This window comes from Ursus arctos, unplaced genomic scaffold (genome assembly GCF_023065955.2).
Source record: "Ursus arctos isolate Adak ecotype North America unplaced genomic scaffold, UrsArc2.0 scaffold_17, whole genome shotgun sequence".
In the NCBI taxonomy this organism is placed as follows: domain Eukaryota; kingdom Metazoa; phylum Chordata; class Mammalia; order Carnivora; family Ursidae; genus Ursus; species Ursus arctos.
This window is the reverse complement of record NW_026622841.1, coordinates 14184139-14328317: the sequence shown is the minus strand read 5'-3', so window position 1 is coordinate 14328317 and position 144179 is coordinate 14184139. Positions and strand designations below refer to the sequence as shown.

At 40.6% G+C, this 144179-nt stretch overlaps 1 protein-coding gene and 1 pseudogene across 1 annotated transcript; both read left to right on the top strand.

The window, feature by feature from the left end:
• Positions 1-49606: 49606 nt before the first annotated feature.
• CDH20 (cadherin 20) lies at positions 49607-98107 on the top strand. Its single transcript, XM_026496412.4, has 11 exons — positions 49607-49852; positions 57960-58254; positions 58781-58900; positions 61506-61673; positions 65689-65876; positions 75342-75595; positions 82135-82271; positions 84829-84950; positions 88880-88997; positions 93295-93546; positions 97534-98107. The coding sequence occupies exons 1-11, from the start codon at positions 49607-49609 to the stop codon at positions 98037-98039; spliced, it is 2406 nt and encodes an 801-aa protein (XP_026352197.1). The 3' UTR covers positions 98040-98107.
• A 40747-nt stretch (positions 98108-138854) lies between these two features.
• Positions 138855-140133, top strand: LOC113253473 (bifunctional phosphoribosylaminoimidazole carboxylase/phosphoribosylaminoimidazole succinocarboxamide synthetase-like; annotated as a pseudogene).
• The last annotated feature ends 4046 nt before the right edge of the window (positions 140134-144179 follow it).

Below are 144179 nucleotides of genomic sequence, written 5' to 3'. Positions count from 1 at the left end.
GCTTATCTGGGAGCTTGGCTGCCCAGATGGGCTTACTCAGCCCCACCCCACAAGGCCTCTCACCCTCCAACAGACCAGGCTTGTCCTCACAGTATGGTAGAGTTCGGAAAGAGAGAGAGAAAGCATTCAAGGCCTAGCCTTTGAACTTCTGCTTGAGGCTGCTGTCACTTCTTCTGCTTTCTACTGACCAAAGCAAATCATAAGGTCACCTGGATTCCAAGTAGAGGAAGACAATTATACCTCTTAATGGGTGCAGCTACAGTCACATTACAGAAGATATGGATACGGGGAAGGGTGAAACTTCAGAAAGAACCAAATTAAGGGCTGGGGCTCATCCAGGTACTATCTGTCCTTTTTATTAGGTGAATCAAATAAACAATAAATATAAACTTTGCACACAGAAGGTGTTCAATAAATTACACTGAAGTTGGTGAGACAAAGAAACACTGACTGGTCTTCGTGCCCATAAAATATGGTCATGCTGACAGCAATGGGACCTAGCACCTTCAGTAAAGCCACCGTCTTTTAAGTATTTAATAGTACCCAACTTTGATTCTGCCTTTATTCTGTGTCTCCTCAACATTCCTACACTTTATTTACACTGTAGAATATTTTACATTTAGTAAAAATGCCTTATTTTTCACCTATATGCTTAACATTCTTCTTATATTCTCTCACCCATCATGCCTTGCTTAAAATTCAAAATTCAACTGGCTTTGGACTGAAGAAGTAAGAACCCCAGCATCCCATCTCTCTCAGCTCATGAGCCATAAGATCTTATGCTATTTTATACTAAGTAAATAAATAAAAATTTTAAAAAATTCAAACAAAACTGAGAAAGCACTGAGCAAAGGGCTGGTCATGTGGTCAGGGAATTTTCCAGGCAGGGTTTCTGTTTTAGAACATCACAGTGGTTTCCAGAACTTTACCCAAGTCTAGCTAACTGAAGGCTTACTCAAAACCAAGTCTTATGCATCACAAGTACTCTCTTGTAATTCTCAATTTCAATTAGTGTACTTCATATAGCACATGAAAATATATTCAAGGCTTTAAACCAATGAAAACCTGGCATCAAGAAATCCAACTAAAACTGGAGACTAGTGTGCTTTCAGAAAAGACAAATCAAAAACCATTTTGTAAAATTTGTAAGGATTAGAGGGAGCAGTGCAATGAGAATCTTTGTAACAAGAAGATCACTGAACCATTAGAAAACCAAAAGGCAGTTTCTAAAGCAGGACTTTGATATAACCTTCTCTCTTGGGAAGGTTAATGGTAATTCATCTCTGAGCAGTTAGCAGTGGTACACAGGGCTGGGCCTCTGAGACACCCTCTTACCCCTCTCTGGTTTGCTAGCAGGTCTATAGATTTAATGGCTCCCCAGGTTCCTGGAAAAACAGTGCCCAACAGATTGGCACTGTGGCTTTGCTGTGCATGAAAGAACTTACGCATATTCACCTTTCCTCCACTCTCCTCTCCCAATCTCATCACTCAGCAGGTTCAACAAGTTTTGAGTGATTTTATGATGGAGAGGATATAAGAGAAGACTCCATGAACAGATGGAAGAATAAAGGAAAGAAAAGGAGGAGCATTCTTAATTACACCCCAACCCAGTCCTTCTCCCTCCTGCGGCTGAGCTACAATCATGCTTGTTCAGTGACCTCCATGATTCTTAGGGGATATCAAATCAAATGCCTCTAGTGGCCAACAGGCAACATAAATAAACAAAGTGGGCCAAATGGGTCCCTTGGGTTCCCTGATGGCACAAGCCCAATATAAAAGGGATAGTCACTTCTCGGTTCCATGTGAGTGTTGCTGTGTAGGAATATGGGACCTCAAGACATCACATGTTGAAGGAACGCAAAACAAAAGCATGATTAAGAGGCGCTGGAAATGTAGAATTTTATACAAAATCTTGCCACTTAAAATGTTGACAACAGCGTGCAGGCCAAAGAAAACATATCTGCAGGATGGCTACAGTAAGATAGTTCCCTAATTTGCATTTTACGCTTTAGAGCAAGCTACTCAAAGTGTGACCCACAGACCTCTCCACAAACTATTTATTCCCAATCTGTGACAAGACAGGGAGCTAACACTTGAATGTAAATAAAGTAAATCACTTAGAAAACCATACAGTTCAGCTGACATCTTTTCCATAGCGACATTTTCTTTATAGGGGACACTTCAGGGCACTAATTTCTATTCCAGCACAAGCTTCTTATCTCATTGCAGGTGGCATTTTGGGTAGCATTACTCTCTGGAGAAACTTTCAGGGACCTTTATCATGGTGCTGTCTCAAATACTTGAATGGACCCATATCTTGGCTCCTTGAAGCCCAGTACCCTGTAAGGGATGGAAAGGAGACAGGAGAGACGAGAACTCCAGTACCATCTGGGAAGTTCTTGTGGATGGTCCAAGACTAAGCCAGGCAAGTAGAACCTGCCTGTATTCCAGTGTGCAGTGTGGGCATGCAGGATGGCAGTCAGCCTCCAGGCCACTTATGCTTTCCCCTTTCTCTATTTTTTTCAGATTTTATTTATTTATTTATTTATTTATTTGTTTATTTGAGAGAGAGCATGAGCAGGGGAAGGCGCAGGGAGAAAGAGAGAAGCAGAGAATCTCAAGCCAACTCTGCACTGAGCATGGAGCCTGACGTGGGCCTTGATCCCATGACCCTGAGATCATGACATGAGCCGAAACCAAGAATCGGACGCTTAACTGACTGCGCCTTCCAGGCACCTCTTCCCCTCTCTTAATACACCCAACACCTGCACTCTCTTAGGCACATAAAGAGTTTTGCACTTGTAGCTAGTCAAGATATACTGTATGTCATCGATTTTCGCTCTAGTGGGACTTGTCTGTTTATTTTCTATCTCCTCATCACTGCCACCCCTTCCCCAGCCCCCACCATAGATTACAAGCTCCAGGAAGACAGGGAGTCTAGACCAGTGGCTAGTACATAGTAGACAGTAAATAGCAAATAAGTGAATGATGTTATAGCAAAAGTACAGAAGACAGCTGAATATATCATGCTAATTAGATACGTAAAGCAATTTTTTAAAAAAATGTTTCCAGAGGCTGACATATACCTTTCTCAGGAGCTGTTAATATATACCTTGTTTTTATGTCCAGGCCAAAAGAGATGTTCAATAGCTAGTAACTATGGAATAGGACATGTTCAAAGGGCAAGATCCTTGAAAAGACTGAAGTTGGTAGATAGGGAAAGAATTCGGGTTGTGGGGTTCCCAGACATTGAGCTAGTACATTACTGATTGATAATCTTTTGAGGAAAGAATAATTTCCTATCTAAGGAAGTCTGCCAAAGATTCAGCCCAAAGACGAAGGACAGGTGGAGGACCTCAAGTCCTGTGTAAGCCGAAGGCTGTGGCTAATGTGAATGATGGAGAGATTTGTATCTCCCCCCTCTTTAGTGCAATTCCTAGAACTAATCCTGCTTATCAATCATATTACTTTCTTTTCAGTCTCTCAACCTTCCCTGCTCTCTCACAACTTCAGATCCATTATGGTGGAGTTTTGTGGCCTTTTCTAATATTTAGAAACTCATTATTTTTCTAATCTCCTAAGTCTATTTCCTCCTATTCTCAGTACTAGTAGAAGGAAGGGGTTCCTCTAAATGCTTTTTTGAAGTCTTTATCTTACTCTCATCATTCAAAAGTTTCTTCTATTAAAACTTATATTCATTATTAATAACATCCTTCCTGAAACTTCATCACTATCTCTACTAGAACCTTCCTCTAACTGCATCCAAGGCTGCAGTGCTTATCTCAGAATCTTGTAGTTTGCCCTCCTCCTGCCAGTAGTCATTATAAGTTCAGGGATATCATACTAATTATCACATATATAATTAGTATGTTACTACTTGTTGAGTACCTACCTTGTACCAGTCAGTCATTGTGCTACTGCTAAATCTGTCTTACAGACACAGGTTCTAATCTCCAACAACCCTGCAAGGTAGGTTTCATCCTCCATTTACACAAGAAGAATGCAGGATTCAGACCAGTTCCATAACTTGCCCAAAGCCACACATTTAGTTAGCAATGTAACCAGAAGGTAAACACAAATATAACTGATGCCACAGCCCAAGCTCTTCCCAGACTTCCCTAACAATAAAAAGAAGAGCTACCATTTGTGAATGACTATCACATGATAGCAACTAACTTTACACCAATTATTTCTAAAGCGCACAGTAATCCCTGAGGTCCACCTCATCCCCACTTTCAAGATAGGACAAATGGAGCTCAGAAATATTCCAAGTCACACAGGTGGTCAAAGATCTGAACTCAGATCACCCCATGTCCAACATTTTAGCTCTTTGGATAGACCACACTGACATAGAGAATCATCTCTCTGTTGATTACCTAGCTGAAACCCTACTCCCATTTTCTGTTGCTGCATACAAACCACCCAGATTTAGTGGCTTAAAACAGTAATAATCATACATTTTCTTCACAAATTCCACAATTTGGGCTCCACATAGCATCAGCCTGGATGGTGCAACCAAAGGCTTGAGGATCTGCTTCCCAGAGGGTTCCTTCTGGGACTGCCAGAGTGCTGCTGGATGTTAGCTGGGAGCTCAGCCCAGGCTGAGAGCTGGTTCACACTGTCAGTGCCCCTCCCCGTAGATCTTTTCATGTGACCTGGGCTTCCTCAGAGCGTAGTAACTGGGTTCCAAAGGCAAGCATCTCTCAAGACAGCCAAATGGAAGTCATCCTGCCTTTTATGACCTAGTCTCACAAGCTACACAGCATCACCTCAGTGCACCGTTCGAAGCCAGTCCCTGAGACCAGTCCGTATTTAAAGGGACGTGTATTCAACTGCACCTCTTATGAGAAGAACATCACAGAATATGCACAGGCTTTAAAATCGCCACACCACCGCCCACACCCTGTCACCAATTGCATCTCTGTTCTGCTAAACTAGCCATGAAAATAACGCACTTCAACCACCTCAGCATCTCAGAGGAAGGCATCAAACACAAGACTGACTCTAGGGCTCACCCTCTTACACTGTTTCCTGCTCTCACCTTTCTCTCCCACTACCTTACTGCTCCTGAACTTAACCTTCTCCATCAAGAACTCTAATCCCTTCCTTCACATCCTTCGAGTCCTTCATCTCTCAGTTTGGGCTCCACAGTCAGGAATTTCACTGCTGCCCCTTCTAGCACCTTGTAATTCTTCACATCCCCTTCATTATCTACACCTTTTCCATCAGCTTGTCATCTGTCTTCCTTTCCCACAATTCCTCTCAAATTATTTAACAGAGAAGTTACCAATTACCTCTGAATCCCCCTAATTACCTTCTCTCTTCTCTCACTTTCCTTCCTATTTCTGCATCACCTGATATGGTTGTGGACTCTGTCTTTAAGTTTTTCCCTTTTTTGTATCCTGGGATACATCTGTTCTTGCCTCAATTCATTTCAGTTTAACAGAGGAGCCACTAACAGGAAGGCCAGTCCTAAAAGCAGAACTGAGGGTAAGCGTATGATGAATGATAGCACAGCAAAGCAAGCTGCCATGTGTGTAAACCAAGTGATTGTGTTATCCTCACAAGGGGCATGAGACTGAGATGAGAAATACTACAATGGCCAGGATTTGTAAGTCGGCACGGAAGTATCTCCCCCAACCATGGGGATCATGATTCACAGGAAAGAGTTCTAGCTTAAGGAAGAACGCACAGTAGCTCTAAGCTTTTCTTGAGCCACAGAATGTTTAAATTGTCTAATGAAAGCTCTAGACCTTCCCTTTAGACTAAAAATATCTACAGACAGAGACACACAAATGTTGGAATAAGGGGGCTTAGTTTGTTCATTTGGGACATATTAGGTTTATTGAATTTGAGGTGCCTGTGGGACTCCAAAGTGGAGTTTACTAGGAAACAGTTGGACATAAGAGTTACATGCTCAGGAAAAAAATAAAACTAAACTAGATATTTTGGAGGCAATAAATACAGGCTAGCTAACGCCACTGGGTGGAGTTCATAACCCCTAAAACATAAATACAGTAGACTGACATGTATGTTAAGAGTAGACTCCTGGGAAACAACAGAAGGTCAGGAGAAACCAGAACACAGGAAGAGGCTGGTGAGGAGCAGCCAGGAAGTTGAAGGAAAACCTACAGAGAGTGGTTTTCATAGATGTCAGAGAATTTTAATAGGAAAGGGGTTTGTAACATTCAATAAATACTCAATAATTGCCTTTGTCTTATGGGTTGAAAATTCAGCATGAAAAAAGACGACCAAAGTCCATGACCTATGGGGTGAAGAGACATTTAATTAGTCATCATAAATGCGCTGAACTAAACCAACAATTCTCTTTTGGGAAGAGACGTTTAAATCTAAGTTCACGTCAGAACTCTAGCTCCTACTCTGTTTCCATACACAGCCAGTCTGAAGGCAGCTCACAAACTCTCACAGGTACATATACCTCCTGTTCATCCCAATAACATTCTGCCCCCTCAGCTTATACCTGCCTCGGCGACATAGGTGCTGAGCAGCCGATTCCTGCCCATGTGAGTCCCTTCTCAGAGTCCTGTTACTCTATACCTGACCAGGGCTCCGTGCTGGTTTAAATCCAGGCTCCACCACTCACTAGCTACATAACTCTGAGCAAGTACTTAACCTCCCCTATGAACACCAGTTTTCTCATCTGTAAACTGAAAGGGATGCTATCTCCCTCCTGTTGGTATCACGGGGCTTTAACTCAGAGAATGTACATAAAGCACAGAACACAATGCTTGGCCGAATGCTCATAAATATCAAAACAAAAAGGGAAAAGAAGACTAAAGATGTGTTTAACACAGTTCAACCTCCCTTGATTTAGAGGGGATGCTACAGAAAGCCCAGCCCTCCCCCATCACAACATTTAAGGGAATAATAGGAGACCATGTATTTTGGAATACTTGTGAGAATGTTCCTCCTCTCTCAAATACAAGAGAGAGGTCAAATCATATAAGCTTGAAAAGTGTCCGCCAACTGGGCAAGAACACCTTGGGTGAGTTTCAAAAGCCATTTCAATTGATTAGGGAAGGCAAAGCCAGATATCATTAAGTTGCAAAGTGAATGGGAAGTGAGAAAGTGAAAGTTACAGAAACTTCCCTTTCAGGAAGCGTGGCCATGGCAGGCAGAACTGGGCGCTACTGAATTTTAGTTAGCTTGTGTTCCTCTACAATCACCTGAACCTTCCCGGCATAGAGCTGAATTGGTCGTCTTGGCCTTATTTATACAAAATCTCATTTATTTTCTCTCAGATATGGAACCTAATAAGGTTGTTTTAAATATTCATCCTTTTCTAAATATCAGCTCGCTCGCTCTCTATCCTGCCAATTTGATGGCATTTCTATATCAGGAGAAGTGGCTAAATCTCTCTTTCTAGAGGTGTTTAAGAAATGGATAGACATTATTGCTGAAAGGATTAAACTTTGGTTTAAATTAGGTGACCTCTCAAGTCCCTTTCTCAACATCAGAAGTTAAAGCTCTTCGAGCTCCTCTATCTAAAATCAATTCTAAGTAGCCCTACCAATCTCTTCACAGAGAAAGGACTGATATATTCTTACACTATACTCCCTTTCTGATGGTATCAGATGTGCACCCTGATGCCAGGTACTTAGAGAGGCTACTGATGGCTTTCAATTCCAATGCCCCATTTATATTTTGCTTTCAGTGCCAAAAAAGTCAAGAGGACCATACTCACATAGCACTTTTCTCATTAAAGCCAAACATGAGCCTTGAACCCCCCACCTTTACCACTCAAACCAATAACGACCTCATTTAATTCCAGCACAGAAAAATGTCTTTCACTTAAAATTAATGTCTTGTCCACATAAAATTGAAATACACAATGCAGCCTTCCTGATGATAAGTAGAAAGCATAAAGGTGACTTTTAAGGAGATAAATTTATTCTGTCAGGGAAGGAATAAAAACCTTTTGCTATTCACCTGTGACTTGAACACTCCTAAGCAATGAGTTCTTCCCTTATTTGTAACTAAATATGATCTGTCACTCAGTCTTCCCTTGCTGTCATGTGTTAAATTAAAATATATCATTAATATATACATCGCTTCTGAGACTCACATGGTTAATGGCTCTCTATTAAAAGGCCAGGCAGTGTGTTGGCATCCGATAGCCATGCATACAGAATAATATACCATACAAATGGATAGGTGGTAGGGAACATGGTCTTTAAATTACTTAAAATAGCATAATTGTATCACCTCCATTTACAGGGAATATCAAGCAAGGCAGTACAAACTGTTTTGAGTTAATGGAATAATAAAGAATTACGATAATCCAATAGAGATTTCTGGAAATAAAATTATACAGAAATATTTGTGTTGTTTAATATGACAGCCCAAATTTTAAAACAGGAAAATATGTTAGATAATTGAACACAGAAGAGGTATTTTCTCCAATGAGTCAAAATCAAGAGTCTTGCATTCAACCCTCCATTATATCTTTTCTAGATATGAAATGAGACAAATAAATTATATTGCCTATTCTCTCAAAGAAAACTTAGCTTAGGCTTTTGTTGCATTACTTCCAGTGCAGATGCAACTAGCATTTGGTGAATACTTACTAGGTGTCAAGTACTTTATTTAATCCCCACAACAAACCTTCAAAATTTATTTTAGCACCATCATCATCATCATCATCCCTATTTTTCAGATTGGAAAACCAAACAATAGAACATCTAAGTAACTGGCTCAAAATCATCAGTGAGTAAGTAAAGAGCATGCATAAGAATACAGTTGATTCTGCCTCTCAATAAGGCAAATAAGGCTCAGAGTAGACAACTATCTCAATCAAAGTCAGAAATGAAATCAAACTAAAATCCAAACCCCTCTTTTTTTTAACTTTTTATTATGGGGATACTGAAACAGATATTCAACTAGAGAGAATGGTATTATGAATGCCAAACAAGACCTTTAGTTCTAAGTCTAAAGCCCTTTTTTTCCTGAACATGTTTCATCTATGAGATAGAAGTATTTATCACAGCAATTTTTAATAGAAAGAATTTCACTGCTATTTTTAATTTTAAATGTAATACATGTTCCCTATAAAACCATTCATTGAAAAAGACAAGAAATAACAAGTGTCGGTGAAGATGTGGAGAAAAAGGAACCCATGTACACTGTTGGTGGGAATGCAAACTGTACAGCCACTGTAGAAAACAGCATGGAGTTTCCTCAAAAAATTAAAAATAGAATTATCATATGATCCAATAATTCTACTACTATTTACCCAAAGAATACAAAAACACCAATTCAAAAAGATACATGCATCCCTATTTTTAGTACAGCATTATTTACAATAGCCAAAATTGTCAATTTTACAATAGCCAAGTGTCTATGAATGGATGAATGGATAAAAAAGATATGAGATACGCACACGCACACACACACACACACACACACACACAATGGAATATTGCTCAGCCATAAAAAAGAATGAAATCTTGCCATCTGTAATAACATGGATATATCTGGCAGGTATAATGATAAGTGAAATAAGTCAGATGGAGAAAGGCAAATACCATATGATTTCACTCATATGTGGAACTTAAGAAACAAATCAAACAACAAAAAAAGACCAAAAAAATGGACTCTTAAATACAGAGAACAGATCAGTGGTTGCCACAGGGGAGGCGTGTGGGGGATGGGTGAAACAGATAAAGGGCATCAAAAGTACACTTATCATGATGAGCCCTAAGTAATGTATAGAATTGTTAAATCATTATATTGTACCCCTGAAGCTAACAGAACACTGTATGTTAATTATGTATCAATAAAATAAATAAAAAATAAAAGATTAAAAAGACAAAAAACGTTCAGAATAGAAAGGTTTGCCTCTATTAATAGCTTGTGCAAATCCTTCAGACTTTCTCTACTCATACATATACATGTATAGAGATACAATTATTTTTTTACAAGATGGAATCATACTACGTATACTCTTAAAGCCTATTAATTTTGCTCTTTAAATATACAATGGACATATTTCCATTTCAATAAACATTTATCTACAGCTTCATTCTTTATGTTTACATTGTACTCCATTGTATCGATGAACCATCATTTACTTAACCAATCCTTTGTTGATGAACATTTATGTTTTTTTAATGTTTTGTTACCATAAAAACATTATGGCAAATTTCCTATCTTATACATCTTTCTATGCTTGTAAATTAATTCTTAGAAGTTCTTGGCAAATAGGTTCTCAACGAATTTGTTGAATTAATGAATGAATGAACAGTGAAATGGTTTGGTCAAAGAACTGGCAATTCTTATATTTTGATATGTATAGCTAAATTACCTTCTAGAAAGGCAATTAATCCATCTTCTGTTATTTACATCTTATTGTTTTAGCTTTGTTTATGGTTTAACTTTTTCAGGAAGTTTCAAATCTTCTACTTGGTGGTTCTGCCTTAGGGACAGTGATGTGTAGCGGTGAGAGCCCAACATCTTAGGAAAGCCAACTGGTGAACTTCCAGAAATTTTGAGAACCAGTTATAAAATGTAGCCATTATTTTAAAACTATGTAAACTTACAATTAAATAATTTATATTTAAAACAGAGGTAATAAATACTCAAACTGCACTACTTCCTAATTATTTTTCTATATTTTACTATTATCTACACTCTCAAAGTTATGAGTAAGTATCATACTGCCAATCAAGAAAAGACGCAGACCTGAAATAAAACAAAAGTATTCATTTAGGATCTCAGAATTACAACTGAGGGAGCACAGATTTAGGTAGCAACCTAAATTGTGTCCCACTAAGGAGCAAAAGTCAGGGGTTTTTTAACACAAAAGGGAATGCTTGTACATGTTGTTTACAAAGAATTTTGATTGGTGTTGGCGGCAGAAAACTAATCTTGGCTAAACATAATTAGTTGCTAAAACTATCACTAAGCAAAAGCCTGTTACTGTAGCAAGTTGCAGATGTTCCTACAGAGTCCTTGGAATGTTTGGCCCAGTTCAGAAGTTCATGGTTTCACCCAGCGAGAACATGGATAAATCCCACCTCCTCTAGGCTCCATTTTAAAACCCCTTGACATAAGTGACTTCATTTTATTTCACATTTCACAATATCTGGAGGGTGGAAATAATATATAGTGGTGTGTACTACTATGATCTCTTTCCAACTCCCTGTTCAGTGACTTTATGTTGGTAGCTTGAAATTGGTCATGATAGGAGTTATTTACCTTGGAAATCAGTAAGTGCTATAAATCAGGGCTTGATTTAGTGTTGAACCTGAAAGAGTTTTTAGTTTAATTAAAAATTTACATGAGCGTGAGAAGAAGTTTAACAATAAGCCACATATCAGATTTAATGGCAATAAATCTATTGGGGGAAAAAGTAGATTGCGATGCAACTCCCCTTGTCAAATCACGGCTACATATGACTGCAGATTTAAAGGTAGAAAAAAATCATCAAGAAAGGCATTATGAGAAAAACAATTGACTATATGGAATTACACTTATTTACAATAAGGAGAATTGTGAATTTTTATTTGTAAGTTGTGTGCTATGCATCCTTCACATCAGTAGAATCTACAATAAGTACAGGTACATATATATACATACTTTTTTTTCAAAGAGCTGGTTGTTAAACATTTAATGGCACATTACTGTGTAGGGTCATATACTGAGAAACTTTCCCCTTATAAAAACTGAAATATCACATGTACTTTCCTACCTGGAGTTGGCCATTTCTGAAATTTGGGTTGTTTCATTGATCTTTCTATCCTTATGGTCTTAGTACTGTAACAACTGAATCATAGTTCTAAAGTGCATGTAGACTATGTTGTATACCTGAAACTAATACCATCTTGTATGTTAACTATACTTCAATTAAAAAATTATAAAAATAAATAAAATAAATAAAACACATTAAGCATCTGGAAGGGCAAATCCACTCACTACTTTCCTCACCGTGTCTATACCAGATGAACTTCTAAAAACTCTTCCTAACAATAACTTCCAACAGTACACCAGTGATGTCTCCTTTCATTCAACTCTTATTTCATATTCGTTGTTAGAATATTATCCTTTGCTTCATATATACCCTATACATTTCTAGTCTTCATAACTCTACATATTTTATATCTTTGGTTTTTATGTACTTCATACATGGGATTTTTATGATTTTCAAGTTACTTATCACATTAGCACAGAGTAATGTAGAGAATTGTTAGATCACTATATTGTACACTGGAAACTAATATAATACTGTATGTTAATGACACATACATGGAAATTAAAAAAGACATGGAAATAAAAAAATTATTTATCACAGATATAATACCACTAGTTAGAATTATTGCAAAACTCCTCCACAAAAAAACCAAGTTTAAGAGAACAATGTCACAAACCAATTCCAACAGGATGATGGCTGGATCACTGTTCATTTTTTACCATCCTTCCAGTAATTCTCAATTTTTCCCATCTAGAAACTGATTATGGTTGTTTCTTTAAAATTCCTTTCTTAGGGGCGCCTGGGTGGCACAGCGGTTAAGCGTCTGCCTTCGGCTCAGGGCGTGATCCCGGCATTACAGGATCGAGCCCCACATCGGGCTCCTCTGCTATGAGCCTGCTTCTTCCTCTCCCACTCCCCCTGCTTGTGTTCCCTCTCTCGCTGGCTGTCTCTATCTCTGTCAACTAAATAAATAAAATCTTTAAAAAAATAAATAAATAAAATTCCTTTCTTATAGAACGAAAAGTGTGAGTTGTTAGAAGGGAAGTTCTAGAATGCCAACCAAAATTCATAATACCAATTAAAGCATGAATGTTTTATCTGCACCAGGAATGGTCATATACAAATAGGTACAAATATGCCATCTCTAATACTCACCCTTTCTATCCTGTAGAATATGAAAATAATATTAGCCTAACAAATGTACTAGCACTTGAATTTCTTATATTTTTCTTCTACTTAACATGTTTCCCTCTTGGCTGTGACTAAAAGGCAGCACAAAGCCAAGTTTTCTGTCTGAACAGCTTTTTAGTTAAGCTGCACACACTATTTTACATTCTCCTTCCCTCCCTCTTTTGGTAATTTTTAATGCACTAATAATGCATGAATATCTATTGATTAAAAATTTCAAACAAAAATATTTTCAGGACAAAGTAGACACACTTCCCTTCTTTAATGTCTATGTCCAATTTTAAGCTTTTTATTTTGTGATAAATATAGTTTCACATAAAGTAACAAATAGTTCAGAGAGATCTTGTGTATCACCCAGGTCCCCCACCATCAGGCCCCAAGGTAACTTCTTGGTAACTACAGTACAAAATCACAAACAGGGTATTGAAATTGAAACAGTCAACATACAGTTTCCATCACCAGAGGACTCCTTATATTGCCCTCTTAACAGCACATCCACTTCCCTCCTGCCTCCACCCATTCCTCAACCCCTGACAACCATTAGTCCAATCTCCAGGTCGTGTAATTTTGGCATTTCAAGAATGCTATATTAATTGATTCATACAGTGTGTAAACTTTTGGATTGGCTTTTTTCACTCAGCATAATTCTCTGGAGATTCATCCAGGGTATTGCATATATCATTGGTTTTCTCTTATTGCTGAGTGCTATGCCATGGTGTAGATGTGCCAGTTTGTTTAAGCATTCACCCACTGAAGGACTTCTGGGTTGTTTCCATTTGGGGGTTATTATGAATAAAGCTGCTATAAACATTCATGTACAGGTTTTTGTGTGAACATAAGTCTTCATTTCTCTGGGAGAAATGCCCTGAAGTACAAGTGCTGGACAGTATGATAGTTGCATGTTTAGCTTTTTCTTTTTTTTTTTTTTTTAATTAAGAAACTGCCAAACTATTTACCAGAATGGTTTTACCATTTTACAATACCACCAGCAACACATGAGTAATCCAATTTCTCCACATCTTCACCAGCATTCAATATTGCCAGAATTTTTTATTTTAGCCATTCTGAATGCCATATAGTACTATCATATTGTGATTTTTTTAAAAGATTTTATTTATTTATCTGACAGAGAGAAAGACAGCCAGCGAGAGAGGGAACACAAACAGGGGGAGTGAGAGAGGGAGAAGCGGGTTTCCTGCTCGCTGAGCAGGAAACCCGATGCCTGGCTCGATCCCAGAACCCTGGAATCACGCCCTGAGCCGAAGGCAGATGCTTAATGACTGAGCCACCCAGGCGCCCCTATCATATTGTGATTTTAATTTGCATTTCTCTGATGGATACTGATGTTGAACACCTTTTCATACGGAAGTGCTTACCTGCCATCTGCCACATTGGTGAAATGTTTCTTCATGTCTTTTACCCATGTTCTTTTTTTTTTTTTTAAGATTTTATTTATTTATTTGACAGAGAGAGAGACAGCCAGCGAGAGAGGGAACACAAGCAGGGGGAGTGGGAGAGGAAGAAGCAGGCTCCCAGCAGAGCAGGGAGCCTGATGTGGGGCTCGATCCCAGGACCCTGGGATCACGCCCTGAGCTGAAGGCAGCCGCTTAACAACAACTGACTAAGCTACCCAGGCGCCCCTTTTACCCATGTTCTAATTTAACTATCTGCTTTCTTTACTGTCTTGTTTTGAGAATTCTTTATGTATGCTAGATACTAATCCTTTGTCAGAGATGTGGTTTACAAAATCATTTCTCCCACTCTGTTGGCTTGTCTTTTGTTTTGGTAATTATAGCAAAACCCCACAGTAAGTGGAAATCCAAAAAGTTCTATTACACAAAATGCAGAGTTGTGAATTTTAAGATTAATGCAAACCAGTAAATTTCATGTCAGCCTTCCACTACCTGGGGTTGGGGTGGGGGGGATGCTGGAGGTAGGGGAAGAAAAATGTATTTTCATTTACTAGACATGTAGGAAAGAAAATGATTACTGAAAAAACAACATGCACTGTACACTGAAATGGGAAAGTCCCAAGTGAAAGGAGTCACTTCATACCTCATCCCTTCAAAAGATAAAAATGTCTGCCGTTCAGCCACCAACTTCTAAAAAACAATATCTAGGTAGAGCACCAGGACCATTTGTCAATCACATTACATCCAAATAACCATTTTATAGGATCTCGTATTTTATCTGTTCTTTTATTATAAGCCACCTCAAATCATCTTATAATAGTCCAGGTAGACACATCAGTACCACCAGTGTAACTGCATACTATGTAAGAGCTGTCCCAGGAGCATAAGCAGCATCACCAGGGTTTGTTGGTCCCCATGTGTTAAGGTGTTGATTGGGCAAAGATAGAGGCATCATTTTCATGGTGCCTTGAAAGGATCAGGGTGTAGTAAGAGAACTGAGTACTAGTTCTGGCCTTGCAACTGATCTGGGGGAAGCCATTTAAACCACAGAAGGACATGTTTTTGATGCCAATGAAATCAGGAATTAACACTAATCAATAACATGGCTCCTAAGGTTGCTTCAAGGTCCTAATTCTATTATTTCCATTAGAAAGTATGAGAATTTCACTAAAAGTATGATTTGAGAAAACATCATGCAAATCCAAATTGATGAGCCTTCTACAAAATACCTAAGCAGTACTCTTCAAAAAGTATACCATAAAAGCCAAAGAAAGCTTTGGAAACTGTCACAGATTGAAGGAGACTAAAGAGCCATGGTAATTAAATGCAATGTAGGATCCAGGATTAAAATCTGGAATAGAAAATGGACATCACTGGAAAAACTGGGGAAACCTACCTAAAGTCTGTAATTAATTAAAAAGTACGATTGATGGGTAAAAGTTTTATTTTTTTTTTAAGATTTTATTCATTCATTCGACAGAGAGAGAGAGACAGCCAGCGAGAGAGGGAACAAAAGCAGCGGGAGTGGGAGAAGAAGAAGCAGGCTCCTAGTAGAGGAGCCTGATGTGGGGCTCGATCCCAGAATGCCGGGACCACGTCCTGAGCCGAAGGCAGACGCTTAAGGACTGCACCACCCAGGCGCCCCTGATGGGTAAAGTTTTAATAGGACAGTTCACAAGATAAAGGTTCTGGAGCCATTTAATGAAATTATTTTTTGGAAAAGAGGTCAACTCTTCGTTTTAAATGTGAATATGCATATTTAAATAATCTTAAAATGACACAGCTTTAAAGCAATTTATTCCATGTTTTGGATTTCTTCAATATGCCTAGTTATAAAATCAATGGAAGGTTAATTATACTCTTAATATTCTTCTGACCACACAGTCATCTTCTAGGAGATTCTACAAATACACAATTATTTGTCAAATGTGGGAATGTGATTATGAGAACTTAAGTTAGACAAGCAAACAAACAAACCCCATTAATTTTACCTTTAAGAACAAAAATCATATAATTCTGTGCTAAATGGTGTCAAAAAGATGCCATTTAATTTTAATTTTATCTCAAATTAGTATTTGTTACATAATTTGGGCAGTTAACATTGTCGCAATGATGAGCATGCCTTAGAAAGAGTTTTTAAGGAATTACTGAAAACTGTTTAAACAGACTGACATGAGTTTAAATGCTGGACCCCTCCCTCTTCACTATAGAATTTACCCCCACAGAGTTCTAAAAAATGAACTCCTACGACCCTATCACTTAATAAGCTTACAGCTTGGATTGGCCCCATTCCACAGCAGGTTGCTAACCTCGATTCTCTATCTTATAGCTTGCGTGGCCCCATTCCTCTTATTTGCTCGAAGGTGGGTGTGGAATCCACAAATAAATTTTAGTGCATTTGATGATAGTCGGCTCAAACTTTTCCCTCCCTTCTTTCGGGTCATTGCATTTCAAATGCAAAGGATGACCTGGCCTGGGTATTCTGTGTTCTCCATAGGATTTGCAGAATACCTCTCTGAGGTTTTCCCAGACCTATTAAGGTCTTTATTTGTTGTTCATGGGTAATACCACTAGATGATGCACTTTTCATGTTTGGTAGTTAAGACCAGCAAACCAAATCTCTTTCAATGCTTAAAAGACTTCTTTTTTTTTTTAAGATTTTATTTATTTATTCAACAGAGATAGAGACAGCTAGCGAGAGAGAGAGAGAGAGAGAGAGAGAGAGAGAGAGCACAAGCAGGGGGAGTGGGAGAGGAAGAAGCAGGCTCATAGCGGAAGAGCCTGATGTGGGGCTCGATCCCATAACACCGGGATCACGCCCCGAGCCGAAGGCAGACGCTCAACCACTGTGCCACCCAGGCACCCCTCAATGCTTAAAAGACTTCTAATCTATTTTAATAGAGCTGCTTTTATGTTTAAAATATAAAAACTATTCATGTCTAAACAGAGTTATGTAATTACGTAACATTTAAAAAACAAAAACCAAGGTTTGGGAGAACAGGTCTTGAGGGCAAGACAATTTTAGGCAGAAGGTTTGGGTAGGAGACATTTTACAATGGAAACAGTTTATCTTTAAAAAAGAGCCCTTTGAGGGGCACCTGGGTAGCTCAGTCAGTTAAGCATCTGACTCTTGATTTCAGCTCAAGTCATAATCTCAGGGTGGTGAGATGGAGCCCCAGGTCAGTCTCCATGCTCAGCAGGGAGTCTGCTTGAGATGCTCTCTCTCACTCTCCCTCTGCCCCTCCCTGGCTTGAGTGTGTGCTCTCTCTCTAAATAAATAAAATCCTTAAAATTTTTTTTAATTTAAAAAAGACCCTTTGATTAATAAAGCCATTTCTGGTAGAACATCTTCCAATCAGAGATTCTCCTAAACAGATCGTTGCTCTCCCTGTAGCTCTGTTCTTGCTTCCACTGTAGAACATCACTCTTGGCTGTGAAGCAGTCCCAGAATCTAAAAAGTTAGGTGGTGACCTCTGATTATCCACTGATGCTTCAGTGGTTGCCTAACCATAGCTTACTGAAATGAGCAGTGGCTGTGAATCCAGAACACCTGGTCTTAATAGCTTATCTAGCATTAATAATTATAATAATGATAGCTAGCATTTAACCGTCACTTAGAGAGTTTTGTTAGACACTGTTCGAAGTGTTTGTTGTACTATTTTATTTAATCTTGACAACAATGTTGAAAGTCGGGTACTCTTATTATCCTCCCCCTTTTACAGAAAAGGAAATTTAGGCACAGAAAGGTTAAATTACTTGTCCAAAATACCATAGTGGCAGGGCTACCCCATGTTCAGCCACTATGAATACTACTCATATCCTTCCTCGTGAGGTCACTTTCCCCAAGTAATTAAATTCCCAGTCTGTTTTCTTACTGCCTTTTTTTTAAAAGATTTTATTTATTTATTTTGACAGAGAGAGAGACAGCCAGCGAGGGAGGGAACACAAGCAGGGGGAGTGGGAGAGGAAGAAGCAGACTCCCAGCAGAGCAGAGAGCCTGATGCGGGGCTCGATCCCAGAACCCTGGGATCACGCCCTGAGCGGAAGGCAGACGCTTAACGACTGAGCCACCCAGGTGCCCCTCCTTACTGCCTTTTGACTAGATGGCCTCAGAATTAATGCCTGTATCTACCATCTACTTCACAGACTTGTTGGAAGGATCAAATACAATGGTAAAGCAATGTGTTTGGGTTTTTCTTTTTTCTTCTCTGGGGCTGTTACAAAAAATACTGAATACAGAATATATAACATATGTGGCAAGATCTTAACTATTTGGGTAGAAATTGGGTGCCTTCTAGAACCAAACGAACACTGAAAACAGGAAGCTGAGGATTCTTCAGTCCCTTTGTCCCTTGCCCTCTTTCCATCTGGTCAGCCCTGGAGCTCCCAGTGCATGGCAATCCACGGCCATTTCCTGGTTGGCCTCTCACTTCTGCCTCTCTTATGTATAATAGATCTAATTTTAAAATGCAGATCCTCCAATGAACAATCTGGGTCCTCAGTCAACTCTTTTCTTAAGCAAAGAAACTAGACTTCCTTCGATCACTTTTAAAGAAAACATACATAGAATATAACACAAGTGTTTAAACAAACAGAACAGAATGTCTTTCTGTTCTGCCGCTTTGCGTCTTCTCTCCATGTCTGTTTCTCTTTCCTTCTGTCTGCCCTGTTGTTGGTATGATACCCTCTCCATCCGGTTGCCTTCTCATTCTCTAAAATTTCCTCTCTTTGTCATCTGCACCCAGCATCACCCCCGCCAACGCTCTTCGTTCACTATGTTAGAAATACCAAACCAATATATTATTTACTCTATTTCAGAATAGGGTTTTCCTTAGTTAAGGAGAATAGCGAAATATTCTAAATATCCATTTTCAAAAAGAATTCCAAAATACCTTAGGTTGTCAATGATTTATTCAGCCCTTGATCCTGATTTATTAGGCCCATTCCTGAAATATTTGGGGAAGGGGGGGCCGGGAAAGTAGTCTGTCAAAGAGACATCTTGGACATTATCTCTTCCCACATGAGGCCTGCCAAAGCCCCTCCCTTTCAGAGCAAAGCATCTGGGTCTGAACTCTGCCAGATGATAGGTTAAAAAATTGTTCTCCACAAACCTCTTTGATTCTGCGTACATCAACAGAGCCTCCCTCCGGCTTAGAGAATCAGGCTGAGAGGCTCATGATGTCTGTAACCCATGATTCCTTCAGGATCTGAACAGAAGCTAAGGGCCCATATGCAGTAACTTAACTTGAAGGTAGACTGTACATAAACATCTGAGAGCAGAAGTCAGCCTGCAATGGTATGTGAATTAATGAAGGCAAATTAGCCCGGGATTTGTGTTTGTTGTGTGGGAAGGTGATGGCAGAGTAAATCTTCCAAATTTAAGTATATTTTATGTTAATTGCATAAAGTAGCATAGATTTGTTACTTTAAATCTCATCCACAGGGAGCCAGAATTGGGTTTGTTGATTTCTTTTATTATCCACTAAAATGACTCCAGTCCTTGTTTGTATTTACTTGAGAAGCACAGATCTATTTTGGAATTGCTTTACAACTTTAAGTGTTTTAAGAAACTTCTTTTTAATACCATCCAGTTAATTGTACCATGATAGCTCCTAAGTGGAACATTATATCTATCAGTCTTAAGTGCTGCTGTGGATATAATAGCTTTAGTCATATTATTATAATCTCTTTTATTTAGAGCACTCGGAAAGCTAAAAATTAAATATGCCTCAATCTGCTATCATTCTATTACTTACCTTAGTGCTAAGTAAATACTAATGAAACTCTATCACCTCTGATACAATTATATTCTGAATTCTTTCATGATGGAATACAAGTTCACTGGAGACAGACATCTTTCCTTGTTTCCCCTCTCTCTCTACGCAGTTAAAAATGTTTTCTCTATAACAGCAAGTTTCTGTGCGCACTGATTTTTTAACTCAATTTGTGCACTTAGCGGGGGAGAGAAATAAAATGGAGAGGGGAAATGGTGGAATTACATCCATGTGCTAAATCCTAATGCGTTTAACCTACCAAGCCCAGAAATGTCTAAGTTCTGAGAGAGACAGGCCCAAGTAAAACTAGATATTCCCCAAGAGGGGCAGCCTGTTGTTACTTTAGATGTAGTCCGCCAATTAGCATGTTTACAACACCTACGAGCTTTTCAGCAATGTAACAGCTCAGGCCCCACCCCAGGCTACAGGACTCTGACGCATCCTGTGTACTTGCAAGTCTGAGAAGCTTCTCCGTACCTGACCCAGAGCCTCCAGGGAGGAGATGGGAAAGTCCACAATGATTAACCTCAGGAATTAATAACTAGGAATACTCTAGTCATTCCCCTCAGCAGACAACGGTGCTACAGAGATAATGGGAAGTAAAAAGCTGGAACTCTTTAAAAATCGAATCAGCCATTGAGACCTGGTGCTGGGAGAGGTAGAGACAGGGAAGCGGGAAAGTGTCACAGACGTTAAGTCCAACCAACTGTTGAAAGAAAAAGCTCTTGTTGGAACTGTTTTACCCTCCTCTCTGTGTGATGTTATTGGATTTGATTTCCTTTCTTCTAGAGAAGGACAAATTGGGGGGGGGGGGATGACCCAAATTCAGTATTCCATCCAGATGCTTTCAATTTGGCAGGCGGGAAGCAAGTTTTGCATAGAGACTGAGCTCACTGAAAGGGATTAGAATTTTGAGTTGGAAATTCCAAAGGCATTTTAAAGTCAAGAAACTGTTTAGGAAAAAAACAAATACAAATGACCTTGATATAATTCTGCAATGATATTCACATCTCAGAGTCATTTGGAATAAGCTCCTTGGGGTACCTTTGTAACTAGTCTTCCTGGCACTGAGTTCAAAACAAGACTTATGCTAAGTTGGGGCGCCTGGGTAGCGCAGTCGTTAAGCGTCTGCCTTCGGCTCAGGGCGTGATCCTGACGATCTGGGATCGAGCCCCACATCAGGCTCCTCTGCTGGGAGCCTGCTTCTTCCTCTCCCACTCCCCCTGCTTGTGTTCCCTCTGGCTGTCTCTCTGTCAAATAAATAAATAAATAAAACTTAAAAAAAAAAAAAAAAAAAAAAAAAAAAAAAAAAAAAAAGACTTATGCTAAGTTTCATTCAGACAAGTGACCAAAAGTGGGAGGTGTAGTAGGATCCCAAACACATCTAATTTAAGAGGAGTCAGTTGCAGAAAATTCCTGCAGGACAGGGAGGTCATAACGTAAACAGGCAGCCGCCACCACAAAGGCTGTGCTTACCCAGCTAACGGTGTCTCAGAATTGGCTGCCCTCTGAGTCTGACACAGTCCTGGCCTTCGCACTTGACAGCCATCCATACGAGTGACGTGGACAGCAACACCAGCCTTCCCTGAAAGGTCATCCGCAGGGTCAGACTGCCTCTGGTCTCAAAGTAAGGTTGAGATTTTTGACAACCCTTGACCATATAGTCTATTATTGCATTATCCATTTTGCTGAGTTTCCTTTTTCCTTAGCCATTTGTGTTTTTCTCATGTTTTGCCACTTCTTTCAATAAGAAATGATATCTTAGACACCATCAGCTGTTAACATCAGACAATATTTAAATACTTGTTTTTCATTTTTTTCAAATAATTTATTGATTTAGGAGTAAATACATCTTTCAATATTTCTTAATCAAAATTATTTAGACTATCTCAGGTAGTAAGTGCTAACGAGGTGTAGGACATTATTACTTATATTTTTTCCACTAAGATACACAAATGAGTTTTTTAATTCTAAAAAGAAAAAGCAATTTTGTCATTTCATGAAAAGGTAAACTTGAACCACAGCATACACAGATTACATAAAAATTATACGAGTGCCTACACAAGTAGGGGATCTGAATTTAGTAGTAACTGGGAAAATGTTTTAGTTTCTTTAATGACTATAATGACTATTCCACCTCAAACAGTAGTATACAAAACTAATGACCTCATTCAAAGTTAGATCAAAATGATTCCTAATTATAGAAAAAGTTAAGCATGGTATATTAGCTTCCCTAGGCCGCCATAACAAACTCCATGCCTTAAAACAACAGAAATTTATTGTCTCACAATTCTGCAAGCTAGAAGTCCAAACAAGGCCACATTCCCAGGTATCAAGGGTTAGGACTTCAGCATATTTTTTGGAGGGGGACACAATTCAACCCATAAATGGGGCTAGCATTTTCTCAGTGATGGAAATACAGCCTCTAAATTGACCAAAATCATAGTATTATTCTCTCTCTCTGCTCCAAAAATTATAACTTCTTTTCATGCGTCTTCACAAAACAAAGGAACAGTTAGAAATCAAGCCATAGTTGCTAATGTAATGTGTCCAACAAGTATTTGATAAAGGTTCATTTAGAAAAGAGAAAAGGGCATCCAAAGCATGTCAGGGATGGCTACACCAATGATAGGAGCTGATAACTTAAGATCCTTGAGATTTTTGAGAAACTCATCTCCCTGGGTGGCACAGGGTTTAAGAAAACAAGGTATAAGTTCAGAAGATTCACCAAGGGGAAGAGATAGAAGACTACCTAGAGTTACTTACTCCATAAATAATTTAGCATGACAAATCTCTGATACCAGTTGAATGTTTAGAAAACATAATTCACACTAAGTTATGATGCACCTACCATTCATCATGTAACATACTGTAGTAAATGACTTTTTGTTGTTACAGTTACGTCCCTGTATTTAAATATGTGATTTTCTTCCCCAGACTTTGAATATTCCTACTCCCCCTTGCAGTACCACTTCAAGGACCCTTTCCATTGTCTCTTCCTTGTGTGAGCTCTTTTTCTCTTCCTTGTAGGCACTCATGGGCACCTTCACAGGCACCTCTCAGTGCCAGTCCTGCTTGCTGACTTCCTCTAATCTCAACCCCCACTCCCTACTCGTATCCTAGTATCTTTGATACACACCCATGCTTCTCAAACTTAAACATGGGATCTTGTTAAAATGCAGATTCTGATACAGTGTGTCTGGGGAAGGGTCTGCCATCCCGTGTTCCTAACAAGCCCCTGGGTGATGACCAAGCCACTGGCCCATGGACGCCACAGCAAGGCTGTACAGCCTGATGCACGGCCCTCCAAGGCCTTCACTATAAGCCCTACCACCATTCCCAGTCGGGCCTCCCTTCTCCCTCAAGGGCTCATACTTCAAAATCATCTCTTACCACTACTACCCACCTTCTCTAATCAGCTCCTGATGCCTTAAGCATATCTCTGGGTTCTCAATGAATAAAATAATCCTACTAAAGAATGAACGGATGATGCACTCATTCGCCCCTCCCCTCCCCACCCTGCCCCCTGCAGAGGTTTACCTTGGCAGTTTGTGTGAATATCTAAATCAAGTAGTTTTCACTTGAAGTATAATCACTGGTACATTTTTCTGGAAGTGGAGTCAAGTTTGTTATCAGACTTTCAAAGAATTCCCTAATCCCTTTACTTTGAGTAGTAAAATAGCATACTTTAAATAGTAAAATATCAGGGACTGTCAATAAACCTATTTCGAAGGGCAACAGAGGGGTAAGGGTGGAGGTCTTCAAGCACACCACTTGGCTTTCTTCCTTTCACTTTGTGAGGCTATTCACCAGAGGAAGAGAAAGCAGAGCTGGGGACTGCAGCGGGTTTCCTCTTCACATTCCCTTAAACTCATAGAATTCCAGAATTCCAATCTGGAGGCTGCAGCACAACTCCCAGCCCTTAGTGAAACTTGAAGGTGAGACAGGACATGGAAGGAAGGAGCTGTGTCCTCACTGTATCCAACTGTAGCTAAGATTTCAGGGCCCAGGAAGTCCAAACTCCCAAAGTGGGGAGAAGGCAAAAGGACCCTGGACCACTGACTGGGAAAATATGTGCCTTGGCCAGAGAAAAGAGAATCCTGGGTCTTCTGAAGGGCCTGGAAGTATAACCTCTGCCTCCTCCAACCACACTGGACCCTGGAAATGCCTTGTTTAGCTACACATTAAATGAGATAACATATGTAAAGCACCCAGCATGGAGCCCGGCAGATATGAGGAATTCAATAAATATTAGTTCCCTTCCCTATTAAAAGTAACACCAGCTACACTGTTTATGTGATTTGCTCGCCGTTATTACCATACAGCACAGTGAGAAGTGTGCATAATTAAATATGTACCACTACGGTAATTTTGTTTTTTAATTTTATTGATAACATCATTATATGCTTTATATAAGCTCACAGTTTTCTGCTTATGCAGCATGGTCACTATTCCTAACTTTCAAAAAAAAATGCAAAAGAACATCGAGGGAAGGACAGTTTAGTGGTTTAACAAGGTAAAAACAAGTTTAACATCTTCCTGCAGTGTGAAGTATCACTTTCCTCATTGTTCTTCCTGTGTTAACCCAGGCGCACCCCTCAACCCTGATACACCCCCCCACCAACCTCCACATAACACCCCTCCCTCTGTCCTCATTACACTGCAGCAAAGACCAGACAATCTCCGGAATATCCCTTCCATATGTGTTCTGGATGCTTCGATTCATAAGCTCTTCAACCCTAGCAGTTTGGGAACACCAGCCAGGGCACAGCGTGCCACTGGAGCAGGCAGTTACCCATCGAAACTATCCTCTTCCGGTCCCTGATCAAAACACTGGCGGAGAATGAATGTGGGCCGTCACCCAACACCACATAGGAGCTAAAAGCCACCACACCCATTTATCAGTATCTGGGACTAGGAGCAAACATCAGCATCAGAGTGAAAAATAGCCAGAGCCCTCAACCTGCAAGGAGACACTAATGAACCGGCCACCAAGCTGAAGTTGAAATTGAGGTTGAGGTGAAAGCAGCTGGAACCTCCATGCTCGGGATGGACGTGAATTATTCTTACTAAAATCTCTATGGAACCACTGAATCTATTTAGAAAACCCTCAACAGTATTCACCACTGTCCTACACTAATTCTGACTTGTAGCTAACATTATCCACAAATGGAATCAATCATTTCCAAATAGCCTTGTCATAGCAGACAACTTCAATTCCGAAGTAAATCCTAGAGAAGATTTCGTCAGGATGCTCGCTGGCCTGGTTGCCCAAGAACGTGACCTGTTATTTTTTAAAATTGAAACTGAAAACAGGCTCATTGCCAACAGGCTCTGGCACTCATTACTCTCCACATGTGTATTCCTACAGCTACTAAAAAGCAAGGCATAGGGGCGCCTGGGTGGCACAGCGGTTAAGCGTCTGCCTTCGGCTCAGGGCGTGATCCCGGTGTTCTGGGATCGAGCCCCACGTCAGGCTCCTCCACTATGAGCCTGCTTCTTCCTCTCCCACTCCCCCTGCTTGTGTTCCCTCTCTCGCTGGCTGTCTCTATCTCTGTCAAATAAATAAATAAAATCTTTAAAAAAAAAAAAAGCAAGGCATAAAAAGCAAAGAACAGCACCAAATCTATTAACCATACCCAACCTCTAGCCGGCAGGCTTCTCTCAACCATAACTTTGCATCTGATAGTTACAACTGCCATCTTCCTCCAAAGATTGGCACCATCCCCACCTTCTAACTGTGTGGACCTTTTGCTAGCAACACACATTATTTCCCATCACAATGAAGAAAATAAAACAAATGGCAATAAGAACCCTGGATTGTTTAGTTACCAGGTTTGCAAGACTGAATTGACATTCGATTTCCAAAACATTTTTAAATTTTCATATTTTGGAAATAAAACGATTCTGGATGTTCAGAGAGAATTAACAGCCTGGAATTTTGTCATCAACTCAGGTGAATTTTAATGGCTCATTTTAAAAATTAACATTGAAATGAAACAATAAGTTTGAACAGCATAGTAGATCAAAACACCCAAAAAACAGATGGAAGGTAATGTTTGTGTGTGCAAAGTCAATAAAAACTATCCTCATTCTATTTCTACAGAAAATCTCAGTAACCCACCCACATACATGAGGATCTGCCCTAAAAAGCAGGTGTATTCATCACCCAAACAATACAATGCTGAATAAAGACACATTCCCTAGGAGCAGCAAGCAGTTCTTTCCACCTTTTGAAGAGTAATGAATCATTTTTTGAAATAAATACAAATACAAGATTTACACATGTAAACAACTGAGAGTGATTGTCTACCCATCTTTTTACAAAAAAAAAAATTCTACCTTAGTTATCTCACAAATGTTTAAACTTATTTTCTGACATTTACAATAGAAACTTACTATTTTATTTATATAATGTATCATAGTATATTTCTTAAAAATTAGTATTCATAAATCCTTCCATGACATGACACAAAGTTACAGAATATGTAGCTCATGACATCACCACCGTTTCTTCCAAAGCCATCTCGTTATGACTCTACCTTCCGCAGGTCATCTTAGTAATAAAGGTCCTCAAAACAATTGAGGGGGCGGGAAAGAGGATTAACTCTCTGAAAATCTCCAACTATTCTTCCCACAACTTGAGGCCAGTTTTCCATGAGACAGATATAATTCCTGCTAGTAAAGTTTTTGAGAGAACCAAAACTGGTTTCCTCAAGCTAGTTTTAAGGAAAAGGGGAAAATGAGTGAGTGTATGATTACAGAGTTATCTCACAGAATCCAAAGGCAGGAGGTTCGGCTCAGCCTCCCAAAGGACAGGAACTGGGAAGAAAGAGGCCTTGTGCCTTCCTTGTCTCTCTCTCTTCTCTGGCAGTCTTCCTTTGCACTACCTCTGCAGGACACAGCATCCCATCCATCCCTCACATCCCAGGTCCACATTCCCAGGAAAGAGAAGCTCTAAGGCCCACCTTGACTCAAGATGTCCACCCTGTTCTAAACAGTTTCAGCCTGGGAGAGGGAAATAGTCTTTTGTTATGAACAAGGCTGTAGGAGGGTCCCAGGCTTTGGGACCCAGGGGCAGTTCTTAAACAAGGCAGACATATGCTACGTAGGGACCCCAAAAGGCATCTGGGACAGTCTCTAACAAGAGGCTCCATTCATAATGCTGAGTCTGCCATTTGGGAGACACATTGCTAAGATATCCCCACCAGATTCTACGATTAGAATTACATGCAAATATGTATCATAATTTTTCTATATTTAGAGAGACTTTTATGGCAAAATTTTCCTTCCTCTCCTCTTGAGAATCTGACAATTTCTACACAGTCGCAGTAAAGAAGCATGTTTGTGGTGTTTTGGTCTGTTTTTCCCAAAAAATGTGTCAAGAATAGAGTGTCCTTTTGACAAGCCAGGTAAAACTTTACACCTCATCTACATGCGTCCATTTTCTTCTGTCTACCAAATAGAGGATTTGCAACTTCAATACCTTTAGGGAAATCACCACTCCTGACTAATAAGTGATATGAAATCCAAAGTTGGGCAGATTAATTGCCACTGCCCAAAAAAAACTGAGGAAAAGATACAAATAATTACGAGAAAAGGCTTTACAGTGTGCACCACATGAGTGTTGTCTTTTCTACTTTTGGAAAGAATTAAACTTTTATTGAGCACCTGTTTTGTTTCACAAACTATGCTTTACATGTTGCAGATAGGAGATGATGTAATCCTTAGGGCAACCCTGCAACTCTACAGATTGGAAAAACTCTCTGAGCCTCAGAAAGATGAAATAATTTGGGGGAAAAAAACACAGAGGTAAAATGTAAACCCGTTTTCTGCCTGATCCCATGGCGCATGGTGTTTCTCCCACTAGTACTAATAGCTGGTATTTATTTAGGACTTGCAGTGTGCCAAGGTCATTCCCCTACTTCACTGACAATGACTTGTTTGCCCAAATTCATATAGCCTGTAAATGGTGGAGCTAAGATTAGAACCCAGGTGATCCGGCTGCATGTCACGTCCAGTTGCCTCCTCTGGAGAATCGGATCCTGTAGATAGCACACGGCCCCTTACTGATTGCGCTCATTATTAAGTCGATATGCCTTAACTGTGTCTGTGAGAGCAGCCATGATTCCATCACAAGTTCAAAGTAAAACAGAGTTAAAACTGCATAGCTCGCCTTCTCACTTCGTGCATGGAGAACAGAAATGACAATCTTGGTAACCAGGATTCTCCAATCCTTATTTCACCCTAAAACAGCTTTTTCCTTATAATCCCTAAAGATTCAAGACATCAAGACACGCTAAAGGTGTTACGGGTGAGGGGGATCTCTTCACTTCTGTGTGTAGGGGTGTGTGTGTGTGTGTGTGTGTGTGTGTGTGTGTGTTTGGGAAGGAGGAGAGCAGAGTATTTAAGAATACTGGTGACTCTCTTCTAACAACGTTCTTTTCCTTACCTTTCCTTTTAAAGATAAGCATATGTGGTGTGTCTGCCAGGGGACCTTAATGGACTGCATTCCTCTAGTAGCTTTTTTTTCCCTGCTTGCTCCATTAAAAGTCTTCCAATTTCACATCACTACAGTGCAAGTGGCTTAGGTAATGTACTGTCATCCGTACCTCATACATCGTGTCCCGGGGACTCGCCTTACAGTAAAGCATCACTTCAATTGCAGTAAGCTGGCCACGAGCCATGACCTGTGGGGGCCCCGGTGGCCATTTATTGTAAACTAGAGCTTCTGGGTGAAGCTAATGAAGTTCTTCAAGAAGCCACATTTGCATAACTTCACATTTTACCGTGTCTCCTTTAAAATTGCTAATAAAAGCCTGGCAAACGTGTTCTTTATTATTAATTTGTTATCCCATTTTATTCATCTCTCTGTGCAGAGGAAACCACTTCCATGCATCATGCTACAGCATATCCCTTCATGCCCACCAAAAACCAAACACCTCCCTGAAAAAAATCACAAAAACCTAAATGTGGTAACTGCCTCCAAATTTGGAGCTTTATATGCAAACTGTTTATGACATTTACAAAACTGGGAAGAAACTGCAATAGCACTCTGCTTCTGGAAAGATGAGGCCAATTTCAGAATCCAATTTTCAAAAGGAAATGCCATGTTTGTTTCATGTCAGCCTCTGCTTCAGACCAGTGAAAAAAAACGAACAAAGCAAAAACCGTTGGTCTGGCTGGTTATTTCCAAGCAAAGCAGAGGGCAGATGGAAAGCCATTCAGCTGACTGTGGCGCCTTGTCTTGTCTACCTCCAGTTGCTTTGGAAGCAGCTGAGCAAAGCTTAACCCCATTGAATGGGGATTCTCATTCTCTCTCTCTCTCTCTCATATATACATACACACACACACACACACACACACACACACACACGTGCTTATTTAAATAGCAATATTTTTTAAAATATAGGCTGGGCTGTCACATGGCCAGGTGGCCTGGCTGCGTTAGCAGTTCTGCTATACCAGGCTGGCTGCCCAGTTTATCGAAGGCCCTGCCTCCCAACCAACCTGTAGTGACGACGCTGTACAGAGCCGTGGGTGCACAGGATACCCTCAAGCCCCAATGCAGTCTCTCATTAAGGTGGAAAGATTTCCGGAAGGGAACACGTGGTACTTGTATATTTAGAATCAAACTCTGGAGTATGAATATACATATATTTTTACAAATATATATAAAAAATGAAAATCACCTCTGCTATTGCATGTTTGCATTTACATTTCCATATGTACATTACGGTTTCCAGCTACATCAATTTATGTGGAATTAATGAATAAAAACATGTAGCACACACACACCAAACACAGAGAAGGATCTAGATACACTGCAGACATCATATATCAGATATCAGTGTATCTAGATACAGTAAAGACATCACATATCATAGTTTATAGAGATTCTGATTAAAAAATTGTATAGAAAAAATATATATAATTGACTTTTAAATGAATTTCCTTCCCCTATGTTCAACTTTCTGACCAAAGACTGTTTTTCTTATTGCTCCCTAGTGCAAAACAAGTTGAGTATTGCCTCTGTTGGTCTACACAATGTACAAAAAAACACAAGGACCAACCAGTCACATCTGTGTTTGCTCACCTCTGCCAACTGTGTGCGTGTAAGTTCCACTCACTCCCCTGCCTACTGTGGTATGTGCAGATACTACATAGCAGAATGCCCAGAGCGTGTGGGGAAAACAAGGCTCAGTTAGCTTGATGATTGTGGGGGTCACATCTTATCATCCCTGTACACAATATATCCCATGACTGTTGTCTACAACACGACTGGGCACTAGCTGTATCCAATCTATTTCTACGCTGTATTGTCATTGGTCAAAAATGGCCTTGTTCTCCCATTCCCTCCATTTTCCAACTGAAAAAGGAAAGGAACTGATAAGCCTGAGCTCAATTTGTTCTGGCAATTATTGCAAAGTTCCTACTGTGAGGGAGGCCCTGCCCGTTGGTGCGGAATGACACGCAGCCATCCAGGGTCCAGACAAAAGGAGACCCTGCTTTTCTCCAAGTGTATTCAGCCATGTATAGACATATTGGCTGAGATGCCTGCCCATTCACATCTTAATGGGAAAAAGAGAGAGATAAGAACCTAGGGGGAGAAAAGGAGAATGAAAGATTATCAAGTGACACCAGACAACAAAACGTGAACTTGGCGAAGAGGAAGAAAGAAAACTATTTTGACCACAGGGCAGTAAATCAGTGATAAAATGTGGCTATATATGTTTTAGTACTATCCAGCTAAATTATGCTTTTATCACAGATAAAGTTACTCTAATGATACTGAAATATGAAACTAAAGAAAGTTATGCTTGGAGGTTGGATTATGTGACTCTCACTTCTACTATTCCCTCTCTCTCTCTATCTCTCTCTCTCTCTCCCCCTCTCTCTCTCTCTCTCTCCCCTGCACATTAATTCAACCAAATGAAACTGCTGGATGAAATACCACCAAGATGCATTCTAAAGTATAATTCCTCTGAAACAAGTATGTAGCTTTATTAGAAAACTAAAGTACTGGTCAAAAGGTGAAAAAAAATAGATTATATTATGATGAAAAAGAGGTCATTTAAGAAAAGGCTGAAATAGCACTTCTTTTTGAAATGGCATACGGAGGCTTTTATAACACTGAAGAAAAGGTGACTTTTTCTTCATATTTGTCCTTATTCTCTGCTTATGAACGGAAAGAAAATGTTTGACGATAAGGTCACTTCAAATTCTAGGCCACAGCACATGTTCTTTTCTGGAGCCAAATGCCCTCATCTTTCCCCCTTTCAACTATGTCTAATGATAATTGTTCCACCCGTCCAACACTCCTGTCTACTAGGAAAACAGTTGACAAGAAGGAATGTCAGAGTTGCGTCTGTGACATCCCAGAAATCATTTCTCCCAGCAAAAGTCACTTATTTCAAAGGATAAGTAATGAAATGAGCAGGGGAAAATTAAGTTAATTTTAAAATCCGTTATTAGTTGCTTCTCTTTAGTCATAATGGAAATAGGGGCAAAAATTACAGATTGAATAACATGCATTTTTTCCATTACGGAGAATGGCTAATTCAATGGATGAATCATTAGAGAAAGATCCCTCTGGCCTTATGCAACTCCAGATAGAGAAACAAAAAAAGGAAAAGTTTAAGATAAAAAATATACCATAAAATTGTTGGGAAAAGTGAACTACAACCCCCAACGAAATTACCTAGTCTGGCAATTAAGCCCCGTTTGTTGGAGCATTAATAGCCTCAGGCAAACTAAACAAACCCATTCCTGGCTGCCCATAATGACAGATTTCTTAGGGAGTATTATTTAATTAACAATAATTTGAAAGAGGAGCTCAACTGAAACACTGCATGTACTTACTGGAAACACTGAGCAATGGTAGTGGAAAAGACGTGCAATTTGTTCGCCTTCCCATCATCTTTAGTTTCTGAAATACGTAAGTAGCTGATAGGTATTTGCCACTAGATATTTTCAGCTGTCTGTGAGGCCAACATGTCCAAAGAACTTGAGCTCTTACTGTACAAGGCTGCTAACAGTCCTCTGCCGTTTGATTCTGTTAAGAAATCCCCCAGGGCCTCCAATGCTCAGGGACAGCATTCTTTGTCCTTCCCCCTTCTAGACAAGGGCAACTGCCAGCCCCCCTCCCCTGTGTACGCCAGGCTCCCTCCCACCCCCATTCATCATTTGCCGCTAATCACCTAACATAAGTGATGCCTTTTGTTCTCCTTCCCTCCCCAAGTAGCTTTAGGTTGCATCAGCAACTTGGTGGCTGGCTGGGCCTTACTCCCCCCCAGAGACGCCTTCCGACCCCATGGCACTGGCAGAGGGGGAAAGAAAGCTTTAGCCAGGAGCAGTCTTCTCCCTTCAAAGTTACTGGACTAAATTCCCTACCTCCAGCAGCCTCCTTTAGAGCTGATTATAATTTAAAGACCAATTGCAAACTGGCAGAGGGAGGACCACTTTAAGTTGTTCTGACATACAGTGGGAGCTGGCAGCATGAAGTGAACTCCACAACTAAAGTGACAAGCTCAGGAAAATGCAAAAATAGTGCACTCCGTGGAAGAAGGAGAAAAGTAAGTTATAAAACTTTTCATGTCGTCTGTTATTTCCATGACATAGCTTCACAAAATCTGGTTTAAAATTGGTCAGTGACATATAAAGACTGTCTTGGGAAGTGCAAGTGTTGATTTAGTTCCTGTGGGAGCCAAACAAAGCTAGCTAAGACAGTAATTTTAAATTATTATTGGATGGCTGTTAATTGTATTCACCAGTGTCCATTAAAATTCCTGCCAACAGAAAATCTTTATCTTGACTTGATTTGTGAGAAGCTTAGGAATGAACAGTCAGTGTAGAACATGGTTATTAAGCAAAACAAATTTCTGTTTGTGGCTTCTGAAAAGACAAATCTGAAATCCCAACCAGTTAGCTCATCCTTATGTTTGAGAGTAGATTAGGATAGGGTATGTGTATAGCACTAACATCCACAGTGGATTAGGACTGATTGTGGGAGCTAAAGATTTTTTTCTTTGATTCTTTTGAGCCCACAGTAGCTTTCTCTCAAATAATATCAAAGGCATCTGATTAAACACATCTCCCAGCAGGATTTTATCGTAGGGCATGCTTTACTGTCTACAGTATAATCAGACTGATATCATATGGCATCAGCCAGTGAATGCCTTGTTTTGAAACAACTTGGGGAAATAGATTTTTATCCCTTTCTTTAATCCTAATTTGATACTATTAACCAATTCCATTATTTAAATTGACTATTAAGATTAGAATCAGTTTGATTTATCAGAATGTATATCCCATTAATAAGGCTTTCTTTTTAGCCTCCCCCTTTAACCTTCATTTACTTTTAGTACTTTGAAAAGAAACATTTACAAAATCTTTTTCCCTCATATGGATTAAAGCATGTGGATTGGTTCCCATTAAACTATTCCTAGCCTTACAGTACAAGAACAAAACCTTGTAGAGTTTATATACGTTTCTTTTAATGATTCTTTACTATATAGGGAAAAAAATGAAAAGGACTATAAGAGAAAGAAATAATAAATCAAATTTTGCAAAAGATACCTAAGAGCATTTTCCGTTCCAAAGAAACCCAATTCCTTTACCGACACAGAAAAGAAATATGCGGGAATTTTAAGTGCTAATGCGGTTTCCACTAGTAACATTTGAACATCTTTGTGGCGCTGTACACGGTATTTAAATAACAGAAAGGGGAAAGTGCCAGCATAAAAGCAACGGAGACACACAATTTTTCCAGACAGCTGAGCTAACAATCTTATCTTGCCACAAGTGTTACCTGAGATCAATCAGCAAGTTATTAAAAAAAAAAGTTTTTTCCTTTTTTTAACAGATCCTTTACAGCAAGTAAAAGTAGAAATAGCTAGTATAAAGCATCATCACCAACTGACTGCACTTTAGAGAAGGTTCTTTTCACTGTATGCTCATAAATTCAGCACTTCTTCTAGGCAAAAATGAGTGAAATGTTGTAAATGTTGTACTATGATGTAAAGTCAGCATCTGAAAATATCACTGATTTACAGGTTCCATTCCCACCTTGACAGACCTACTTGAGTCTGTGGAAGCTTCCCCCCCCCCCCCCGTAGTCTCCTGCCTCTGTCTTCCCCTGCCCAAAAAGGGGCAGATCTCTTAATTTCCATAAGCAAGCTGTCCCAATTTATAAGCTTCACTGTCAGGAAATCTTTGTTTAAATCTCTTCCTCTACTGATTAAGGCCATGGTCCCTGCTCCTGATTCCTAGGAGATGCCCATCTTCAGTGAAGATGAATTTTTAAAATTTGGATGCCATTATCAAGCTACCCCTTGACTTTTTCTCCTCTCGCCTTCAAGATACCCCTTCCTGGGCCACCTGGCTGGCTCAGCTGGCAGGGCATGCAACTCTTGATCTCAGGGTTGTGAGTTCAAGCCCCACGTTGAGTGTAGAGATTACTTACAAATTAGAAAAAAAAAAAAATCTTTAAGAGGCACCTAGGTGGCTCAGTCAGTTAAGTGCCTGTCTTCGGCTCAGGTCATGATCTCAGGGTCCTGGGATCAAAGCCCCACATCAGGCTCCCTACTCAGCAAGGAGTCTGCTTCTCCCTCTACCTCTCACTGGTACACTCTCTCTCTCTCTCTCTCCCTCTCTCTTTCTCTATCTTTCTCTCTCACTCAAATAAATAAATCTTTTTTAAAAATCTTTTTTTAAAAATGTCCTTTCCTTGGACACTGTAAGTTTCATCTTTAGAGCCTTGAGGACTCCTCTGAACCTGATCCAAGCTTCCACCCTCACTTCGCAGCCCCCTTTGGATTTGCAGATCTCAGAAACCAAGCAAGCTCTGGTGAGGAACCCAGTCCCACCCCGCAGATCCTCAGGATCCTACTCTGTTAACACTGCTATACAAGTACCACAATTCTCACTGAAATGAGAATGTCATATTGCTGAATCATTGTCCAGCAATGTCATTTTGTTTAATTTCATTCTATTCCAAGTTTTGTAAAATTCCTGCTTGGTGCTGACACTGTACTAATTCTGAAGACACAGGGCTGACAGTCGCTGACCTCAGAGAATTCACAGGCTAGAAGGGAAAGCAGACCGTGTGGGCTGGCCAGTGTAATGGACAGAGTGGCATGGCGGCACAGAAGACAGGCCTCGTAATTATCAAATGCTTTCTGGAAGACGGGTCCCAAGCAAAGGGCCTGGGAAAAGCATTCCTGTTTGAACAAAAGCATAAAGGTGTTAAAATATAGGGTCTGTAGTTTATTTTAATGGACCAAAAAGAGTGAGAGAAGAGACAAGAAATGAGGCTAGAATGGTAGGCAGGAGCCAGATCCTGTAGGTCCTTGAGTACCTTGTCAAGGAGTTCCGATTTTATCAGTTAAGAAATGAGGAGGGGCCGTTAAGAGATCTTTTAGCAGGTGAGCGACCTGATACGATCTCCCCAGCTGACAAGAGAACGGATGAGAGCAGGGACACCACTTAGAAGCCAGTTACAGTGGTGAAGGTGTGGAAGTTACTGGGGGAGTTGGAGACAGAAGGAATCTTACCTTAACTTCTGGATTCCTACTTTGATGGCTGGAAGTACCATTTGTTCCATGGCTAGAGTAAGCAGAGCAAGAGACCCAGCAGAGAAAACAATTAGCAGTCAAACTGGGAGGAAATTATATCCACTATGACCCACCAATCTTATATTTGCTCAATGAGCTCTTATCTCCAGATATCACTAGATTTTATTTTATTCATTATTGCTCTGCTTATATTGTAATACTTCTTCAAAGAGCCACATGTTTAAAGCCAAGCCACATTCTTTTCTGCCATCACTTTACTTTGTTCCACTTTGGTAAAATCTCAATACTTAGTGATCATGACTTTAGATACCCTTAAAATATGAATATTAAACCCTTGATACAGAACTTACTCCTTTAAAAATACTACTTGTCATTGTACTAGCATTGAAAATGATCCATTGAGAACAATTCTCCAGTCACTCAGTAATAAAGAGTCAAAAGCATATTTATATGCCTGAGCAGGTGTAATCAAAAGTTGTGCAGGTATCGCTTATATAGATACACCCATCCTCTACATACACCCACCCCTATCACAGCATACATGGAAAGTAGGCCACTCAAACAGAACTTGCTCTCTATATATGTTTTTTTTTAATCAAATGACTATTCCCCCCCCACCCCCCAAATCAATACAAAAACTTGCCACTGCTTATTTGAGATTACGAAAGTTCTTCCACACTGAACTCAGTGGCCCTGGATGGCTTGGCTGATGAGCCAAGTGTGACAAAGTGTATTTTCTAACGATGGTCACAATAATATGGGCCATCCCACAGGCTCTCCTGGAGCCTTGCCACTCCCCTTCAAGAGGTGAAGTCTAATTCCCTTTCCCTGAATGTGTGGACTTGGAAGCGGCTCATAACCAACAGAATACAGCAGAAGTGAAGCTTGAGAGGATTCTGAGGTTGGGTCATAAAAGCTAATGCATCAACTGCTTTGAGAATGGACATACTCAGCTGGGAGCCCTGACTACATACATAGTCCAAATGCTCTCATGGAAGCTCCTCATGCAGAGGAAGCCCAAATTAGTCCATGTGGAAATCGCATGTGTACGTATTAAATGAGACTGTGTGAGGGGACAGAGATGCCCCAACAGGCTCCTGTGGCACCAGACCCCCTGCTGTCTCATCCAGCCACCATCTGACTGCAAATGCCTGAGAAACCCCATTCCAGAATCATCCAGCCAACACACATCCAAATTCCTGACCCACAGAAACCACAAAAATTAATAAAATAATTGCTGTTTTAAGCTACTACATTTTGAGCTTATTTGTTTCATAGCAATAGCTAGCCAGAAAATAGGAATTAGTGCCAAATGATCCAGTACCAGGTCAAATGATGGAGGATCAGTGGATAAGTTCTTCCTTCCTCATTGTGTGAGGCTACATTTGTGCCCCTAAAGCCAGTTGGTGACCTTGATGCCAACACTCAACTGGACTGTGATGACCCTGAAATGACTAGAAGATCCTAGATTGAGAACAGTTCTCACTCCTCATGACCCCACTGGTCACTTCTGGAACCATCATGGCTCCACTTTGCTAGTTTTAAACCAATTTGTTTTACTTGGGCCACTTGGGAATCTCCTTTTTTATACATCCTTTGTTAACATGGTAAATGTCCCTAAGAAACAAACTTAAGTATATATTCAGTGATTCTATTAGAAGCTAACTGGACAAGATTTTTGGAGAGCAAGGGGAGTCCATTCAGAGTTCAAATTAAGACCACCTCACACATTTGCTTGAAAGGTGGTTCCATTACTGAGCTAGAAACTACTACTAGAGAACCATCAAGGAATAAACATAGCCCAGAAAAATGAGGATATCGAACCGATCTCTGCCCCGTGATTGTATCACTAGGATATAATTACAGGGAGGCTGCTGCTACAGCCTGCAGATCAAATAAGCACCCTTGTCATATGCACATGCCTGTCTATGCATGGCTGGGCATGCTCTGTTGGGGATAGCCAAGAGACAGGGTATCAAGGAGGAATAGAGAATATTCAATCTCAGGCTTAAAGACAATGCCTTCTACAATTACCTTCTATAAAGGTAACTGGGATCTATAAACAATGGACAATACCAGCCTAGGATCGGCTAATTCTAACATAACTTGACTCACAGTATTAATTCATTTTGAGGTATTTCTGGAGTAGATTTCCCACTTTCTGATAAAACTGTGAAGTGCCTAAACTCTGTTTCTCCAATTGAAGCATATGTGGCAAAAATGTGTTAAGAAGTTGACTATAAATGCTGTTTTTGAGAACAGCTTTAAAACCAATTCTCAACCTTCCCTCAAAGACAGAGCTGCATGATATTCCTTCGCATGGGTATATCATACTTTTTAAAATCATTTATGTTGGAAATCTGGATTAATCTTGTTTTTTTGCTATAATAAGAATACCATAATAAATATAAATGGATTTAAATTCAAATAAAATATGTATCAAAATTATTTCCTTAGGATCGATTACATATTCATTTTAAAGACACGACACATACTACAAAATTGCTTTCAAGAAAGCTTTTGTCAACCTACACTTCTATCTGAAATATATGAAAATGTCTAGTTCCCCACATTCTCAGCAACATGGGTTAGCATATTTTGTAATGTTTTCCAATTTAAGACGCTAGAAATAACTCATTTTCTTCAGCTAATTGCAAAAGTAAAATATTTATCATATATTGTAGGTCCTTTTATTTCCTTTTTTATGAATTTCTCTTATTGTCACTTGATATCATTTTTAACAATGAGCATAAAGACTTTAATATGATAGGGTAGAAAGTCTTTGTTTTCTCATGTACGTTACTTGATTTTTATACTAAAAATCTCACAATCTCTAGTAATTATTTAGTTCTACCTATTAAATATTATCCTTCACTACCTTGGGTGATACTTTGGGAAGGCTTCTTCAACCCAGTACTGTAAAAACAATATTCACCTACATCTTCTCTTAGTATTTTTTACCTTTTTTATATGTTCTACTAACCCGCATAGTTTGATTTTTCCCATTTGACTCTCCAATGAAATAAAGAGTGGATGGTGGATAGTGAAGGACAGGATATAGTTTTTCCAACCACAGTTAACCAACTTACTGAAGAAGTCTGCCTTGCCAAATATATAATATAGATTAAGATGGAGCTTAGTAAAGAGGATATAGAAATAAAGAAAAGGAGAAATAAGAGGAAGGCAGAGCCTAGCAATTTCATCTTGAAAAAGCTTCAGAACTTTAGTGCCTAGAAGAGCAGAGTTCTGGGGCGCCCGGGTGGCACAGCGGTTAAGCGTCTGCCTTCGGCTCAGGGCGTGATCCCGGAGTGATGGGATCGAGCCCCACATCAGGCTCCTCCGCTATGAGCCTGCTTCTTCCTCTCCCGCTCCCCTTGCTTGTGTTCCCTCTCTCGCTGGCTGTCTCTATCTCTGTCAAATAAATAAATAAAATCTTTAAAAAAAAAAAAAAAAAGAGCAGAGTTCTGAAAAATCCTGTACTGAGGGATTTCTACTTCCTTGATCCTATGAAAACACAATCAAAAGGTACAAGAAATATAATAGTTGCAAGTTTTGATTGAGGGAGAAAGGTACTAATACATAAGTGCTAATAAGGTAAATACTAATAACTTTGATTGTTATAAGATACATTCTGATCTCAGAAACACTTAAAAGTTTTTTTAAAAGTCCTAAAAAATATAAAATCTATTCATTAGGCCTGTTTGGAGGCTTTCTTTTCTATTCAGTTCTTCAATATTTATTTTATTTTAAAATGCCTTTAAATTTTTAATCAGTTTTTATTTTATTAAAAGTGAAATATCTGCATTGGTCAAAAACAAAACAAAACAAGACAGTACTGGAAAGCTTATAATAAAAGAAAAAGCAGTTCTTTGCCCCACCCCAAAACCCAATACCCAAAGGCAACCCCAGAAGTTCTTTCTTCAAGTATTTGTCTATCTGTTTTTAAGCTGTAAAAAAGTATTTAACAATTTGGATATTATTATTCTTTCTGCCTTCAGTCTTTTAATTTTATTTAATATTTTTTCATACTTAATATCCACCAACATATTAAGAGGCATGCATAATCATACAGTATAAAGGCAAAAAGACCAGAAAATAATGAGATTTTACACATGATAATTTTGTTCTTGCACAGCAAATAAAATAAACCTTGATATGTCAGAAGCACTCTAGACCTTGGCATCATTTGTTATAATATGAAGTTAAGGAATCCTTTGTAGAGATGCTAGGAAACTTTATGAGGGAATTGGGGTTTGAAAAATTACAGTGGTCTAAAATTCTGGGCTATTTTTTAGTTGTCTAGTTAAAGGTATATGACCATGAAGTTATCTCTGGTTGTTTAGCTTTTTACTTTATCTCTTTAATTTGGGGAAAGGGGCTGATATGAGAAGATCTTTTTTCTAGAATTCTTTTCAAGGTCAACCTCTACCTGTTGCTTTGACAGTCCCCTCTTTCTTGAATCTAGACTCTCTATTAGTCCAGTCTTCGCCATATGACTATATTTACACTTCCTTTTAAAATGTTTTTATTCTGTCTAGTTTGTCTATGATGAAAACTGCTCTACTGTCTTCTAGAACTCAGTATTACGATTGAGAAATTTCATGTACTTTAGCAAAATGATAGAGGAAACTAAGAAAAAAATATGGGATCCTAGAGAAAGGAGATCCAGCATAGGGGACTAGCAAGGAGAAGCCCTAGGATAACAGTTATATACTAGGCCTAGACACAGAAGCCAGGCCAGGGGAGGAAGGGTCCCAGGGGGGAAAATGAAACTGGTATTAGAGGGTTTGAGAAATTCTCACAGTGTTTGGAAAAATTATCAATAAGCATGAGACATATCTTTGGAACATTTGAAAAAAGTAACTGACACACACATAAAGAGGAGGAGAAAAGAAAATACTAGGCAGTTGTTAATCCAGAAAAACAAAACTGTTCTAGAAAACAGGAATTAGAATCTTAATGTACAACTCTGCTTGATAGGAAACAATGTTCATTATAATAAAGCAAATTTTGACTATTCTTTTAGTGAAAATTGAAATAGAACTGTGTTGAGAGGGTTAGGGAGGGGAGAAGGGGTGGGAATGTGTTTAAAGAGAACTAAATCCTCAACTATCCTACTGGGAAGTCAACTGCTAAAATCTAAAATAGATATTTCAAGGGGTGCCTGGGTGGCTCAGTAGCTTAAGCCTCTGCCTTCGGCTCAGGTCATGATCCCAGGGTCCTGGGATCAAGTCCTGCATCAGACTCCCCTGTTCAGCAGGGAGTCTGCTTCTTCCCCTACCCCTCCCCCCTGCTCATAATCTCTCTCTCTCACATACACTCCCCTCTCAAATAAATAAAATCTTTTAAAAATAATAAAATAAACACATTGGCACTAGTTAATACTTCCTAAACACCCGGGATTTGTCAAATACTGTGCTAGGTATCAAGTCTATAGGGATAAAAGACACTATCTGTGTCTTCAAGGAGCTTACAATATGGGGAAGAGAGAGACAATTAAATAATTACAATACCAAATAACGAACAGCCAACAGGAAATGCGTGCACTTTGAGAAGAGAGATGAAACGGGAAACATAGAGAAAGTAAAAAAAAAAAAAAAAAAAAAAACAGAACTTGAGCTACAGTATTAAGTCATGATAATTTTCAACAACGTTTAAACCTTTAAGCCCTTGAAAGAAGATATTTGAGCTTCAACAAGGTTAAGCAAACACTCAGCATCACACATCCAAGGGCAAAGCTAGAAAGAGTCTTAAGCCAACATGTCCTGAGTCCAAATTATGCATCATTTTCCAAAAGAGAGGTGTTTTTTTGAAAACAGATATTAGGAGATGTTTCTCTTTTCCTTTAACAGAAGAAATAATAAATATCTGTGCAATTTTTGTTTTGTTTTACCAGGAGTTTTTCTTGTCCTTGAACAGAGTATCCAGTTGTCTTCTATGTATACATTCCTTACACATTAGAAAAATCAAAGATAAAATACACATGACTCCAACATTCGAGTGGGTATTGTGTAAAGGGAACAATATCTGGGAGCTGACAGGTCAAAAGGTCCCTAGCTGAGTTGAAGCCCCAGATCAGCTTCACCAAGTCGGCCACAGGAAGGCACCTGGAGCGGGTCCAGCCCTGGGTCAGGAGCGGGGGGCCTGCATGCAGTGTGTGCTCTGGAAGCAGCCAGAACTGCTCCCAGGGAGAGGAAGGAGCTCACATTCTTTATGTCCAAAGCTGCTTTGAAGTATTGCACTAAAAAGAGAAGGAAAGTTCTTGCCTCTTTAAATAATCAGGCATAGAAGGATGCATTTTTTTATCCCTAAGCCTAAAACCAAATTTATTACTTTGCCTCTAACGAATGCCTCCTCCCAATTTCCAGCTGTAACCTAAGCACAGAAACTTCCTGTCATTGTTTCATTAGCAACCCCCCCCTTACCCACGTTCCTTCACATCGATTCAGTTTCCCAGTGATTGAGACTCTTGTCTCCTCAAGGGTTCAGACTCCTCCCCAGTCCTTTTCCTACCCTGGGATTCCCAGTTGAAGTTCTCCGTACAGGTTCCCCTGACTCTAGACCGACTCTCCCACCTGCTCTCCTCCACTCTCCAGCGAGGCTACTGAACAGTGATGGGCCTGGCTCGTTTGCATGCTCAGAAACCTTTAACTGCTCACGATAAACAACCACAGATTCAAAACACTTCAGTCCAGCCCCGTCCACAGCTCCTAGCTACTGTTTTTTACCTGTCTCCCCTGCCCATCTCTCATTACTCTCTTGAACAGGACCCGTTCTCCAAGCAAATTCAAATACTACTCTCCTGACAGGCCTTTGCATCCTGCCTCTGCACCCTGGCACTTGCATTTGCTTTCACCAGGAATGCCCTCCTCTCCATTCTTCAAGGTCTAGTTCATAGGCTACCTTAAATTTTTCCTCCCTGACCGAAATCATTTCCCCCTCTCCTGACCTGGCCTAACACTGTATGGAGGGGTCTCGCGGCCCCTATCACATACAGATCCGTGTCACAGTCAGTCACATACGAAACGCATGCTCCCAAGGAAGAATCCAAGTTCACCCGCTCACTCTCCCCACGGCAGCTACCAAGAGCTGTGGTGTCAACACTCACACCATGGCCAGTTTAAGGAGCTGCAAACAGACGTGCAAATCAGCTCTCGTGAGAGCTGGCGGGAGCTCTATAGGAACCATCCCAGCACACCACTACTGGTTTGTCTCTGAGTAAAATGGGAAAAGTATAACTTTTCATGGAATTCTTACAAACTAAATGACAAAGTAAAGGTACAGGACTTAACACAGCCTGGCATAAAGGGAACACTCCACACTAATACTTCTGCTGTCACTGCTTCTGTGATTCCTGCTGTTGTAACACTGTCATCACTGCCACTAGCGATGCCATAATGCCTGCGCCTACTCCTACTATTACTACTACCAGTATTAACGGCAGTATCTCCCCTACTAAACTGTAAACTCCTTGAAGGAGGGAAAAAGAACTAACATTTATTAAGCACCTACTGTTTCTCAAACACAAGGCTTTAACCATCTGTCAAATACCGTGCTAAGAGCTTCATGTATACTTTCCCACTTAATTCTGACAATCACCCTGTGAGAGTCTATAATTATCTCCAGTTTGCAGATGACAAACAGACTAGAGTTTAAGTCACTTGCTCAAGACTGCACAGATAAGAAGTGGTAGGGCTAAAACTGAAAATCCATTTCGTTTGGCTTCACAAACCACTATTGATCAAGCATACTTGATGCTCAAATATTTATCAAATTAATAAGTTAAGTCTTAATTTTAGACAGCAAACTGACTTTTGCCAAAAACTCTTCTTCCTATGGATTAACCTTTATGGTCCAGGAAAGACTACAGAATTGTCCTGCTTTCCTAACGTTCTGTACAAAGGCAAAGTTAAAGAGAAAGCAGTAAGTAGCAATTATTTGGAACTTCTTTCAAAGAAGAACTTTAGCCAGAGAATTACTTAATTTAAAACACATGCTTTTTTAAAATGAACAAGCACAAATTTAGTGCAATTATAAATGCTACATAAGACTAGAAATTAGTGAGCATGTGAGACAACTCTGAAAAATCAAAATTGATGGTTCTTGTCTAACTGTAGTCAAAGAAATTGCCCATGGACTGAACTGTACTTTCATTAGCTTGATTAAAAGTGAAACCTAGAGGAAGCATAAAGTAGGTCAAAAACTTCCTGACTCCTTTAGGATTAAAATATATACTAGATACTAAGTATTCATGAAAGGATCCATAAGAATCTATTTGCCATTCTTGGAAGATATGGGAAGAAAGACACGGCATCCTCAAATGGAAAAATTATTATAATGGGACTGAAAGCAAGGAGGAATTGGGCACAAACTCTAGTGAAAGGATTTCTAAAGTAGAAATATCTTTATTCGTGACCTGAGCTAGGGAGTTTATAGCTAGAGGGTCAGCATATATGTAAATGCACAAGGTGGTTTTTATTATGGGCCTGATCAGGTTTTTCAAAACCAGCTCCTAATTACATAATTCATACTTTCTCCCATTTTTTTTTTGTCCTACTCTTCTCCCCCACACGTGCGCACGGGCATGTGCGCACACACACACACACACACACACACACTCATATAAAACCAGATACTGTTCCTAAACTCTTTGGTTCGGCCACCCTGTGCCTCCCCCTCAGCTACGTCAGCCCCATGCTTCCATTTTTTAACTTCTTTAAAGCACTCCCTCTCATGATCTAGTTTGGTTGCGGGAAAGAAAAGGAGAAAAGAAAGAATAAGTGGTGAGAAAAGGAGAATTTCAGAGATGACAATAGCAGAGTGAACACTGTAACAGCTGAACCTTTAGGCTCAGAATTTCCAGTTTTTGAGGAATTTGGAGAAGTGGGAATTCACAGAAATATAGGTAAGTAAAATTAGAATAAGCAAGAGTAATGACCACCTTCTCTAAGAAATCTCCATGGAAATCAAGTATGCTTTGTTTTTCTTCTCCTGCTCAGTTAAAAAAAAAAAAAGGCAATACCATAATTCCTCAATTCTAGACACACCATCAATTTATAAACAGCCTCTTTGAGGAGTAGGGGAAGGAAATATGACCATATTAAATGTACACACTGACTCTAAGCCATATCCATTTCAGAAATGCTAACTTTGGGGTTGGGGAGTGTCATGGCGCAGGTAAGGTGTGGAGTAGTGGAGTGGAAGCGAGAGCACAACCCAAATCCCAGAAATCTAGTACCTGGACAACCTCTTCTGGCTCTGCCGAGGGTCAGTCACCTCCATAGATGGGTAGCTTTGCGTAGGCTGGTACGTTGGTGGCCACAAAAGAGGGATGAAGCGTCTACTTGCTTAGTGACCAACTGCCCAGGAGGAAACTGAAGATGGCACATCTGTAGCAAATGGAAAAGACTTCAGGTCAGAGAAGCGTCTCATCTTCCAGCATGCAAAACCACAGTTTACACCCTTTCCAAAACACATCCCAGTGGTAGAATCTGGTCAAGAGTATAGACATACACATCCAGATTCAGGAATGCTGCAAGTCTGTTCATAGGAGCAATGAAAATATTTTCTTTATAGGATTCCACAATGGGTACCTTGTTGTTTGTGAGCTGTACATACTCCAAGATACATCATCATATGAATTTTTCACTCCAATTTATACCACAACCACCTGCTCTCTTCTCTATGGGTTCTATATTCTATGCTGAAGTCTGACTCCTAAGTAAAATATGTTTGCTCATATTTCTCAATTGAGACCCTTGATTGAGAGGCAGGATAGCATGGTGACCCTGAGATGCATTCTAATTTAATGTTGCTGCATGTACCGGTACACAAGCACATCTCACTGCCATATCTAGGATCTTCACAAGGTTTCTTTTTTCTTTTTAAGTACATTTTTAAGGCTTTTTCTATAAGCAAAAGCAATAACTTAAGTTTAGCTACCCAAAGCCACAACACCACTGTCTACATTTACCTCTTAAAGGCATGAGGCCACATCAGAAAATTAAAACACCCTCCTTCCAGAGAGGGAGTCAGCAGCAGAGCCAACTGACTTTCTGCTTCTACAGAGATGTCATTTGAGCTTTATTGAGCAGTACTTCCATTAACCATGAAAAGCTCAGGAAAACTGGAATAATGAAGAAAGAAATCAGAGGGAGACCATAAAAGCCCAGTTCATTTCAAGGAGAAAGCGGTAACATTCCCTTCCCCCTACATTTTAAATATCACAACGAATTTAAGTAATGAAATAAACAATTCACCAAGAGCACACTTTATCTACAACTTTAATTTCTTCCTACTGTGTTCATTACCAAGCTGTTTGCTTTCTTCAGGCAGGATGGGGGAAAAACTTTTAAAAGACTCATTTAACACAGAAGTCAATTTCCACTAATGTATTCTTTGTGTGGCATATGTGGTCTTCCAAAGCAGATCTATACATACAAATACACATATATTAGTCTCTTCCTTTACTAGAGCAACAGAAATTGCCCACCTTCAAACACATCATCGCTACTACTATCCCGTAGGAAAAACATGAACATATCTTTTGTAAGAATTGAAACTGGTTAGTATAGCTGGTAGAACTGACTTCCCTTCAGTTGTATAAACAGCTCTAATTGTGAAAAGAATAATGTGACTTTTATATAACCCAGATTTTACTTTCTGAAAAGTTAGGCAGGGAGTATTTTTCATGCATTCTGCCCTGAGGAAGCAGGAATAAGGTGCTCTCCATCAACTGTAGCTATCAAGTTATTTAACACAAAAGAGTTTACCAGAGCTGCAGGCTTTGATATTTGATGTCTGTACGGGGGAATATGAGAGGGGCACCTGGGCCACCCGAGCTTTCACAGGGTCACCAAGGGTTCCACAAGTCCTAAACATCCAAAAGCCACTCTCATACGTGTTCAGCAAAAGGGAAGAACGTGAGGGCTTTGCACTCGTGTGTAGGAGGCCAAAGTGGGCAGGAGAGACAGATGAAAGCTCAGGCAGCTGCACCGCCTACAAAATATTCATCACAAAGATTCTAAAGAACACCTTTTTTTTCTTGAGCTCTTCAGATCACACCGAGGTAAAGACCGGCTTTTAATTGGCAAGAATGCAAGTCTAGTTTGTAAGAGATGAGAGAATATAAGCGACAGTATTTAAAATCCCTCAAAATTTCCTCAAATCTCATTCCATCCAGAAAATTTAGCCAATACAAGCAGGAAAGGGGACATCTGCACATCCCCATGCACAAACATGCCTGCACCTGGGCACTTAGAATCCAAAAGCAAGATCCTAAAACCCACCAGAGAAAATACAAAATAGTCAAAAAATAATGCCTGGGTGGCTCGGTCGATTAAGCGTCTGCCTTCAGCTCAGATCATGATCCCGGAGTCCCAGGATTGAGCCCCATATCGGGGAGTCCGCTTCTCCTTTTGCCCCTCACCCCGCTCATGTTCTCTCTCTCTCAAATAAATAAAATCTTAAAAAAACATAACTCTTAGGCAAATGTATACATGTGAAACACAGACATGAAAAGGAAATATATCAAATAAAGTGTATATATATATTGAGTTCCAGCTTTGATAAATGCAATCTAAAAAAAATAATTTTTCTCTATTCTACAGAGTTTTCTAACAGCTAGTCCTTCATTAAGTTCCCTTATACAGAAAAAAATAATTGTGGTTATTACAGAATTAGGCTAGGCCAGAATCTAATACCCCATAGTACTTATCGCAGATGTAGAAATCTGTGAAATAATATGTATATATTAAGCCGTTTCAGGATGTTGGTTCAAAAAGTGCCCATGAAATATGGTTCAGGCTCAGCTTCATCATTTTTAACATCCAACCCAGGTAACTTCTCCTTCCGTGGTTGCTCTAATGCCTGGCACCTCAGTCATTTACAGAGCACATTCGCCCACATTATCCTAGCAGAGAGATCTTCAGGTAGTCCTGTGAAGTAGGCAGGAGAATTATCATTACCTATTTACCAAGAGGAACAGAAGTTTATAGAATGAACAAGTAAGAGGTAATGAAAATATAACCACAGGGAAAAACTGTGGCACACTCAGCCTAGTGCTCTTTGGGGAAGTTACAGATAGGTTTGTGCCCTGCAACACATGGAATATTCCCCTTATGACGATCCATCACGGTATTTTCGCGATAGCTTTTGGGGTCATGCCCTTTAGTCCATCTTCTAAGTCCTTAAAACAGCATAGCTGTTTCTCACCAATATCTTTCATTAATCCATCTCCCTGGGTTAAGACTCCTTCTTTCAGAACATCTCTTCTTAGACAAGGATCAGAGATACACGAGCTGGGTTTCTGTCTATCAGTCCAAAGAGGAAAACCGCTAATCCTTGGTAACTGACCTTCCAGCACACCATTGTTCTTTATTAACAAACACATCACCCTAAAGAAGGCTTGCTTTCACTTAACAGTCAATCTGAGTTTAAGAGCTAGAACTTGAGGCACGGCCTCCCATTTGGTTACAGAAATTCTTTAGTCTCCCCCAGCTTGTCCTCTTTATCAGTTCTCATTGAAGTGATTTCTCACACAAAAATGAAATGGCATATTGTGTGAAATGATTATATCTTTTTTAATTCTTTTGTTCACTTCAATAGTGACTATTTGAGAGGATGCTAAAACGAGTTCTGATGGTGACAGGTAGAAGGTGGTAATTGAGATGCCATCAATGCATTCATTTTAAACCACTTGTAGAAACAGAGTGTTATTTAGTTGCATGGGTCTGAAATCCCCAAACACATACATCTGTTCTGAGACAATGACAGTTCTCCACATTAAGAGTGAAAATATTAAGCCCACAGAAGTCATTTTGGTTGTTTTGACAGAGCGGTGGGAGTGCTATGCCATTTCATTTCGCCCAGCCAAAGTAAAGGAAGGAAAGGTGGATGAGGTCATAGCCCAGGAGTGAGGTCACCAGCTAATCTGCCTTCATAGCAACAAAAGAAGTTTGACTGATGAAAAGGTGTCCCCAGGGTAGAAGTCAACATCCCTTTGTCTAAATGAGTCTTTCAGATCAGGAAAAAAATGTGTTGGCTAGCCTCTCTTAACATGCCCACAGTAGCATGTGACTAAGAGCACTTTAAAGTCTGTTGTGAGTGATAAAATGATTAACTGACCATTCAAACCCTAGAAAGGTCACATTAGCAGCCCCTCTCAGTGCTTCAGAGCCAAAGCAGTAGAGTGTGAAACTCAAATTCCACCAGGAGCCCAGAGAATGATTAAAGTCAGAAGTGATCTGTGGCTGCTTATAAATGAAGTCCGAGATTCCTAACATTATCAATAACATGGGGTAGACATAAGATAATTGTGGGTGGCAAAAAAAGATAGTTAGATTTGCTTTTGGCTTTTTAATGAGCCAAGAAAAGCAGTTGGGCTAATGAAAATATTAGTTATTAGCTGTAAATTTTGGAAATGAATGCTGTTTTTAAGAGTTTAGGAGGTTGTCTGGTCATAAATATTTCAAAGAGCACACTATTAATTCAAGCCAATCAATAATACAGCATAACCCTCCAGCTATGTTACCAATGAGAAGAAATTTATTCACCAGTTTTATTCCCGCTGAAATCCATATCCAAAAGTTTGGGATTGATTATAGCACGATAAGTTGTCTTCTTTTTATTAAAATATTATTTGTTACTCAAACATTTCTAAAGCAGTAACATGTTATGACTCTTTAATTCGTTGAGTGGATAACTGAATATTTACTGACATTTCTTGAAAACTTGCTATAAGCCCGCAGGAGAGGATCTGACATCATCACAGTGTGTTCTCCTTAACTTGACAGGAAGTCAACTTCAAGCAGATTGACTTGAATTGAGATCTCCTTTGAGAAGCCTAAGTGTCCAGTAAACTGCATTAGTATTTTTTTACTTGGAAAATACTCAAGTTCCAGTGGCTTCACCATCCTGTACTTTACTTTCTGAAAACCTGGCAATCCCATGTGGACTTCTGGTAGAATGAGCAATGCAAAGAGCTGGCTGGGACTTGGCATGTCCTTGTACTTCTGGGGACTGATGGACCTTACGACCACTGTTCTCTCGGGCACACCAACACCACCAGGCAAATTAGAAGCGCTGCTGTCAGACAAGCCACAGTCACACTCGCGGATAAAGAGGAGCTGGGTTTGGAACCAGTTTTTTGTTCTGGAAGAGTACACTGGAACTGACCCTTTGTATGTCGGCAAGGTAAGAATGGCCACACAGACAAATTATCAGGGTATCGAATATTGAAAGGGAATACAAATATGAACTGAATATGAGAGGTCACCTAGCCTGTGTCTGAGTCCTGAGAACAACTTTAACTAGTGGTATGTTTCTTGACAGCTAATTGAAATCTAATTTTGGCTTTGTCAGATACCAGTCAGAAAAGGAAAGATTTCTCTCCTTGTTCAAGCCTCTGTTCTAAGTGGGAGAAAACAAAGAATTGGATTTTGGAGGAAGAGCCTGGGACCCTGCAAGAGCCATTAGAGTCCCAAAAGAGGCAGCGGCAGCAGCTTTGGGGAATAACAGGATGGGGAAGAAAGAAACTGGAAAATGAAAAGGGGGAAGTAGAGGGGTTTTTCCCTTTGTTTTGTTTTGGGTTTTTGGGTTTTGTTTTATTTTGTTTTTCCCAAAGCACTTCCACAGGTATTGCCTGGGGCCTAAATTTAATGGGGGGGAGAAAAAAGATTGAAACATTCTTCATTTCAGAAGATCCTAGCATGTGCTTTAGAATAGTTGGAGACAATCAATGAATATATTTATAAACTTTACACTCGAATTCCCATGACTTATCTATCATCATTTCATTTTTAATCCAGGCTTTCTTGGGTGTTTACTTTATTTGGATGTTAATCAGAGACCATTTTGTGAAAGCAACCAAGTGAGAGAAAACGGGAAACAAGGACCTAATTAGAAAATAAATAATTCATTCAAATGATAACTTAAACACTTGTTTAGCACAGAGGTTAAGAATGTGGGTTTCAGAGTCAAACACATGTGGGTTCAAAACCCAGCTTTGCCAATTGCTTCCAGAACGACTCTGGACAGGACATCAAGCCCCGTTAGCCTGTTTCCTCAAACATCAAGTGGGGATAACAAGAAAACTATAACTTCTCAAAGAGTTGTCTGCATAAGCTCTTTTCTCAACTCCTAACCACTTCTGAATTCAGATCTGACTTCTGCCCACTGCATTAAAGTCGTGTTTTTAGTGCTCCCAAGGACCTCCCTACTACCAAATCTAATTTCATTTTATGGAACCGCCCAACATGGCCTCAGACGCTGGTGACCAGTCCCCCTTTGACTCACTTTCTTCTGCCTCGTGACCTTCACAAACCCGTTTTACCCTCCTTCCTTCTCAGCCCCTTTGCTGGTCCTCTCCCTCCACCTGACCCCATCTTTTAGTGGTCCAGCTTGTCAACTTTGCCCCAGGCCTCTTCTCTACCCACATTCATTCTCTGGATGGATTTGCCATCCCCGTGGTTTTAAACATCACCTCTAGGGGCGCCTGGGTGGCACAGCGGTTAAGCGTCTGCCTTCGGCTCAGGGCGTGATCCCGGCATTGTGGGATCGAGCCCCACATCAGGCTCCTCCGCTATGAGCCTGCTTCTTCCTCTCCCACTCCCCCTGCTTGTGTTCCCTCTCTCGCTGGCTGTCTCTATCTCTGTCGAATAAATAAATAAAATCTTTTAAAAAATAAATAAATAAATAAACACCACCTCTAAACCAATGAATCCAAAGCCTCCATCTCTGGCTCAGGCCACTTGTCTGGGCTTCAGACTCATAAACCCTATCGCATATTTAACAGCTCCACATTTATGACTCAAAGCCCTCCCAAATGTAGCATATCCAGTAAGGAATTCTTGGTTTTCCTCCCAAACCAAGTCTGCCCCCCGTCTTCCCTATGTTATTTAGCACTGCCATCACTCAGTTTCTAAAATCAGAGACAAGGTGGTCATTCTTCCCTTTCTCTTGCCCCTCACATTCTCTCCACCTGCAAATTGTCAGTCCTTTGCCAAAATACCTCCCAAATCCTTCATTTCTCCCACCTCCACTTCCACTGATATCTCTCACCTGTGCAAACACCTGGACTCTCAACCAGTTTCTGCACTTCTACGCACACTTTCTTCCAATCCATTCTCCACACATGAGAGTAGACCATGTCACTCTGCTTATACCCTTCAATGTCCTCCCACTGTACTTTGAATCACCCAGACTCCACCCCACAGCTCCCAAGGACAATCTTCTCTGACCCAGCCTGCCTCCTGGCCTCCCACCACATCACATGCCACTCTTTCTTTCCCTTCCTCTCGTGTTCCAGGGACATAGCCTTCTGGTACTTCCTACAACTTGCCATGCTTTGCCTGATTGTTCCCCCATAATAAAATATTCTTCCTCTGGCTTCTCTCATGGTTGGCTTCTCCTCACTCTTTAGGGTTCATTTTGAATCTAGGTCTTCCTTGACCATTCTCTAAGGTTGGGCCCTCTGTTAAGAGTCTCTCACGGCCATGATTTTTTTCAGAGCTCTAATCACAACCTACAATATGTGATTCATTTTTTTATTTACATGAGTATTGTCTGAAGCCTTGGACTAGACTATAAGCTCAGTGAGGGCAAGGACAGTGCTTCCATTTTATCCCCAAGGCCTAACACAGCACCTGTCACATACAAGGTGCTCAAAAAGATATTTAATACCTCATGGTGTAAGGATTAAATAAGCTAACACATGTAAAGTGCTTAGCACAGGACTTGGTCCAGAGAAAGATCTTAATGATCATTACTCTGTAATAGTAGTAGTGATAGTGGCAGTAGCAGTAATAGTGATAGATAGGGATTTCACTATAGGAACTCGGCAGCTCAGTAACGCATGTAACCTGATGCAGCAGCAAATCTCCTAGCCTCAAAATCTGTGACTTCTCTTTGACTTCTTCCTTTCCTTCTCTCCCTCCCTCATGTACAACCAGTCACCACATCCCATCAATATCTCCTTGCCAGTTTCTCTCAGATTCACCTCATCCTCTCCAGGCTCTGCCAATACCGTGGTCCCTCTGCTCTTCATGATTAGATTAACTAAGCAGTGACTACCCATCTCCCTGTAAAAAGAATCTTCCCAGTCCTCCTCCAGGACTCAGGACACTCATCTCCTTGAAGCGCCCTTTCCATCATGTCACTCCTCTGATTAAGAAAGCACTGTAGCTCCAATGCTTACCAGAGCTCTTAGCATATAGTTCAAGGACTTGCAGAAAATGAGTCTTCCTCCCTTATCCAGCCCTCTCCTACGATTTCACAAATCTACTCCTGATCCCAGCCACACTGGTGTCCTTACTGGCCCTGATACACATACCACATCTGTCCCTACCACAGATGTGTACCCATGCTACTGCCCTGCCCAGGACACACTGTTACCACCTCTCTGTTCAATCACATTCCACCAGCTCAGGGCCTTAGCTTAAAAGCCATGTCCATCATGAACACATCTTCTATCTATTCAGAGTTCCAAAGACTTCTAACCACTCATTTTTTGTAAAATATTTCTTCCAACTAGACACACATGGCTACTGCCGAAATAAGTTTAAGAAAATACACTTATTTGTATTCAGTAATTGCTTTGTGTGCTTGTACAATTTAGAGCCCTCTTCCCTTCTCCCAAGGGTAGAAGCTGAGACGCCATCCTTAGCCTTCCCTACGCTTCCCCAACACCAAGTACCCAGCACAGGGCTGGACATACAACACTACAGAAAGGCGAAGGTATCTAATGTTTTACGGGGCTACCACAGGACTATGTGTCAGTCACAGTCATATAGAGCAGATCATGTAATCATCATAACAGTGCTGTAAGGTTAAGTGTGATTCCCACTTTTAGATAATTAGCCTATGGAACACAGCTCAGAGAGGTTATGCTTATTGCCCGAAGTTACAAAGAAGGTAACAGAAAATCTGACATTACAGCCACAGGCTTCCCTTTTCATTGCCCTGAGAAATACAATGAAGAATCAAAGGTGTTAGAGCACCAGGAATCCAACCAAGCCCAACTGCTTCCTGATGTTGGGAACTTAGTTAGCTGTCTAGCACCTGTTCTCTAGTACTCATGATTAGTGTCCACCCTTTCCTAATTATCCCAACCCAGGACACAGAACACCCCGGGCATCTCTACAGCCATCGTATCCAGCCAACACTAAGCAGCCAGTGAAGTGGGGTGTTACTCCACATTATATAGTCACTTACCCAGGCACCTTCCTCCCTTACTTTATTTTGAAAGAGAATTCATCCACCTTTCATTCCCTCTCTCCCAGGGGCATTTAGCTTGTCACCTTGAGCTCTGAAAGATGTCTATTTAGAGAGCCTGCCTGAGTATTTGCTTATTTCAGAGGAGTATGGTAACAATTATCAGCTGTAATTGGTATGGCCTTATAAAATCCACACTGGGCTTTCCAGGGACAAGGCAGTGTCGAGTTAAAGTTAGATTATATTGACATATGCAAAGAGTGGGATGCAGAGAGCTTGTGCTTGGGCACGAAGCTGTGGTTCCAAGGCATGCTGAGGTTAACAGCTACATGGAAGCTGTCTAGCAGCAAAGTACAAGCACTACCGTGCTCCTGGAATTGTACAAGGCACTATGAAAGATGACAAGAAGAGTGAAAATCACCCTTGCTTTTAAAATATTAAATCAACTAAGATTTTTCATAATCTACCTGGACTTCCCACCCTTCACTACTCCTTTGGCTGAAGATCTTATAAACTAAAGCATTATTAGCATTAGCAGGATATCCACCTATCTTGTTCTGTCTAGATTTTGGGAGGAAGAATGTTTTCCCAAGTAGTACATAACCATGTGCTGCCAACCCCATTCCAGAAGCTCCTTACCTTCCTCTGAAGAGCTGGTAGTCAGTGTTAGTTGAATGAAATACAGATAAATTATAAAACACATTTTTATTACACTGCCAATTTGCTGAGTGACTTAAGGGAAAGCTAGCAATGCCTCGCGTTTGCAATTGTCATGACCAAATGTGTATTCTACGGCTGGTGAACCCTAATATTAAATGCACATTACCATGCTGGTTATTAAGCTAGTCTCTCAGCTCTGTATTCACCTTCCCACACTCCCCGTGGTGATGTCAGTCAGGACTGGGACTCTGTGAGCCACAGTTTCTCCTTTTTGGACCAGCTCCCCATTGGGTTCCGACAGTAGAATGTACTAGAGGGAGAACCAGAGGCAGGAGGAGGGAGAAGGGACTTGTTCCTGTTACCTAGCCAACAGGTGGTTCCAGTTCCTGGATCCTCCCCACACTCCCAGCACCAGCCTCATCACATCCCCTCAGAGAAATCAGCACAACTGGACGGCAGCCTCTTCTCAGAAATCTTAGTATGAAGTCTGAGAGAAGTGGGTGCTGGGGGCGCCTCCTCCAAGCTCCTGAAGCCCCAGCCCCAGGCGACAGCACTCCCTCTTCAGAGGCCTCAGGCCCAGCCTCCTCCAAACATCTAGATTCCAGGAGCCTCATGTGCTGCCCTCTGCCGCCAGCCAGAGGGACACTAGCTGTTCCCTGGACTTTCTAACCCTCCAAAACTTCAGTGTTCCCTTTTTGCCTTTCCAATTCTCCATATTAAATTTGCTCTGCTAAAATAACTGGCTTAGGTTTTGTTCCCTGACTGGATCCTGAAATGATACAATTATATTCCTCAGAAAACAATTCTGTGTAAGCAGATTCTGGTCCCTTTCATACCTGGTCCCCATTTGTTCCTGTTCATAAAAGGCGTATCATGCTTCTCTGTGGATGTCCTCTCGCCCCCTCCTCCCTCTCTTCTCTCCTTCTTGCACATGGGCTCACAAACACACACACAGAAGCTATCTGAAAGATGCGTGCTAGCTCTTTTAAAACAAAGGTAACATTTTACAAAAAGCTTTTAACCCTAATCCTATACCCTAAGTCACTCACTCCATACAATTTTACTGAGCATTTGCTACATGTGAGAATCCACAGGAAGATGAAAGCGACATGGTTCCTGCCTTCAAGGAACTTACCACCCAGAGAATTCCTCACATTCTTCTCCCAATACAGACAAAAACAAAGATAACAAATCTGATGTTCAGCCCAGGTTCCACTGGCATCAGCCAGCTGGATGGCTCCTGAGGAGCCAGGACCTCTGCAGCAGCAACGATTTTAGCCTTCTGTTATTTATTAAGCACCTTCCATAGGCAGAATACTCACCTAAGTTTGGCCTGTGATAACAGTAAGTACGCTTAGTCTTTTTAAGAACAACAGGACAAAGCTTTTTAGATAATAAATAGAATACCTCAAAATAGTCCTGGGTACTTTATGTCAACTTCTATTCTGTTTTCTTCCCCCTAAATAATCTGCCATGCCCTAAATGAACCTATTTCATTATAAGTAAAAGTTCTATGCCACATGCCTTAAGATTACATGTCTTGAAATACACAGCATTTTTCTTTTAATTAAAAAAGCCTAGGGCACCTAGGTGGCTCAGTCCGTTGAGCGTCTGATTCTTGGTTTTGGCTCAGGTTGTGATCTCATGGTTAGTGACATCAAGTCCTGCTGGCTCCAAGCTCAGCGAGGAGTCAGCTTGAGATTCTCTCCCTCCTCCCTGTGCACACTCTACCTCTCTCAAATAAATCAATAAATCTTAAAAAAAAAAAAAATCCTGAGATTCTTATCCTCTTCCTCCTAATCCCATTCCTTTTCCTGGAAACACAGTTCCAGATGGAATGGATTTTCATGTCTTTATGACCAGGTCCCAATAAAATGGCTTTCTATTCTACACAATAAGAGCTGGGCACCTCTGGTATTTTTAACTGCATAAGTAGAAGATTTGGATTGCAAAAAATAATAATTATGTATGTGGAAAGAGGAAATGTAAAAATTTCATAGTCTAAATAGACTTCTTTAAGTAGAAAAAAAAATCCACTAGCTATTTTTTTTCAGTCAATGTTATGCTCTTATTTCCCCTTCCTAGGTAAGACACAGCTGAATTCCTCTAGGCGGCAAAATCGCTGCCTGCGTGATTTGGCCATGAGTCAATCTGAGATCAACTCAAAGGCAGACACAACCTCCAAACCCATCCTTGTCTGAGGATGCTGTGAATACAATTTCAGGTGTCCTCTTGGTGTCTGTGCCATTTAATCCTCAGAGTACCAATTTCCTAACAATGCTTCAGGCAGCCTTCTGCAGCTTTCCCCGTTACACTATGCATAATAAAACAGCCAACAGGTTGCTTGTGCGTCTCTGCTACTCCTGAAGGCTGGAAGGGAGCAGAGAAGAGCTGGGCATGTTAATACTGTTTTCTCTATGCATATCACTATCATTATTATCATCATCATAATCGGCCCCATTTATAGCGTTCCTATTATGGGAAAGACCTATTATGTGCTAGGTGCTTTACATACATTAATTTCTAATGATCCCAACAACCCTTCAAAAGAATTAATGGTGTTCTCCACATTTTATAATATTAGAAACTTGAGGGTAATAAACATTCAATACTTTGTCAACGCCCCTCAACTTATAACTGACATCGTGTTTTAGGCCAGATACGTCTGCCCCCACTAGCCAGATAAAAGCATGTCCCTAACTCAATCATCGACATATAGATTTCAGTGATTCAATTACAAGCCCAGGAACTGGTCCCACCAAAGAGAGATACACTGATGCAAATACCAACAACCAGCCGTTAAATCCATTCTGACACCCGAAACACAGGCACGCATACATAGTCCTACTGATTGAAATTACTGAATTGGGACCACAGAATCAGAGAGTTGCAGGAGTCCCTGGAGGTCATTTACAATTTCCAGAAGAGTGGCCATAGCCTATTTATTAATTAGTCCATCAGTTTTTTCATGCAACTTGAATTATCACAAGGTTTTTGAAACTCCAAGATTTAATTTATGTCAAATACTTATTTTAAAATGTTAGGTTTGTCCATTTTTTTTTTCTTAAGCGGAAATGCTAGATTAGACTTGCTCCTATTCTCATGTTGGGGGCCTAACTTCCCAGAACTCCTGTTTTCCATACTTCTCGGGGAAAGGAACCTAACAATACAGTAGTAAGTTCAGGATACTGACTATGATGTGGAAAAACTTTACTTATTCATCAATCTATATGTGGTCTTTGATACAATCATGTTTGATGTATATTAATTCTTTGTAGACCAACATTTTAAACATTAGAGTGAAAAAAAACTCTTCCTGTTTGAAAGAAGGTCATAAGTTTGGACCAAACTGAAAACCAATTTATTTCCAACACCTGTTCATATCCATAATGAGATTTCGGGCTTTGTTTTGTTTTGTTTTTTTCCCTAGCTTCATTCTGACATGGACAGGGGAGATGGATCCATCAAATACATCCTCTCAGGAGAAGGTGCAGGTGTCGTGTTTACCATCGATGACACCACGGGAGACATTCATGCCATTCAGAGGCTTGATCGAGAGGAAAGGGCCCAGTACACTTTAAGGGCTCAAGCCCTAGACAGGCGGACAGGCAGACCAATGGAGCCAGAGTCAGAGTTCATCATCAAAATCCAAGACATCAATGACAATGAGCCCAAGTTCCTGGATGGACCTTATGTCGCCACTGTGCCAGAAATGTCACCAGTGGGTAAGGTGGAGAGTCACTGATTCTCACAGACAGCAGTTCTTCTACAGAAGATCCTCCTCTCTATACACAAAAAAAGAGAGAATGTGCAGAAGAGCTCACAAATTATAAAACTGGACCAAAAATGACAACCAAGTCCCTAGGCAGGAAACTACTTAGTGAACTCAACCATAATAAAAAATAATAGTAATAATAAGCCTAGCATTGTTATGCAGTTCTGATTCTTAAAAGATAGAACATAGATAGATAAATGTTTGATTCATAAGGGAGAAGTATTTTGGTATTATCAAAAGAGCAATGAAGAACCCAAAGGCTGTGTTGTTCTTACTGGTTACTAAGAATTTAAAACACAAATAACTCCTGTCTCACTAGAGAGGCACAAATTAGGAGCTATGGAAGCTTGACCTCAAAAAGGGTTTTCCCAAGGAAGCAAACATAACAATTGCAAATGCGTTGACTGTCTATTCAGCATTGCTTCCAGCCTTTAGCAATTCAACTTGAACAGGTTTCCACCATCTCTCTTCCTCAGGGACCTCTGTTATCCAGGTGACAGCCACAGATGCTGATGATCCAACCTACGGCAACAGTGCCCGGGTGGTGTACAGCATTCTCCAGGGCCAGCCATATTTTTCCGTGGACTCCAAAACAGGTATTTGATGCACGGCGTCAGCGGTGGTTGCTTTATTCCCTACTAATTCATAACTGCTATTTATGACAAACCCAACTCTCCTTTTCAAGGACTCTCAAGGGACTGTATTATCAAAAGAAGATTGTTCCAAGCTTTAGGATTAAGACAGCAAACTAGCACTGCCCTGGTGGGTAAGAGCAGCACTATGTCTAGACAGTGTACAGACTCTGACTGGAGAGGCCAAAAGGCCTGCCTACACAAAGGGACAGCCTCACTAGCCTTCAATAACTCCTACAGTTGCATTTATTCCCAGGGATTGTCTTTTATCACTCCAAGAAGACCTGAGAGGATTGACACATCAACCTGGGCTCGCTAGAGAATTAGGATCATTGATTTGGAAACTATGAAGAGTCGTAGGGGAAACATCCAGTCCATTACCAGTCACTTAACAAATAAGGAAATTGGGAATTGAGACCTAACAAAGTGCTCTATTTGTAGATATGTCCCCTGACTTTTGATCTAATGTTCTTCCCACTGAACCACCCTGTACTAAGTAGAGAACACGGCCGGAATAAATGGATGCCAGGACACACAGATTTTATTGAGGGGGGAAAGCGCAGAGCATGGTATGTGGCCCCCAAAAAGGGAGGTGCTGAATGGGAAGCTCTCACAGGGAGGACAGCTTAAGGAACTGGATGGCTAAGAAGGAATGTGGCAAAAAAGGACAAATTGACAGAAGTTTGGTTGTGTTTGTTTCTTTCAAAGAGTTTTACCTGAGAGCTTTGACTACAGAATTTATTGTTATTATCCTGCACTTGTGCCAAGCTTTCTTCCTTCTAAAATACTTTCATAGGGGGCCTGGGTAGCTCAGTTGTTAAGCGTCTGCCTTCGGCTCAGGTCATGATCCCAGTGTTCTGGGATCGAGCCCCGCATCAGGCTCCCTGCTCAGCGGGAAGCCTGCTTCTCCCTTTCCCACTCCCCCTGCTTGTGTTCCCTCTCTCTTGTCTCTCTGTCAAATAAATAAATAAAATCTTAAAAAAAATAAAATAAAATACTTTCACAGACATTACCATATTTGAGCCTCCCATTATTCTTGTGAACCTGTGAAATACATGGGAGTACTGTTATTCCCATTTTATGCACAGGAAAACTGAAGACCTAAGAGTAATTAACAAGGAACTTGAGCAAAAACACTTACAGTCAGAGGTAAAGTAAGTGGTTAACACTCAAAGTCACCTCTCCATTTGAAAGAAAAAAATATATTTCTAATAGCAACCTGATAGAATTTTTTTTCCAAAAGTCCTAAGGGGAACCAGGCATTCAGAAAATTATATCATAAAAGCAGAAAGTGAGGGAGTGTAAATTAGTAGGAGGAAAGAAAAAAGGTTGCAGTGAGGGACGACTTCTATAAAACAGTAACTTTAACAATTCGACGGGGGCGGGGGGCGGGGGGGGACAGAAAGTGGAGGGGGATGCCCACAGGGAAGAAAAATACAGACAGGAAGAGGGTAATGTGTCCTTTATATCCTAAGAGGAAACTTACATTATTTTGACAGCTCCCAGGGGGCATCTTTAGTGTTAAGGTCAAAAACACATGAAAAGATAGTTATTGCTGTGCCCATAGGGCATTTAAAAAAGGAGAATGCTGCATATTTCACTTTAGAATGTTGTTACTATAATGCAATATATACACTATAAGAGTAAACTGGAGACAGGTTTGTGGTTCCCAATCTCTTCTCTTTGCATGCAAAAAGTCTATTTAGCCAAGGGTCATGCTGTAAACTTGCAGTAAACAAGCCTTTAATCTTTGCCTAGAGTTGTAGAGAAGTCAACTTTTCTACGTAGCAGGGCTAAAAGGGAGACAAAACATTACAGCACATCCTTGGCAGGATCAAAACAACGCATTTCACTGGATTTTGTTTTAGACCCCTCTTCTTAAATTAAACTGTATCATCACACTGTGATGCTGCTACTTCCTGTCTGGGGGAGTTTATCCCTTATGCCATTCAACAGAGGCTCTTTCATGTCCCAGCTCATGGAAATCAGTGAAGCACAGAGGTAAGCACAACTAACAAAACTCAATGAATATATAACAAAAGGAAAATGGAATCAGAATTCCAGCCCTGCTTACAGGTATTGGGGAGGCAGGGAAAAGCAGACTAGGAGTAAGCTGCCTCAAGAAAACTCATTCACACTACAAGGGCTCTAGAGGCTAAAGAAAGAGCGGGCCGAAAGAGAATTATCTAAAATCACATTTGCAGACATACAAGGCTTTGTTTCCGGGACCGAAGCCCCAGTTTTCTTTGGCACAACAGAAACCCTTGAAATCGGCCCAGACTGCTAGTTCCTAACTCTGTTCAAGAACCACTGCTGCCACCTGCTGTTCTCACTCGCTAACGTCGCCAAAGGAAATCGGCCCTCAGCTCTTCCTGCCAGAATAGTGTTCACTCGCCATTTGTTTAAGCACAGCACTGTTTTGAAGCTAGAATTGACCTCAAGTTTAAGATACAGATGATTTGCATCTCAACTCTAGATATTAACCATGAACAAGGGAGAAACCTAGAAGCCAATCTTAAACACTGGATTTGTGGGTTTGTTTTTAAAAATAGTCTTTTCTATCCTGCAGGTGTAATTAGGACAGCACTCATGAACATGGACCGAGAAGCCAAAGAATACTATGAAGTGATTATCCAAGCCAAGGACATGGGAGGGCAGCTTGGAGGATTAGCTGGGACCACAACAGTCAACATCACCCTCTCTGATGTCAATGATAACCCACCCCGCTTTCCCCAAAGTGAGTACCTAACCAATGAGAGTATAGATCTTAGGCCAGAGGGATGTACCTATTACAGAGGAGGAAGAAAAAGTCCGGCCTGAGTTCCTATTTAAGTTCAGTTATCCATGGGTTCCCTTCCTACATTTATCATGCAATTCTCATATCACCATTTCCCAAGTCCCAACATCCCATAGCACTGAGCCAGTGTTTCTCACTTCTTTCATAATCACCTCTCTCTGGAGTTCTTGTAGACTTTCTTTTTTTCCCTTGATCTCCACATCCCGCACCCCCCCCCCATAAAATTAAATACTAAGGAATAAGATTTTGTTGGGTAGGGCTCAACTTTAGAGAGCCACAGACCATTGTAGCATCTAAGATTTCTGTTCCTATCCCCCCCTCCCCCAAACTGGTATTTGTTCCCTAGGAGACCATACTGTCCTGTTGAGAACGCACACAGAGAAAATAAGCCAACCTGAAGGTAAACACATAGCGGTCCATCCGACTACCTTAACCAGTCAATTCACAGGAGTACCAACCACCTGCTTTCTAATGGCACTGGGAATGAGGGATACAAGATGCTTGAAACCCAGTCCCTGCCCCTGTGAAGCTTCAAATCCAGCTGGGGAGTACATATTCTACACTAATCAAAAGTTAACCAAGAAGTAGCATTTGCTGTACCACTTGAGTAGGGCAGAATGAAACTTCCAAAATAAACTAAGATGAATGAAGGCTTCATCAAAGGATGATACTTTAACAGGGGACTAAAAAATATAAAAGATTTAAATAGGAAACAAGAAAAACATTCCAGAAGGGGGAAGCCACTCATTCATTCAAAAAATATTTGTTTCGGGCAATATCTGGATATGGCATATAGAGCAGTGTACAAAACAAACAAAATCTCTGCTCTCCTAGAGCTCATTCGAATAGAACCTGCATATAAGGAAAAATATGCATCTACAGTATAAAGACCTGGAAATAAAGCAGCAAATGTGACTTTATGTTCAAAGACCCCCTAAAAATGGAGACCTGCTCTTTAGTGTTAAATGTGTTACATGTCTAAATATTTCTATATTCTGAATGTGTTAGATTTCTAAAGGAAGTCACTGAAAAGTTTCTGAGCAAGACAGAGACTTAAAGGAAGGCTAATCTGACAGCCATGTACAGGATGAGCTGGCAGGAGTGGAGACCAGAAGCTGGGGTATCCATCAAGGAGGCTTTTAGAATGGTTGAGATTTGAACTGATAAGCACTTAAGGAAACAGTAGAAAGAGTGCAGTGGGACAAATAAGAAAACATGGATTTCTGCCTCCTGATTTCTTGGCTGAAGGAACCACAGCAGAGGGTGGAGTCAAAGATGACTATGATGTTTTAAGTCTGGGTGACAGAGAGAACTGTAGTACTGAAAGAAATAGAGGATGCATAATGGAACTAGTGGCAGGGAAAAAGGAAGACAAATTCAGATTTGAATATGAAGGGACAGCAGGACAATCTGATTGAATGTCCTTAAAGAAGGTGGAAATATAGAGCTATCTATACCTGTGGAATGGAGCCCAGGAATGAAGAAGTGAATGTGAGAATCAGATGCCTAAAGAAAGCAGTTGGAGAAACGAGACTAACAGACACAATTTCAGGTGAAAGACCTGACCAGGAGAATCAGATTAAAAAAAGAGAAAAGAAAGAAAGAAAGAAAGAAAGAAAGAAAGAAAGAAAGAAAGAAAGAAAGAAAGAAAGAAAGAAAGAAAAGAAAAGAGAAGAGAAGAAAAGAGAAAGAAAAGAAACAAACACAGGGTCAAACCAGACTATCAGCTGAACAGCTATATTTTGAGTCAGCCAGACCAAGTGAGTCATCTCTTTTATCTACACAGACAGGAAGGAAATTCAAATATTCTCATAAAACTGGTATACACAAAGACCCCATGATATTTCATGAAACAAAAAGGCAGAATACTAGGTTAGCATTTCACAAATGGTGCAACGAAGCAGGCTACTAAGCTGATCAGTCCTAGAGTGCAGCAGTGCATCATGGAACCATTAGTGAAATGCCATGTGGATTGGTTTCTTACTTTCTGTGGGTTCCATCTTTATTACTTCATGAATGGCTCACACTGCACACACTGTAGACTACAAATTCTTGAACATCCTTGAACTACCCTATTTGGCTTTTTAAAATTGACACTCGACAGTATCTCTGATGAAGACAGAAAGGGCAAAAGCAGCAAGTTATTACATAGCTTGTTTAAGTACGTGGATTTAGACAAACTGCAGGAAAGTCATATCACCCCAAACATGACAACTTCACAACAGCATAACACAACACAATCCTGCCCTACAAACCAACATCTTAACACCCACTCCTAAGCAAACATTTCGAATTGCCACTTTTTCAAAGTAATAGGAAATCTAGCATAGAGCAGAAGCAAGGACTGTGTTGCACAGAAGACAAAATGTAAATATATAAAAGTAATCTGCCTGCAAGCATTCTTTGCGCATCATCTCTCCTTCCTCTAAAATCATAATTATTTTTGGACTTTTAAAACATTGTCTTTATCTCACCATTAAATATCTCCTCATCTGTTTGCTAAAACAAAGTTTAAATGATCTCACTATTCCATAAACCTACCTTGGATAAACACTCTGCCTTATTAATCTTCTGACTGCTCATTTTAAAAATTCAATTTTCCTTCCTTTTTATAAATATTACCATAACTGATCATGGGATGTTGGCAAAATGACACTCCTACTATTTTATATTGGACAAACTTAGTTACCTTTAACTGAACCAAATTTAATGGAATATCAAGATCTCAGGCTATTTATTTCTAATATAATGCATCACATGTAGAAATTTTTTGTATATGCTTTTTTAAACACAGAATACAGTTTTCCTGGTGTGGGAAAGATACTTGTTTATTTTTCCCAAAAGTTCTGCAATAGCAAAGTCTAATCCATCAACAACTTTGGAAGAGAATGGAAAGAGATCATGAAATCCAAGTGCCTGCCAGCTTAGTACAGACATTAGCAGTTTCCTGGCTCGTACGTGCAAAGGACAGGCATTACTTCTTCACCTGTGCAAGGGAGGGTGCTGTGAGTTGGTTGGGTGCTGTCAACCTCCCCAAATCTTCATGAAACTCAAGCCCTCACATCCTAGGCTTCCCTGTAGCTTACAATACATACTAGAATAAAAGATACCATGAACATATTGAAAATGTGATCGTGTGATTTTCTTTGTTATTTAGTCAGTCACGTTTTGATTGACAAAATAATGAAGAACGTCAAAAAGTTGAGCCCCAGAGAAGGTAAGTGAGCGAAGACTCTGAGCCTCTGTGGAGATGAAAAGGAACTAAATAAATTGTGAAGCTGAGAAAGAGAACGTTACTAACTCTGAGATTCTTATATTTGTGAGAACTTTTGGGGTATTCTATTCTGGAATAAGAGAAGAAACAACAGAGATTTCCACTGGGCAGAACCAAGTGCAAGGACACACTGATGGACAACACATGGAGCTGGTGGGAGCTTGCTCTCTGCAATATTCCTCCTTTACAGATCACTGATCACCATTAAACTTGGGCAGGTGGCCAAAGAAATGGAAACTCCATGCACTGGCTTGGCTACTAAGAAAAATATGGGCATTTAAAATTTGAACAGAATAAATATGTACTTTGCAATCACAATGTTTTTTTCTTTCTCAGAAGGAATTAAAAGTTGGGGAAATAGTTCATTAGGAAGGACTGAAAGACTGGAAAGCAAGGTAACTCCTTCCAGATAAGAAATATTTTTGTTTTTATTCTGTCCTATTCTTAGGATTAGGTCAAGCTATTTTGGCCCCTCCTTATCAAACATCCAGTATAGGCTAAGACCTCATACTGTCTGCTCAGCCTCTTTGGATCTCAGTTTTTCTTCTGTAAAACTCAAGTTTTAATTCTTGAACCAGGAGAAAGACGTCTTTTCCGGCATGCCTGATATGATTTGATACTGCCTAGGCATTTTTTACAGCAACAGATGACAAGAATGCATGTTGTGATCTTTCTTCACAGAACATTATCAGATGAGTGTGCTGGAATCGGCTCCAGTTAGCTCCACTGTGGGTAGAGTGTTTGCCAAGGACTTGGATGAAGGAATCAATGCAGAGATGAAATACACCATTGTGGATGGAGATGGTGCAGATGCCTTTGACATTAACACAGATCCCAATTTCCAAGTTGGAATCATAACTGTGAAGAAGGTAATCCATCTCCTCTTTCCAAATCATGTTAACAGAGGCTTTGAATATATATGAGATGTTAGTAAGGGCTGTTGTACTATTAATACATATTGCTTCAAATCCTTTGATAAACATTCTTTCCATTTCTTAAAAAAAAAAAAAAACTCTTACTCCTTTTGCTTACATGTAAACACTGGCTGTGTCATCACTTTACAGAGAGGGTACCACGTCATGATAAAAATATATTATAAATATGTCCTTTCTCCTAGCTCACTACTTAACCACTTAAAAAACTATTGTAGCTTAATTCACTAATGATGTTAATGACTTGATCAATATTTGCAGTTGAATAGCATTCATTTTTTACTATAGTGTACCACGAATAACAATAAAGCAAGCTATAATATTATTTATGGATCAATAAATAATGTGCAGAGATTTTTTAATTGCTACTAGAAGATCCATAGATGCTAATTAGACTTGGAAAAGCTTTATCAAACATAGCTGCTGAGTTGTATTATCACTTGAAACTCCTTTGCTTCATAAATTACCATGTTTTCTGAATGTAAGCTATCAATTTTTTCTGTGGCATAAAGCACATTTGGATATACTGGGGTGGAAGATAAAACCTTAAAAAATTGAAGTTTTAATATCCTAGTAAATATATATGTGATAAATTTAAAAACTCACTGATTTAATCTTCTTTCTCCTCTATTTTAAATACATCTAAAAATCCAAGGTATCTTAAATTATTCAACAAATATTTGTTGAGCATCTCCCTATATACCAGGTATTGTTCTAGGCATTTAATGTAGAGAGTAAATAAAATAACCAAAAATATCTGCCTTCATGGAACTTACATTCTAGTAAAGGAAAGAAGACAATCAAAATAGCAAGTAAATCAACAAAGTAATATACTAGAAAGTGGTAAGTGCTAAGGTGGGGAGGGGTAAAACACAACAAAAGTGATATCAGAAAAGCCAACATGACTTCAAATTTTAAACTGGGTGCTTGGGATTGGCTTCACAAAGAAGTGACATTTACAAAAAGATTTAAAGTGGGTAGAGTCACAGCACAGAGCTGGGCAGGCTGACAATGCACAACCCTGGGAGGTGACCTACAAATGACTTCCAGTGAGAACTGCACATGCAGCCCTGAAGACAAGGGAATGGGCACGGAGATACTGCAGAAAAGTGTTCCAGGCAAAGGGACAACCAGTGCCACGCACGGTCCACAGACTGGTCTTTACCTAATGTGTTTCAAAAGCAGCAAAGGCTTTGATGAGGCTAAGTGGAGGGGAAGACCAGTAGATGAGAAAAGTCAGAAAATTAACAAAGGAGCCAAACTGCATAGGACCTTGTAGGCTGCTGTAGGTACTTTTTCCTCTGAGTATAGCAGGGAGCAACTGGAAGGCTTTAAAACATGTACGATATGGGGCACCTGGGTGGTTCAGTCGGTTAAGCGTCCAACTCTTGATTTTGGCTCAGGTCATGATCTCAAGGAGCCACACACCCGGCTCCACACTCAACAGAGAGTCTGCTTCTCTCCCTCTCCCTCCGCCCCTCCCCCCATTCATGCTCTCGCACTCTCTCCATAAAATAAATAAATCTTTAAAAAATAAATAGAGGGGCGCCTGGGTGGCACAGGGGTTAAGCGTCTGCCTTCGGCTCAGGGCGTGATCCCGGCATTATGGGATCGAGCCCCACATCAGGCTCTTCCGCTATGAGCCTGCTTCTTCCTCTCCCACTCCCCCTGCTTGTGTTCCCTCTCTCGCTGGCTGTCTCTATCTCTGTCGAATAAATAAATAAAATCTTTAAAAAAAAATAAAAATAAAAATAAAAAAAATAAATAGAAAATAAAACATATGATATAACTGGACTTGCATTATGAAATAATTACTCTGTTGGCTGTGTTGAGAAAAGACCATAAAAGGGGAGCAAGGATGGGAACAGGCACACCAGCTTAGAGACTGCTGCAGTAATCTAGGTAGATGATGGCGGCTTGGCCTAGGGTAGTAAGAATGGAGATAGTGAGAAGCAATCAGAATCTAGATATATTTTAAAAGTAGAGTCAAGAGGATTTCCTAACAGATTGGATGAGGACATGAAAGAAAGAGAGAAGTCAACTAAGCAACAAGAACAGAGCTGCCTCTAACTGAGATGGGGTAGTCTGCAGGTAGAGAAGGTGGCAGGCGGTGGCAAATACTGGGATTAAGTTCTGGACATGTTACCCAAGTGGAGATGTGTAGTAGCTGCTGGTTATAGGAGTGTGGAGTTTGGAGAAGAGTTCTGAGCTGGAAATATAAATTTGGGAGTCATAAGCATATAGATGGTAATTAAAGCAAATACAAGAAAATGACATTCCAAGGGCCTGAGCACAAATGGAGAAGATAGTGACATGAGCCCCATAGCACCCCAATATGAAGGTGTCAGAGAGAAGAGCAAAGATAAGCAAGGAGAATAAGAAGGAGAGGTCAGGGAAACTGGAAGAAAATCAAGGGATTGTGGTGTTCTGAAAGGCATGAAAAAACATCTCCGGGAGAAGGGAAAGACAAATGCTACTGAAATTCATGTAAGAACACTGAAAACTGACCACAGACTTTAGGAACATGGAGATCATTGATGACTTTAATGAAAGCAACAGTCATAACTTAGAATGGGGCACAAGTTAATGTGTTTAATAACAACTTTACTATATGCTGTTCCACAGAGTTGAATTAACATTGCTTTAGAAGGGAAGAGTTCACATATTTGTGCTGTATTCACTTAAGCAGTATACCAATACGGCAACAGAATAGATATATTCAGCATTCCACCAACCAGAAATCTTTACAAGCAGCACACAATGACCCTAAAACAGTGTAAAGTGCTGATATTAACTTCACAATCATCAAAGAAATCTGAATATAATTTAAATATTACAGTTTTCTTATTTTACTCTCATCCCTTGAGAGTTAATAACACATCAGAAATATAAAAGATGACTAGAAATAATAATACCAATTTGGCATATGACATAGGATTAAAAACATTCCCCTATTACGTGGTATGCCTCAACTAAATAGTTAATAATACATTGCTTAAACAAGGTAAATGCTCAAACCTTCAGATAATTATTGTTTCTTTAACACAAAAACTTTCTTTAAAACAAGTAGTCAGAAAAAAAGCTTTTGGGATTCTCAATATATTTTAAATGTTATTTTCTATCTTCATACGTAAGATAATTCTAAATAATATTAATTTATGTCAAATTATTAGAATACGCTTAGACCTTATTACAAGCCATTTATTTTTTTTAAGTATTAACTATTACAATTTTGTAACTCCAGCTTACAATGTTGTTTCTCCAGCTCCCTTATGTGGAGAAAAGATTAAACCTCATAAGACACAAAAGACACAAACATAAGTCTTTCATTGTCATTATTAAAACTACATCCATGTGTAATCAAAACAGACATCAGATTTGTCAAGGTCATTTGGATTTCTCTTCTGAACTTAAGAGGTGACAGAAAATGGAATTAAAAAAGAGGTCAATAAGTTGGGTAGATGGACAAGTCAAATATAATAAATACTTTAGAGGCTACTGACTGCTCGGTCTATACTTTTGGAAAAACATTCACTCAGATGCCTGATCCACACCCATCTTCTACTTTGTCATCAATTATGTCATATAAAATTGAAACAGAAGTTTTGTTTCTGATTTATTTCCCTAAGCCCTATTATTTGTCTAAAAAGCACATACTTTTTCAAAAAGAAAAATTAAGTTGAATTGATAGAATTGGGTCTTCATAAAACCATACTGATTACTACCCAGTACCTTGAGTCTTTTTGGCTTTTAAGTAATCAATCAATTGATTTTCAGTCTCTTAAGTCAAATGCTTGAAAGATAACCTGAAATACATATTTTGCAGATTGCTCTTTATTCTAGATGAGCATGCTGTTATGCCATAGCCCAGTCTTCAGCATGTCTTCCATCTCCCAGCATACAAGTAATTGTTTTGACTCCATTTTCCTCTTAGCTAGTCCAGAAAGAGCAAAACTTCTATATTTCATCAAATCTAAGATGCCCATGAAATGTAAAAATTTAATTTTATATACTACTTTAAAAAAAAAAAACCTCTTGCAATTTAAATGATACAATGCCTTCTTCTTCCTTAGTTTATAGTTTTTGAAAAAGCTCTTGTTGACACAGACATATGTGCTTCACTAATACCAGATTTACTCCCTGCTGTTGTTTCCATGCCATTCTGCCCACATAACAATTTTTGTTTCAATGTCAAATCACAGTACAATCTTTCTGAAGACATTTTAGAAGGCAATGAAGTTCAACACATATAGTACCCACAATGTGCAGAACTCAACTGAAATGCATGCATCCTATCTCCCGTTGGGCGTAAAGCAATTGTAAGATGCCATCAATTGGAGAAGCAACCCTATTTCCAAAATACCAAAATATAAAATGATACACACCTTAAAATCACTGAAATATTGTAACATAAAATCTGTATATATTATCACCAAACCAATACTTGTTAATACTTGCACTGAAAAACTTTTTTGTGCTACTCAATGTAACATTTTTTTTTCTGCCTTTTGGGTTTTAGACCCTTGCTAGGCACTAGGAAATAACAATCTAATTCACAGCCTTTGCCCTTGAGTTTGTGAAAGGGAACAAAGAAACATTTGTAAAACAGAATAAAAAGAACCATAATGTAAGTATGACAAAGTGCTATGGGAACAGAGCAAGGTATAATTAATTCTGCTTTAAAATGTTGCATTACTATTTTGCGCCACAATTTTTGTGACTCTATTTTTAAGAATATAATGCCTCTTCATTATAATGTGCTCTAACTCTAAGAAATTTCTTGAATTTGAGGCAAGAAACAACAATTGTTGGAGAGGATGTGGAGAAAGGGGATCCCTCCTACACTGTTGGTGGGAATGCAAGATGGTACAGCCACTCTGGAAAACAGGGTGGAGGTCCCTTAAAAAGTTAAAAATTGAGCTACCCTATGATTCAGCCATTGCATTACTGGGTGTTTACCCCAAAGATACAGACGTAGTGAAGAGAAGGGCCATATGCACCCCAATGTTCATAGCAGCACTGTCCACAATAGCTAAATTGTGGAAGGAGCCGAGATGCCCTTCAACAGATGACTGGATTAAGAAGTTGTGGTCCATATATACAATAGAATATTACTCAGCTATCAGAAAGAACGAGTTCTCAACATTTGCTACAACATGGACGGCACTGGAGGAGATAATGCTAAGTGAAATAAGTCAAGCAGAGAAAGACAACTATCATATGATTTCTCTCACCTATGGAACATAAGAACTAGGATGATCAGTAGGGGAAGAAAGGGATAAAGAAAGGGGGGGTAATCAGAAGGGGGAATGAAACATGAGAGACTATGGACTATGAGAAACAAACTGAGGACCTCAGAGGGGCGGGGGGTCGGGGAATGGGATAGACTGGTGATGGGTAGTAAGGAGGGCACGTATTGCATGGTGCACTGGGTGTTATACACAACTAATGAATCATCGAGCCTTACATCGGAAACCGGGGATGTACTGTATGGTGACTAACATAATATAATAAAAATAAAAAATAAAAAATAAATAAAATAAAATAAAATTTAAAAAAAAGAAATTTCTTGAATTTGGAATTTAGGTTTTGAGATTACTATTCTTGGATTTGCTATTATGACTATGGAAATAAACAATTCTTTGATTTTAAAAAATAAGTACAAAAACTTTTCATGAGAGAAAAGTTAAACTCATTTCAATTGTGAGCAACTTAAAGCTTAGCGTATTTAGGACAATGTGTTCTTTCAATTTTAAATAATAAAATTATTTAGGGGCACCTGGGTGGCACAGCGGTTAAGCGTCTGCCTTCGGCTCAGGGCGTGATCCCGGTGTTCTGGGATCGAGCCCCACATCAGGCTCTTCCACTGTGAGCCTGCTTCTTCCTCTCCCACTCCCCCTGCTTGTGTTCCCTCTCTCGCTGGCTGTCTCTATCTCTGTCAAGTAAATAAATAAAATCTTTAAAATAATAATAATAATAATAATAATAATAATAATAATAATAAAATTATTTAAGTGAGGGAGACAATAATCTTAATGTGATCATCACTAGGTAACTTATTTTTTAAAAATTTTTAATAATTAAAAATTCACTTTAGTCTTTTCAAAAGATAGTGTTGGAACAACTGGATATTCATATGTGAAAAAAACCACTTCATACCTCACAAAAATTAGTTCAAAATGGATCATATACCTCTCTAAATGTAATAAACTAAAACTATAAAATTTCTAGAAGGAAACATGGAAGAAAATCTTTGTGACCAGGCAAAGATTTCTTAGATATGACACCAAAATCCCAAGAAAGTGATAAATAAGAATTTTCATTAAATTCAGAGTTTCTTCTCTTCAAAAGCACTGTTAAAACAAATCATAGATTGGGAATAAATATTTGCAAACACATGTCTGATAAAGGACTTGAATATAGACTACATAAAGAACTCTTCAAGAAGATACACAGAAACGCTAAACATAGGCATTAGAGAAATGCAAAACAAAACCACAATGAGATACTACTTCATACCCACTAGGATGGCTAAAATCAGAAAAGTTGATGAAACCAAATAATGACAAGGATATTGAGCAACTAGAACTTTCATACATTCCTGGTGGGAATGCAAAGTGGTACTGCCACTTTAAAAATTGGTTTGGAAGTTTCTTATAGAGTTAAAAATATACTTAACCATACAATCCTGCAATCTCATTCCTAGGTTTTTACCCAAGTTAAATAAAAATCTATGTTGACAGAAAAACCTGTATGCAAATGTTCATGGCAGCTTTATTCATAGCCGTTAGAAACTGGAAACAACCCAAATGTATCTCTAGTAGGGAATGGATAAATAAACTGTGGTACACCCATACAATAAATACTACTTGGCAATAAAAAGGGACAAACTATTCATTCACAAAACAACATGGATGAATTTCAAATCCATCATGCCAAGTAAAAGAAACCAGATTCAAAAAAGCATATACTGAATGGTTCCATTTATATGACATTTTTATCATAGGGGACAGAGCATAGATCAGTGGTTGCCAGTGGGGAAGGCATGACCACAAAGGGGCACAGGGCAAGGGGTAATGGCAGTGATAGAACTGTTCTGTATCTTATCATGGTGGAAACATGACCATGTAACTTGTCAAATCTGCAAAACTTTATACTAAAAAAGATGAATTTTAATGTAAATTATACCTTAATTTAAAAAAAACATAAAATTTACATCAAATTAGAAAAATGACTTAAAATTAAGAGGAAAACAAACTTTACCTAGCTCAAACCTAACACAAACAACAGTGCCCACTTTGGGTTACCCATATTTAAGGAAAGAATTTTAAGAAAATGTAATGTAATTTACCAGGAAACAATGAATGTCTAGATTTAGAGAGAAAGTATAAATAAAATAAATTGGTAAAACTATTCCTTCAAGTGTATCATAATCTGAATGGCAGATTTCCCTGTTAATAAAAACCTTGCCTTTTTTTAAATTATTTTCTTAATTTATTTTTTGTAAGTAATCTCTACACCCGATGTGGGGCTCAAACTCACAATCTCGACATTAAGAGTCACGTGCTTTACCATCTGAGCCAGGTAGGTGCCCCTAAAACCTTACCTTTTGACTAAAAACTAGGGAGACAGGCAAGCTGGTCAAATGGCTGAGTAGTTTAAATGGGAATGGCTAACTCCACGAAATAAGGAATGCAATGCAGGGTGCAACTAATGCCAAACAAGTAGTAACCAAACAGCAACAACACAAAAAAACTTTTGAATCCGAAAATACCTAATTTAGTTAAAGCAACTTCTCCTGCTATTTCTCAAAAGCAAAGCAGTTAATTAAATGGACACATGGCTCTTTCTAACATAAAATGTGCTAACATTCAGCATATTTTATGAAAAAAAGCACCAGTGAATATTTAGTTAGAAAAATTTAAGTCACTCCCAAGTGGTTATGTGACTTTTAAGCTTTAGTAACTGCTTCACTATCCACTGTAATTATCTTAAAGGACTAACTTTCCATGATTTTTATTATTGATTATGTTTTGAGGTAATTGTTGCTCAAAGCATTTAGACATTTTGTCAGCTTAAAAAAAAAAATAAATGGGGGCGCCTGGGTGGCACAGCGGTTAAGCGTCTGCCTTCGGCTCAGGGCGTGATCCCGGCGTTATGGGATCGAGCCCCACATCGGGCTCCTCCGTTGTGAGCCTGCTTCTTCCTCTCCCACTCCCCCTGCTTGTGTTCCCTCTCTCGCTGGCTGTCTCTATCTCTGTCGAATAAATAAATAAAATCTTTTAAAAAAAATAAATAAATAAATAGATCATTCTTAAGAGATATCATTCAAGTTCACTTTCTACCCTAAAATGTTGTATTTATTTTGGCATAAAACATTCTTAAGGTAGGAACAGATTTAAAAAAAAAAAAAAAAAAAAAAAAAAAGGAACAACCAAAAAATTATATGCATGACATGGAATTTTACTAGAAAAGGTTAAAAGTTTGTAGATGACCTCTGAATGAGGAATTTAAAAATCTAGAGGAGCATTTCTACTTTGACACTATGTAACCATGTCTGCTTCACCCAGTATTCTGAGCCTTCTGTCTCAGTCTCTTCAACTGTAAAATGAGGCATTGGATTAGGCCTTTAACAGAGATTTTTAAAGGACAGCATCTATGGTAAACTTAATACACAAACACTGATCTGACACAGTACTCTGAGAACCCTTGTAAGGTGCTTATCGTAGTTTCTTGAAAAAAAATCACTATTGCCTTTGTACTGAAGAATTGTTTTTAGGGGTGCCTGGGTGGTTCAGACGGTTAAGCATCTGCCTTCAGCTCAGGTCATGATCTCCAGGCCCTGGGATCCTCATGTCAGGCTCCCAGCTCAGCAGGGAGTCTGCTTCTGCCTTTCCCCCTGGTTCTCTCTCTCGCTCTCTCTCTCTCTCTCTCTCTCAAGTGAATAAACAAAATCTAAAAAAAAAAAAAAATTTTTTTTGAAAGAAGAAAATGGAAAAGACTAGGCCTCAGTAATATGGATATTCTGACACTGAACTCAAACTCATAGTTTTCATGAAATTTTTTCAGATACACAAGCAACTTTAAAGATAAGGGGACTAGGTTGATTGAAGAGTAGGCAGGCCCAAAGTAACAGCGGATTTCCTGATCAGTACACTGGCTGCCTTCACCCTCTCTGAAGTGTCCAGGTCTTCCTTACCTTCTTTACCCCATTTGTTGAAAATGACCTTAAGACCAAGAAAGAAGGAACAAATGAAAAATTCCCCCTTGTTTTTCCCTTTGCCTCTTTTCTACCATGTTAATGAAGTTGGGAGTTTACCCCTAGCCATCAATATTGGCGATCCTTTAGAACCTTGACATATATGCTCATGGCTAATCAATTCTCCTGTCATTACTTTTCAGCCCCTGAGTTTTGAAAGCAAGAAAAGTTACACCTTAAAAGTGGAAGGAGCCAATCCTCACCTAGAGATGCGTTTTCTGAGCCTAGGCCCGTTTCAAGACACAACAACAGTGCACATCACTGTGGAAGATGTGGATGAGCCCCCCATATTTGAGCCAGGTTTTTATTTCGTGGAGGTTCCTGAGGATGTGGCAATTGGAACAACCATACAGATCATTTCTGCCAAGGACCCAGACGTGACCAACAACTCAATCAGGTTTTTCCACAGATTTCACCTTTCTTATACCTTAGAATCTTCCCTTCCTTGGTATCTAATTTTCTAGCACTTTTTCCCTTTGCTTCTTCCATCTCTGAAGACTCTCCTCTTTCGTTCTTCTTGTTTAAATAACATGGCCTTTTCAAGTTAGTTAGAAGTAAAGTATCATTATGTCTGCAACTCACTGTCAATTGGTTTAGCAAAAAACACACACACGCACGCACGCACGCACACACACGCCCCGACCTTAGTTTTCTATCACAGCCCTATCGACATTTTGGGATTGATTCTTTGTCGTGACAGGCTGTCCTGTGCATTGTACAATGTTTAACAGCATTTCTGGCCTCAACCCACTAAATGGCAGTAGCACCCACTGAATTATAACAACTTAAAATGTCCCACATATTGCCAAATGTCCCAGGAGGAGGAAGGGATGGGGGAATCAAAATCATCCCCAGTTAAGAACTACCAATTCAGATAAAGCATAGACTGACACATAGATACCAAAAAGTTAAAAACTGTCAAATCCTGGGGCGCCTGGATGGCTCAGTCAGTTAAGCATCTGACTCTTGGTCTCAGCTCAGGTCTTGATCTCAGGGTTGTGAGTTAAAGACCACATTGGGCTCCATGCTGGGCATGAAGTCTACTTAAAAAAAAGAAAAATTTGTCAAATCTTAGTGATGAATACAAAAGTGATTAATGCACATTCTTTCAATTTTTATGAACCTTTTATTTTTCTACTATATATATTTCCATATACTACAAAAGAACAGAAACTACTCTTGCTGTCAATGGCTTCAGTGCCATGTAGAATGGCCAGATAGGACTTTCTATTTCAAGCCTAAATATCAGTCTCTCCAAAGTGTGTTTTGAACTTAAAGATTCCAATAAAGATGCTTCCCCATCAAGGCAGGGAAGAGAACTGCTCTTACAGCCATGACCATTTCCTCCCATCAACTCTGGAACCAAAGTGTAAACAGCTGGTAGACAGGTTGACACCTCAACCTTCCAGAGCAACTGCCAAGCCTCTGAAGCTTGTCACAAAAGATCAGGATTCCAAGGCTGTTTGATGCCATCTGTCACATTAATTGGTGAAAGCCACATGGCAAAATGGATCTGGGGCTTTAGTGCAGCTAACACATTTTAAATGCACCCCAATTTATTAAATGCCTTTTCTATCAACTGGTACTTCCCTCACATAGTGTTATTTTGTATTTAATGAAAATGTGCTTTTTCAGTTTAACAAGGATGTTTCTCTCCTGAGAATAATGATACCGGGGGAAATCTGCTTCATCTAACTAACTAGTAAACATTTCACATTTGCAGGCATTAAAATGGCTAAAATGATTATGTTTGAATTCTGATATTTGATTTTTAAAAGTCAACTAATCTTTCTGGTATGAATTATACCAACTTTAAAGAAGTGATATTTCAACTTAAGCTTTTTAAATGTATAATAGGAGGGAAGTTGGCAAAACCATAGTATCCCCAAAAGAACCATAACACAAATGAAACAGATTCTACAAATTCATATTTTCGGAGCTCAAGAAAAAATACATATACCTTCTGATCAATTAGTTAATCTGTTCATGTTGGAAAAGATACTGTGGGGACAATTTTATGGAGGGAGAGAAATAAAACGGGTATAAGCTTGAAAAAATTAGAGCCCATTTCTTTCCTTTTTTTTAAGATTTTATTTATTTGAGAGACAGAGAGAGAGAGACAGTCAGTGAGAGAGGGAACACAAGCAGGGGAGTGGGGGAGGGAGAACGAGGCTCCCCACTGAGCAGAGAGCCTGATAAGGGGCTCCACCCCAGGACCCTGGGACCATGACCTGAGCAGAAGGCAGATGCTTAACAACTGAGCCACCCACATGCCCCTAGAGCCCATTTCTAAAACAGTCAATCAGATATCCAGTGGATACTTCCACATATTCTCTCCCAATTCTGAATCTGGACTTCCACATGGTAAGCACTGGAAATATAGTTGTTAGAACTCACACTGCTACGTGACAAGCAAAAGAGACTGCAGTCAGAAAACACACACACGCACATGCCCCTAGAATGCATGTGCGGTATACAAAACTAAAGTCATCAATTATCTCACGACAGATGCAGAAATGAAAGCAAAACACCAACAAGCCTACATCCACTCCTGCCATGGAGCAAAATGAGGTATATAAAATTAAGGAATCCTGTCTGGCTAACAGAAAAATGCTGCTTCAGATGACTGGCCTTTGAAAATCATCAGTTGGCCAGAATCAGGGAGGTACATAATGGACAGCCTTTCTATTCCAATAGATCCCAGTCAGGAGGAATCCACAAGTGAATAGGCCAAAGGCAGAGAGCAAGGTCCCCTGGGCTTATCCCGGGGCAGAACTTTAGGTCCTGAGAGAGAAATTGGCAAGAACATGGTAACAGCCACAGGCCTGGAGAAAACAAGATAAGCATTCAGACAGAGGGGGCAAAGAATTCCACTTATCAGAACTGGGGATAAGGGCACCTGGGTGGCTCAGTTGTTAAGCGACGTCCTCTGCCTTCAGCTCAGGGCATGATCCCAGAGTCCTGGGATTGAGCCCCGCATCGGGATCCTCCGCTAGGAGCCTGCTTCTTCCTCTCCCACTCCCCCTGCTTGTGTTCCCTCTCTCGCTGGCTGTCTCTCTCTGTCAAATAAATAAAATCTTTAAAAAAAAAAAAAAAAAAAGAACTGGGGATAATTCTCCCTCTGCCTTTTGGTAGCAAAGGAGAATTCATATTGCCAAGGTAGAGGGTTCCTGACTCTTTGTACTGTCTGACAGGAATAGAGATTGTCCCTAGACTCAAGTATAACATCAGGAGTCCTGAATTCTCAGAGGGAGAAGCACATAAAAGGCAAATCCCTGGCTATCATTTAATAAACCCATTTGGAAATTACTGTCCTATGTTATCTTTCCCCAAATTGGTCATTTTATCCTTATTTTTCCTATAAAAGTTATTTTCTTTTAAAATAATTTGCAAATCAGATGCTGCTTGGCTATCTAATTCATCTTCTGCATTTTTATTAGAAATAAATGAGATTTATATTCCTAAAAAGAAAACACATATTAAATTGCCCCAAAATCAATATATCACCTGAAGTTAAAATGTTATGGATAAAAGGCCATTTAACTTTTTTAAAAGATTATTAGGACTTTCATAATCTCCTTTCTAGAAACTTCATGGCATGCTCAGGCATATAAGCTGGTCGTGATTTACTAGTAAATCCCAAAACAAAATATCCAGATTTAGTTATATATACATGAAAAATACGATGTTGCGTATCTCCTAAACAATTTAGGATCCCCTAAATTTTTAATAAATGCCCAACGCACTTTTGGCAAGCAGGAAACTAAACCATTTGGCAACTGAAACAGGCTTCTGCTGGTATGGAAACAGCCTGCTCTCCTGTGCCTTCCTAGAGTGTATGTGTGTGGATTTAGCAAGCCTGCCCATGATGCCCTACCTTCAAATAGCTCCCAAATTCAGAGCATCTCCTCAGGCAAGCAAGTGAGCAGGGAGCCCAACAAACACTAGCTATTGTTCACTGAAGGCAGTTTCGTATGTGCATATTATGCCTATTCTGCCCATAATAGGTGAGAATATTATGGTTAGAGAAAGGTAAACCACCTACATAATTCACTAGTGTGTCCCAATTTCCTCATTTTCCATCTGTATCTACACCTTTAATTTGTTCTCCTGCCTCCTGAAAATTGGCCCTGTGTCCCATTCAGAGTAGTGAATGCCACTACTGCCTCAATTCCTTAACTTCCGATTTGGGAAATCAGAAGGGGGTTCCACTTGCTGTGGAAGGCTTCTCTGAGGCCAGCCTGCAGGGTTTCCTCTAGCTGTGGCACCAGGCAGTACTGCCATGGGTTCTGTCGGTTAGTTATTTCTATCATCCCATCTCCCATACCATCTGCGACATTTGCTCTGGCATTGTAGGTCTAAGTGTAGAAAGCTGGTTCATTATAGAGGCTGGGGGCTGCCTCTCCCCTCAGCACTATGCCTACAGCTTGGAGAGCTGCCTTCAGGGTCATGGCTCCATGGGCTGAATAGCTGCCTGAAAGAAAAGACAGTTATTTTTTTCCAAGACAAATTCAACTCTTTAAATAGCCAGTGAACTTTAAATCACTAATTATACCTAGGAAAAAAAAATGCTCCAATTACTTTTAAATGAACTTTGTAGGCATGTGTTTGTTCTTTACTAAGAAGTCAATGGTTTGCCATCATGGCTTAGTCTATTTCAAGAAGAGAGAAGGCTTTGTTTCCTTAAACAATTGCATGTGTTCCGTGTGCCATAAGGCAGCATGGAGTGGCAGGTAGGAGCAGGAACCTGAAACCAAACTGGCTAGGCTTGATTCCAATCTTGGGAAAGTGACTTAACCAATCCAGGCCTCAGTTTCCTCACCTGTAAAACCAAGATAACAGTACCTACCCTCCTAGGGATACCATAAGGATTAGATGAGCCAATATATGTAAGGTGTATAGTGCAGTACCTGGCTGCAGTAAATGTTCGTTAAATAGGGTCACAAGCAGAGAGAGGCATTAATGTACTTCCTTAAATTTCCCAACTCTTGAAGAATTCTAACTGAAATGATTCTACTTCTCCAACCCTTAGTGGTCACCTTCCCTTTAATTCTTCTCTGAACAGCCAACCGGAATCCCTACAGAAAAAAAATACTACATATCTGGAACAAACATTTTACCAAGTAATACAAACACATGCATACACTGTGTTCAGATATGTACATATCTGAAACAAAAGTTGTACCGTCAATATTTACCCTTACTACATGTGACCGTCTGGCATGCATATGTTCCATTTCATTTTCTCTCAACTAGTCATAACCTACCATATTGATTTCACTAACCTGCAATTTGAAAAATAATGCACTAAAGAAACTTCTTACTTCCATCAAAATGGCAGTTTCCTAGTTCCAACAACTTTAAGATACAGACTGCAATTGCTGGCAACTTTAAATAGAATTTTGAACCCAATACATTACAGTAGCTTTATATGTACATATATAAATATATATGTTACCTCCGCAAATTATTAGCTGTTTAACTGTATGAAAGTGACTTCTCTTAGTTTTCTTTTCTGCTGAGGTAATATCTACCTTCTAGAAATTTTATAAAAATTTAAAAAGAAGCTATAAAATATCTGGTATTCTTTAAGGGGCAGCTATTATAATTACTGGCTGTTACCAAGGACTACACAGATTCTCAAGAGTGGTTCTCAAGGGGTGCCTGGGTGGCTCAGCTGGTTAAGCATTTGCCTTTGGCTCAGGTGATGATCCCAGGGTCCTGGGATCAAGTCCCACATCAGGCTCCTTGCTCAGTGAGAAGCCTTCTTCTCCCTCTGCCTGCTTTTCCCTTTGCCTGCCACTCTGCCTACTTGTGTGCATGCTCTCTCTCTGACAAATAAATAAAATCTTTAAAAAAAATAAACATAAAAAGCAGTTCTCAATCATGGAGGATTTTAAATATACAGATGCCTGAACCTCCCTCCACACTTACTGAATCTCCCAAAATGGGGACTAGGTGAGAGAACACAGAGGGTCAGATTGCCAAATCAGGTTCAACAGGAATTGTGGCTCTTACCCAGTACCCAAAATAAATAATGACTCAAAGGATAGAGACAACAGCAAAATACAAGGCAAGCAGTCTGTCCTTGGAGGGGTCTGAAACCATCAGGTAAATACCCTTCTTTACCTGTGTGGATGCACGTTGGTCCATACTGAACATGAAAGATATAAGCAATAAAGTGCACCGTCTGAACAAAAAAGGAGCGTTTTGGTTATGGAACATCTGCTTTTTATACCCCATTAATTACACAGCTCACATGATATTTTCCAGCAAGCTGTGACTCATAAATTCAAAAATTCCAGGTTTATTTACATTAAGCAACCTAGTCAAACCTGCTTCATCCTGCTAAAAATATTCCACAGGTAAGGACTCTCTAGCTAGTCAATACCATTATTGCTGTGTTTGCCAGCAGGTCAGTCATTAGCATGTTTACAAAGGACCTGATGGAAATCTTTCCTTCTCAATAGGTGATACTAATTATAGGGATTGGAACCACTGAACTATACCTTTTCCAGTTCCAATCTAGCATTTCAAAACTTACATGAATAAAAGTTGTTTTGAACTAAGACAAGTAGGGGTTGATATTCAGAATGACCCAAAAGCCCTAGGGCAGTATTAAGCTTTAAATAGCTGAAATTGATCTTTAATTGGCTTAAACCTGCCCTAAGGCTTTGGCAGTCCCTCTTTTATTTCATTTTATGAATGAGGAAATTCAAGCAGTAATAGTTTGACGTTGCTTATTTATGTTTTTTAGGGGTTTTTGGTGGGGGACTGTTTCTGGACATGATAAAACAGCAAATGCAGTCTTCCAAGTGTCCATAACTCAAAACTATTTGAGCCTTGTTTCATATAGTACGCACTGAGTTCTCTCATGTAATATGCTGTAGTATATTTATTCAAATAAAACAGTGTATTTAATCTGTGTTTTTGCAGATATTCCATTGACAGAAGCAGTGATCCTGGAAGATTCTTCTATGTTGACATTACAACAGGTGCCCTAATGACTGCAAGACCCCTTGATCGAGAGGAGTTTTCCTGGCATAATATCACTGTCCTTGCTATGGAAATGAGTAAGAAACACAATAAACTGGTCTCCATAACATGACAAAATATAAGCATTGTAGAATGTGGAAGCTTCTAGAGCTTGTTATATTTTTTATGGGAAGAAACAGAAATTAGTTTATGCAAGTGAGTGAATGCATTCACTTCAAATACTATCTCCTATATACCTAGTCCTGTGCTAGAGATTAAAAAAAAAAAACACTATGCAAAAGCAGTACAAAAAATAGCATCCTTAAATCAAGGAGCTAGACTTCTATATGAAAAGAGGGACAATTCCCGAGAAATCTAAGAGATTTTCAATCTTTAATAAAGATTGGGAATGTACAAATAGCATTGTCGGGGAGCCAAGTATTCCTGTCCCCTTCAAGGGTCCTTCTAGCTGGACTAAGAATCAAATTGACAATGAGAAAGATTAACCAAAGAAAATCAAATTTAACATGCATACATATGGGCAATGCACACAGACATAAAAATTCCAAAGACAGGCAAAATGAGGTATGTATGTCATTCTGAACTAGGAAGAAGGGGGTAGGAGTTTGGGATTTCAAAGGAAAGAAATGAATTTCATAGGATGATAACAGCAGATGTTTGGTAATCAGAGGTTTGCCCTACCATACAGATAGGTCACTCAGATAAAATTTATCTATTAATAACCCTTATTCTGACGGAAAAAAAAAAACAATTTAGATACTTCTGTGTGGGTTAAGGGAATGACAAAAGTTTCTCTTGAACCCTCAGGGCCTCAAGTACCTTCAGCTCAAAATAATCCACATGCCAAAAATGGCACATGATGGGGGGGAGGGGACTGTCCTGAACCCCTTCAGTGTAAGATATTATTACTGGATGAAAGAAAGCATTTATAACATATCACCCTTACCACACACATACATACACACAAACATGGATACAAGAATTTGAGACATCTTACACTAAAAAGCAGATTTAGGGACATAAACTTAAAAAAGAATGAAAAACTACTAAAAACTAGATTAACATATTATAAACTTTACAAAAATTAGATTATTTACTACTACATTCAATTTTTTTTCCCTAACACTTAGTGATGGTAAAGGTTCAGGGAAATGCAGACCCTAATGTACTGGCAAAACTATGTCCAGCCGTTCGGGGGGAAGGGGGGCAATTGGGCAATTAAGCTTTTGTATTAAGATTCTCCAAACTATTCATACTCTCTTTCTCAAGAGTTCTACTTCTAATAACTATCCTGAGGAAATAATCATAGATATCAACAAAGATCTATGTACCAAATGTCTACTGCACTGTTATTTTAACATAGGGAAAAAAATGGAAATTACCTAAAAGTCCCTATAATAGGGGTCTGCCTAAGTAAACTGTGGTACAACCGTACAATAAAATGAGACTATCAAGCAGTTATTAATATACATGTTTTCAAAGTATTTTTCAATGACACAGGATAATACTGCCCTAAAAGTTCTAAATCCAACTTTTAAATTTTGCTTTATTGCAGTGTGTGTGTGTGCGTGCGTGTGCATGTGTGTGTGTGTGTGTGTGTGTCTCCATATTTTTGGACACACGTAGTATTACATATATTATATAATGGATATCTCTGGTAGTAGGATTGGAGATCATATGAATCCTGACATTTTGGGGGGATTTTCATTATTCCTTCTATAAACTAGTACCACAGTTATAATGGAAAAAAAATTAAATATTTCAGCACTTTTGGTAACCAGGCAATAGAAATATTTAAGGGGATAACATAGGAGAGCACAGATATTTTTGGGAAAGAAAAGAAAATATAAATCAGAAGAATAAGGCATTCTGAGATTTTATAAAATTACATACTAAGAATAATCTGTGTCTTATAATTTCTATTTTATCTTCTTGGGATGTGATCAAAATAAAAAAGGACAGGAGGGGCATTCCTGGGGCTGTGAAATTGTTCTTGTGTGGCAATGCCAAGCAAAAGACAGACCAAAAGACACATTTCCCCAGGGGTGACTATGTGTAACTTCTCCTGCCCCAGCCAAAGACACAGATTTGGTGTGTGTTTGATCCTATAATATCCCCTTAGTCCCTAAGCAGAAATAAATGTGCAGTGTTATCTGTGTCCCCGTGAAGAACTTGAAACCTTCTGAAATATAATTCAGAGAACTGATTATTCTACAGGAATAAAGCCAAGCAATGCCACACAGTATGCATCCAGTTAGCAATGGGCTGTTTTCAAGCCCAGAATACAGAACTGACCTGTCTTTAATTTCAGAACCTGAAGCCTGAGCCAAGTGAGAGATTCAAACCCTCTTTTTAAGCTGCATTTTGTGATACCTGTCCGCCCTCAGAGTTATACTCTTCTCCTCATCCTCCCGACATCGCACACTCTCTCACACACCTCGGTGTGCCCACACGCCTTGTGTTCTGACCTCACTCGTATTAGGCAGCACATGCATCCTATGCTTCTCTTGCCATTTCCAAGTTCTTTATCCATTCCTTTAAAAAAACAGTCCAACAAGAAAAATACCTATTCCAGCAAAGAGCTGTCTGGTACTACCTAACCCTCACCTTTGGTTTTCTCTGTGTTCTCTTTAGACAATCCTTCCCAGGTTGGAAGTGTTTCCATCACAATCAAAGTCTTAGATGTGAATGACAACGCTCCAGAATTCCCCCGATTCTATGAAGCTTTTGTGTGTGAAAATGCCAAAGCAGGGCAGGTAAAGCAATTTGTGAGGCGTGCACATTGGTTCACCTCCAACATACAGAAATGACTGCTACAGATAACCAAATTTGCCACCAAAGAAATTTAGACTCCAGAAACTAACAGTTCACAAAAGGGTCCCCAACTTCCATTCATCATGTTGCAACAGTTTATTCGTTAGGACAACCATATGGAGCCCCCATTACATTTTATGATCTCAACAATGCTTTGATGGTAGCTTGATTCACAGGCTGGCCTGAAGTTATCTACCCATCCTGTAACTGAACAACATAGTACCAACTGCAGTAATACGTGCTCTGGGTCCTACGAGCGAGGGACCGTGAAGATCAGAAAACTCTTCTTTTTTCCTCACTTTAGCACTAATACCTGAAAATACTTGCAGTAGGGAAGCTTTATTTTTTGTATCTTCCCACCTCCCTTTCTTAACTTCTGACAACAGGTAACGTATTTAGGGACTGCCTGCCCTATTCTCAGAATGCTTTGTTACCTTGAATACCTACACTCTCCTCCCTCAATTAAAACACAATTTTCATAATGCTGCTCATGTCAGGTCAATTTTAAGAAGGAAGGAATCTGAAGAAACAAATTTCTAATAATTTGAAACAACCACAGTTCTATAATCTGCAAAGACATATTTGTATATTTTTTAAAGTATGCTTTTAAATGTAAATGAATAATTTGGTTGATCAAATTCCAAGTGGTATAACTAAGAAACATCCAGAACTCTGCTTGGAGTGGCCATGTATTCATGCATATTTTGGGCTGCTGCCCACCCTGTACCCATCCTTTCATACCTCAGAGCATAGGCCATGTCCTGTTTTCTGCTCCTGCTTTTGTAAGATACTTTCTTCTCTGCCTGTGACCCAACAGATCCCCTAACAGTCCTAATTTCTTCCCTCAAAGTATATTCTTCCCTCAAAGTGGATTCTGGTAGTAAGGCAAATAGATCAGGATAGTTTTAATATGAAAGTTATGAGTCTGTGAAGTGCATATCTATAAGGCAAGGATTCATGGTTTGGTAATTCAGGCAGATTTTGCTTTCATTTCTCTTACTCACCTAGAACATGACATCTTGCTGCACAGAGACTAGTTATACAACCAAAACTTATATTAACATCCTATACTCACCAAAGATTAAGTCAACACATCTTCACCTTTCTAACTCAGTCAAAAGAAGAAATGATTCACATCTGCCACGGGGGGGGGGGGGGGGGGAATGTCCTATAATGATTCTCATCTAAATTCTCTCATCCATTGATTCTTGAAACTCAGTGCAATGGTCTATAGCACTCCTAAAAATTTTTTTCATTAAGCCTGGAATAATTCTACTTCCACATCTATTGAATTTCTAGGAAGATCTGAAACATTATGCAGATAATAAAAGTTACAATGCTGACTTTATGGTGTAAGAAATTATCTGTGTTATTATAAGGAAAGAAAGGAGGTATAAAAACTACATGTACATGCTTGCAGTTATATAAAATTATGCCTACATGTGAACTAAGACATGTAGGGGGCAGGATGCAAAAACAGCAATAGTTTTTGTGCTATGGTAGTTGAGCTTTGAGTAAGGGGGTTTGGACCTTTATTTTAATAATTTTTGTTTTATATTATAACAATGTCATATATATTACATAAATTATGACATAAAACTTTGTTTTATAAGACCTTATGACAAATATATATGATGAAGCTAATTATTAATCTACATTATAAAGAAGGTGATGAGCAGCACATGAATTAAACTCCCCTCTCCCAGAAAATGAAGCACTTACTTTCCTAAAGGTCTTCAGAATAGAAGTTGCATTCTGCCAGGCCAACAACACTTTAACTACCTATCTTGGGGGTTTCTTTGGTGTTTTGGGTTTTTTTTTGAAGAATTTATTTATTTATTATTTAGAAAGAGAGTGTGGCCAGCGTGTGTGAGTGGGAGGAAAGGGTGAGGGTGAGCTGAGAGAGAATCTCAAGGTAACTCTCTACTAAGCACAGAGCCTAACACAGGGCTCAATCTCACGACCCCATGATCATGACCTGAGCTGAACCAGGAGTCAGACACTCAACCAACTGAGCCACCCAGGCACCCCTAACTACCTCTCTTGTTTTTGGAGCACACACACACACATCTCCCATTTCTACATTTCTAAATACACCTTTTTTTTTTTAGATTGTATTCATTCATTTGAGAGAAACAGAGCATGAGCAGGCACTGGGGGGGGGAGCTTTGGGGGAGGAGAAGGGATATGAAGACTCTGCACTTCCAGCAGAGCCCAACATGGGGAGCAATCCCAAGACTCCAAGATTGAGTCAGATGCTTAACGGACTGAGCCCCCCAGGCACCCCTTTAAATATACCTTGTAATGGCCTATCAGGCAGCCCTTTGAAGCACAGTTTATTTGTGACTTGAAGTTCAGGTCATGAGCCACAAGTCTGTCACATTTATCATCTTTAGCCCACAATACTAAAAATCCTACCCCTTGATTTTGGCTCTGGGATATGTTTTAAAGATTTTCAAAAGCACACAGCTCAGTAGGCATGTGTGGTTTATAACGCATCAGGTCTCCTTGCGTTAGACGTGTCAGGTACTGTTGTCAGCTGTGTGTCTGCCAAGTCGGGGTATGTGCTTTCCTCCTAGCAAGCAGCCAAGGAGGCCCATAAAGAAATCAGATGGCATACTTGGCGATGGCTAAAAGCAGAATGAAACTGGCTGAGCAGAATATTGCACGGCAAGTGGGACTGAGAATGAAGTCTGACCTGCCAGGAGAGTGGAGAGCAGGAGAGTAGCCCATTGTGTTCCCAACTGTTGCAACCAAATTTGCCATCAAAAAAACTCAGACCCCAGAAACTAACCCAGCAAGGCAGTGTCTTCACTCACTTATTCTTTAAAAGCCCTGTAACCAACCAGTCCTATGCCTCAAGCCCCCATCTCACCACTACGTATATAATTTCACAGGTCAGATATTCTGAAATGACTTCCACAACTATGTTTGCCTCATACATAATCACCTATTTATAACATTCATCAAGAAATATGTTTTGTCAGGGTGCCTGGGTGGCTCGGTCAGTTAAGTGTCTGCCTTCGGCTCTGGTCATGATCATAGAGTCCAGGGATTGAGCCCTGCATCGGGCTCCCTGCTGAGTGAGGAGCAGTTTTGTGGTTTTTTTTTTTTTTTTTTTATCATGGCCTTCATAACTCTCATGGCAAACTACTACTTTGAAAAGCACTGTGGAAAAGGCAAAGTTTGGGCCAAAGAGCTCAAGAGAAAGCCATCCCTTCTTTTGTTCTCTTCAACCCCAAGCTCTGCTTCTGACTCTAGTCTGTTCCATACATCCCACTGTAGGTCTTGGGCTCTACACCTTTCCTAGCTCCCCTTCCAGCCAACAAAAAGCAACAGCCCTGTGACCCAACCCCTCCCATCTGAGTTCATTAACCTGATGCAGTAGATGTTGATGTGTCTATTTCTCTTCTAGGTATTAGTCATTTTTAAATAGAGGCTTCTCAAAGATAGCAAATTGACCCTGAAATATTAACCCAAATGTTAAGGTTAAGTAGGTGAGGTGGGAGAATGAAAAACTGGGAGACCAGCAGGACCTTGTGGCAACTCACAGGTTTTTTTAGCCAATCTTCTAGTTAGATTGCTTAAAAATGACTAGTTTTGGTGTGAGAACTTGTTATGTTCTCAGGCTTAACGCCTGAGGTATTCAAATAGCATTCACCATGTGCCTGTGAATGTATTCAGGCCCAACAATAAAAACCAAAATTCAGTCCTGAGTTGTGTGATGGCACAGTACTTTCCACTAAGTTTCAGGATGTCCTGCTCATCAGGGAAAACAATCCACTATTGGATTTCAGGGTTTAGGATCCCACCAGACCCTGCAGATTTTTCTTTCAACTCTGATTCACATGATTTCATGTCACTCCCACAGCTGATCCAGACAGTGAGTGCAGTGGACCAAGATGACCCACACAATGGTCAGCACTTCTACTACAGCTTGGCTCCGGAGGCTGCTAACAACCCCAACTTCACTGTTAGGGACAACCAAGGTAATCAGGTGGATAGGCGACTGTCAATGCTTTTCTATAGACTGGGCTGGATACTTTCGGTTACTATACCATGCAAACAGCCGTCAAAGGTCACCTGCCCTTTAGTAGCAGTGAAGACATTAATGCTAATTTGTAATGTCTTTAAAAGCTTTGTTTTAACAGATGAAAGACAAAGAATGTCCTCTGCTGATTCTGAAACTTTCAGTTAATCAGTTCACAAATGTTTTAGAGTTGGCTCTGCGTGAGACAGTGTGCCAGGCACGCAGGCAAAAGCCCTCCTTCATTCCCCCAGGTAACGGCCATGTCTGTATGCTCTATAACTGTCGGAAGAATCTGAGAAAAACGATAGAAATTGAACTAGATAAAGAAAAACCTGAGGGAACATTTCTGAGCAAGCATCAAAGGGGACAACAGTGAAAAGCTCCCAGAATAAAAGGGAAAGAAAGGCTAAAATGACAAAGGACAAACACAGGATCACAGAGTGTAGCTCTGGCACTGAAATAACTTTATCACTTTAGAATGACTTTAAAAAGACAGAGCCAGGTGGGGTTCCCTATTCCAGAAACCACTCCCCACTACACCTTAGCTGGAATGGAATTCTAGACCTCTCTTTTTGCAGTAAGCATTCTGATCGGCTAAGAAATGTACAGACCTAGCACACTCTTCACTGGGCACGGATGGGGAAAGGAAAGACTTCTGTTCTCTTGTCAAATGATTTTCAAAGAAAGATCAGAAAAAATCATTTAAATCTGTCAAGGGAACCCCTTCTGTTACTAACTCTGCTACTTGCTGTCTGACCTTGGGGAAAGAGGTCATCACTTCTCCGGGCTTTACTAGCCTCATTCTTATTCCAATTCTAAAATACTAATTGCCACTGTGTAACAATCTAAACAAAGGGTAACAAAAAGTCATGATTAGGCCTGCCTGGTCTTAGTCTCAAACATCAATTATTTGAAACTTTAAAGTATTAATTCCACCCCATGTGATATTCTGCCATTAACACTTGAGACTATTAAACCTGTTTTCTTTTAAATGGAAAACATTCCTCCAAGTCTTTCCTTTAACCTACATGTTATCGTAAAATCACTATGATAATTCTAGAAGGGAGGGTAATATATAATCTAAATCATAACAACAGAAGTACTACAATTAAACATCCAGATCTTTTTATTGGGTCAAATTTTGAACTATTCATTCATCTGCTTCATAGGGAAATCCTTCCTACAAAAAGTGGTTTCAGCCCCCTCAGGGCTGGTTTTACAGCGGAAACGGGGTGGGGGGGTGATAATACATTATACTGTTTCTTCAACTTTTCAGTGAAGCGTCATTCTATTCCTTCACTCTGATATTTGTCAGAATCAACACAGAAACAATATGCAGCAAAATGTTGCAAATTTATTAAATGAGTTTGGACACCAATTCATAGAGCCAACGCTTTAAAAAGATGGGCCACTGGAACACGATGACTATAAAAAGAAATGACTCATTTCTTGGAAGGTTTTCCAAAACAAAAGTCAGCACATTTTAAATAGAAAGAATGAACTCTTAATCTCCTCGTGTCAATTTATCCCATGAGTATTTTCTACTGAGGCTCATTAAAAAATTGACCAACATCTGATTTGGTGATCTACTGTCAGGACCCCAACTTCCGTGCCCAAAACATGATATCCTTTTATGAACAAAACAAGGCACTATCTCAAGGAGAGCCTTTCTTACTTTTTCTTTTTTATCCCCAAAACATTATTAAAAAGATTGTGTGTATATAGCATTCTGCAGTTTCAAATACATTTTCCCATACTTTGCTTTATTTAATATTTACAATAACCCTCTAAGGTTACAAGGAAGTCACTAATCCCTCTGATTCTCACTGTCTCATTTGATAGATAAGGAAAGAAAGCAAATGGCCCACAATCAGAAAGTGAGTAAGCATTAAGGCTGGGACCGGAAGATGGGGGAAAAAAAGGAAAAAGGAAAGAAAGAAAAAAGGAAAAAGACTTTGCGTCACCTTGGAAACTAATATTGTTTCCAAATGGGTTACTAAAGCCCGACTCATCATATTCAACAAAAACACTGCAAGTGGCTACTCTGCAAGTGGCCAGAACCCTTCTAAGACTAAATCCAGCAAGGCAGTGCTCTGGTCTTTTTTCTTTTTCTTTAACCTTAAATAATTCTAAGATCAAGAAACATCATGTACAGTACTTGATTAAATGATGATGTAATACTTTTATGAAACTCAACTCTGGTCAAGCATTCTAAAAGTCTTACAACACGGCCTTGATTAAACTGAAAAATAAAAATAAAACAGATTTCTGTTTGAGAAAAACATGGTTTCTGGAAAAACAATTAACACTGTCAAACAGAATTAATAGTACTTAGCTACTAAATCTGGAAAAACAGAAAAACAGATGGGTTGTACAGTAGGTAGAAATATTAATATAATCCTCAGGTTGGCAACCGGTTGCTATCTTCCTCCACGGAGAAGCAAATACAAGAGGAAAAGGGCCTGTACCAAAGCAAGAAAGGATTTCCATTGGCTGGGTAATTTTCAAGAGTTAAAATCACTACACCAAATAAGCAGTTACACAGCAAAATGTAAGAAATGTATACTTGGAGTCAGAGAGATCAGAGCTCAAACCTCAGCTCTGCTACTAAGTTAGTAACTTTCAACAAATTATATCATTTCTCTAGGCCTTAACTCACCCCCTGTAAAAGCGTCAGATTATCGCTATCTCATCAAATGTGAAAATTAATCACTGCTATTGTGAAAAGGCAGGGCAAGAAGGAAGTGGAAAAGCTAATGAAGGGATAATGTATTCATCAGAATAGGCTACCCTATGCTGCGGAACAAATAACTCCAAAATTCCAGTGGCTTAACACAACTAAAATTCATTCCTTGCTCACATAAAACCAATTGTGGGTCTGAGCAACAAGGACAGCTGTCCATGTAGCTCAGTGTCCCAAGTTGCGTGGCTCTCCATCTTAAACGTTCTTGTATGGTATCACACCAAGGCAACAGAACACAGAGAAACACATACCAGCTATTATTACATGCTTCTGCCTGGAAGTGACACAAATCGCTTTTGCTTATTTTTCATTATCAAAAGCAAATCATAATAGACATGCCAAAATTTAAGAAGGTAGAAAAGTATAATCCTTTATTATGCCCAGAAAAGAAAGGAGAACCAGAAATATTGAAAATTAACAATGTTTACTTTGGTTAGGCTGTCAGAAGTTTTTGTGAAGTTCTAGACTCTTCCTTGTGAAATGTAAAACACATTCGAAGGACCTTCCATGTTGATGCTAGCTTTGAGAGTCACTGCTTCCATGTCCTATCACATCTCTCAACTTTTTTCCTCTCCTGAAAATGATCTGAACTTTGCAAAAAATATATGACTTATAATTCAAACCCACTCAAAGAAACTTGAAAACACAGATTAAAAAAATAAAAGATCCCAGAACACTACATTAGGCAAATATAAATATAAATACACACATACACCCCACCTTTGTGGAAACACATCAAATAATTCTGCTACTCCCCTTTAAAACTAGAGGGGAAAAAAAACTAGTATTGCTGATCAGGAATGACTTTTCACCAAGTTCTTATTAACTGTGTCACCTTAGACCACAAGTAGGGGGAAATAACAGGGTGTATCACGTGATTAGGGGATTTCAAATAAGCTTCTGCTAAATGAGCAGGTTCTTCAGAAAGCACAGGAGGAGCTGGTGACTGCATTTCAGAGGCATTAAAAGAAAATAGCGAAAGACATGAATTCCAGTCAAAGTGGCAAAAATAAGCAACCTGCCACAGTCAAGCGGGCTCCTCAGCATTCTTTTTCTGGAGGCACAAAGCAGCCCCAGGGCCTTGGACAGCTGCTGAGTGGGAACAAACAGGGCCCACAAGTGGCCAGTGATTGTTCATTCCTATCAAGCTTTCATCGGAACATTTCAGTTAGATCTGAAGTCTAACGGTTCGCCCTGGGCACTTCATGTCACAAAGGGTAAGACAGACTCTCAAAAAGGGTTTCTGTCTTTAGGCCTCAGGGTTTTGCCTGGAAGCGAACACAAATCCATGGTTTCTGAATTCAAATGCTGATCCAGACAAACCAGAGGTGGCCATAGCTAACCGCCTCCAAGGACTGTTTGACACTCCCTCTCCAGCCTTCCCACATCCCACCCCTGCCCTCTTGCTTTCCTCAATCCAAGAAATTAATGCACTTGTTGGTTCTTCCATTTCCTTCTTCCCTCCCACTTTTCCTCTCCCTTTTTTCAACCCTGGAATCCCTGTTTTCTTCAGATAACACTGCCCGGATTCTCACCAGGAGGTCTGGCTTCCGGCAACAGGAGCAGAGTGTCTTCTACCTGCCTATCCTGATAGCAGACAGCGGGCAGCCGGTGCTGAGCAGCACGGGCACGCTGACCATCCAGGTGTGCAGCTGTGACGACGACGGCCACGTCCTGTCCTGCAGCCCCGAGGCCTACATGCTCCCTGTCAGTTTGAGCCGGGGTGCCCTCATCGCCATCCTGGCCTGCATCTTTGTCCTCTTAGGTGAGCAAGTGGCTCCCTTCTCTTCTGTGGGGTCCTGCAAGTACTTACTTAGCTACCATTCTAACACAGGTGCTCAGAACCGGTTTTCTATGCCACGCTTATTAAAAAGGTGCCAGAGTAAGGCTGGGAAAGAATAAAGAAACTGAAGATAGTCCCTTCCTTCAAGGAACTCATGGCCTCTTTGACCAGACCAAAGCAAATATATTTGTCAAGCATCTACTATGGGCTGGGGTACCATTCTAGGTGCTGGGATTAATAAAGCAGACACATTCCAGCCTTCACAAAGCTTACTTCAGAGCTAAGCGAGTTCATTTTGACACCACAGAATCAACATGACAATTTTGGGCAGGATACGATATACACCTCTTCTAACACCTTCATTTCGGATAAATAGTAGCTAAATCACAAAGAGAGAGTGACAGGCCCAAGGCCAAATGTCAGAGGCAGAGCCAGAAGTGAAATGCAGCGGACCCTACACTGTGCATCCCTGTATTCGAGTGGTAAGGCTCTTGTCCTAAATGTTCATCCCCCAAATTCTGGAGGTGGTAGGTGTTACAGAGAAGGACAGGGTATCCTGAAGGGACAGGAGACAAGGGTAGATGCCATTTTAAACAAGGTGGTCAGGGAAGGCCTCCCTGATAAGGAGACCTTTGAGCAAAGACCTGAGAGAAGTGACAGAGTGAACCCCATGGCTAACTGGGAGAATAAGCTATTTGGGGGCGTTAGCACCCCTCCGAGGCACTGTGACCATCTAACGAGGAACAGTGACTACACAGGGCTGATGTGCCACTGACGGTAACATAAAAGATGCGACGACAGGCTAGTGAGAGAGCACTAGTGAGGGAGAGGATCCTTTATTTCTCTGCTCAAATCATACAGCAAGACAGCCACCCATCTCCCTTGCACATAAGGCCATCTGGGCAATTGTTTTTGAACTCAACACTCAAAAACAAACAATAAAACACCTCAACTAACTCTGAAAACCACAAAAATATCTGTACATATATCCCAACTCTTCTGATTGAATTAATTCATTGCACACATATTTTGTTTAGAAAAAGGCAGACTTAGTAAATATCACTCAATATGAGAGAAATCCTACCATTCTATGAGGGAAAAGAATAGAGCCCTGGGGATTCAAATTAGAATAGGCATGCAGATATCCATGTAACCCCTTGACCCCAGGTTTACCTCTGCACCAAGAGACTGAGTCAGACCAAAGACAGAAGGTCCCAACTGCAAAATGTCAGCACTTGATTGAATTTCTAGGTAGGTCTGTGGAATATGCTTCTCAAAAAACATTTACAAATACCACATATGATTTGATTTGGTTGTTTTAGTTCAGTGCTATATGAAAAGGGAAGTAATATAAATAAGTAACTTTTCTAAATCCTCAGATCCCTGCATCAGAGAATTGTTACAGTTTCTGGTCCCGGTCTGCATTGACAAACACCCTCCTGCAATTCCCTGAGTGTCCATAAGATGGCATTGGGAGTCCTTGAGTGCAGAACAGAATAAGCTACAAGATGCCTTTGAAGAAACTTGCTCCTAGGAGAAATTTCCAACCTGACTGTTCCTACTTCTGTCTTTGGAAAATGTCTGCATTATAAGTTCACCCTTGCCCACAAAGAGTAGAAAAAGCCATCATTACAGAAAGATTGATTTAAAAAGACTGGCACAGAGAGGCTCTCAAGCCAGAAATGGTGTGCAAGGGGCGATTTATACTGTGCCTCCCAAACCCATCATGTCTTAGCTTTTGAATTGTACGGAATAGTTTTCAGGAGCTAAACTGAGCAGAGCTTTATATGCAACTTTATATAAAATGTTCATAATTTTAAGCACTCTTATTTCTAAGAATGCACATCCTAAATAAAATATAATTCATAAAACTGAGTAAGATTGAATTGTAGTGGATTTGCCAACAAAATGCTACATTTTGTGGACAATTAAATAAACATACTAATCTCGACTTTAAAGGTTTTTTTCCATGTCTCTAGTATATATCTAGTTCCTGGAAAATCTCATAGGCCCTACGCACTGTGCCTATAATAGCTAAAGAATAAACATCCCTAGAACTGATTCTCTTCTGTCAGGGAAGCCTTTCAGTTGAATAGCACCATGTTTCCCAGAATCTGATTTTCAGGGCATTATCCAATACCTGTTCTTTAAATCAGAGTATCAAAAAAATAAGATATATGTAAGATATTTATAAGATAAATGTAAGATGGACCAATTCTATAAACTGCCTAATTCTCTATCATCAGAAGTCTTTCTGGCAGGTATCCAAAGACTTTTCTAATTTTGCTTCCTAGCATTTTCTTAAATACCACCCCTACCATTCCAATATCATCTGTGTGAAGGTTTTTCAGTCCCCTAGGAAGAACTGCCCAGCCCTGCTTCTGTATTCTCTTTGCAACACTTATAACCCTACGATAGCCCTTATCACTGCCTGATTTGTATTAATCATCAGGGTCTATAATCTCCTTAGATTACAAGTTTATAAATCCGAAAATCATGTCATATTCAATGTTGTTTCTCTGTTGCTTTTCATAGTGTCTAAAAAATATTTGAGTTTAGTAACTGTTACTCAGCCCCACAAACACAGCATGTTCATTTAGAATCCCATTTATCCAGCCTGCATCCACCCAGATCACACCCCAGCCTCCCACACCCAGTTTAAGCCCCCACTTCCTTAAAGCCCTATTAGTCCACTTCTCTGAAATCTCACAATTGGGTAGAGTCCATGAGTCATATTTTGGCACACAGAGAAAATATACTAAAGAGTATATAACTGTTTCCTGTGCATGCATTTTGTCACCGAAGCTATTTGGGGAATTATTAGGTATTAACATCATCAACTGCAATTTACAAAAAGCACATTCTATATCCAAATTTTTTAAATCATTACGGTGAATTTTTTAAGTCAGTTCATAATTTTACTAGGCATATGACTGAACTCCATTTTTCTCCCCCTTGGTAAACTGCAGTTTTATTTTGCAGTGTTGTCAAGTTGTTACCATTCACCAGCTGTAACAAAGCACATCAGAAAAAAAAAAAAAAAAAATCAATAGCAGTTCTACAGCTAAAACCTCAACACACTTCCTGGAAAACATTTTCAGTCGCAGGAGATAAACAGTTCAATGGAATTATCTCTATCTCTCCTTTAAACCCCAGTGAACACATCCTGGAAAAAAAATACATTTGTTGGGATAAAATTTTATCCAAACCTGCAAGGGCACATCTAACAGTGTGGAGCTTCTTTGATAACGTGATGAATTATATAAAATGTCACTGCTCATTCCCTCCCTTCCATGAACATCACTGGATCCAGAGTCACAACCAGCTAACAGAAGGCTTTCTGAGGAATCGGAGTTTATTGGAAAAGAGTGATCACTTATACTCTCTTCTTTTTTGAAAGAGGCATAAAAAGACTAAGACTTTGATTCATACTTAATCTATATGTCTCTATGCATATGTATTAATATGTGATTACATTTACAGAGTAGAATCCTACTAAGATACTATGTAAAAAAGCAGGATTCCACCTACATAGTAAGATTTCCACGTTATCAGAAATATATACTCATCCTTATATGGCCAGAGGACATTGTCTGATCCTTAGCATAGACTCCACAGCACGCCGTAGTGCTTTCTGCTTAATGGGATTTAATTTTGGGGTGGCTCAGTGTACACACACACCCACACAATTTCAAAGCAGCAAGCTGATGCAAAGCAACTTCATATGCAACCTCTAACTGAACCACCTGGAAAAAATATAGGGCTTCGTTTGCCTACAAATTTTCAATCTGACCTCGCAGAGTGAGTGAGAACGAGGTAGACCCTGTGGTTTACAATATCCAAATGCTGTCTCTGAGCTCAGCACTCAAAGAACTCTTCCCATACCTGTGGTTAATCATGGCTACTTCAAATCATGGCACACACCTCCAGGTCTCTTGGGTAAAGATCCTGTCTCTTTGTTCCCGGCAGTGCTGGTGCTGCTCATTCTGTCCATGAGGAGGCACCGGAAACAGCCGTACATCATCGATGACGAGGAGAACATCCATGAGAACATAGTCCGCTACGATGACGAGGGCGGCGGCGAGGAGGACACCGAGGCCTTTGACATCGCGGCCATGTGGAACCCCCGGGAGGCGCAGGGGGGAGGCGCCCCCAAGACGCGGCAGGACATGCTGCCCGAGATTGAGAGCCTCTCCCGCTACGTGCCTCAGACGTGCGCCGTGAACAGCACGGTCCACAGCTACGTGCTGGCCAAGCTCTACGAGGCCGACATGGACCTGTGGGCCCCGCCCTTCGACTCCCTCCAGACGTACATGTTCGAGGGGGACGGCTCCGTGGCCGGGTCGCTGAGCTCCCTGCAGTCGGCCACGTCGGACTCGGAGCAAAGCTTCGACTTCTTGACGGACTGGGGGCCCCGCTTCCGGAAGCTGGCGGAGCTCTACGGGGCGTCGGAGGGGCCCGCACCCCTGTGGTGACGGAAGCCGGGAGGCAGGCGCGCGTCCAAACCCAGACGTTCTCGGCGGACGCTCGCCGAAGGTGCAGCCAACCACACGAGCAATACTGTGCTGGAGAGCGAGTAGGGGGTGAGCGGCGAAGAGAGTTCTCTCTGGATCAGCTTTACTTGGTTACATTAAGTTAAGTAATCAAAAGGAAACGCAGGAAGAGGGGGGCAGAAACTCCAATTACCTTTCTTTCCTTTTTTCTTTTTAATTTTTGTGACACTGTATTCAAGGGCTTGGAGTCCAAGGTTAAGTTATGGTGAGCTTGGCTTTTCTCTCCCATTCGCCAAGGCCTTTGTCACTTTGTCACTTTGCCACCACCGAAGACTTTCTGGTCTTAACATACATAGGTGGCAACTGAAGGGAAGTTTGACTCTCATATTCTTTTTTTCTTTTTTCCTCCCTTTTTTTTTTAATCTTACTTTATTCTCCACTTAAGAGTTTTGCTGGCTCATCAAACCTCACAAATCAACCCACACAAAAGAACACTGAAAAATTGTTACTCGGTGAAATTAACCTACTTGTCTTGGGATGGATGGGATTTCTTTTAACCCTTTTGAGACAAGGTTAAGGCGACTCGGCCTTGCATGACGGGTGGGTGGGGGATGGGAGAAGGAAGAGGCATTGACCTTGTGCTCAAGTTTAATGGCTGAACCAAGAGTTGTTGGCATTACAATGAATCCAACTCCATCAAGTTAGAGTGCTCTGTTCTCTCGGCTCTTTAACTGTGCCCCTGCAAAATTGTTCAGATCGAAACCAGAAAATCTGCCTCTTTTGCACTGTAGATGTCTCTTCCATGTGCCAAATGTGAAGATTAGATGCTACAAATGAAAGCCAAATAAAAAGAAGTATCTGATAAAAGCATGGGTTAGAGGGCTTTCCTAATCTGTGTGAGGTCAATCCAAGGGATGTTTACATACTGTAGATAACCTACTTGAACAAAAATCGGTATTATAGAGAATAAATGGATGTAAGAAAATTACATGTATAAGTTTTGTATATTTGTTAATAATTTTGGTAATAAATATGATGTACTGCATCTCAGTACCCTAGCACTTCTTTTAATAAAAGTTAAATAGAAGGGAAAGTCTATTGCACATTTGTTTAATTGCAGAGCACAAAGATGGCCTTGTGATCTTAACCTGGCCTCAGGTTGCTGGGTCTGGAGCTGATTCGTAAGGCAAAGGCAGCAGCAGAGAAGCACGACTCTGTGCTTTCTTTTTCAGTCACTGAACACATGAACGTTATGGTTCCAACTGTTAAGCTTTCCATGAACACCCTCATACCCCCATCTCTGAAAAGAGTAAAGGATGGTTTGATAATATCAATGATATAAGGGTGAATTGCCCCCATATTTTTCATTTTGTGAGAGGGTTTTCCACGTAGCCACCAAGAAGACAGGCCACTATGCTACTTTTATCTCTGTTCTATTGGCAAATCAAATATGTACAAACATGTGTACAAATATGTATATACCAAATCTGTACAGCTCACCAACACTGGATGAGTTCACAGAAGACTGGGACCATATCTTACTCATCTTTCCTTGCCTCACAATTGGTTGTGAACAAAATAGTTTTCTGTGGGTCTTGTTTATAAAAATGATTCTCAAAATTTAATGGGTGTCAGAATCTCCTGGAACATTTGTTAAATAATAGCTTGTTGGGCCCAACTGCCCCTGGAGTTTCCAATTCAGTTAATCTGGGGCAATTTGCATTTCTAACAAGTTTCTAGGTGGTGCTGATGCCACTGGTCCAGGGATCACACTTTGAGAACCTCTGTTGTATGGCCAGTCTCTCTCACACACAGGAAGATTAGATTATCAACCTACTTGCACTGGGGCCCATTCCATCCATAAAATGGTGTGTTGGGTTTTTGGGTTTTGTTTTTTTTTTTTTTTCCCCAGTGTAAAGGACAGTTTGGCAGAAGTGTGTGAGAAGGCTGATGAGGGTCCAGGAGCCAGAAGGATCTGTCTTATGGCCTACTACATGGTACACTAATAGCCAATCAAATTCTTATCATCAAACTTAAGTAGACTAACCCTTTCTTCCCGTGGAAGGCAACTCTCACACATCCTGTATGAGAGTAAGGTGTGATATAAAAATAAATAAACTTAGCAAAGAAAGGAAGAAAGCATGAACTTGAGTCCAAACCAGCCTCTACAACATACCAGTTATTTGAATGTGAGCAAATTAACCCCTATAACATTTTTCCTTTCTGTCACTAGCCCTGAGGATAATTTTGTGACTATCTCACTTTATATTGCATGTATTAAGAACTAGGAACAGCTGTTATCCTAACTACAGGAGGTTATCATGCCCCACATCCTGCAAATTCAGTACCCATGATACTGGGCATGAAGAGATTAAACAACCTCCTGGAGCTTCTGGTCCCTGGGAGGATATTTAATGGTGTGATACAGGAAGTGTGAGAGAAGCATAGAGTAAGATATCCATTTCAGCTCACACTCTACTACGCTGAAAGAGACCCTTCCTCCAAATGAGTTTTAAAATTCCCTTTCCACTGCAACGGTTTACCAGAAATGCTGGTCCCTCTGAAAAGAAAACATTATCACCACCAGACGGGAGGCAGAATGTGATTAGTTTAGGCAAGAGAGCTGTAAAATTATTCAGCCATTGTTTTGTTAACAGATAAAGGAGCTAGCCTATAATTTACATGTTGGGGGGAAACAGGAGCATCGGTAGGAATCAGTTAATGAGACTGTCTGAAACTATTCTGGAACAAAAACACAAGCAGATAAAAATGATCAATGAATTTTCTGAAACAAAAAAGCAGAATATCCCAACATGGCAGATGGCAAAGACAAAGATGGAATGGTTCACACACACACAAAAAAAATCTGTAAATCCTGAAAACAAAATTCAGACAAGCCAAAATCAGCACAGGCACATTGATTACAGGTTGTTACTAGTTCACTAGTGATGCAGAACTGGACCTTGGTGTCAGAACTCATTATATATTCTTCATAGTGGTGGGACTACATTAACACGGGATAACTCTACAAGTAGCTCTTGTTGCAGATGGGCTCATTCTCAAATCCATTTGTCATCTCTGTAATAGAGCAAAAGAACTTTCAAATATTTTTATGCATAAATACCTGGATTTAGGAGGCTTTTGTTTGATTAAGGGTCAAGGTTCTGATATAGGGAATGGACAAAATTAGATCAAGGAATCCTCCTTTTAAGATGATCCACTAATGAGGCATATCTGTTTTCTTGTGATTCATGTTGTACAAAAACCATGAGTACTAATTTATAATATGTGCAATTAACCATAACATTAACCCGAAACAAAATTTTTCTGAAATCTTTATTCCCGAGACAGGAAGCTTGCAAATCCTACCCCATGTGTTTGGCCACACTTTTGATTTTGAAAGGATTGTCAGGGGGCGGATGATGAGGGAGTTTCTTCCACTCCAGTACTTTTGCTCTCATGGCCACCTTTCTGGTACTCATGATGACAAGGGTTACTTCCCATCCCAAAAAGCCTTAGACCACTTCTCGGGAGTATCAACCCTCAAAAGGGATTTAAACTACCTATGAATTTTTTCTAACTTTTCAGAAAGGCTAGCTTCTCTTTTATTATTTCCATGTCTTCCCCTTCCTCCCTAATCCCTCTTTTGTGTCTATTGCTACATAAAAAGACACTCCAAACTTAGTGGTGTAAAAAGACAATGACTTTATCATGCTCACAGATTCTGTGGGTGGAAATTCAGGAAAGATCCACCAGGGACACCTCCTGTCTGCTCCACGATGTCAGGACCTTAGCTGGGGTGACCAAAGGTTGGGGGTGACTCATCCACCTCTTCCATATGTCTGGGGGTTGGTGCTGGCTATGCAGACCTGACGGGACTGCCAAAAAGACCTCTCGTGGATCCTTGGGCTTCCCCACGTCACAGGTGCTGAATTCCAGGAGTGAACGTCCCAAGAAAGGCGAAAATTCAATCATATTTTATGACCAGAACTCACATAACGTTACTTCCATGGTAGTCACAATCCTCCCTCTGTTGAAAATGGGGAAACATAAACTCCACCTCTCAACGGGAAGAGAGTCAGGGCTACATTTCAAGAAGAAATAATGTGCCCACTATTGGAAAATGTGATCAGCCACATTGTCCTTCCCTTTCTTCCGCCTGTCTCCTCCCTGCATCCCAGGAATAATTTTTTATGCTAGTCACCATTCCCTTTCTCTCTTCTACTCCTCCTCCTCTCTATAGACTACATTCTTGTTCTATGCATGTATTCTCTGAAATTCAGTCGTATCCCTACCACACAGTACTTTAAGAAGTAAGAGAATATTCCATGAAAACAGCTAGCAAAATAGCCAACATACAACAAGCATATATTTTTATTGAGGTATAATTAACATACAATAAAAGTATTTAAGGTATATAATTTAGTAAGTGTTGACTTACATATAGACCCATGAAGCCATGACCACAATCAAGATAGTGAGTATATCTGTCACCCCCAAAGGTTTTCTCACACCCCTTCATAATACATCCTTCCCGCACCTGCCTTCCCCTCCCCCCCCCCCCACCCCGCAACTCCAGTCAACCACTGTTGTGCTTTCTATGGATTAGTTTGCATTTTCTAGAGTTTTATATAAATGAAATCATACAGTGTGTACTGTGTTATGTGGGCATGGGGAAGATCTGGGTTCTTACCTCAGCATTTTTTGAGATTCATCCAGGTCACCCTTATGACCCCCACCCTTATGACCTCATTTAACCTTAATGACCTCTTTACTCCAAATACAGTCATATTAAGCATGAGGGCTTTCAACATATAAATTTGGGGGAGACACAGTTCAGTCCATAGCAAGTCACGTGCTGATGCACATTTGCATTGTTGGCAGCTTTTGTCCATTACAAGTTAGGCTGCTAAGAATATTCGCATACGAGTCTTTGTAGGGACATATGTATTTTCTTCTCATAGGTAAATACATAGAGATGGAATGGCTGGAATCATGAGGGTATACATTTTGTGATGTTGAACTGCAAACTATTTTCCAAAGTCTTTTTATCATTTTATGTTCCCACGAGCAGTGTATGAGAGTTGCCATTTCTTCCACACGCTCACCACCCGTTGGCATGGTCAGTTTTTGTCATTTTAATCATTATAATAGGAGTATTATAGTATCTCATGGTGGTTCTAGTTTCTGATACCCTAGTGACTTACAATGGTGAACATCTTTTCGAGCACTTTTTTACGATCCATATATCCTCTTTAGTGGAGTATCCAGATGTATTTGCCCATTTTGGGTTGAGTTTTCATTATTGTTGAATTTCGAGATTTCCTTACGTTTTCTAGATATAAGTCCTTTATCAGGTACATGCTTTGCAAAGATTTTCTCCCAGTCTGTGGCTTGTCTTTTCATTCTCTTAACAATGTCTTTTGAAGGGCAAGAGTTTTTGATTTTTATAAAACCCAATTCATTGATTTAGTCTCTTACAGATTGTGCTTTGGTGTCATCTCTAAGAAATCTTTGCCTACCCAAGGTCACAAAGATTTTCTTCCATGTTTTATTTTGGAGTTTTATGGTTTTAGGTTTTATGATCCATTTTGAGTTTATTTTTGTAGATTAGCAGGTTTGAATTGAGTCTCTTTTTTTTTCTTTTTTTCACATATGGATATCCAATTGTTCTAGCTCCATTTATCCAATTATTATAACTCCATTTTTAAAAGGCTCTCTCTCTTTTTTTTAACTGCTCTGCCTCTGACCCTTGCTATGAGTTGAACTGTGTCTGCCAAAAGATAGGTTCAAACCCTAACCCTGTGAACCTGACCTGATTTGGAAATAGGGTCTTTGTTTACAGATGTAATCAAGTTAAGATGAGGTCATCCTGGATTAGGGTCGGCCTTTGTCCCGTGACTGCTGTCTTCATAAAAGAGAAAGTTGGTCAAAGAAACAGAGACAGGGAGGGGAGCACCGTGTGACAACTGAGGCAGAGGTTGGAGTGATGCTTCAAGGATTGCTGGTAACCACCAAAAACTAAGAAAGCATGGAACAAATTCCCCCTCGGAGCTTCCAGAAAGAACCAACCCTGCCCACACCTGGATTTCACACTTCTAGACTCCAGAACTGTGAGAGAATAAACTCCCATCGTTGTAAACAACACAGTTCGTAATAATTAGTTATGCCTTCCCTGGAAAACCAATACAAACCTTATGCAGTACATTTTAGAAGCTCTATTTTAACGTAAAAAATAAGCATGCGTCCTTTACGCGCCCCTGTCATTTTGGCTGGATCTCCAACACATACACACACCAGTTTACATATTAATTAACTAACTAATTTGCGAGTTTGCCCTGTGGGGTTTTTCCCTTTTTTGACCCAGCCACTGCACATGTTCCGAGGGAACGGAGAAGGCCTCTGAGGCTGCCGGTTGTCTGGCAGGCCACAGGCGGCGGCGGCCCTCTTCAGCTGACTTAGCACGGGAGCAGCTCTCCCAGCTCAGGCAGGGGGTCGGGAAGAGTGAATCACCAGATGGCTGAGAAGAGACACTTCCATTCATGTGATCCCCCTGACGTGGGCGGTGCAGAGAGGTTGCGGAGAATGGAGAGAGGCGTGCTGCTTGCTGAAAACAGCATTAAGTGCCCACTGGTTCTCACGCTCCACAGTAAAAGGACAATGCTCTGAGTGGGGTCCCACGCTCTGCTGTGCAGTGGACCACGGGCGCCATACCAGTGCGTTGCCCCTTGGCTTCACTCTGTAGGTGAAGAGCTGCACTGCCAAGTGAAAAAATTCACCTTCAAAGAGCAGGCCCATATGCAGTGACAGTCACTCATCCTAATTGCTATTCCTCACAAGCCTATCGAGGGGCCCCGTCTCTCCGGCCTGGTGTTTACCCCCACGATTAGCCTCATCAACCTCAAATGTTTGCATTTGCCGATGACTTCTCGGGACGTCGACCGTTGGACTATCTGGTGGTCAGTGCAAGATGAGATTCTTAAAGGAGGGACATTACCTGAGGATGAATATGACTTTTACCCAAGAGGGGACACAGGCCCTCGTCAGCATGCTCCAGGCTGACTGACATCACTGCTGCCGAGCTGCCGAGTTTCGGAAAGAGAAGGGAGAAGGAAACTGCCAACTATTGAGCACCGACTGGAACACAGGTACTGTGCCTGGTGTTTTCACACAAAGTATTTCACACGCATTGACCTCAAATCAAAAAAGAAAAGGAGAAAATGCTCACCTTGCGTGCTGCTGCCGTTGGCTCCTCTGGGAATTAGAACACAGTAGTGAGCTCTGCACACATTCTTTACCATTGATTATTGATATCCCTTGTACACCGTAAGCCTGGAGGATTGAAGGCTGGCCTTCACAGCGGGTGGCAAAGCCAGGCAAGGACAGCTGACGTAAGTCATCTGAGAAACACTGAGTAATCATGCTTTCGAAGTTCCCATCTTGTGTTCTTTCCTGAAAGCATGATTTCACTACAGATGTAAGAATTTTTTAAAAATAGATGTCATTAGCTAGGACTTCATTATCAGGGACCTTATATAACCCAGGTTAACCTCCCCTCAAAGGAGCAGGAGGCTGTTTCCGGAGGACACTGGCAGACTGCCATATTTAGAGTGTGTCCCGTACCTACAAACTGGGTACAAATTCTCTGTAAACTCAAAGCCACTTACCCCATCCAGACGCCCACATGGATCTAAGCATATGCCATGTATACCTCAGGCACATTGGGCAAACAGATTATTTATGGGACTTGGCAGAGAAGTCTTTATCAGGGTTTTTAGTCACAGTCTCTGTGACAGCACCCACTGAGACAGTGAACAGGTAAAGTGAATAATAATACATCCAACTTGGAAGGTCAAGTCATGCTCATATTTCTATTTATTAAGTATACCGTTATCGAGAGCCTCTCTGTAGCAGAGTCTCCTACTGTGGGGACCGTTCATCATTCAAAGCTGTTATTGGTTGCAGACGTACAACAGCACAATGAAATGGCTCTAGTATAATCCCTTTCTTTGGGGGGAAAAGAGAGAGCTTTTTTTCTTGAAATAGAAGTGGAGTGCTGGTTTCTTCTCATTTCATTTCCATGCTCTCCTCACTGTTAGAGTTCACTGGTAAACTTGAGGCTCAATTAAAAAAGAATTTGATTAGGGATCATCCTTTAGCATCACCTTAATTGGTCTGTTGTCCTCTTGTCTGAACACTTTCTTATGAGGGAAAAGAAAATGATGGGACTGTCCCATTTTATATCCAAGAGAAAAAAAAAACCCACAAAAAAATATTTCAGGTCACAGAAATAGGAAGTCACAGCACAGAAGAAGTCCCCACAGGCTCCCACTAACCAAACATCGACAAGGCTCAAAAATGCCGACACAGGAGAAGTGTGACCATCTAAATGAGGGTCACATTAGTTGTATTACTTGACCTTCCTTGGCCGAGTTTTCTAATAAGGCCGAAATGGATAAACTAGATAAATGGCAAACTTAAGTAGATAGGTTATTTTTATGTCTTCTCTATTAACCAGCACACTTGGGAACCTAAATTATTCAATAGTAATCATAAGACTATTCAAGGGATGACTATATATCCTTTGTCCTTCTGTTTTTAAGTCTTTGCTTGCAAATGGCATTATTGCCAACTGCTGTGTCCTAAGAGTTTGCTCAGCAGCGTACTCAGTTCTTTGGTCCAAGTTCCACACCTCGGGGGAGTATATTCTCCCTCTCCAAAGTGAAAAGAATGGTGACGTCAATGTCAGAGCTAAAGTAGTAATCTCGGAGCTAAAGAAAGAAAACTGCATCTCGACGTGGGAGACATTAGGGTCGTTCACATATACTCCCATTTTTCTCCTTGCAGGCACACAGTAGGTCTACACTTCCCTATCTTTCAGAGTTAGACCTGGCCATGGGACTGCACTGAGCTAATAAAACAGGAGAAGGAGCCCTAATAGCCAATGTAGGATTTGCCACATTCCCTGTCCCTGCTACAGTGATTTTTAAAGTCAATGCCAAGATGGCGCCTCTGTCTGCTTAGGTCCTTGAGTGGCTGTATTAAATAGGGTCCTCCTGCTGGCTTGTAGCCAGAAATAGAAATGAGACTGTCCCAAGACAGGGACATCAACGTTTGTGATACTAAGCCACTAAGATTTTGGAGTTACTTATCAGTGAAATGTAAGTTTGCATATCCTGACTAATACAACAACAAAAATTGTTCACTTCTCTTTAGAGGAGAAACTAGCCAACTGGTATACCTGCTACACCTAGAATGATGACATCCAAGGCCTCATCAAGAATGCAATGCATGTTCCCTGTTGGGTTTTTTTCCACAAGAATGGATTTCATTGACCAAATTCACCTTCCTCCATTATCCTCAAAATTAGCAGTACACATTTTCAAGATTAAAAACATAAAAGAGCACTGCACCCAGAGATGGACAGGCTCAGAGGAAATGTAGCCATGTGACAATGCAGCTGTAGGTCAAGGAATGCCGAGGATTGCTAGCAACCACCAGACGCTAGAAGAGAAGCAAGAACAGATAATCCCTTCAAACCCCCAAGAAGGAATCAATCCTGCCAATACCTTGATATTGGACTTCTGGTCTCCAGAACTGTGAAAGAATAAAATCCTGATGTTCTCTGCCACCCAGTTATAGGCATTTGGTCATGGCAGCCCTAGAATACAAATACAGTGACCTTAGCTATATTTTCTGCCATTCCTCAGTCTGCTTGGCATTTTTATGATGAGTCTTTACACAATGGTCCTGCACATACCTGTATTTTAAACCTTGATGCTTTCCAGGCCTCTTCCTGACTAGAGTGAAATAGGGCATAAGGCCTAAACTCTTCTTTCACCAAATAAACCCTGCCATGCAATGTCTTGTTCATCCTTTACTCCCTCCTCCAAGACTTTCCCAGGATCTAGCACAGCACCTGGCTCTTTAAAATATTTGTTTAGAAAATTACAGAACACGGGGTGCCTGGGTGGCACAGCGGTTAAGCGTCTGCCTTCGGCTCAGGGCGTGATCCCGGCGTTGTGGGATCAAGCCCCACATCAGGTTCCTCTGCTATGAGCCTGCTTCTTCCTCTCCCACTCCCCCTGCTTGTGTTCCCTCTCTCGCTGGCTGTCTCTATCTCTGTCAAATAAATAAATAAAATCTTTTAAAAAAAAAGAAAAGAAAATTACAGAACAAATATTGGATATTACTCCTTATTGCACCTCTCATCTCATACTAAGCAGTGATTTAGGACAACTGAATTACTGTCTGTTAGTGTTGGCTCACTTCATGGCCAATTACCAAACAATAAACTGGGTCACTTTGGTAGCCAATCTAAATCATTCCATCCATACATAGTGCCAACTATTCCGTGGTCCATTAATGCCATTTTCATCAATGATTATAGCAAATCAAGCAAAGGAACAGCCAATCACCAGAGCCAGCCTTCGGGTGCTTGAAGTAACAGACCATCATTTATCACCGAGGGCAGAACAAGAAATCTAAGATTTAAGAGGCAAAAGTAAAAGTTAATCTGAAAAAAATGGGATTCCATGTGCATATAGCCATGTCATCAATGACTGTGTACACATACTTCATCCCCTCAACAGAATTTCTATTTATTCACTTGTTATTTCTCTTGATGAGTTGGCTCACGGGTAAGATATCTGCTGGCTTCCATATACACTCAACTTTCTTTCCAAGCGTAAGGCAAAGCCAATTTTCTCATTCTGGCTGGGAAGGAGTCCTAATTACCTTAAGAACCAGCATATTTCAGTCTCGTGAGGACTGAGTTTTGCCACGTTAAAATGCCACCAACACACAGATTTCTGTCTCACACACAGAGAAAGCCAATTGAAGGTCTTCCCCCCAAACCACTTATTGCCTGGGAGACTCTCCAGTCAACTTTATCATTTAAAACCATATCCCTTACAGGCAAACAAATGGTCCTTAAAGCCTCCTTTTCACCATTAATCTTCTCAATTTGTGGCATTTGGGTGATGTTTTAATTAGCTCAGCTGCTTTATCATTCCCTTAAGTACCTTCAGGTATCTGCTGGCTTCCTACAGGTCTCAGGAAAATGGCCCCCTTCCCCAGAGGTGGCTAGGAAATCTATATTTGCTTTCAAAGTTCTATGACAAGCAGTTCATCTTCTTACTTCCTTTCCACTGCTAGTCATTAAACGTTAAAGGCCTTGGCAAATGCTTGATGCCCTAATCCACAGTAGTTCTGAAACAGGAAAATCAACCGAAAGCTAGACTATGGATGTTCATGTACACATCTCAGGACCAGACTGGTCACAAAGGTGGAGCAGCTGACTATCTACTCTGGGTTCTGGAAAGAGTCTCAAACTTCTTAGTGTTCCCCTCCACCCCAAGATCCTCTCTGAAAATGCAAAAAACCTGAGAGAGCTAAACCCTCTTTATGAAGACATCTTTCTCCATTGCAGCATTGATCAGGGCACTGAGGTGACGAGAATTTCTGTAAAGCCAGGGGAGAAAAGGGCTCTGATGGTGCCGGGGTAGGCACAGAATACAGAGCCAGAGAGGATCCAGAGTAGATGATAGGTTCCATAATCTCTGATGAGGCAGAACATTGTTATCTCCATTTCAGAAATAAGACAACCGAGTCCTTCAGAATTAAGAATGGCACCCTGTTGAACAGCAAGAAGACACTAGATCCTTGAAAATGTGTATGACTAGAGGACAGAAGAGAACAGAAAAGGGCAGTGGGAAAGTGCCAAATCCTAGCTGGTTCCTTCATAACTGTGCCCAGAATTTTCTGCACTATGTGAAAATGCCAGTGCCCTCCATGAAGGTGACACATTAAACCAACACCAGTTATGGCTCTGAAGAAGTAGGACGTGAGAGATGAAGTTTGCATGAGGGAGGGGGTGCCGGGCCCAGGAGACACAGTGGTGGAGGTAAGAAGCAGCGTAGAGAGCCAGGGACACTGAAGGCTCTGGATATCTGGCTGAGAAAGCTGAAAAATGGGGAGAGCAAGGGCACCTGGGTGGCGCAGTCTGTTAAGCATCTGACTCTTGATTTTGGCTCAGGTCATGATCTCAGGGTTGTGAGATCCAGCCCCGCATCCAGCTCCAAGCTGCGCGTGGAGCCTGCTTAAGATTCTCTTCCTCCCTCTGCCCCTCCCAACCACCCCCACTCTCTTTCTCTAAAAAATCAATAAATGCATACATACATGGGGAGAGCAAAGACAAAACTCACTTCTTTGTTGTTTGGGAGCTGGGGCTAGCCCTTTGACTGACAAGTAGCAGGGGGAAAGAATGGCCAGAAAGAAGTCAAAGTAAGGTAGAAATGAGCAAAGCTGAGGCTTTTCTGTGTAAAATCCAGTGTTCCAAGACCTCTAGAGAAACATTCCAGGTCAGAGATCCACAACAACGCCCTGGCCACCACTGTGGTGGACATGGCTCTGGGTCCCTTACGAGTCTCTGTCTCTAAGTAACAGAAAGGCTTACTAATGACGGCCTAAGCAAAAATTTCTTCTTCTCACAAACAAGAACTCCATGTCACCTTGGTGACTCAGTGGTGTCAGGGCCAACATTGCAGCAATTCGCAGGTCACAAGATGGCAACAGAAGCTCCAAGGAGCAAATCTCACACTGCGTTCAAAGGCAGAAAGCCGAGGACAGGGCTAGGGCAGGTTCTCTTCTGTACCTTCCCCTTAACCAGGGAGGAAAAATCTTTCCCGGGAGGTCCCACCAGATTTCTTATATTCTTGTTGATCTATGTGACATTCCTGTCCTTAGATCAGGGACTATGCCCAGACTCCTGAAAATGAAGAGATCCCCATCTATAGCCTGCCCAAAGAGGTTGCCCCTGCTCCTTGCTGTGAGCCTGGAAGATGGGGGCGGTGCCTTTGCAGGGTCTCTAACTTCTGTTGTTGAGAGACCTGAGGGTCCATTGAACACTGCGCTTGGAGCAGAGTTGTCAAGACCAGCAGAAGCAGGAGCCAGCCTGGACTGCCATAGGGAGAAAAACACGCATCCCAGACGGGCATCCTGTCCAGATTTAGAAGCAAAACAAGCCTTCCCAGAGGCTCCTTTGAAACTGTGAAGTTATAATTAGACTTTGTGCTTCTGCTAAGCCTTTCATCCCAGGAGCTCAGGGCGCTTCCCTGCATCATCTCGTTAATCTTCACACCGTTGGAGGCAGCCAGCATCTATTGTCATCTTTATTTTCAGGATGAAGGAACTGAGATGTAGGTAGAGGTTAATGATTTGCCAGATGTCATATGCTCAGTGAGTCAACAGCCAGCTGGGGACGGGCCCGAATTGATGGGTCCCTAACTACCCCAACTCACCAAAGACCCTGGGCAAGTACATGGAGGTCATTTACTTACCCAGATAGCAGGAGTTCCTTGAAAGGTGACTCGATGAGAACTTCAGAGGTCTGGGCAAAAAGGCCAGAAGAAGAACCGTTTGCAAGCCGAGATTTACTGTCCAGGCAACCTTGGGCAAGCCACTGGCACTTTCTGAACATTTTCCTTATTTAAACAACAAGGGTAGTAACAGCTACCCCATCTAATTCACTCAGCTGTTTTAAAGAAAAAAAAACATGTTTCTAATGAAACCATGTGAGCTAGGACATTTTGTAAAATCTAAGTCAATTGTGGAACATAAGAAATAGCAGGGAGATCAGTAGGAGAAGGAAGGGAAGAATGAAGGGGGGATAAACAGAAGAGGGAATGAACCACGAGAGACTATGGACTCTGGGAAGCAAACTGAGGGTTTTAGAGGGAAGGGGGGTGGAGGGATGGGCTAGCCCAGTGATGGGTATTAAGGAGGGCATGTATTGCATGGAGCACTGGGTGTTATATGCAAACAATGACTCATGGAACATTACAGCAAAAACTAATGATGTACTGTATGGTGACTAACATAACATAATAAAAATTTTTTTAAAAAAGAAAACTTTTTGGGGCGCCTGGGTGGCACAGCGGTTAAGCGTCTGCCTTCGGCTCAGGGCGTGATCCCGGCGTTGGGGGATCGAGCGCCACATCAGGCTCCTCCGCTATGAGCCTGCTTCTTCCTCTCCCACTCCCCCTGCTTGTGTTCCCTCTCTCGCTGGCTGTCTCTATCTCTGTCGAATAAATAAATAAAATCTTAAAAAAAAAAAAAAAGAAAACTTTTTACTTACGATTACCATGTTTAGCAATCATTTAACTTAATGATCAAACTGTAAGGTGGAAATGTATATATTTTAAAGGGACCTGTGGTTGGAATTCAAGTCTCATGTTCCCTGTTCTCAATTTTACTTCATCTTTCACCTAAAGTCTAAACAAGGACAATTCTATACTTTCTATTATTTTGAAATGCTACATTGTTACATAGAATATTTTATACATTTTAAAACTCTAAGTATATGTACAATTTATTGAATTAGTTATTTTGTTATAAGATACATAAGCGAGTTTCTAATTGTTCATGATCGATACTTTTATAAAATATAACCATTTCAAAATACTCACCAAGAACTTAAAAAAAAAAAAAAAAGGAGTTGGTAGAACCAACATTGAAAATCAGCCTGCTGCTTCTGGCTTACAACGACAATCCTAAATTGCAACCAGCCATTATACAGAACCTGTCCCAGATAACCAAGAAATTCCCTTTTGCCATTCAGTGTACTAAGAACCGATTTTCAGCACATATTATTTTTTTTAATATTTATTTATTTATTTTATTTTTTTAATGTTTTTTTATTATATTATGTTAGTCACCATACAGTACATCCCTGGTTTCTGATGTAAAGTTCGATGATTCATTAGTTGCGTATAACACCCAGTGCACCATGCAATACGTGCCCTCCTTACTACCCATCACCGGTCTATCCCATTCCCCCACCCCTCTGAAGCCCTCAGTTTGTTTCTCAGAGTCCATAGTCTCTCTTGCTTCATTCCCCCTTCTGATTACCCCCCTTTCTTTCTCTCTTCCTTCCTTTCTTTCTTTCTTTCTTTCTTTTTTTTTTAAAGATTTTACCTATTTATTTGACAGAGAGAGAGACAGCCAGTGAGAGGGAACACAAGCAGGGGCAGTGGGAGAGGAAGAAGCAGGCTCATGGCGGAAGAGCCTGATGTGGGACTCGATCCCATAATGCCGGGATCACGCCCTGAGCTGAACGCAGACGCTTAACCGTTGTGCCACCCAGGCGCCCCCCCCCCTTTCTTTATCCCTTTCTTCCCCTACCGATCTTCCTAGTTCTTATGTTCCATAGATGAGAGAAATCATATGATAATTGTCTTTCTCTGCTTGACTTACTTCACTTAGCATTATCTCCTCCAGTGCTGTCCATGTTGCAGCAAATGTTGAGAAATCGTTCTTTCTGATGGCTGAGTAATACTCCATTGTATATATGGACCACATCTTTGTAATCCAGTCATCTGTTGAAGGGCATCGCGGCTCCTTCCACAATTTGGCTATTGTGGACAATGCTGCTATGAACATTGGGGTGCATATGGCCCTTCTCTTCACTACGTCTGTATCTTTTGGGTAAATTAAATACCCAGTGGTGCAATGGCTGGATCATAGGGTATCAGCACATATTATTATATGGAATATGCAAGGGGGGATACAGGCGTCACCAGGATATGACCCACGTCCTCTAGGAAATACAGACTGGTGGAGAAGGCAGACAAATGAACCACTTATTTCACTGGGAGGCAGAATGAAATCAGACCTGTAATGGACAAGAAGGACAATTCTATACTTTCTATAAGGTGCAGATGGGGAGTAGCGGCGGAGGCTGTTTGGCTCAGCCAGTAGGCTGGAAGAAGGTGAAGTGGAGAGAGGAAGCAGTGTACAAAACCTAACAGAAAAAAATCCTTAGCTCTTCTTTTTCTTTTTCAGCATCCATCATTCTTCCCTCTGGGAAAGATGAATGCGGGTGGTAAAACGGCAGAGGTTGAATATTGGGTTTGCTTTTTTTACAGCAGTGGGCAAGGATATTTGCAGAGAGAATGTTTCCTCCGCGCACCCTGGGTGCTCCTGTCTCAGTGTGCAGTCTTATTTTTGGACACAGGAGGGCGCCTCTCCTCTGCTGGTTTCTTCTTTGCAGCGAGCGCCGCCCAGCCTCTCAGCTACATCTTGCTTACAAGGTTTTGGGTCTCCTAACACCCGCAGCCTAGAAACACCGCAAGGATGGCTGGGGAGCCTGGAAGACGGGGAGCCCAACTTCCAACATTTTATCTGTCTTAAACGCGCCAGGATAGATGTTCAAAAGCAATGTACACTGTAAGGACAATAGTCCCTAGAAAACCCTCAGGGAGCACTATTGGAAGACTGTCTATGGGAAAGAAAGAAACATTCATCAGGAGGGGGAAATAGTTTCCCTAGCCCTGGCAGAGAGGTCTTCCCCGTCCCAGGCTTAAAATAAACGGGTAACCAATTGGCATAGCAGGACGCTGTCCCTTCCCAGGGACATCCAGTGTGACGCTAAGGGGACCTATAGGAGAAGAAAGGGGCTTCCAATTCTGAGACACGACCAGAAAGGGAAAACAGTCACCTTTCATTTATTTTCGTTTTGACAATTAATCGTTAAGACACCTGAAGAAAGGAAACTAATCAGGCTGGCTCTGTACCAGGCAAGAATTCCTAAACTGCACTAACTTGGCTGTTCCCCAAAGTTCCTTTGTTCTCACCACACCCTCGTGTAAACATACCCTTCACCACCACCCTATATTATTTGTCTCCGGGGAACTAGAAAGAAGGTTTCAAGATAAGGCAGGATGAAACACTGACAGCCGATTAGGAGTCTTTCACTCAAAACTCCCTCTTAAGGCGCGTGGGTGGCTCAGTCGGTTGAACCTCTGACTCTCGGTCATGATCTCAGGGCTCAGGCGCGTGGAATCAAGACCCACGTTGGTTCTGGGTTCCGGGCTCCTGGCTCCCCCGCTCTGGGCTTAGTACAGAGTCTGTTTCTCTCCCTCTCCCTCTGCCCCTTCCCCCACCAGCTCCCTCCCTCCCTCTCTCTCAAATAAATAAATCAATCTAAAAAACAAAAACAAAACCAACTTCCCCTTAGAATTAATAAAGGACTGTTTTTGCATGGTTTTGCCTCCTAAGAGTAAGTAATTCCATGATTTTGGGTTAGCCACTGGAATGGAGTGACTTCTGTGGTAAAAACAGCCTAAACTTTCCTAAACTTTGAGATGAACTAGAGCTATCCTAGCGTGTAAAAACAACGATGACCAGCACACTGAAACTATCCCTTTTCATAAAGGAAAGAAAAATGTCAGCTTATGAAAAAGTTTTAAAACAATCTAATAAGTACATCCTAACATTCAAAATCTAAAATGGTCTGAGAGGTGCTTGAGCTAAAATCCCATAACTTGCTCCAGAATATTTGTCAAGACACATGTCTCACACGTACTGTATTATATATTGATAGGTGCTGTCAGGCAAGTGGATCATCATCATCAAATAAGTGGTTTATCAGCCAGAGGCTGACTTAGGTAGAGCCCATTGTTAAACCCTAACTTCCCCCCTTTATTTGCTGAGCCTGGGTCCCAATGTTTGGCACAGTTACTGGGTCCTGGATTGCCTTGGTGTTCCTGTGGACACTAAAGAAAGTCTCTCTCCAATTCCCTTTCCACAGTAGAACACTGTGGATGAAATCTGAATTAGAGTATAAGTGGAACATTATAAAATTGGGCTGAACCCATCTATTTCTGGAGACATCTCTCTGGATGTTATGGGCTAGTAGGAAAAACAATGATTCATGTGGTTTCTATAGTGGTCACACTCTCCATAGGTTTGTGTTTCTGAAATCACACCAACACCACCCACTCCAAGGAGATCTGAAACTAGAAAAATTAAGGAAAGTAAGATTGAAGGATAAAGATTATGTGATGGTTAATTTTATGTGTCAGCTTTGTGTGGCTATGGTACCCAATTCCTTGGGCAAACACTGGTCTAGATACTTCTGTGAAGGTATTTTGTCGATGCAATTAAGATGTACAGTCAGTTGACTTTGTCAAGGGGATTACTCTTGGTAATGTAGGTGGGCTTCTCCAATCAGTGGAAGGTCTTAAGAACAAACCTGAGGAATTCTGCCTCAAGATTATATCATCTCGGGACCTCCCCCTCTTCTTGCTAGATGGGATGCTGCCTAATTTTTGAATTGTTTAATAAAACCAATTAGCTTTCAAACTTAAACTGTATCTCCAGCATGCTGGTCTGCCCTATAAATTTCAGACTTGCCAGGCCCCATAATAGAGCCAATTTTTAAAAATAATTCTTTGTGTGTGTGTGTGTGTGTGTGTGTGGTGTATGTTTGTATATACTATTGGTTCTGTTTCTCTAGAGAACCCTGACTGATACAGATTTCAAGTGAATCTATTTTATTCTTCATGCCATCTAAATTCAAACAATGAAGACATTTAGTAATGCTATTTTACATGATATTACACATAGCATGGACTTCTGGTCCCTCTCCATCAGCCCACCCACTTCACTAGAGCCTGACCTGACCCCCAGTTTCAGAGGGAGTCATGACTGATTTGAGGGGGAGATGTCCCTCTTGCAACGATTGACTCAGAAGGGATTCTGTGACTTTGGTCAGGGCCAATGAATGAGCTATGAGAAGAGGTTCGTTGTAAACTTCCAGTAAGGTTTGTCCTCATGCTTCTGAGAGGCCTTACAGAAGCAACTTTCTCTCTCTGCTGTTGGAGGAGAACAAGCAATCAATAGCCCTGGATTGATACCAGCAGCCACTCTTTGGTGGGAAAGAACCTGGGTTCCTAACACTGCTCATGGATCAGCCAGGCCCCAAAACTGCACTCATTCTGGACTTCCTATTAACTGTCCAGTACATTTTTTTTTTTTTAATCGTGCAAGCCGGTCCGAGCCTGGCTTCCTATTAATTGCAGCCAGAGGACCAATTTTCCTTTCCCTTAGTCTCCTACTTGTAAGCTGGGAGAATAGAACTAGATGATCTAAGATTTCCTTGAGCTTTCAATATGTGCGAATGGCATATATAGGCACTGGCACTAAGCATAATTCTCAATTACTGTCTGGAGAATCTAAATATTATTGTAGATATCTTTCTAAATCCTTCTTCATTTTTAGAAACACCAACATGACATTGATTTTTAAGTGCTTAACATTGTATTTGATGCAATTTTTTCCAGTAGCCTTAACCCTAGTCAACCACCATCAGCAATAATAACTTCCACTAGCTATTTTAATATATAAAAAGCTCTAACAAATGAACAATGACTAGAAAAAGACCTTAATAGGGAAATGGGGAAGGGATAAAGGCAAACAGTTCTCAGAGAAAGAAATACAAATGGATCTTTTTTAAAAAAAATTATTTATTTATTTTAGAGAGTGAGAGCAGGGGAAGGGGCAGAAGGAGAGGGAGAGAGAATCCTCAAGCAGACTCCCCGCTGAGCACAGAGCCTGATGCAGGGCTCCATCCCAGGACCCTGAGATCATGACCTGAGCCAAAATAAAGAGTAGGCTGCTTAACCAACTGAACCACCCAGGTGCCCCAATACAAATGAATCTTAAACCCTTGGAGAGATGTTCAGCTTCCCTCAGAGACAGGGAAATGCAAATTAAAATGGCAGTGAGGGTAAGTTATCAAAAAGCTTAAAAACACACTGTTGAAGGTATAAACAAGCAGCAACCCTCATACCAATAATGAGACTTACCACTGAAGACCAAGATTACAGATAAGAATAGAAACAGTTCAACTTTCAAGAAAGACAATGTGTCATTATCTGTCAAAACTACAAATGTATTCACCTTTTGCCCCAACCATTCCCCTTTTAGAACTTTACCCAACAGTTATATTTGCCCATGTATACAATGATGTTATTCGTAACTGCAATAATTGGAAACAAATACGTATCAGTGGAGAAAGGATTAGATTACCATGGATGCAGACGATAGGATTAAAAAAAAAAAAGGAGGCAGCTCTCCATGCAGTAAAAGGGAATAATCGTGAAATTCTATGTTAAATAAAAATATAAAGGTGAAGAACAATGAAAATTGTATGCTACCATTTATATTTTCTTTAAAAAAAATAAAGCTAAATATGTTTGTGTTGAGATCAAGTGAGAGACTACATAAGAAACTGGGAATTGTGGTTCTATCTAGGGATTGAAACCTGGGAACTAGAACACAGGGTGAGAAAGAGTTAATGTTCCACTGGATAGCTTTTTTAAAAATTTAACATTTAAATGAACAGTAGTTATTTTAAAGTTAATAAACTTGTGGAGAAAGTGAAGTTATTATTATATATACATTTCCTGATTTGCTATCATGACAGTAATCCTGAAACTAAATTACCACACTTGTATTTTAGGTAAATGATAATTAATGATCAGATATAAAACAATGATTTGGTACATTTGTTCTCATTTCCCTTTCTGTCTAAATAAGGGCAGTAGAAAAAGGATCTTGCATTAAGGAAAGAAAATGAATCTTATCTGTAACATTTTAAAACTGGTTTGCTAGGCATTTGGCTTCTCCATGCCTTCTACCCCCAAAGTGCCTTATCTAGATGTCTTCTAATTCAGTGTCCTATCATACATTCATACCCACTCATTCGACGGATATTTACTAAATGCCTTTGGTGTGACAGACACTGGGGCTGCAAGAGACTAAAGCCACTAACTGCTGTCTCCATGAGCTCAGTCCGTTCACTCTTGTCATCCTTCAAGCCAGATGGGAAGAGTGATGGTGTAATCAATACACTGAGAGCTTCAGGTCCTAAAATATGGGGAATACAGTAGCAGAGAAGACCACCATCTGGGAAAGAAGAGGGGGAAAATTCATGGAGAACACTGTTGGTCCACAGAAATCATTCTAGAAGGAATCTTTTCTACAAAAGGGTTTCCATGACCCAGTAAAACTTACTTTAGGAAGAAAAATAAGAAGGAAGGAGGAAGGGAATAATAAAGAAAAGAATGGGCCTAGCCAACAAAATAATGCAGGAGAAATAAGCTCTGAACCTGGGATTAATACATTCATTAATTCATCCACTTGTTTAACAAATGTTACTGAGAACTTCCTATGTGCCAGGCTAAGATTCAGAGGTAAACAAAATGCCTCTGCCCTTGAGAAGCTAACACATGGGGCACCTGGGTGGCTCAGTTGGTTAAGTGTCTGCCTTTGGCTCAGGTCATGATCCCAGGGTCCTGGGATTGAGTCCCACATCTGGCTCCCTGCTCACTGGGGAGTCTGCTTGTCCCTCTGCCCCTCCCCCCTGCTTGTGCCCTGTCTTGCTCACACCCTCTCTCTCTCTCACATAAATAAATAAATAAATAAATAAATAAATAAATAAATAAAATCTTACCCAAAAAAGAGAGAAGCTAACACACAGGAGAGTTAGATAATAAATCACTAAATGTTTACTGTACTGGCAAGTCGTACTAAATGCTATGAATAAGGGAAAGCAGGATAAGGAGATAGAGTGGTGGGCCACCATTTTAGATGGATGGTGAGGGAAGGTCTTTCTGAGGAAATGCTGAGCACAGATTTGAAGGAAGTGAGAGAACCATATGGGTACTTGGCAAAAGAGTTTTCTAGGGAGAGGAAAGAACCCTGGCATGGAAATGTACTTAAGAATTTGAAGAATCAAGAGGCAAAGATGAGTGACTGTCCTCATTGAGGTTAGAAAAACATAGCTGAGGAACAATATCAGAGTTTCTTCCAGAAAACGCACCCAACAGTTACATAACTTCACACAGACAGTCCTGGATCTTTAAAGCAGAAACAGCATCTTATTTAGAGACAGGGTAGGAGTGTGCGCACATGAGGTGACACTTATGAATCGCCCTCTGGCCAAAAAACACTCCCCCAATGCTCACTGACCCTTGGGTTTTCTTCTATAGGAAGCAACACTTTGGGGTCCATATTTTTAGGTGATCTTCAGAACGTAAAATGTCTTAGAAAGGTAATGTATAGATTTGAATTCATACTAAGGTAAAAATAACCATTATCTGATATTTCTGCAAGCAGCATAGGCTTTCTAAATTCAGGGAGGGCAGGACATTGAAAAAATTAAACACATATAACACAAAAACTGTAAGCCCCCAGATCAAGCTTCAGCTGCTGCACTATCTCCTCTCAGACAACTGCTGAGCAGAAATATTCTTTCTCCCCAGAAAGAAAAAAGGTATTTCTGTTAAGCTACCATAGCTTGTTAGAAATACCCCTTAGGGACATACAGCTCCCTTTGGAGTCTAATTGTATATTCACCCAGCGGTGTTCTGATCTGAATTTAGCAACCTGGGAAATACCCAAGAAGAGAATGCCATTTGCAGGCAGCTGCACTGACGGTGTAAATTAATAAATGTATCCTGTTCTACATAATTCCAACTCTGATGAATTTTGCAAGTGTGATGGAGCCCAAGACCCAACTCTGAAACAACCTCATGGATCCATGGAAGTGTCCCTGGAATTCAAGTCTGCAAACTCCTTGCTTAGACCTCACTATTCTAAAACCCCTCCAGACTTGATAACTAAGGAAATTGATCTCCTGGTTGTAGACCTCGGAAGGAAGAATCCATTCATTCCACAAAAGATGTGAGTATAAGCAGATACTCTGTGCCAGGTTCGAGATTCTAAGGGAAAACAGGACCTGCCTCTTTCCATGTGAGACCACCCATGTCCAGCAGTTAAGCAGAGTGGGACCGGACCCCCGAGACTCAGTCCTGTCCCTCAGACTGGCTGTCAAAGGGCAGGAGGGAGCTCTCCCAATCTCAGGCTCCCATCCCCCACCCCATGAGGCACACATTGAAAGAAGGTTCCAGAAATAGGAAGTGGGTATGCTTTGGGCCATTCAAAAAAGACTAACACTTGGATGACATTTGATGTTGAAATTCAGACAGAGAGGCAACAAAGAGGGACAAGAGGAATGGACTCAATGGATAGCTGATCTCAAAATCAAAATTCACACAGAGACCTCTTTAAACATGTAAAGATGCTCCAGCGAAAAGAGCCCAACTTTGAGAGTAACTCTGGCAATAATACTTCCTCGGTGAGCTGCAAAGAGAGATCTCTGTGGGGAAAAAAATGACAATCCCACCTGCCCTGAAGAGTGTTACAGAGAGATTTTGAGAAATAGGTAATTCGAAGCACAACTCGAAGTCACCTCAGAATTATAAGCTGAACAAATTTAATGTTAATTATATGTTTAGTACAGTTGGCAGACTAGAAGTGAGTCAAATTTATGATATGGTAACGTTGTACTTTTAATAAAACATACATATATTCTAGAACACATTTGTGCCTATTTTATAATCAATATACAGAGTACATTTATGTCTATTTTATGACCTCTAGTATAATTTTACTACTTATATGAACATACTAAAGGTTTATAGATGTTGTGGCTTTACATGGATTATACATTCTCAGTCTGGTCCATAATTTCTTTGGAACAAGAATGTAACCTCCAAGTCATTTAAGATTGACCCTGCCTTCTGCAATAATCTGCTTTATAGCATTGTTTCCAGGGTCATAGAGCAAAAACTGAGGCCTGACCATTTACTGTACTTTTACATAAAATTTGATTTATTTTTATACTAAAATGGTTGGGGTTTTTGGCTGGGTTCTCTGTGAACCTACACAATTTGAACTTTACAAAATTACACATTATGGATGTTTTCCAAAGTTTACATTTTCCAAGATGTAAATGTTCAATTAATGTTCTATTCTAATCATGTTCCAAATGTTCAGTTAACATCTTGGGGCTGTGATGGACATTTCTACAGCCCAGCATAGGAAGAGGCTATAACAAACGTTTACAGGAAGGAGAGGTGAGTGGAGGACATACTTGACTTCATGTTCTACTACTCCCCTGGGTCAGTACCTTATACAAAAGCTGGTTGAGCCTGCCTTTTCCCATCGTCTCTTGCTCGTTATGCTGTCCCCCAATGCCTGCCTCCTGACAGTGCCCTACGAGCTTGATGCTGTGCTCAGCTCATGTCCTGGCTTTGCAGGAATTGATGAAAGACGTGAGTTGAAGACAGAAATAATTCTGAAATATATATCAAATCCATCCCTAAAACCACACACGATTTGCATTTTCATGATTCCAACAATCTAGAAGTCCACACCCCTGGTATTATGGGCTGAATTGTGTCTTTCCAAAGTTCATATGTTGAAGTCCTAACCCCAAGCATCTCAGATGTTGACTGGAGATGAAGACTTTAAAGTGGTCATTAAGTAAAAATAAGGTCATTGGGATGGGCCCTAATCCAATAGGGCTAGTGTCCTTATAAATAAGAAAAGAGTGGGACTCAGACACACAGAGAGACGACCACGTGAAGACACAGGGAGAGGACCACCATCTACGGGCCACAGGGAGAAGCCTCAGAAGACACCAACCCTGCCAACACCGTGATCTTAGACTTACGGCCCCAGAACTGTGAAAAAATTATTTCAGTTGCTCAAACCATCCAGCCTGTGACTCTGTTACATCAGCCCTAGTGAGTATATACTTGGGTAATCTTGAAAAAATTGATACTAATTGATGTGGAGAACAAAGGCAAAAGAAATGCAGAAAAAAATTAAATTTCCTTACAACTTGTAGCTCGTTAACAAGTCCTGGAGACAGGCGGAGTGATCTTCCTCCAGGAGCTCAGTTGTCTCAATGTGAATACGGCGCTAGGGGCAGAAGGCAACCTTAGCCTGACATTAGCCCCACCTCCAGGATCCTGTAAGTCTACTTTAACATATAAAAAAAATCCCTTTTGGAAACTTCCTTTTATCTCTGCCTGCCCCCCAAGATATATGCTAGCAATCATCCTCCAAACAGATGGCCCACTGATATACATCTGAAGGGTCTCATGACTAATGTTTTACTAGACAGTAGTAGATGACCGTATCTTAACAGCAACTAGCCCCTCCAGACCCTGGAAGCCTTGCTTCCGAACTCCTTAGAGATTTACGCTATCCCTGACCCCCTCCCAACTTGAAAGTGTATCATCAGTCACTCCTCATAATCCCAGTGCAACTCTTTCCGCCCACGGGTCTGTCCCCACGCTTTAATAAAAACACTTTTTTTTTGCACCAGAGATGTCTCAGGAATTCTTGACCATTTCTTCCCGAACCCCAACATTATTTCATATCACTCATCATTAGCACAAGGTACAGTATAAGGTCCCACGTCCTTAGCATGGTCTAGCAGACCTGTTCAGGCTGAGGTGGGCCCTTAGTCCCTCCCACCACTCTCCCCATGTCCCCCCACTTGGGCGGAACGAACCCCTTTATCTTCCCCAAAGTAGACTCACCCCTTCCAGCCCACACTTTCCCATCCTGCAATGCTGCCAAATTCTACGCATAAGGAGAAGGCCATCAGACTGAATTATTCCCACTAAGCCTTAACAGAGAGCCCAGAAATATATCCGTTGTTATGAACAGAGGCTGACTTACCCAAATGAATCTCTATTTGGCTCCATCCTTCTTTTTGCCTCTGGGTCTTCTCATATGCTCTTCCATCTGTCTCAAGTGCTCTTCACTTTCCTCTTTGCCTAGATAATCCTAACATTCTTCAGAGCTTTGTTCAAACACTGCTACCTCAGGAAGTCTTCTTTGTGTGCTCCAGACCACACCAGCCCCTATCTCTACTGTCATGCCACCGTGTGTTATTGCCTGGTTTCGCAGGAAGCAAACTCCAACATGGAGATTTGCATGCAGGTGGTTTATAAGAGAGGGCTCTCGGTGTTGGTGCCTATGGGGAAGCAGGAGAAGCAGGACTGGGCAGAGGGACAAGTCGAGTTGTGACACCAACTGTGATAAGACTTATATATCTGGTCTTTGTCCCTGTTTCTGGCACAGAGCTCCTAAAACCCTTGGAATTTCCTGAGTGATGGAAGCAATAAAGATGTCTTTTATTATGTTAATGAGGTGACTTTTGGACCACCTAGGGATGGGGACTGGTTGCCAGGGGAACCAGATATGAACAGAGGGTTGGAACTTTCAGTCCCACACCCTGATTTCTGGAGAGGTAAGAGGGGCTGAAGGTTGAATTGATCACCAACGGTCAATGATTGAATCAATCATGCTTTCATAATGAAGCTTCTGTAACAACCTAGAAGTGCAGGATCAGAACGCTCCCATGTTGGTGAATACAGGGAGGTGCGAGAGAGTGATGTCCTCAGAGAGAGGACGGAATCTCCGCTCCCTTTCCCCATACGTGCCCTCTGCTTCTCTTCCATCTGGCTGTTCCTGAGTTATATCCTTTTATAATGAGCTGGTGATCTGACGAGTAAATGGGTTTCCAGAGTTCTGTGAGTTGCTTTAGTGAATTAATCAAACCCAAAGTGGGGTATGGGAACCTCTGGTTTATAGCCAATCAATCAGAAGCATAGGTAGGTAACAAGTTGGACTTGTCATTGGCATCTGAAGGAGGGGGTAGGGACAGAATTGTAGAACAAAGCCCTTAACCTGTGGAATCTGATGCCATCTCCCAGTAGATAGTGTCAGAATTGAGTGAAGTTGTAGGATACCTAGCTGGTGTCAGAGCATTACTTTTTGGTTTGGGGGGAACCCCTCACATGCTGGAACTGGGTGTCAGAGCCCCTCCACTGGCCCAATCAGAGCCCCAGCCAATCTTGTGGGGCCCTCTGGAGCTAATTATCCCGTTAGAATTATTCTAACTTGGGCCAAGACAACCAGGCCTTATAATCCCATATAGATCAGTCATTGGCTATTGGACAGCAGGAGAAAGGGCATGATCTTGGGTTTCATAGTGGTGTGTCACAAATTACCACAAACTCATCAACTTAAAACACCACAAATTTATCGCCTCACAGTTTCCATAAATCAGGAATCTGGGGATAGCCTGACTGGATCCTCTGCCTAGGGTCTCACCAGGCTGAAATCAAGATGTTAGCCATGGCTGACATTCTCCTCTGGGGCTTGGTGGTCTTCTAAGCTCATTCGGGTTGATAGCAGAATTCATTTATTTCCTTGCAGCCATGTGACCGAGATCCAAGTTTACTTGCTGGCCGTCAGCCGGGGCCAGCTCTCAGCTCCTAGAGGCCGTCCTCAGTTCCTTGCCATGTGGCCCCATGTGTGGTTCACAGTGTGGATGTTTGCTTTTTTCCAGGCCACCCAAAGCCCATCTCTATGACTCCCAATTCCCCTCCAGTCAGCAACAGCAACATATCCTATCACATCTGCCATATCATGGAATCTACTCAAGAAAGGTCATCCCATCACCTTCATGGGTCTGCCCACACCAGAGAGGTGCCCTCTGCCTGGGGCTGGGTGGCTCTCTGCAGCCTCGAGTCTCTCAGGCGGCTGACAGCGGAAGGCTAGGCACCAAGTCCCCTGCCGAAGGGGGGATCGGGAAGCTTATCACAGTGTGACTCCTCGTGTGCTGCCTCTCTGTTTGGGGGAAGACTGTGCTTTTTGGACTGCCGGCTGCCAGCAGCTTGCTTGGACTCGTTTTTCACAGTTTCTCTGTAGTTACGGTAATCCTCACTCCTGGAAACCCTGAAACCTCAGCTCAATACAACAAACGTTCACTTCTCGCTGACGCTCAGTTGGCCTGGGCCTCTGGCCGGCAGCTGTCCGCACAAAATGTTGAGAGACTCAGGCTGTCTATGGCAAGCACCCGTCATCCTCTAGACAGCAGGGTTCTGGTTCCAAGCAAGGATAACAGAGAGAAAGACTCCCGTGTCTGTGTGGAAGTGACACACATCACTGCCACTCCTATTCCACTGGTGACAACTAGTCCTGGGGTCCCACTTGGAAACAAGGAGAGCCGGGCAATGCAGACCCCAGTTGGGCAGCCACCTCCCACCGAGCGCACACTGTGGAGGGGGATCCGGACTGCTGGGGGGCTGACTGCCTCCGCCCTGTTCCCTTTGTCCCACCCATGTCCAGTTCTGACACTCGCCCCTCTAGGGGCCTCAAGTCTTCAAGATTCATCTTTCTGCCACCATACTTGGGAGTTTCAACGTCTTCCCTTCTTCTTTCTCTTTTTACAAATTCACCTTATAAATTCTACTTCTGAATTCTAATTCTGAAAACCCCAGGAGTTTGTCATAGTGAATCCAAAAAAAAAAAAAAAAAAAAAGCAAAAAAGCCCATGGTATGGTCAGCACCAAGAATGACAAGAATGACAGGAAAGAGTGACAGAATGGGTCACTGGTCTATATTTGCCATTTGTGAGGAGGTTGCTTCCTGTAGGAGGAACACACCCTGATCCATTCCCTATAGGGCAAGGTGGTGAAACCAAAGGACGGCAGGGTACCCAGTGCTTTGACGAGCTCTCCATCCACTGGGGAAGATGGACTTTTCAATATAATTACGAGACATTGTGAAACCCATCCAAATGGGGGTTTATAAAAGCCTGCAAGCACATGGGTGGGGCAGGGTCTACCTTTGCCCAAAGTAGTACAAGGCTTCTCCTAGGAGGTAATGTTCAAGCTGAAGTGGAATAGTTAAAAGGGGAAGGAAGTACATTCCAAACCAAGAGTGAAATATCTGTCAAGTTACAATTGCGTGAAGAGTCAAAAGCTGCAAAGAATCCAGGTGCCCATCGACAGACGGATGAGTAAACAACACGTGGTATATACATAGGACGGCACACTATTCAGCCTAAAAAGGAAGAAAATCCTGACACGTTACAACATGGATGAACCTAAAATATATTACGCCCAGTGAAATACGCTGGTTGCAAGAGGACAAATATTGTATGATCTCACTTAAATAAAAGATCTAGAATAAGCAAATTCATAGAGACAGAAAGTGGATTCAAGGTTACCAAGGGCCAGGGGAAGATAGAACAGGGATTTATTGTTTCATGGGCATAAAGTTTCTGTTCAGGATGATGAAAAAGTTTAGAAAACAGGTAGTGCCCATGGTTGCACAGCACTGGGAATGGAATCAATGCCACTGAACGATAGGCTTTAAAATGGCAAGTTTTATACCATTTGTATATTTTACCACAATTTTTTTTTTTAAAAAGTTGTGGTTACATGAAAGACCATAGGGCAAGGGAAGAAGGTTCTTGATGATCTCTATTTTTAAACATTGAAAATTTAATTAAAGATCAATTCGGTTCCTGGCTACAGCCCGCAGCTTCTTTTTCTCTAAATTAAAAGGAGGAAGGATTGAGCAGGAAACTCAGAAAAGGAACCACTCTCCGAAATTCATCTGCAGACCAGCTCCAGGGAGATGTTGCCTTCTTTTTAGAGGGTTCACCATTTGTGGGAAGAGAAAAGCCCCGGGTGCTTCCACTATGACTTCCTTTTAAGTGTTCTTTTCATTAGGCAATAGTCCATTAAATTAGATTTAATTAAAGTTGATTTGATTGATGGACTAAGACTCCATAGTCTCTCCAAAGACAACATAGGTTTGTGTCATTGATCCAAAAAACGCTCACATTTTGGCAACCACGTGGCAAAATGATTTACTTCCATGGTAAACGCAGGCAATACTATTGATCCAAAGAAACATCCCTTCAGTCGTTCCTGTATAGTAGAGGTTCTTAACTGTTATTAAATCAGCTGTTCATTGGCTGACACATCACAAATTGAAAATACACACACAAATCACCGGGCTGAACTTGAAAAGCCAAACCTGTTTTTATTGCACTGTCGAAACTAGAAATGGGATTTCATTCTGCTGAGGTTATCACATGGAAATAAAAAAATGCAAAACATCCCTCCTTTAAAAAATAATAAATGGCATAAATCATCTCGACAGCTGACCATTACACGGCAATATTCCAGTGAGTTTTGCACTAACAAGAAGCTGAATTAGATTAATAACTGTGCATTCTCCTTAACATTTCAAGGAAATTAATTTAGCTCTTCATATGTCTGAGCAAAATGCTTTGGAAATATTAACTACCTGATTCTTATCACCAAAAAAAACACATTTCCTTTACACCTATTTGCCCATGGGGGATTTTCTAAGCAATTCAAGCTGATGGATTATATAATCTAAAAATGTAGTTTTCCTATTAAAAAGACAACTTGGAACTTGTTTATTTAAGTGGCAAGCAGCACTAACTTTTTTTTTAAGTTGGATTATTTCTGGTTATAAAAATGCAGGGAGGTCTTATTTCATACAAAGGATGCATCTCAGAAGACCTTGTGTAATTCGAACCTGCATAATTCAAGAACGATTTTCTCAAAGGAATAAATATAAAATAAGACAGATGTATTCTCAGAGCACGTTTACAAGTTGTAACATATTTTTGCTTTAAACCTGCTTTTCCTGCTGCCGACGTTATATCTAATATTTCAGAATGTCACCTCCCGTGTTAACTGCACCATGTTTCATTGTGGTTGTTTGCCCTTCTTCTTGGCATCTTATCACGTATAACTTCCCTTCAAAAGCTATTGATTTGGGGGCACATTTTTCAGTGTGAGCACTTTCATCGCTATTTTATGAATACTTAAGTGACATTGTTATGGGTCGTAAAAATATTTTACATGATAATAACAGTGAATGCTAAAATAACAGCATAATAGTAAAACAAAACAAGAACAACTCACTTGTAGGAATTCCACTGCACATAAAAAACAGCTAGGTTTAGAGGATGCTGCAAAGCCAGGTTGGTATTTCTGTGTGTCACCTAAAGTGGCAAGCCGCTTCATAAAAGTGTAAACAAGCTTTGCAATATTCATTTTGCCCATCTGCTTTGAAATTACATGACTCTTGACAGTTTTTAAAAAATTTGATGGGATTGACGTATTTTTTACCTTCATATGTGAATTAAGATTTTACTGGTATTTTTATATTCATGTTCTCAAGTTTATGTACTCCCCAGGGCTGCTTCCCCCCAGGGGGTGTGGGGAGCAAAAGAAAGTGGGAAAGGGACACTGCATTGAAGCCCAGGGTGGCCAGTGAACATATTCAGAAGATGGAAGGAGGATTTCATCTCATATCATGTCCCCAAAGCAGGAATTGCAGGGCTCACGTTCTCCAGAGAATAGAGATCACTCAGAACCCATGTGCACCCCTAGCACCTTCCTCCTAGACCTCTGAGAGGCGTATGGATTTAGGGTGGGAAAAGGAGTCTGTTTGTTTTAGTCACTGCGGCCCAACTGAGAGGGTGAAGTCCCCCCTCCGAGCCCTGTCTTCAGCCTGTGTGTGTCTGCAGGGGATGCCGCTCACCTCCACGGGGATTCCTCTGCTTAGGTGGCTGTGAACAGCAAATGAACAAAGGACAGTCATTCTCAACGGAGGGCAGCAGAACCAACAATCTAGGTATTAGGGGGCTTCTGTGGTTTGAAAAAAACATTATTCTTTCTTAAGTGGAAAGTAAAGATAGAGTTGCCGCTAGAAGTGGAAATAGACTAAGTTTAAAAGAAACTTATAATTTATTATTCCATTACTAAGAAATACACTTTCTAAAATCACGATGTACTTTTCCCCCTCCTTTTTAAATGCCTTATTTCTTCCATTATTACTATGACATGTACCATTTTTTTAATTCTACTTAGAAAAACTTACTTAGAAGCATTTTTGATGTCATTATTTCAAATCCTTCCAAAACACAATTGGAATGGCTGATTCCTAACCCAACATTTGCCTCTTGTCTTCTAACAGTGAGCATTTAGACTGTTTTAGACAATCAACATTGTAAATATATTATTCTCCAAGTGTAGAGAATATTCAGAATTTTTCTATTTTTCTAAAATTACAATATGATTTTTATTTTTAAAATTTTTTTTAAGATTTATTTATTTATTTGAGAGAGAGAGAGAGAAAGTGAGTTGGAGAGGAGCAGAGGGAGAGGGAAAAGCAAACTCGGCACTGAGTGCAGAACCTGATGCAGGACTCGATCCCACAACCCTGAGATCATGACCTGAGCCGAAATCGAGATTTGGACACTTAGCTGACTGAGCCACCCAGGTGGCCCTACAATATAATTTATAAATTCTTAAATTAAGGAGCTTGCTATACACTGATTATTACACTACCACTAAATTCTTGAATTGTCTATAATTTTTAGGCCCTGATGATCCAACAGTAACAAAATAACATCCCTGTCCTTACGCAACTTATGTTCTAAAGGTTTGTCAAGGTGGAGGGGAAAGAGGTGAAAAAAACAAATATCAAACAAATGTATAAAAATGTATAAAAATCAGGTGATAGGGGGGCGCCTGGGTTAAAGCGTCTGCCTTCGGCTCAGGGCGTGATCCCGGCGTTCCGGGATCGAGTCCCACATCGGGCTCCTCTGCTGGGAGCCTGCTTCTTCCTCTCTCACTCACCTGCTATGTTCCCTCTCTCGCTGGCTGTCTCTCTGTCACATAAATAAATAAAATCTTTAAAAAAAAAAAAAATCAGGTGATAGGAAGTGCTACGGAAAAAAAAAAAGAAAGAAAGAAAAAGTAAGGTACACAATGCCAGGAGCCAGAAAGACATTTCAGTAGAGAGCTGAGGAAAATAAAGGAATTTATGGGCACAAATATGTGGGGGGAAAGTACTGCTGGTATACAGGACAGTAGATGCAAAAGCCCTGAGGCCGGGGTTTGCTTAGAGTTTTAAAGGAATAGCAAGAAGGCCAGGAACAGCAGAAACAGTATTACAGCTAGAAGAGTGGACATGGATGTTATCAGAGAGTGGAGGTAGAGGGAAAGATTGTGTAGGGTGTTTTGAATTATTATAAGGATTTTGAGTTTTACTCTGAATGATAGGGAAGATTTGTAAAGATTTGGGGCAGTTGATAGACATGATCAGTCTTAAAATATTTTAAATATCACTCTGGCTTCTGTGTTGAGAATAAATTACAATGAGATAAGGGAAGAGTGGGGATGCCACTTAGGACACTATTGCAGAAAAACAGGGCACAAATCACGGCCACTTGGCCCAAGGTGACAGTGGGAGAGATGGTGAGACCTGGTAAGATTCTGGATATATTTTGAAATGGATTCCAATAGGATTTGCTAACGGTTGCATGTAGAGTGCAACAGGAAGAGAAAAATAAAAGTTTCTTGCCTGACAACTGGAAGAACGGGTTACATTTTCTGAGAGGAGGACAACTGCCTGAGGAGCAAGTTTGAGAAAGGGTGAGAATCAGGACTCCAGTTTTGGACACATTCATTTTTCAATACCTATTAGGGTTCTGCCTCAGTTAGATAGTGCTGAATCCCCAACGACTTCAAAGCTCAATAGCTCATAGCATACAAAAAACAATCCAGAAAGGAAAAAAATTGATAAATTGGACTTCATCAAAATTAAAACCTGTTGCTGTTCAGAAATCAAAACGGCAAGCCACAGGATAGGGGAAAACATATACAACACATATCTCTAACAAAGTACTTGTATCTAGAACATATAAAGAACTCTTACAACTCAAAAATATGAGGACAAATCACACAATTTTATGAAGGGCAAAAAATTTGAATAGACACTCACAAAAGAAGATAAAGAAATGACCAGTAAACTGGGGATCTTCTCTAGTCTCACATATAATTTCCCAACTTGTTCTTGGGTTTCATATTTCTTCTGAGGTTTCCATACATAAGTAATTAAATTAGTTTTTCTCCCTTAATCTGTCTTATGTCAATTTCATCAAAAAGAACACAGAAAAGTAAAGAAACATTTTTTCCTCCCCTACATCCTCTGAGACCACAGGGTCTAGCCTCGTCTTGTACTTCTCATAGCAATAGCAGAAGCACAAGAGACAATAGATGAAAACACACACATACTCTTGAGGAGTAGGCATGGAACTTGCACGCCATGAATTCTGCCTCATCTTATTGGCAAAGCAAGTGACATGGCTAAGCCCAGATTCAGAGGGGTGGCAGGAAAAGTAAACCTTGCCTCTTTAGTGAGAGACAACTTACAGTCTCATGGGCAAATGAGGGTATGGATATTAATGCAATCAACCTCAACATCCAAGTGGAGATATCACAGGGGAGTTGGAGATGCATGTATGGAATTCGAAGATCTGGGCTGAAGATAAAAATGTGAGGGTTGACAGAGAAGGAGACAAACCGTAAGAGACTCTTAATCTCAGGAAACAAACTGAGGGTTGCTGGAGTAGAGGGGGGTGGGAGGGCTGGGGTGGCTGGGTGATGGACGTTGGAGAGGGTATGTGCTATGGTGAGCACTGTGAACTGTGTAAGACTGATGAATCACAGACCTGTACTCCTGAAACAAAGAATACATTATATATTAATAAAAATAAGTAAATAAATCAAATTTTTTAAAAAATGTAAGGGTTGTCAAAATAGGAAGGTATTTGATGTCCCGTGACTAGGCGAATCACCTACAGAGTGAATGTTGATGGATATGAAGACATTCAAGTCTGGGGAGATGAAGAAGAACCAACCATGAATACTGAAATGGGGTGCTGGTGAGGGAGGTGAAGAGTCAAGAGAGAATAGTATTCTAGAAGACAAGCTAAGAAAGTGTTTTAAAAGAGAGGAATGAATGACCAGTTGTGGGGCAAGGATTGCTTCATGAACTAAACAAAACTTTTAACTGCTATCTGTTTCTTCTTAAGGAGCTATGTAACTAGTGGGTAGATCACTGTGCTAAACTGGGGTGCGGTTAGAATCTAATAAAGAAACCTGCCCCACCACACCCACTATACCTGCAGACACATAAATGAACCGGTTAGGATTAGTTGGGCCCAGCTGAAAATGAAATCTTTTGCTGCATTCATTCGTTGATGGATCCCGGGGTAATTTCCAACATTAGAGAGATCTTCATGTAACAAACATTTATCGGGGGCCTAGTTTTGTCAAACACTGCTCTAAGCAATGAGGCTATAACAGAAAATAAGATAAGTAGCTTTCACGCTGTCATAGAGTTTACATTTCAGTGGAGGAAACAGACAAAACATAAACAAGGAAACAGACAAATTTCAGATAGTGGTGAGTATTGTAATGATGATAGAGCAAGACCATGATTAAAGAAGGACCAGGGAAATTACTTCTGATCGGATGGTCGGTGAAGGCTTCTCTGAGGAGATGGCAATTGGCTGAGATCTGAATTATTCAAATTAGACAATTTCTCAGTGAGTTTCATTATACCTCTTTGACCTTCCACTGCTCTTGAGCTGCCGCACAGAATGGGGAGCCCAGCATCATCCTGTTGTCCTCTCCGTGGCCCCTGGGAGCTGTAAATAAAAAGGAAGAGCAAGGATATCGCTTGACTGGCCATATCCCTCTGGCATCCTGCTATCAGAGAAGTGAAGGGAGGTGCTGGGTGATATATGTATCACATCTCCTCGAGACTCATCAGCAAATCAGATGGTAGGAATCACTGGAATGATGACACTGGCTCAGAGGGCCTAAAGAACTTACTCAAGGTCATCTGGTTAATAAGAGACAAAACCCAGAATATGAGCAATGAGACTAGGAACCAAGGGCTGGCTGTTTCCAAAGACCATGTTCTTTCGACTAAATGAGCCTGCCAGGGTGCCAAACTAGACATCAGAAAATAGAAACCATTAAAAGATACAGGGCAGAACCAATTCATTTGTAAAATTCTTCTAAGGAGGCAATAGAGAGGGAGACTGAGATCAGATCGATAACGCTGTGTTGTATTTTTAGTGATGGGCAGTGAGAACAGTACACAACAATTTATAGAAAAGGAAAGGAATTTGTATTCCCTGGGGCTGGAAAGTTGTTAGACATTAATAGCAAGAAAATTGTTAGGGAGATGACAGGAGGTAAAGGAAATGTCCTTGCTTTCTCCCCTGCAAAAACCTCACTGCAGGAAATGTGGGAGAGAAAACAGGACTGCAATTTGAAGCAGATTTGGGGTAGGAAAAAAAAACAAACTACACAGGAGGGAAAGATGAGAAAATTTGAAAGAAAACAATATGAAATGAAATTTTAGTGTCAAAAGAAAAATCAGCTTACCTATTGTAAGAAGAGCAGCACTGCTAGTTAACAAGGGGGATAAAAATGGCCTGCAGATAATATTTATCATCTTTCCCAGTTTTCCTGTGGCTTTATTTGTGCCCATCTGTCAGCTCAATCTTTTCCAAGTATCTCCTGCCACCAACACAGGCCATTAATTTATTGAAAATATTACTGAAATTTGATTGATTTTGGCCTTCCTATTGTTTCATTTTTAACTTAAAAAAAATTGTGCCTATCTGTTTGCCTGTTTGTGCTTTCATTCGGCAAGTGGGGGTTACTCCCGGGTTCAGAAACGTAGTCTTCCCAAACGAAATCAGAAAGAAAATGTGGGAAACTTCCCTGTGTCCAGAAGCACGCCCATCTACATTTGCGAAACAATTTTGCCAAGTCTGCTTCTACACAGCCCCCGGGGTGAGGCATCTATTAAACCTGAAACATTGTGACATAAACAAAGAAAGCAACAGCAATGTTGCATATATTTGCCTTAGCAAAGAACATAGGTAAATGGGCAGTGCTTACACAAATCCATCCAGTTTACATTAAAAAGGTAATCCATTCGACTCCCCTAAGAAATAAGTAGGAGATTCATTTGAGGATACCCATTTTTATTTCCAAAACAGGGACAAAGAGCCTTTTTATCAACCCCATGGCAGGCTAATATAAGTCACCCCAACTGAAGCCACTAACAACTATCAAAGGAAGATACTTGCAACATTTTTAATGTGACATCATCGGATTTGTAAATCAGGCATTGAGTGCATATTACCAGAGTCATGAAGAAGCGACTCTGCCAAGGGCCTGATGCCTTGATTTGATTTCTTGGGCTCCCCAAGCTTGCCCCCAAAGAACAGACAGGCCACCCCAAATCTCCAGTTTGTCGATCGGGGCTCTGGCCCCAGGAGGGATTTGCCAGCGCTTCCCTTCCAGGAATACCACCCAGGCTGCTGGCTGCAGATGTGAGCTGCCTGTGCTGTCTCCCTCACTCCGCAGGAAGTCTGGGGGGAAGAGCGCCCGCCTCCCGGTGGGCACGGTGCCTGCCTCCTCATATCCCTGCTCACGCTGAGCGGCTACAGCCGGGCAATCACGGCCGCTCTTTGGCTCCCATTCACTTGCAGGCAGCCGGGTGTGTAAGACAGGGGAGAGATGGAGAGATTGAAGAAGCCAGCAGCTTTCAGAGGCTTTGTGGGGGAGGGGGAAACCTCTTTTTCCCTCTATCCACCTTAGGTTCATAGGCTGAAGCCCTTGAATCAAATTGATAAAAGACAGATTAGCAAGAAAAAAAAGAAAAAGAAAAAGAAAATCCCACGTTTAATTACGTGGGTATGCATGGGCATTTCACAAAGAAATGAGACTCCCATAGGCAGCCAGATGATGGAGGTTTATATATCATCTTAGGTTAGCCAAAGGAATAGGGGTTTTGGGCTTCTGGGTTGGGGAGGCAAGTTATGGGAAGGTCACAAGTAAAAGTATGGTAAACAAGGGTGGCTTGGTACAGTTTGTTACGCAGACTTTAGTGGGTGCCTGCTCCACTAATGAGAGTTGTTAAAAGCTCCTCCTCCATTTGGCAACTGGTTAAGGACAAGAGGACTCAGAGCAAGACTACACGGTATTCCAGATACGGATGGCGGACCTGGGTGGGGGTGGGCCCTGAGCTAGGGACAGATGAGGAAGTCAGGTGAAGAAGGGGCTGAGACTGGGGAGGAAGTCACCGAAAATTAGTTTAAGTTTCCACGTAATGAATTCAAGAAGGCGGCAGGACATCCAGGATGAATATGTTCCATGGAAAGTAAAAATGTGATCAGAAGTTAAATTTTGAATTCATTTCACTTGTGTTGAAGTGAGGGCTGAAGCTTAGAAATGAGTGAGAGAGCCAGATATGCAAATAAAGAATTGAAACTGAAGTATGAAATCCTGGTCAACACTTAGCATTCGGCACCTGGAGGAGGAAGAGAAGCCAGGAGAAGAGGAGAGAGAAATTGCCAGAGACGAGACAGAGAACCAGGACCCCACAGAATTATAATATTTTAAACATGAGCGTGTTTATTTTCTATTAACAAAATGCCATAAACTGAATGGTTTCAAACAACAGAAATGTATCGTTTCATAGTTCCGAGGGCTAGAAGTACAAAACCAAGGGCTCAGCAGGGCCATGCTCTCTGCAGCCTGTAGGACAGAATCAGTCCTTGCCTCTCCTTGCTTCTGGTGGTGAACAGCAACCCGTGGTCCTCCTTGGCTTACATCTGCAGCATGCCTGTCTCTGCCTCCATCATCACGGGGCCTTCTCCCTGTGTATCTGTCTCTTTCTCATAAGGACATTGGTCATATTGGACTAACGCCTAACCTAATGATCTCATTTCAACTGGATTACCTCTGCAAAGACCCGTTTTGAAATAAGGTCCCATTCACAGGTAGTAGGGGTTAGGATTTCACACATCTTTTGGGGGGATACAACGTGTAACAATTAGCAGTGTCAAAGAAGGAGAAGATGATTGGTATCCTATGCTTTTAAAGAGGCATAACATGACCCATGAGAGGGTCGTGTTGAGAGCTGAGGAGTAGACATTACAGTAAAGTAGTGGTAATGGAAGCCAGCTTTCAAGAGTGGAGCAATAAAGTAAAAGAGGCCACAGGTATAGCCTGCAATTTCGAATGTGGCCGGAGAAAGCAGTGGGGTAGGCCTGGCAGCATGAAGGAGCCAGTCTTCACTTTGGGGGCCACTATGGCCCCGACCACAGGAGGGCCCTCACCCGGGTCCCTTCCACATGGCTCTGTCATTTCCCAGCTGCAAAGTTCGTGCACCCCTGGGGGGCACCCACAAACGTCCCGTTTCCTGTCTGAAGACCACCCTGACTCATTGGTAGGACACAGATAACTAATGTGCCAGTAAATGATGAGCCCTGGGACCCAGCCACTCCCCACTCCCCCTTTCCTGGAAGGCTTTTTGGTGACCCACTGGTCTGGTATTCCCAAAGGAAGACAGATTTTCCTAAGATTATTATATTTTTAAGGTTTAAACATGAGGACTATGTAACTGAGGCTATACACGTTTAAGCAGTAGAATGATTCAACCCCAAAATTCCTAGAGAGTGTGCAAGGAGAGGGGATCAGATATACAAGCCCAAGCAGGAAAGTTTGGGAGGTGACCAAGGACCCAGACCAGGAACATAAAGTAGGACATGACGGAGGGTTCACCCTAGCCTGAGGACGTAGATAGCAGCAGGATTCAGGCTATGAAGCAAGACCAGTGCCCACAAGGTGGGTCCAGATTCTCCCCACAAATGACCTCCCTCTAATATTGGAGGATAGATTACAGATTCTGTTCCAGGATCATCTGCCCTGGTTTTCCTCCTCTGGGACCTAATTTGTTATACATCTTCCTTATTCCAAAAAAATGGCTCTGCTGATACACTAGCCCCCAAATTGTGTTCATTCTCTCCACGTAACATAAACGTGTGTTAAGAAGGAACACTTATCTGGTATATGCAGAAGACTCAAAAGTGAAGAACTTCAAGTTGGATCAAATCTTGCATAACCATAGGCTCTGAAGGGGTCCAGAATAAGCCACCATGGCATAAAAATGATTTTGAGCCAAAGGCATCTGGGTTCCTGAAATCCCTTATCTGCCTAAAAGCAGAGCTTCCCAAAAGAACTTAACTGTCATAAATCCCCTCCCCAGAGCGGCTCTAATTTTCTCTTCTTAGAGAATAGAAGTTGGCATCACACCCAAAGAGGCATTGCCATGAAACTCTCCTATCTCCCACATATTTTCCTAAATGTCCATTTATCTTTCAAAAACTTCCTTTGTTTTCCATCAGTGCCCTTTATTCATTCCCCTCTAAGCAGGCATCTATTTTCCCAGAAGTGTCCCTCTGTCTCTTCCCATTCCTTGCTAACATGGTATAGAAGCCCCAAATTCTGACTGCCTCCCTGAGCCACATTTCTCTGCAAACTCCTATGTATACATATGCAATTAAATCTGTTTATTCCTCTTGCTAATCTCTTTGTCAGATTAATTTGCAGGCCCTCAATGGCTAAACTTAAGAGGGTAGAGGAAAAGTTTTTCTTCCCTGACAGTACTTTGGAAACATTTGCATTCCAGACCATGATAAAAGAGAGTTGTTCTTGGGTCAGGCGACTCCAGGGATAGAACTAAGTCAACTGAGGGAAAAGCTTGAAAGCTGATACTCAGGGTTGATCAGATTTCCCCTAGAGGGAAAAGACATATCACTACCGCTCTTCTCCAAGACCTTTAGACCCTCCGAGTCATAAAGCAACTATCTGTACATGATGATTCCTCAGCTGTTTTGGCTAACCAAACAATGGTACCCCGAATATTGACCCTCAAAATATCCAGATCCTATTTCCTGGAACCTACAAATGTTACCATATATGGCAAAAGGGTTTTTGCAGATGTGATTAAGTTAAGGGTCTTAAGGAGATTATCCTGCATTACCTACACTTTTACATGGGCACTGAATGTAATAAGAATCCTTATAAGAGGGGGACACAGGGATATTTGACTACATAAGAGGGAGAAGGTGAGGTGAGGTTGGCAACGAAGATTCAAGTAATGTAGCCTCAAGCTAAGAAATGCTTGCAGCATCTAGAAGACGGCAAGAAACATATTCTCTCCCGGACCTTCAGGAGTAACTAGTCCTGCCAACACCTAGATTTTTAGTCTCATAAGTTCAGACTTCTGATTTCCAGAACTGTAAGAGAATATATTTGAGTTGTTTTATTTTTTATTTTTATTTATTTACTTACTTACTTACTTCCTTTGAGAGAGAGTGTGTGAGCGGGGTGGGGGGGCATGAGGGGCAGAGGGAGAGGAATAGAATCTTAAGCAGACTCTGTGCTGAGCACAGATCTTGACATGGGGTTTGATCTCACAGCCCTGAGATCATGACCTGAGCCGAAATCAAGAGTTGGACGCTTGGAGCCTCTCTGACCACTCCTCTTTTCCAGAGTCTTGTCTCTCTTCCCAGCACGGCTGCTGCCCCCCAGCCCACACAGGATAATGGCGACAGCTGAGGTACTGAATATTGGTTAAAAAACTATAAGAGGGTAAAACAAAAGAAGTCTATGAATTGCCAGATAGTCCCGGAAAAGTCCTCCTGCAGTCCAAGGACCAGATTACAGCAGGAAATGCAGCCAGGAAGAATCACCTGGAAGGAAAAGCTGCCATCTCAAATAAAACTACCAGTTGTATTTCACAGTTGTTAAAGGAAGCAGGTATCAAAACTGCTTTCCCCAGAAAATGTGGGGAGACAGCTTTCATTGCACCTAAGTGTGCAATGATTCCAATTGAATGGGTTCGTAGAAGAACAGCAACTGGTCCTTTTCTCAGAAGGAATCCTGATGTCAAGGAGGGATATAAGTTTTACCCACCTAAAGTGGAGCTGTTTTTCAAGGATAATGCCAATAATGATTCACAGTGGTCTGAGGAACAGCTAATTGCTGCAAAATTTTGCTTTGATGGACTTGGTATAGGCCAGACTGAAGTGGATATTGTGAGTCACGCTACACAGGCTATTTTTGAAATACTGGAGAAATCCTGGGTTGCCCCAGAACTGTACGCTGGTTGATATAAAGATCAAATTTGCTGTTGACGTAACCACCAAAGAAACTGTTCTTGCTGATGTTGTTGATAATGATTCCCGGAGACTCCGGCCATCAGGAGATTGAAGCCAACAGAGAGATAAACAGTCATATTGTGACCTCAAGGTCACAAGGGCTCCAGATGGTGAAGAAAAATTTTGAGTGGGTTGCAGAAAGAGTGAAGTTGCTTCTGAAATCAGAAAGTCAGTGCAGAATTATAGTATTGATGGCCTCAAATTCGATCTCAGTCACTGTGAAAAAATCAAGAAGGCTTGTGGAAATTTTGGCATTCCATGTGAACTTCGGGTAACATCTCCCCATAAAGGACCAGAGGAAACTGAGGATTAAAGCAGAGTATGAAGGGGATGGCATTCCTACTGTATCTGTGGCAATGGCAGGCAGAAGCAATGGTTTAGGACCAGTGATGTCTGGTAACACTGCACACCCAGTTATCAGCTGCCCTCCACTCACTCCAGACTGGGGAGCTCAGGATGTGTGATCTTCTCTTTGACTACCCTTGGCTGTTCAACATACTTTCTCTAGAAGGATCAGCTCAGTTTGCTACTCAGATATTTGGATTAAACAACCATTTGGTATGGGCCAAACTGCGAGCAAGTATATTGAACACATGGATTTCCTTGAAGCAGGCTGACAGGAAAATCCGAGAGGGCAATTTATAAAACATCATCGTTTTTTTTTTTTTTGAGAAAAACTATAATTTCTTGTTTAGTTTCAGAAAAAAAATCAAGATGAAAAGTTCTTAATGAAAGAAAACAATAAAATTTACTAGCGAATAAAAAAAAAAAGAGTTGGATGCTTAACCTACTAAGCTACCCAGACACCCCATTCGAGTTAAGTCTCCAAGTTTATGGTAATTTTTTATAACAGCAATAAGAAACTAATGCACAAATCAGCCTCAATTTGGAGGCCCCCAAAGTCATCCTAAATGCAACTAAGGCTCTCCCTATATGTGATCACTTAATCCTGTCTATTTAAGTTAAATGCCCCAAATTTCCAGTACTCCCACTCTTGCTCTGGTGGAGTCTTCTCTTTCTCCTTATCTCTTTCTGGTGCCACCCTACTTAATCCTTCTTCCCTTCCAGTGCAAGAAGAAAGAAAATCTGTGTCCCATGTAGTCAAGAATGGAGATAGCAAATAGGGACAAGAAAGAGACAGAGTGAGTTGCCTTCAGGATGAATCCAGAGGGGGTGTTATCAGTAATTAGGGGCTTGCTGGTAAATGTTCTAGCACATTAGTAAAACTTTGGCAGGTTCACTATGTCAGCTAATATATTAAATACCGTGTTTTATAATGTTCATAAAGAGAAGTGCCATTTAGACCTTGCCAGGACCTCTTCTGAGAAAGCTGTGAATTCTCAGATTTTTGGAAAAGGATTCTTCCAAATTTCTAGGCAAAACAAATTAAAGATGAGAACAGAGCTGCTCAGCTACTTGACTTTTTTCTCTATTCACACTTTCTGATTGTATAGGTTTGTGTAGAAGAGTCAGGAGTTAACGTCTTAGATCAGTCCCTGGCCCGTGTTAGCACTGGTTGAACTTATATTATTATTATTATTATTATTATTATTATTTAAATTATTTTCTCTAATGATTCTGAATTAGCTAAATAATTACCCCCTCTTTTCCAAAAGATCCTTCAGGAATGTTAGAAAATCAAAAAGAGATGCACCAAGGTCAAACTGGGCTTGCTTCTCTTTGGGAATTGCCTCCTGCTTTAAGAACAACTTTTGACATATGCATCTTGAATTAAAATGAGATTTTCTTTCCTTCTCTTGTCTATGTGAAAACAAATAAATCTGTTGTCCTGTCAGAAATACTTAAATTGACTTCAACCATGGATCACTCCAGACTCTTCCAAGTGATCTGCCTTGCCTGCAGGAAAATCCATAAGACTTATCCCAACAAATATGATGGAAATCTGGATTTGTGCAAAATCCTAGAGGGAAAGCTTCAGGAACAATGTTCTACCCTTGGCTGCATCCAGGATCAAGACTTATTGGGATATGTGAAAACCCAAGTGGTTGGGCCCCACACTTTGAATTTGACCTCTCGCCTGATGATGCTTTCCCATCTCTGGGTGGTGCACCCCCACTTCCTCCTTGCCCACATTATCTTAGGATCTTCTCTCTCTCTCCATATTCCATTCCACTTCCCTGACTTTCCCACCTCCAACTCCACAGTAGGCTTCTTTGTGCCTTACGCATTTCCTTCTGAATGAAAAAAGCCTTGGAAAAAGGAAAAGTAAATAGTGCTACAAACTTGGGATGCCTTTTTGAAAGCTGTACATGCATATGTATGTACTAAATCAAGGCAGGGACTAGAGTCACAAGAGATCACAAGAATGATCTTCAAAGTAAATTGCAGCATGTTGTGTGGCTCAAATCTACTTATAAACTATAAAGAAATAAATTAACTTGTGTTATTCATCCCTCCATTCTTACGTGCTTGGGGATCTCATATCCAGCAAATGTATAATGTGGAATTTTAACATATACAGACCATTCTGTGTTATTAAAGAAACTAAAATTTATATATAAAAGTGATATTCTCAGTGGTCAGCTCTTTTGTAGCCTCATTAAATCTCAGCCTCCTTTTCCTCAGAGGCTGTGATAGAGGCCAGCACTCCAGCCTGGAAATGTAACGTCAGCTCATGATCTGTTTCGGCAAGTATCACTGCACTTCCAGAGCACCCCTGGTGGGAATAATTACTTGTATTTCCAGAAACCGTATTTGTCTGAGAAATCTTCACATCTCTTTTCTCTCCTAAAAACAATTAAATTCTAAATGGAGAAGTGACCACTGTATGCCAATCTACATCACCCACCTTATGTTGTTAAGTACTTCACTCAAGCATGACTCCCACACTGCTGTTTCCTGTTATATGCAAAGTACAACTATTCACTGGCCATAAGATTAGTGAAGGAAAAATGATTCTGGATAGAAGACATAGAAACAACCAATCACTGATCTGGCCATTCCACTACATCAAGACAGGGCTATTTTAAAAACTTACTCTATAACTTGCTAATGCCAAGTATTTGCAGTACTCCATACTCACTAAAATGTTAGAAGTCTACCTGTTTGAACTAGCTCTCCCCTGCCCCAGAATCTAAGTCTCTTTTCCAAATATATTACTTATCTATTAATAATGGTGTAAGCTGAATAAGCTTTCCTTAAGACTAATTTAAATAAATCAGAAGATAAATAAACTATGCCCTTGGATTTTATGCCACGTTGAGTAAATAACCATGTACAAATCTTCACGAATACAGTTAAAAATAAGAATGAGTACACTTTCCCCAAAATGCCTCATGGTTGTCCTTGACAATTGTCTCGAAAGATTAAGAGCACATATCTAATTCCAAGACTCTCCTGTCTTCAATAATTCAGCTCAGTAAACCTTTATCAATCATTTACCATGTACAAATGACTAGGCTTGTCATTTTAATGCACATAAAGATGAATAAGACATGGTACCTGCACTAGAAGGACTTACTCATTTCTCATCCATTAAGAGATTGACACCTTTTTAGTATCCAATTTTATTTTCTGTTCCCAACAAGACTTGAATTAGACAAAAATCAAAGCATGTCCTGCCCTATGTGGTACGAGCTAAATCTGTAATCAAAACACTAATGTTAAAATAAAAGAGGAAGAAAATATTAACAACTTTCTTTCCAGGAAATTAGTTTGTGTTGTGTAGAATCTCTTTTCTCAGAGCGGTTTTTTTTTCCCCAAAAAAAATCTTAGGTGAGTTCTCAAATATTTGTTCTCATTATAATTTTGCTTCTGGTTTGCTCTAAGACCCATAGGTGAAATCTTATGCTTTATTACATGAGAGCAAGGTAATCTAGCTTCCTCCTAAGGAAAACAGAAAACTAGTGAGAAAAGGCTGTTGAAAGAATGAACCCCATCATGTCTTGTGAAATTTGGAGAGTTCCCCTTAAGATGAAATTTTTACACAGACAAAATGCTGAAGAGTTAATGGCCAGAGACAGCCGATTCTAATGAGCTCTGAGGAGATCTGGTGTTTAAATTTGAATCAGAAGTGTGAAATAAAGAAAATGCTGCCCATGTTAGGAGGGCTGGGGTTGAAACAAACAACAACCTTTTCTTTGATACCCTGGAGTCCTTTTCCTGGCTCAACCAACAGGTCAGCTCAATGCACTGTCATGAGAAAATGCTCCAATTTGAGTCTGGACTTGCTTAAAGGCTACATAAAATCTAGCAAAGTTCTTGATGTGTAGGGGAGGAAAACAATTTCCCTTCCATCTTTCTTAGTTCTTGGCTGGGGCCCCTATAACAAAAGACAGATTAACAAGAGAAAAATCGTATAATGTATAGTTTTGGTATACATAGGAGATACCCAGAGAAAAGTGAGTATCTCTAAGAACTGGCTTAGAACTCCAGCTTAACTACCATGGTCAGCTAAAGAAAAAAGAAGAGAAGTATGGTGGAGAGGAAGGTCAGTTATGGGGAGGTTACTAGGTAAAGCATGACAAACAAAGGTAAGGTTTGTTATTCAAATTTAAATCAATGCTTTCTCTATTGAAAAAAAAAAAGATTCTCTTGTATTTTAGAGCCATTCTTCCATTCCTGATACAGTGATACAGAAAGGGAGACACCCCTAAAAACAGAGACTTCCTCTATAAATGTAAATTTACCTTACTAAAGGGTAACTGCTACTGTGTTTTCAGAACTAAAAA

Coding starts and splice junctions, on each gene's coding strand:
- CDH20 (XM_026496412.4), top strand. CDS start 49,607: ATGTGGACTTCTGGTAGAATGAGCAATGCAAAGAGCTGGCTGGGACTT. Junction 82,272..84,828: donor TGTCCTTGCTATGGAAATGA/GTAAGAAACACA, acceptor TGTTCTCTTTAG/ACAATCCTTCCCAGGTTGGA. Junction 88,998..93,294: donor CACTGTTAGGGACAACCAAG/GTAATCAGGTGG, acceptor TGTTTTCTTCAG/ATAACACTGCCCGGATTCTC.